Raw genomic sequence first — 144,179 nt, 5'->3', positions numbered from 1 at the left:
CCGTAGACGTGCAGTTCTTGGCAGCGGCGCCGGTTAGGACGTCATGTAGGTCACTTAGTTTATTGATACTGTTCAATGAGCTGGTTTATGCTATTGTTTTTGAGGCCCCGGCGATGCATGAAGCACCAAATCACTTTCCCATCTAACTGTGGCATCGTGGGAGATACACTTGGATACAAAAGCACTGTTGTTTAAGAGACAGAGTCGTCCCTAAACAATGTCTGGTGGGGGATCTGTCAGTAGGATAGTGGTGAGCCTTGTCGGGTCTGGTACATGTGCTTTGCTAATGCATCGTTTGTGCATCGTATGTCAGAGGTTTATACCCTGTGTGTGTGTGTGTGTGTGTGTGTGTGTGTGTGTGTGTGTATGTATCGAGCCGACTCATCGGTGAAGTCTTGTATAAGACTGTGGAGGGCGGAGGATTTAGATAAAGCTCTTGTCATTATTATTTCCTTTCAGTTGCGATCCCAGACCCAGGGGAGTGCCTGTGCTTTGGCACACGATGTAAAAGAGCTACAATCTCTGCACGGACACGCAGTCAACGCTCTTGTTTGTTGTTGTCTACATCTGTGTGTGTGTGTGTGTGTGTGTGTGTATACAGTATGTCAGTGAGAGCCCTACAGTCACATGATGGATCCTTTGAACAGATTGTAAATGTACGTCCACTGTACGTTCCGGGATGGACACCCAGACACCTAAGCTCAATACAACTTGCTTTGTGGTTGTTGTGTAACCCCTCCCCGTCTACTCCCAGTTTTCTCCTCCCCACACACACACACACACACACACACCCTGCTTTTACTAACACAGCAACCGCAACACATTCCTACAGGACGCAACGCTCTCACCGGCCCAAAATGGACCCTTTCACAGCAGAGGGTGCCGGTATGACTAAAACAACACGGCAGCCTCTCTCTTTCTGTAGTTTACACACACACTCTCACTCCTCTTGCCTTCCTTCCTAACTCTGTCTATTTCTGTTTACAGATGCAAAAACATAAGGCTCTAGATTGCAGTTAGCTCTTTATCTTTCCTGTTAGAGAATTCTATAATCACGGCCTGTCCTCCTCATCTTGTTTTAGCATGAATCTCAAAGCAGAGCAGCGTATCGCCGTCGTTCACTCACACGTGGAACACTTTGTGTGGCTTCTGGCTGTTTGATACTAATCCCTCTTAGCACATATTATGCATATATTCTTGTGCACCTGCCTTTTTTTGTTTTTGTTTTCACACATATTCTAAGAATAGCAATATACGACGTCAGAGGATTAATATAGCAGCAAACGACTAATTGCTCTGGAAAAATATGATTTTGTGGAGGAATATCTATCTGAGCAGATCTCAAACCAATGAATTGATGATCAAAATAGCTAATCAATGAATCATTGCAGCTGTAATAGACACACCATTGTTCTTTTGTAAGCAAAACTATCTAAAATGGTTTCTTGTGTGCGAGAGGAAGATTTCCTTGGCTATAGATGCACATGAGCAACTTAAAGAAATATGTTTTCAGTCATGTTTTTTTTTTTGTTGGAATGAGCAGGTCTGGACAGTGTTACAGCTGTCTGTGAGTTGTTCACTGTGTGTCTCTACGAATGTCGAAGACAAAAAAAAAACACACACACACAATCCATAACACCAATATCAGTGTTCCCGTGATTAATATCTCTCCCCCTCGGGCCACGTTCAGCCACGATGAAGTGAATGAATCCTCATGTGACCACGCGGGAGGAAGTCGCCTCGCTGGACGGTTTCCACTGCTGTCAGGAAACATGTGACCCCGTCACGTGACTAAGCAGGGGAACGACCGTACTAAGCCACAAAGCCTCCTTCCCATGCGTGTCATTTCCGCGAGAGTTATGGCTGTTAATAATATAGTTATATATATATATATATATATATATATATATATATATATATATATATATATATATATAGAGTGAGGTCCTCGTGTGGCAGCCCTGCAGTAAAGTCAGGACTGTGGTGAAAACAATCTCCTCTAGAAATATAACACGTTCTCCTCTCACTCGTACAGTATGTCGACCTCATGTTCTCGCTCTGAAATGCTTTTATATTCATGTAAAAAAAGAAAGAAAGAAAAGAAACGCTTCTAGTTCTTGTCTTTCCCCCTTTCTTAGCACTTTCTTTCTAAGTCCTGTTCCACTACTAGCCTCTGTGGATCTGGCCTTCTCCTTCTTAATACTTAAATGAACATATTAGCTAAATATAAGCAGGAAGTAATCTTTAACTTTTTGCAGTTTCCTCTTACTGCCGAGCACAACCCAGCCTGGCCTACATACTGCAACCCACAGAGTCATGAAAAACCAAACAGCTCCAGGGTTTGAATGATCACCCTTTTTTTTATTGTCTTGTAATTGCTATTCGTCACCGGCGATTGGCTGGCTATCCTTGCTATCCTTCACGCTCAAGGTGAATGAAACAAGGATTTTATGAAGGGCAACGTTCAGTAACTGACTGGGTGACGTAGCAGAATAGTATTGGGCTTTAAACACTGTTTCCTGGCAATATAAACACCCAGTAGAAGAAAGGAGGAGGGATGTTTCTGGTAACTACAAACATTTGGTTTTGGTGTCCGGGTGTGGCTTTAATAAAAAAGGATTTCTCAAAATCCTCACTTCAAGATCTCACAGATATTTAAAGTGTGTGGTGTGCCCATGCAGAAGAGCAGAGGTATAATTACCTTCATAAATCATGCTGTGACAACACGGACGACTGTCCCGTTTCTCTCTCTCTGTCATAGCCTCCGTTCATTTTATCACCACACTGCACGAGATGGAGGAAAGGCTAACACAAGTATATAAAGGATACATAAATTGGGTCTGAAATAGCAGGGAGGAATCGATAATAAACAAGTGAGGGAAGGGTGTTTGGCTAGTACTTACGGTGAAGTAGGCTTTTTGAAATTTAGGTAGACGGTACAAAAACAAAGTGCTGCTTTGTGTCTCGGCCACAAAAGAAACGAGGTGCTCTCTGTCCGGCTGCCATTGCTTACAGAAGTTCATTAAATGCAGAATGAGATGAAATCCAGTTTGTTTTCTTCCGTTGTTTCTATATTTAAGTCTGATTTCATGAGTATGTATGGGTCTGCGCACTGAAATTTCCTGGGTGTGTCTCAAATCTAATTATGTCTCTATCTGTTCATGCTAATGAGTGTGTGTGTAATAGGCTCAGGCGACATCTGTTTTTTTCATACCTTAATAGCTTCCTGACATTTCGCCGGGGTATACGGTGTATGACGCCCCGGGATGAGGCCGGATAGCTGGTCTACCTTAAGAGCCTGAGCCAAAGCTGTGGCTAACCTCAGGCCTAAACAACTTCACTTTAATCCGAGGCTATTGAGCGAAAGGCTGAGACACGTCCTGAGCTATGGTGTATATCATCTTCTCAATATTTGCAGATTTTTCTAATTCTCACCCGTGAGGTAGGCTGCTATGACACCCTCCCTGCGGGACGCCTCAGTGATAAAGAATCAATCCTCCCGTCCTGTGATCGTGCGCCGGTGCGCAGCAGGTGGCAAACAAGCCCCCGGGAGTTACAGCATTTTATTTTTCCCACAGACAAACCGCCTAAACTGTACACACTCACAACGCTCACAACTATAGCGCTACTGATAACTTCTTACTTGCTAATGTAACGCCGCACACAGTGGGTAGTGACGGCACCGACACCTCGGTGTGCTGAACAGAGATGATGGGCGGGTGGTGGTGGCGGTGGCGGCGGCAGACCATGTGGCTGTAAACTGCTTTTGTAGTTTGAAGAAGACTAAAACCCAAAATCTTTCTGAGCTCAGCTGCCGGTTACACCAAGACATGCACCAGACTCTGGCGGCATCAACACGGCATCATACAAAGCCAACGTCCGCATTTCTGACGGTATCGTACGCCGTACCGTCATACCGCCGAAGCCCGGTCTGTACCGGTGTGTCGTACAGCCATGCCAAGCAGTTAGCCACATCTGAGGAGGCTTGGCCTGCGCTGTGCATGTTACAGCGTGTTGCTCTGCACAGCTTCCCAGAACCCTAACCACACACACACACAGACACACACACACACACACACACACACACACAGGAACTTTGGCTCAAGGGACTCAGGGAATGGGAATCCAAGTGGGATGGCTGCGAGGACCAGATGTGTTTATGAGTATTGGAGTTAGATTGAGTTTTATACTGATTCTTGCAGGTCACTGAGTGCACACACACACACACACACACACACACACACACACACACACACACACACACACACACACACACACACACACACACACACACACACACACACACACACACACACAGGAACCTTGTCTTGTTGCATTAAGGGAGTGTTGTCACATTGTGCCTGTTTTCTCATGATCAGGTAATCTTACTACCTACTCCTTCCACTCCTGTGCTGTCTCGCTCCTCAGTCTTGTCCATCCCTTTCCTGCTTTCCCGACTCACATTCATGACCCTTGACTCATCACCAGTCCCTGTTGGATCCTTCTTTCTCTTCAATCTAAAATAAACTTCACATGTCCAGTGGTTCAGAGTGAAACCTAAAATGGGACTTGCTTGCAAAGTGAAAAACAGCCTAGATTTGATCTACAGTGTACTTGTAGCCTTAAGAGACGTGTCTCTTGGCAGGCTGAACCTGAGTGTTTACATCGTAGTCGTGTTTCGGTCTCCCTCACGATGACCTTTGGCCTGGTGGCTCCTGTTGCCAGACTGTTACCAGTCGTCAGGCAAAAACTCCTCTTTCTCGATATGAGTGGGCCTATTGTTAGCCTGTTAGCCGTTGTTGTGAGCAGTGCAGTTGGTCAAACAGAGCACATGCTCCACTCAGCCCCAGCTCTCCTATCTTCTGTCGAGTGTTGCTTTCTTTTTCTTTCCGTATCTCTTTTTGTTTTTCATTCTCTCTCCTACATCATACAGCGTGATCATACACTTGGAAAACAGAGCACAGCCTGGCTAATGATCAACTGAGTCCCTCGTGAGCACAAATCCAACCGCGTCCCCGCGTGTTCATAATAAATAACTCCGATATAGACGTACACCGCCTCGGGGCCTCAGCTGCTGGAAGCCGGGTGAGTTCGAAGGAGTGAAGGGTCGCGGGCGAGGAAGGGAGGGGACGGTCACTTGAAACGTCCAGCAGCACCTGTCGACCTCCTTTATTTAGTTTAGGCAAGAAACATCTAGTTCTGACAACCAGCCGCTCCCATAAAACCCTGACTGTCGCCTCCTGTTTAGGAGCTGTGTGCTGGGATAATAACATCAGATAACACAGACAGTTTGCCTGTCTGGGTAGATATGATGTTATTGTGTTGTTTTGGTGACACTAACCTCCATTATGTCCTGACACCATGCACCATGAGAGGATATTTGGCAATGATGAATTTCTGTTATTTAGTGACTTTATCCTTCTTAAAATCACTAAATTCAGCCTGGGGTATCTCTGAAATACTGATCATTTTGAAGTCGGTCGGTTTTCATTCATATCTTAATAATTCATTGTCTTTGTTATAGTAGTCGAACATGGTTGCTTTGGGATCCAACTGCAGGGCTGCAGAGCCAAAAAACACAAAAGAAAAGCGGTGCTAGGCTACACACCATAAAAAACACTCCCTATTTAAACATTTAACAGGCAGGCACCATCATGTAGAGTTAATTCACCAATGGTTTGTTCAGCCTGCCGTCTCTCAACCTTTCCCTCTGGCTCCTGTCTTTTGCCAATAATCTGGCGTGCCCTTCCATTTAGCCCTCATTTTCCTAGTCCGGCCCTCACATTACATCAGTGACTGTACTGCAACACCAGCATTAGATTGTAGTCGCATCTAAAGGAAGTTTATTGTGCAACTCTTAACTGGAAAAGTGTATTCTGTTCCATCTTTGTTCGTGCTTTATTGATGCCAGATAACCAGTAAATCCGGCCTTGAGTGCCGTGTGGACTCACAAGTCGGTTGTTTGTTGGACCGAGTTGATAAACTGTCATCTGTTGAGGTTACATATTTGGGAAGCCTGTTGTCCAAACAACTCAATCCGGTTCCAGTAACCTTAGCTAAACATAACGGACTCGTTCGTGCTCTTTGCCAGTAATTGGATATATTCGAGGAGGCATTTCATATCATCGGTTGGCCAAGTTTAAACCCTCCAATGTTCTTGTTAGTCTTGGCCAACGTTCATCCTCTTTGCTTCACTTGGACAGAGACCGGCTTTGTCGGTGTTGCCAGGTTTGAATGGCATTGTGCTCACTTGCCCAAACAAAAGGGAGTGAATATTTCAGAATGCTTATTAAACATGCATGACGTGAACGCACCCAAGACTAGCCCGGACCTGATGTCGGTGAAACCTCAGCATCCTCCCACGGACCCGGCACTTAACACCAGTTAAAAGAGGTGCAGTCACCGTCCGTGTCTGCCCTCCATATCTTGCTGCTCTTTGTTCTTTTTTTTTCTCTCGACCACAATTGATTTAGATACGACTTCTTGTTCTTTTTCAGTATTGTACAGCTTCACACCCCGGAGCTGCCCGTTAATTAATAGTCTCAGTTTCAGTGGAACAGTTGGATTAAGTGCCTCTTTGACTTGGTCCGGTGTTACGAGGTCGGCTCCAATAACAATGCCGGAAGACGAGCAGTGAGACCCGCCGTTATTGAGTAGAACGCTCCCAGAGTTGAGGGTACACGTCGTCGTGTAGATGAGTGAGTGGAGCTGTGACTCCAGGGCACCCTATACATTCGTCTCTAATATTAGGGGAAATAGTTTTTTGCCTCGTCACCAGCGTAGACTTTATGAAACCACAAGCAAAATAAATTGCCTTTTGGGTTCACCAGACGACCGGATAGAGATTTGCGAGCGTGCATGCCTGGCCGTCAATCCAGACACCTCGTCTTGTTTTTTTGCAGTTGTACACCATGCGCCATTTTTACAAGTCGACAGACTCGCTGGAGTGAAGAAACATGTTCTGACGGTCACACTGACCAGTCACCGCCAGCATGTGTTACTTTGAATAACTCCAGATATCCAAATTTCATAGTTTTCTGATCCTAAAAAGTTTGAGAAGTGGCTATAAACAAGCCCGCAAGTTGCAACACGCCGATCTTTATTTATTTCTGGAGTAAGACCGGTGTCATCTTGCATGGTGTCAGATTTATGGTGAAGAGGGTACACAGTATATCCTGCTGACAGTCGGTTTGTCCAGATACTATATGTGTACTTCATACTGACCGGCCAGTTAGGTGCTTCAACACGATCCTCGTGTCTCACATAACTCTCACGCACAGTTTGTTGCAAAAAGCTATCTCACAGTGTGTGAAGCCACGTACTGGAGGGAGAGGTAGACGGAGTGGGAGGTGAGAGAAAGAGAGAGAGAAGGGAGAGAAAACGGACACGTTGTAGGTTCATACTAATGCTCACAGGAGAGGGAATGGTGAGAGGAAGAGATTTGGTTCCCATCATGAGTATTGTTGCGCAAACTGTGATGGATAGAACTAACAATCGTGGACAGCAATGTCAGGTCAAACTTACCCAAGTTGTCAAAAACAAATTAGGCAAATAGACAAACTAGGTATTGATGCATGTTTGGCCAGATTTGGCTTTTGGACGTTGTGAAATATTAAAGAAATGCCCAACACTATTTGGACTTCCTGTGACAGCCGGACAGAAACATCCTGAGAGGTTAAAGTGAGATGAACGTTTGTAACGAGGTGTCGGAGCGCCGAGGTAAACGTCGCACGGAGGAGGTCGGTCGGGGTCACGGGACGTAACTGGACCCTCAAAGGTTGCTGCCACATACACACACACACACACACACGCACACTGGATATTTCTGAGGAATGCGGTCGGTTAGACTGGAAATAACAGCAGCTCATCTGTGTTTGTGGACAAACACACACACACACACACACACACACACACACACACACACACACACACACACACACACACACACACACACACACACACACACACACACACACACACACACACACACACACACACACACACACACACACACACACACACACACACACACACACACACACACACACACACACGCGCACGCACGCATACGTATGTACACAAACGGAGGAGTGTTTAAGGTGTGTGGCCCATGTGACCACAGAGCTCGTCCTGCCTCGGCCCCGTCCCGTCAACAGGAGATCTGTACTGCTTCCTCATAACAACAGTCGCCATGGCGATCCCTCTCCGTTGGCTGTGTTTTGAACACAAAAACAGAGCCCCCCCCCCGTCTCTCCATCTGTATACCTTGAATAAAAAGATAGACGTCCGGCCGGGATTGTTAACCAGCTGACGATTCCTACAGACGGCCATTTGAGCCGACTCGTCTCAGATGACGACTCGTCGTATTTTGGAGGCGATTAGCTGTGTCACAGTACCCTCACTTTGGAAACGGGTTCACCTCACCAGACCTCTCGCATCGTCTCTGAGCAGTACTGAACTCGCATGCACCCACAGAATACACAGTAGTTACATCTACTGTTCTTCTTTCTGGCCCATTCATTCAGCCAATATTGCACACAATTCACTGCTGATTGTTCATGATGGAGTCAGACGTGGTTTCTTGCACAGTTTTAAAGTTTTTATAGTTTTATTTTCATGTATGAACACAGTATATCCTGCTACTTAGGATTAGTTCAGATCAGTTACAACAGAATATGTACTTTGAAATGATATATTAATAACTTAAGTCATTGTACATCATCCATAAGAACATAAAATGAAACTTATTATCTATTCCATGTAGACACCACATGGAACAAAATCCCCATTTCTTTATTGATCCCTAATAAATCTGCTCAACCTGCCTCCTTCCAAATCATGTAACCCGTTCCATAACTGAGCTACACGTGTCTTCCAGTGAACGCGTATTGGTGGCAATTGTGTGACACAGCTGCAAACCTTCTGTCGACACACTTGACGTCAACGTGTACATGTGCACACAGGAATTGATTTTTCTCAAATTAAATATTAACTCTTGTTGCAGCCAAGCCTCCAGGAAGAGCGCCGGGCTTTGAAGCACATTTCACACAGCGGCCAAACTGAGGAATTACAATGTCTGGGTCCGTCACATGACGCCAAAGAGACGAGTCCGTAGACACACATTGGGAACGATACACATGTAAATCAGTATCTTTTTAGGTAACATAACTTCACAATAAGAACACTTGAAAATCCCTTGGATCATCTATGGATGAGGAGAATCACCAGAAGATCTGGGTCATTCTATCTTAATCTTATACCAGGAAGTCCATTTTCTTGTTTTGGCTCTATTGAGCAACTTTCATAGAAATTAGAGGGGCCAGGCCTCCAACACTGTTTCCTGTTCTCTTTATAAGTCCACGGTTGTGCACATCAGCGCATCAGTTGTCCAACAGCCAATTGGATTTGAGCCGCGGTCTTCAATCACTGGTCTCTGCCACTCAGGTGATCTGCTTCCTCGGTATGCTGCACCGGGTATTAATCTCTGTGCAGGAAACCGTGTGGAGTTTCTACTTACAATACAACACACCGGTCGCCTGCTTTGGTTTGTAAAAAATGGCAGAATACATATTCCACATATGTGGATCATCATTAAATGCGTGCTGAAAGGTCTGAGCTCCGTTGAAGCTTCTATCACTGACAAAGTGTCAAAGATCCAAACTCAAAACAGCTGCTGTGTCTTCGGACCGGATCCTCTTTCCTGTGAGTCGATACCGTGTCCAAGGTCCCCTCTAAAGACACACACACACACACACACTCTCGCATGCCGACTCTTGGAGGTGTGTAGTGTTATTTAATGTGTGTGGGCAATTGCGAGACGCAGACATGGTGTTCGAAATTCGTTTTTCTCGTCGGCCTCCTTCTCACATCTTTCCTGTTTTAGTCACTGTTAAGTATGAAGCAAAAGCCCCAAAAATAGAAATGTACAAGTGAGATGTACAGTCTCTTAGCAGACTGCAGGTGTGTATTTATACCTGCTCATCGGTGTAGTTCATAGACGAGTGAGTCAGATGTCAACGTGAAAGGTCGCGTGTCAGCGTTTTTCCATTCCTAGACAGTAAGCACGGAGGCAGGTGGCCTCACGTATAGTTTTTCTACCCGCGTGCCAGTCACGCGGACCCTTAACTGGTCTCCAGGGTCAGGAAACCCAAACAGCAGCTTCCGCCACTGCCCGCCAAGAAGCAAAAGAGTCACAGAGGTCACTTCAGCGTTCTCGGGTGTCTCTCTTACAGCAGGAAACAGCCTCCGAGACATGAGCCAGCGCTTCCTGTCGGCATGCGCGGTGGACACGCTCACCTTTCATAACAGCGTGCCACTCTGAGAACCCCTTACTCGGCCTGACCCAGACCGGATTGGCTCCACACTGCACTGTATATTCAGAGGACTTAATCGCATGGCGCAGCACTTTTAGGGGGCATAGCGGTCCGATTCCAACCCCAAGGGAGGAATGGTGTTCCTGTCACACTGTTGTTTTTCCTCCAGGCTCTTGTGTGCTAAGGCTGTGTGGCACAATCTGAGCATCCAGGGGTCGATTATGCCACATTTCCACTGCGTGCGCTACTAAAGAAGCAGACGTTTCTCTGCGTGGTTGCCTATGAAAGGATTCAGTGAGTGTCTCTTCATAGCGATCGGCTCAGAATCTCGCCTACACTGAGGGGCAACCATCCACAGTGGAAAACCAAATAGAGATCAGAACCTGGTACCAAAACGTGACTCGAGTTGAACCACACAGTGGAAATGAGGCATTTGGACCCCAGAGGTCAGCCTTCTGGTTGTCAGTAAGAAAAATGTTGTTTTTTCCGCACGTTAACATTTTTTTGTCCAGTGCTCATGTGTGACTGCAGCTGCTGCTCCTCATAGTTGATTCATGGAACCTCTGACTCCCAGTTCCTGAAAATGCCGCCCCGAAACAAACCATCTTGTATTCAACCTGAATCTGTACAACATGTTATCTGGACATTGTTACAGGGTAGAAAAATGCAAGCTCACATTCTGTCATGCCAGTTGTACTTGAATAAGTACATTTTTGATCTTGCGTAATCCTGGGAGTTGCCGCGCTGTTTTCTTCCATTGTTGTGGCCTGGGGATTTAGGGTTACTTTGTCGTGTAGGAGCCTGCCCTGGTAACCTCTCAGCCCAGGCAATTTATATTTAGATGACAAGCCTCCTGGTTAAAGCATGGCTCCACCTCTGCTTCCCTCTGGAGTACAGGAGGTTGTTGTTGTTTTCCTGCTGACAAATGGACTGGGACATATAGGAAGCAGGCGACGGAGCAGCGTGTGTGAGAAGTTGTTTTGATGAGGATGAAGGCTAGATATTTCTGAGTAGCCAAACATGTTATTCACATGGTCTATTAACTGCAACCTGGTAGGTTCAGTGTTGTTTTTGGCATGTGTGTGTGTGTGTGCGCTCAGGACGCCACTAAAGGAACTCCTGGCAGCAGAGCAATAACAATGCTGCCACAAAAGCGGGGTTAGAGCAGAGGAGGTGTATAAAGGCCAAGGAGACTTGGTGTGTGTGTGTGTGTGTGTGTGTGTGTGTGTGTGTGTGTGTGTGTGTGTGTGTGTGTGTGTGTGTGTGTGTGTGTGTGTGTGTGTGTGTGTGTGTGTGTGTGTGTGTGTGTGTGTGTGTGTGTGTGTGTGTGTGTGTGTGTTTATCAAGTTTATCTGGTCTGTTAAATCAGATTGGACGCCATATAACAGTTGGAACAGGAAGTGGACGTAAACAAAGGACCCTCTGGGGGAGGAAGAGTACCTGGGATTCCCCTAAATTCCCCTTCAGTTATACAAAACAGTTTGCTTCCTTTAAAGTGATATCCGCTTTTTTTTACACATTGCTTAAAACTCCACGATGTACATTGCTGAATTAACAGTTTGTGGCATATGCGCATTTTTCCTGAAGGTAACTTTCCATTGTCAACAGAACAACAGCAGCATTAGAGTTTGGTGTCATTCTGTTGTTATAAAAGAGCAAAAGCGTCTTTATAGCCTCAGAATTTTACAGTGAAACCGTCATACTGGAAGAAATCCATCATAGAAGACAAAAAGATACCAATTTCTTAACTGATAATAGTCTCAATGAAACATAATGTGGTGCAGCTACAAGACAAGTTGCATTTTGCTCTGTTATACTTCAAGCCCGCTACAACCCACTACTGAAAGCAGCAGGTTCACTACATATTTTCATATTATCATAAGTGCCCAAGAAAACTCGCCAGTATTTACATTTGAGACGCTGGAAAGTGTGTAGAATTTATTTTGAGAGCATGGAATACTTATTCTCTTTGCCTTTTGTCGTCCTCAGATGTGCACCCCAGCCAACACACCAGCGACGCCCCCCAACTTCCCCGACGCGTTGACCATGTTCTCCAGGCTGAAGGCGTCCGAGAGCTTCAACAGCGGCAGCGGCGGCAGTCCCATGGCCGCCTCCATGGCCACCTCACCCCCGCCCCCCCAGGTTGGCTGCTGGGGGGTCTCACCAAACGTACCTAATGTGCCGCAACCTCCGCAGGGACTCTGGACTCAGGGGCAGCCCTGCCCCGCTTGGCCCATGGGCGTGAACCCGCGCGCAGGCACCGAGCAAAAGGCTAGCGTAGCGATGGAGGCCGAGAGATGAAGGGCAGCACGGGACTGAAAAGCCCCCCTTTCCTACCCCAGGGAGGGAGGGAGGAGGGGGAGGGAGGGAAACGGGGAAATGAAAGCCGGGCGGGTGGGAGATGATGATGGGTAGAAATGGGTTTTGGTCTTTTTCCCAAAAGACAGATGGATATGGAAAGAGATGGAAACTACGTAAACCAAGAAAACTCAACGTGGACAAATTAAGAAGAGGAGAAAACCAATGCAAATGTTGATACAAATATATATTAAGAAAAAAGATACGCACACACATAGTAATAAGAGAGCAACTGAAATCTTTGTTAGCTTTTCCTAAGTAAATGCATAGATAAGAAAATATTATTGAACTAAAAAAAAAAAAGAAAGAAACTTAAAAAAATAAAATAATAATAATTGTCACGCCCAAGGATTCTATGTGATGTTCAAGGACATTCAAGGCAGCGAACTTAAGTTTCTGTTTAGTTATTTTTTTTTTCATCTTTTCAGCCAGTGTTTTTTCGCCACTGGTGTTCTGTGTTTCTGCAACTTTCTGTTCTGCATGAAGAGAGAGGAACTTGCAACGTAGTGTTTGAGATCGACTCAAAAATCAACACACACCTGAGTGTGAGTGTGTACGCATGTGAGCGGGTGATTAGTTTGTAATCAAAAATATATACACACACACATATATATGTGTGTGTATATATATATATATACACATGTGTGTATATATATATATATATACACATGTGTGTATATATATATATATATACACAGTCACAAACCCAAATACACACACATTAGCGTTTAGAGGAAACGCCTCTATACTGTCATTCCCATCGTCAAAGGTGGGACTTTTCTTACCTCACCTGGTGGTCACCTGACTTCTTTCAGCCAATCAGGGATTCTTGTAAAAACCAACTGTTGCTGCCACAGGACATGTTTTTAAAGGTTTTTTTCTTAACGGCAGCAGCCACTCTGGTTTATGCTCACTGATCTTAGCAGCGATGGCTTTTCCTGACACAGTTTTAAAACCTGGACTCTGTATGCTTTTTTTTTTTTTTTTTTTATATATATATATTTGGGTTATCACAAGAAAAATGAGAAATCATGGTTTATATAATATTGTTTATAATGCTAATTCTGTTTTTGTTGAAAGGTTATGGGGAGGTGGCTTTGAAAATGGGCGGGACTTCAGGTTGATATTTTTTTTTTCTTTGTTTTTTGGAAACGGCTACAGATTTAAAAGAAAAAAACACGACTACTCCATCTTTGTAAACAGAGTTGCCACTTTGCATGATGTGTTCATAACGTGTAACTTCTTTTGTAGAAAACATACATGAGGTCGAGACATGTTTATTGGGGGGGTGGGGGGGTGAGTCTCATTCTCAACGCTAATATAGATGCAAACGGTCAAATCAGCAGTGTCTCACTGTACAGGCAAAAATGGACAAAGTGTCTTGTTGGATATGAGAAACAACAATGTGTGTGTGTGTGTGTGGGGTGGGGGGGGGGCAGCTGTGGGGAGCCCACCGTAGGCTACGTTCAGATATCCCGTCTGATACTGTACTGCAGAGGGTTCTGTTTCAACAGTTCAGATAAGAACGGCCCTGATGTTTGGCAATATTTGTAATACTAGCTCTGCCCCTCTTTTAGTTTTTCCTGTTTGGATCATTTTTTCATTTGATACAAGAAGAGATATTTTGAATAGCCGAGGGCCTTTTTTTGGGGGGGAAATTATGGATATAATTAACAATGAACAAGCAACTTCCTTTTTTATTATTTAGACTAAATGTTTGAGTTCATCCTTTCCCATGCTTCATACTTTATTTGGTTAAATCAGAGCGTTTCTGGGTGGGCCCGTTCCTAAATGGTTTCTCATGTATGTTTCCCCACTTGTATGGCTGTATGAGACCATTCCCACAATATTTGTGGACTACCTGATAATTAACTTATCATTTTTTGTGAACCTTAATAAATATTGTATGTCAACCTAATCGGCAGTGTGGGAATATGTGGCTCTGCAGTTGATTGAATATGACATCGTTCAAAGGAAGGGGCCTACACAGATTGTCATTTGGCCTCCTGATAAAGACCTATAGCATGTGTGTGTGCGTGCACACACACGCGAGACACCAGAGCAGTGTGTTTAATAATGACAGTGGGAAGATGGCTGCATCATAATGTCTCGCTTGGCTACCCCTCAGCCAGGCAGATTGAATACAGTCACCCAGCCAGACTACAAAGTCTGTCTCTCTCTTTCTGTCTCTCTCTCTCTCTTTCTTTCTGTGTATCGGAGAACTAAGAAGTCGGTCTTATGTTTTGATGTTTTTTTCAAAGAAGTGCCGGAGATGAAAGCCAAAATTGAGGAGAAGAAGCGATGAGAGGGGTTCGGCTCTGCGGCCATCTCAGTCTTCGCCCCCCTGAAATCCCGTTTTCTTCAGATGTAAACACAAACAAATACCAGCTGTCCACGTGCACAGAATTACCATACATAAACGCCCACCACACACACACACACACACACACACACACAGAGATGCCAGTGGTGGTGTTATGGTGATGATAAAGGAGGTGTCGCATAGTTCTCGATGTCCTCAGCCCAGCCCCTCGGCCGCTTCCTACTCTACAGGAAATGAAGCAGATTCCCTTTGCTTGGTTGTGTGTGCCGCTTTGCCAATGACGGAGCTGCTGCAAATGTGTCAGCTATGGCCGGGTGAATGCTGCCATCTTGGCATCACGGTTTGTCCAAGAGCAGTACAACGTGGCCCAGTGTGATATGATGGCAGTAAATGGTGTCTCCGAGCTCATCCATCCATCTCCAGGCATCTTATTCAAATGACATGACAAAACCTACTTTTTAAACGAAATGCTAAATTTATCATTAACTTGTCAATTGCTGGTATACTGTTGTAGGGTGATGCTGTTCAGTTTATTTATGCAGGACATTGTGTTCTGGGTCGCTGCATGGTGTGGACACAACACAGACTCACAGATGGCCCCCCGTCAGTACACCTGTCTCGCTTCGTGTGTAAACATTGCTATTTTGGCTCGCACTGGTAAATTAGTTAGACCTTAATTTAGATGTTAACTATTTCCTGAAAACGAAGGAGACGACACTTGAGAAGATTTCAAGTCAAGACCTTTGCTACTAGGATACCGGACTAGATCTTATCAAACCAGTGCACAAATAACGTAACTTCACAAAAACAAATTCACATAAAGGTACCCTGTGGAGTTTTTCACCGCCAGTAGCGCTTTTTGAGCAATGTTGTTTTTATGGAGCGCTACTCGTGGTATTCCGTTGATCGACTGTTGGCGGCGGTAATACTGCAGCGAGGCGCCAACAAAAGCAGAGAAGAAGAAGACTGCTAGCAAACAAACGTGGGCCCAATCTCCACACTCACGTGAGGGTTGGTGAGGAGAAGAAGCAACTCAAATCATCGAGTGTTTGAGGGCTCTCTGGCAGACATGTTGAGCCCTTTCCGTAAGTCAGCATTAGATGCAGGCTTTGACCAAGGAAATTACCCACAATTCATTGCAATGTGACGTTGAACATGGGGTAACCAGTGGAAGCAAGGAGACGTAAAAACAAGGTAAACAAAGAGTGCACACGTGTTCAGCCATATTACATTTACACAGAAACATTAAGGGTTAAAGATGAGACAAAAAACACGTCAACATATTTGATATTTATTTATTCATCAAACATTTAATTTCATTGAAGCTGTTTTGACAAAAATGAGTAAATATATTAGTTGAAATGACCTCATCTGGTGAAGAAAGAGCCTGCAAGACATTCAACTTAGAGAGTAAAAAAAGTATAAAATAAATACCCTCAATTGTACATCATCATTTTTGAGGTTGTCATGGTAACGTGATATTTTTGCAGTAAAGTGCTGTCCCGTTCCTATTTACACCATTTCAAGCCCTCACAGCCTCTCACACTCAACCACTAACCGGGTGACTTCAGTAAGTCCCTGAGGGTTCAGGGTTTAAGGCCTTAGGGGGGACATTGGGATTGAGCCATTGACTTAAACAATGAAAGATTTAAAATATGTTAAAGGAAAAATCAATGTCAATGATTAGGAACATATCTTCACAATTTACAGCTCAAGTTAAGCACAAATAAAGCAGAGTGGGTGTAGGTTCAAAAGAGGCTTGTGAGCTAATAAAGTGTGTTGCGGATAAATGCAAACAAAAGATGATTTGTTTAAAAAGTAATGAGGAACTTAAATGTGTCCTTTTAAGAAGTAGATATGGACAGAAACACTCAATATCATGTTCCAGCTTTTTAGACGGGCAGATGAAAGAGGAGATCCAATGTTTAGCCGAGGCTATAGAGAGCAGAAGCATATTTAATAAAGGCCAGTGAACACCATGTAGAATGTGTTGTTGATCCCATTAGAGCCTATTCATCATTTTCATAGGCTTGCAAGTAGGTATCACTAGCATGAGGCAGCACAATGCTGGTTGGCATCAGATTAGCGGGTACGCTGTTTGAACACACTGTAGCAATGTACGGGGTGCTTGTATGCAGGGCGGGGGGGACGACAACAGAGGACACTGCACACTGTGTGGAGGTGGGCAGGGGAGCAGAACGGACACAGTGACATTGGGTGCGTTTGTAACCTGGCACCTCACCTTCCCCCTGTTCTCGCTACAGGTGGAGGCTGCGTCTCCACACCGGACAAGCTGCAGCTAGCAGCAGGAAGTGGGAGAAAGGTGACACACACACACATACTGCACATACATACACAAAGGTTCTGGTAGACGGTAGGAGGAGAGACTGAGCAGAAGTTACGTGAGGAATATATGATGACAGAGTGTGCAGTTAAGTCAACCAAATGAAGGTTTCCTATCATGGAAAACATTGTTACCTGGAAAGTCATCAGCCGATGTTTTAAAGTGGTTTTGTCTTCTTTTGTTTCTTGGGCGTTGGACATGACTTGGGAGTCAAGAACAAATAAGAAAGACCCAAAGTTCATCGAGAGTAGATGCATCATGACCGGTCTGCGGCAGTCAAAGTTCAGAGCGGGTAGAAATGACTGGACACTGCACACATCCCTCAGCCTCAGTTCTGTATCTGGCTTCTTGTTTGCTCTATCTTAGACGAATAGATCAACTTAGGAATTATTGGATTTTAAGGTCATCTTTAAACTAAATCTTGCCTCAAACGAATGCCTCCTGCCATCGTACATGACCAGCATAATGCTTAAAGGTGCTACATGTAGCATTTCAAGCCTTTTTTTCAAAAACCAACAATCTGCTCTCTGGTTTTGTTTTAGTTAAGCAGTAGGTTGTTGTCTAAGCAACACTCTGCAACATTGTTGATTTCCTCTCATCGTTGCTTATAATCCAGCTGATGAACGGTAGCGTCGTCCGCAAACTTCCCAACAGAGTTCTCTCCGTGTCGGGGGTTGCAGTCGTGGGTGTGCAGCGTGAACATGAGGGGGCTGAGCACACGTCCCTGGGGGGCTCCGGTTTTCACCACACGAGTGGAGGAGGTGTGGCTGCCTATCCGAACTGCCTGGGGTCTGTTTGTGAGGAAGCCTAATAACCAGTTCCAGAGTGTGGGTACTCGAGCCCAGGGCGCTGAGTTTACCAATCCGTTTTCACGAGGGAGATCGTGTCGAATACTGAGCTGAAATCGGCAAACTACATCCTGCTGTAGGTACTTGCCCGATCAACTTCAGAGGGTGACAAGATGTTTATGCTGCTTGTTCCTCAATCTGGCCGAAAATCAGTGCAGCTTTAACTTAACCATCATAGCACAGCAGTCTTTGTATTTTCTTTTTTATTATTTCCTGTGAAGGACGACGTGATGGCTGCTCCAGTGGCACACAATGTAAGAGGAGCCATTAGAGGCTGCCAGCCACTTGGGATCAATGGTCCTGTTTGTTTACAGTAATTATATCAATGCCTCTAAATAATAAGGCAATGATTCACCGATGTAAACAGTGTTGCAATTGCACCTTTTATATCTGTGGCTTCAGCCAGTGCTGGTGTCACCAGCTCTATGTGTGTGTGTGTGTGTGTGCATGACCGCAGTGAACCTGTGACAATGGCTGTGTGCCATTTCAGCCACTCTGTAGCCGAGATCCTGAGTTGGGCACAAAGCCGGCTTTATCTTTCCTCTCACTGTTGTATCAGTGCTGCCTGGCTGGACGCATTAGCACCGGACTTAGCAGCAATACTCAGGCGCACACACACACACACACACACACACACAGCAGTACTAAAACAATACATTACACTTACACTGGAAGCAGGGGAAGTTATGTGTGTGTGTGTGTGCGCATACGTGAATCTGTGACCATAAAGAGACCACTGACCACCGGGGGAAGTGACAGAGACAGACGTGTGCTGTTTCTGTTCCCCATGTCATGTGGCGCTGTCGGGTAGAAAGTCACATTATGTAACATGCTGCATGGTCTGTCTGTGTGTGTGTAGACACCATGCGCATGTCAATACAACGTCACTGAGTCCTGTGAGGGTGTGTGTGTGAGTGTGTGGACTGCCTGAACAGGTCACACTGGCCTTATGAAATCGTTATGCATCAAAGTCTTCCTCTCTGAATCTTTCTTTCCTTCCCTCCCTCTCTCTTTCTTCTCAGCGTCACCCCCCTCCCCCCCTCCTCCTCCCCCTTCTTTGCGAACACGCACATGACCTTTCACATTCTCACTTTCCGTCTGTCTCTAACGCTTTCACTCCCTCACAGAGAGCTTGTGGAATGTGGAGGAAAAGAGATTTTCAAAAGACGCGGAGGATAATCGGGGCCATAAAACCCGTTTACAGGTGAATTAGCAGGTTGTTACACTGCAGGACACCTCAGGCAGAGGAAGAGTGAAGCCCTTTGTGTTTCACATCTATTCCATTCAGCATCTATGCACAGAAATTCCTTGGAAGTTAACCATGAGCTGACACAATGGCCTATTTCCATACTCCTCCCTTACAATGCATACACATTTTTTATGACTCAGTATGAGCTTATCGCTGTCTGCTTTACTTCAAACGTGATTTTTGCGTTCCAATCCGGCTTTGCCAGCTCTGTGCATGGTCTTGACTGTGCGCCGGCTCCGTGGTGACAGCAGGAGTTCGATTGGATTAGATGAAACATTAATGATCCCTGCGGGGAATCAGGCCATTGCAGCAAGCAAACGCTGACAGTATACATCAAAGGAAAATAGGATGCAAAGAAGAAGAAGACTGCCTAGGCGGTGCAAACATGCAGCTAACAACTCTGGCACTCAGACATACAGTATAAATATATGAATAACGATGCATAAATTAGCAGCAGTAGAATGAGAATGAGCCGACATTACCACATTTCCCTACATTAAAACCCAAAAGAATTTTTATGGGGGCACCATTCCAATACATGGAAGTATTTTCCATGTATTGTGCATCAATGTACACCTTTCCCCTTCAGTTGGAAAAAAAAAAAAAAAAGAACCTACCTGGTTGTGATTCATCTTTAAAGACTTACATCATTAGGCACAGATGGTTTGGGGGCCAAGTGTCACAGACAGGGTAGGGAAGTTGGAAAGTATTGAAAGCGTTGGACAATTTTGACCCGATAACGGCGCTAGATGGAACCATCACCGACGTTTTTACAATTCATCCTGAGAGGGATGGGAATGTTTGTACCAAACTTCATGGCAATCCATCCCAATAGCTGTTGAGGCACAAAAAGCACAACGTCATTAGAATTCAGCGCATGGGAACCACGAATGTCCGTACTAAATGTTGTGCCAATTAATACTAGGTGTTGAGATATTCCGATAAGACCCACCTATTGGGCTGCTAGCATGGCTAAAGGTATCAAATGTAAGCCTTATCCCTTAAGACTGACATTTACACTGGAAGAACAGAGCCCTCTCGCAGTTTCATCACTTTGTAACCAAATGGAAGATTCTTCTCAGTAATGGTCTAGTATATCTTGTGTAATGTGCATGTGTCTTGTTTATCAGTGTGCCCTGACAGGTGATCATGCGAGCAGAAGTGGGTGCAGATCTGTTGACGAGTCAATCCACCGGAGACAAATTGAGTGTGCACCCTGCGGGGAGGCACGCTGTGGTAACACACCGTGAAACTCCTTGCGATTTGTCACCGTGATTTATCTTTGTTTGTGCTGCGTTGGATGCACAACAATGAGGTGCCGTGCGGTTTTAATCTCTGGATTTTTACAGCTAAATGATGCTGCACGGAGATTTTTTTTTTTAGGGAAGCTCCATTACATAATACCTCTCGTTCCAACAGATGATTTACAGCAGCGATATGTGTGCGAACATAACTCGTGTGCAGACAGGCGTCTATGGGCAAAGTGATGTAGTGGCTCTGATGCAGAACTGGATCCATCCCCTCTCGCGGCTGCAGACATTGTTTTTCATATTAGATCTGCATGCTGGCATCGTGCCTGACACCCTCTCTCGTCCTCTTTTCTCCCTCTCCTCCCTCCTCCTCTTTTCTTTGTGTTTCCCTCCTCTCTCTCTCTCACTTGTCCCCTGACACAAACGCACTTCTCCTCCTCTCTCTCCTCGCCGCTGATCGGCCTGAATGGTGCAGTGATCTCGCCTGTCTCGCCATGCCAAGCGGGAAAAAAAGAAAACATACAAACAAAAAAAACTGTCCCAGTTTGATGACATCATTGCTGCTACTCATGTTCAGCCAACATGTTCGAGAACACAAGTGAAAACCAACTGCTGTTACTGTGAGAGTGTGTTTGTGTGTGTGTGAATTCAAATTCTAATCCTATTAGTCACTACGAGAGTCCAGCTGCAAGCTGCTGCACAGGAAGTGGTTCTAACAAAGGTTTTGTTCAGACAAGAGAACAGTAACATCCACACACACACACATACACACACATACTGTCATACCACACGCGTGAGTGTGTTGACATTAATCACAGGCACCCTTATCTAAACCTGATGCTAATCATGAGCCTAAACACAAGTTATGTTCCTAAATGAATGTGCAACTGCAATGAAGATTAAAGACAGTACAATTAAAGTAACAGTTAGTTCCAGACATAACAAGATTAGATGGACATTATTGTGAAAATGTGTTTAAAATTATAATTTGAAAGACATCCCTGACACACCAGTTCGCGTTTGGGCCTCATAAGTATAGGAATACATCAACAAACCAACACACTAATCCAGGCATGACGCAATCCTCTCAGTAACTGTATGTCATCATCAGCAAGACGCCCTCTGGGAGGGAGCGGCCCAGTACAACATGTTGCCTAATGGTCACACTGGACAGCAGAGTGTGTTGAAACCATGTGTGTTGTCTACTACACAGTAACAGTGCAGACTGACCTGTATCTCTGCACTGAGGTATTGCAGTATTGTTATGGTGAAAGATGAGAGATGTGTATCAGTTATGTAACAGCCAACTGTGATGGGAACTATCGAGGGGGCTGTTCCAACACTCTGTGAAGTGTCTCAGTCTACGTCTCAGTGTTTCTAACATCAGTGTGGGGTCATGTACTCATTTACAGTATTGGGACCGTACTCATTTTGAACTACAGCACTACTGCTGCTGCTTGAAAGATATGTACATGCTAGCTCATAAGCTAACGCCCGCCAGTTAGCTTGAATGTAGCATTTCTTAAACAATGGCGGCCACTTGGGAGCACAACATTGACATATTTCCCCCACAGATATCACCTCACAAAGTTGAACATGTTAGTGTAATAGTAATAATTTGGATAGTCGGGATATGTATATAAATTGATGTGTCCAACATGTAAGCAGTTGCTTTTTTACATTACCAACAGTTATATTAGCATCTATTTTGAGTGGTGTTAATATCTGTCTTTTTAGCTGCTGATTGCTACGCTATGTTCTCTAGCTAGTTGCTAATGCTTTCTGCTGTTTAGTTACTGGGCAGATCAACTAATTAAAACTCTTGGGCTGGCCCCCCAAAATAGTACTTTAAACACCTATTTTGAATTGTTTCAGGTCAAGGCGGTAACACTATTCTAAGTGTGAAACATTTACTCTATTGCAGTAACTCTTTTGTCTGAAGAGAAGTTTTTGTTGCTTCGTAATGAAGCTCTTTGACGATCAAAGGCTGTGTAGCCTTCCCCTGTGTGACTAATACCCTGACAGGTGGTGCTCACACATACTTTGCTGTTATTTGACCTGTGTGCATCTAAAACACACACACACACACACACTCATACACACACCATTAAATAAGCAGCTGAGTAATTATTTCTGTGTTTGTGTGTGTGTGTGCTTTTGTGTTTGTCTGGATGTATTGCAGTGCATGGGTTGGGAGTGTCGAGGTGAGTGAGTCTTACAACTGGAAGGAGAGAAAGAAAAACATGAAGCGTGAGCACAGCTCCTAAATATTTCAGGTCAGTAGACGCACTGAGGGATGAATGAAAGCGTAGCTGGGCGGATGGATGGATGGATGGAGCTCTGCCACTGCAGGACTGGTGACGTCAGCCCTGTAAAGTAAGAACATAATCCTCCAGTGGCCTGACCTGCTCCTTCTATGTAAGAGACTGACATCTAGTGGTAAGATGCTGGAACAACAAACACACACACGCACACCTTTTATGTTTTGCTCCCCCTCTTTTACATAAAATGCATAATTTTCTTTGAGTCTGTGTTTGCTGGCAGGGGCCCAAATAACCTCCACGGTGCCATAGAAACGCCAAGAAACACTGATGCCCGTATCAAACCGCTAAGTGGTGTGAAAAGACACATTGAAAATGAAAAAGAGGTCCCAGATAAGGTTAATGAAATACCCTCCTTATCTGTATATGGATGTAATTATAGTCTGTTGGTTGTTGTTGTTGTTTTCTGCTGAGGCCGATGTAGTTGTACGGAGTGATTGTGTGAGTGGAATGTAGGTCAGACATCATCTGCTCCGATGTTACAAACTGGCTCCAGGCGTTATTGATGCTACGGTGGCTGGCTGCTCTCACACGGGGCCAACTGCCGCATTTCACAGTTGAACAAGTCGGTACGCTGTGTGCTACCCAACACCACAAGGGTTACGTAATTATTAGACCAATAATCGACCGCTACATAAGCCTCTATGCATTGATTGGCTGTGACCTTTTGAACTGAGCTTTATCTGCATAACACCTACATTCTTATCAAGGGTTGATGATGGCTTGGAAAAAAAAAACCCATTACATCACATTATGGATCTTATATGTTAGGTTTGATTTCACGGTAAAGTACTCATGGTACCTACTCTTTTTGCTCCGCTGAATTTAAGTCGTAAAGCTGCACTGATGAATATTTTGACTCTAACACTGGATCAAATGAATGTGAAAGGAGTTGATCGTAGTGATGAACTCACATAGAATTATCAACTCTCCAGTTCCTCCAGAACGTCTGAGTGTATTTGAGTTTATTTAGTAGCCACTGATATGATATTATAGCTTGAATACAGACATGAGTCTTCAATCAATACAATCAATAGTCTGGAAGTTTAACTAAGCTGGACTTTGACCCTTTTGGTTTAGGTCAACTCACCTTCCACTGCTGCCTTGTGCAGTCATTTTAACAACGCAGTTTGGAAGAAAAAAACCACCTTGCCAAACAAAAATGTGATTCAACAAAGACAAAGATACAAGAATGAGAAGACATATTAAATAATATGTTAAATTAAGATGGTATAATAACGCAGCTTAGAAACTGCACTTTCACACAGCAACAAAACAAGAGTCAAATCATATCTATTAATGTCAGCTACTGTTCATTGTCCTGCTCGTGCGCCGTACTGTCAACATTTGCATGTTTTACCACTTCATCTGTGTGTGCACGAAGCCTCGACACCTTCCCCAGGAGGACTTGAGCCTGCATTCGGACTCTGGTTTAGGTTCAGTTTGAGGATTCCTTGCGGTTAAAACCACCTCACAAAACACCTTGATTCAAGGTCTCTCAAACAGGATGTACCAGGGCCACGCGCAGAGCTTCGGGATAAACACAGGCGCTGGTCCAGAGCCATCACAAGAGCAGCGGGATGACTCCGGACCCGATTCCTGGTCCGAATCCAGCCACAGGACACCGGAGCCATGGAACGTACCCGACATCGAGTTCCGCATCAAGGAGCTCCACAACAGGCATTTCCTTCTGCTGAAGATGCAGTGCTTCAGGAAGAAGACGGAGGACAACGGCGTCGGGACCACAGAGGGAAGTGAGTCAGTGAATCTGTCCACTCTAATAAGCACGCAATGCAGTAGTTCTCAATGATGCTGTTAGTCATTGAAAGGTGCTGCATTGCACTTTTGCATCTGTTTTTTGTTTTTGTTTGTTTTAAAAAATATATATTTGTATCCACGTTGTTGGAGGTTCATTGTATTCAATGTAACATTAATTGGTAAAAACAATAAGAAAAAAAACACTCCTGAGCTCTTTTGACATTTCCAGTTAGAGAACTATGGAGCTCCAAATACCAGCTGTCTAAAGTGTAAATATACATATAAAGCGTTGTACTTTTCCATTTGTAAAATAAATAGCAACTTCATTTATTCAACGTTTTTTGCCAGCAAGCTATATCCAACAAAGTTATCGAAGTAAAAAATAAAAAAGAAGCTTTTTCTCCTTTACAGTTGAATTAAATTGATTGATTGATTTTACTCTCATGTTTATCTTTTACTCGTTTTCCAACAAAAAACTAGCCAGAAAACTAGCACCAACAAAGTTCGCTGACAAACTAGAAGCTGGCTATTGTTTCTTTCCCTCTGAAGTACTTCCATCTCATTACCATGAAGGCAAATCATCAGTGAAATGGGAAATGTTGTGTGGGCACAACATGGATTAAATGATTAAACGTGTGTTAAGACCTAAGAAATACAAACACCACGGAGGAAAAATGAAATGAGTACAAGAGAGGCAAATAGAGGAGTAAACTGAATTAAAGAGTTCTTTTTGCACTTCATTTGAGTTATAACTGACAATACTATTCATTGTCATATGTCTAACTTGCCTAATAACCCTTTTGCCACATTTGGTCAGTTCTGGGGCTCCATTAAGAACTGCTGCAATGGTTAGAAATGAAACACGGGTGCAGTAGCTCGATCCGTTCAGCTTTGTTAACGTCTTCCCTCTGCGTGGTGTCAGTGACCTGTGAGGACAGCGACCAACTGTGTGAGCTGGAGGCCATCCAGAAGGAGCTGGACGAGCTGCTGCTTAAAAAGGAGGAGCTGGAGAAACGGGGAAATTGCTCCAAACTCGGAACAAACAAAGGCATGTGTTTCTTTCCCAATTGTTATCTTCATAATAGAGTTTACAATTCAGACTTTACATAGCTGCTTATGTTTTACATTTGGTGAACAAGGCACCCATCCCACTTTTTATAAAACTGAGACACCCCGCGGGGGGATCTACATGCTACCGCGTCCCGAGCTGGCACAGGAGGCCTTTACACCGGAGCACAGAGAGAAAATGAGTCCTGCAGATACAGCAAACACACCAACCGGCTCAATGATTGAAGGTAAGTTACACGCATGTACACACACATGACGCGTGCAGTCAATGCAGTAATCAGCTATTCAACTTTGGGGTAGGGGATGACATATTATATTTTACCACGACTTTTTTTATGACTTTTTTTTTTAAATGATATTCTTATGGAATACTAGGCTACTGTGACATTCTTTATGAAATGCTATATTATGACATTTTATAACATTCCCTAGTATGACATTTTGATGGGATAATGTACTATACTATACTTTTTATGGTATAGTATGAATTCTTAATGGCTCTTTATGACTTACTGTACCATTTTTTGACATATTATACTATGATAGTCTTAATTACATTTTTTTATGACATACTATTCTACTTTTATGACATTTTATGACGTACTAACCCATGACGTACTATACTATAAGGGTTTCACAGAGTTATGCGCAGGCTTGTAACTGGGTACAGCGTGAGGGGCACATCAGCCTCAAACTGACGCTGTTCAGGAGGACAGGGCCAGCTAACGTGGCCGTGAGATGCTGAGCACAGACAGACATCTGTAGCTCACATTTCTAAAGGAAAACGTAACATTTCATGGTTATGGAACCCTGAAGAAGATTTACGCAACAACTCAAAAAACGTTGACATACTATTATATTATATTTTTCGACATATTATAATATGACTTTTTTTGACATATTTTACCATGAAATATTTATTTCTTTTTTCGGCATACTATACGATGACTTTTTAAAACTTTTTTCAACATACTGTACTGTGACTTTTTCCCTTTTTTGACACACTGACTGTTTTTTTACTTTTTCCGACATAATATACAAAAATAAATATTTCGACATACTGTACTATGACTTTTTTTTTTATATATATATATGTATGTATGACTTTTATTTTAGTTTCTTTGACATATTTGACAATGACATATTTTTTACATTTTTCGACATACCATACTATGGAATTGTTCAACATACTATATATAACAATCCCAGTATAGTATGCCCAACTAAATCTCTTGAAATGTCACGGTATAGAATACGATTGAAAAGTATATACAATGCCATAAAAGTCCATAGTAAAGTATGCCATAAGACTGTACCCCCCACAGTTTATTGTGATTATGCCTCAGCAGTCATACAGTTGTCTACATCAGAGTATCCATCAGGCCGGTAACGGTTGTTCTCTGTCTCTCAAGTGGACTTACTCGGACAAACACCAGCGCTCACCAAGTGTCCATCCTGTGAAGCGGTCGTCTTCACAGAAACCCGCAGCAGAGTGGGCAGTTCTTCGTGGACGATTTGCTTCTTGTGCATCTTGACGGGGTATGTCTCTTTGAACCTGACTGGCTGTAGAGAACTTCACCTTGCCAGACTGCAGTGGTAACACTAGTCTTAATGAAATGTTTTAGCGTTTTGTAAAAAAAACACTTATTCGCTTTCTTGGCAATAGTCTGTCGTCTGTGCGCTGTACACCGCTAGACTGCTTCTGTCTGACGGTAGTACTTCTACAGCCATACTTAGTCTGGTATGGCCAGTAGCTGACAGCAGTTAATATTAGCTAACTGTAGATGGTTATTGCTGTCCAACTGACACTGAGTCTGTAATGTCAGTAGATGTCCAAAGGGATTTACAGTTTAAAACAAATGTTGTTGGGGAGTTTGACACATTTGCATCCTTGCTCTCTTCCTTCCTTCCTTCCACAGGTGTGTTGCAGGCTGCTGTTTCATCCCTTTCTGCATGAGCCACCTGAGAGACGTCCACCACCAGTGTCCCGAGTGTCGGGCAAACATACACAAATACCAGCCATTTTGACATGGCGGTAACTATACTACCAGCCTTGGTGCGATATGTACAGTACGATCTTGAGCGACCCCTTGCCGCGGTCTTGGAGCTGTCTGGGACTCGGCTTCAGCCATTTGACTCAACAGCTGATCTCGGCTATGTAGCTGGAGTCGACTACACCGCTGGTACAATCAGCACAAAGGCTGAGATAACTTAAAAGATCTAGTGTGTAGATTGTGTAGATCTAGTGTTGCAGATTGCAACTTCTCCCGTGAGCCACACTTATTCATAATATTTTACATTTCTGCCAATTGATCCCCCTGAATACCTTTTATCTTTCAGGACAAACCAGCTGTTCTGACTGTAAGTTCACACTGTGAAAGTCGTGCTTCAGTTTGCCAACCAGAATATCCCCACAACATGGACCTACTTAAAGCAAATACAAACTTAAATAATGTCTAGACTAGCTTAACGCGACAGATACTAATAACTCCAAACAAATGGATCCCTGGCTGTTCTGTCAACAATCTAATGACCTTCATGAACTTCTGTTATCTCAAGAGGAAAATGGAAATACTTTGCTGAACAGATGCAAATACGGGCCTGTGAAACGCAAAGTCTGAAAAACAATGGTTTACATACACGGCCAGCAGCAACACTATTTAAATGTTGTGCCTTCCTGTATGCTAATGTTTCTCTACTCTCGCCAACTGCTTTAAATATTCTTTGAGATAATGTTCTAAGAAATGTCGGTTATTCTGTAATCAACGTCTGCAGGAGTGTTCACAGTACACCAATTTTATTGACACAGAAAAGGCATACAGTACTTATATACATCTTTTTGAGTATTTACATTATAGAGACCCCATGGATGTTACACATGTAGAAAAATATGCATTACATCTATATAAATATGTACACAATGTGCAAAACATATGGCATACAAACAACAAGAGGCATAGCATGGGGGCGGTGGCGACGGAGAGGAGACTCGGCTACGATGACGGATGTAAATGTCCCCGAAATACATCGACTGTAATCAAACGTCTTGTCTGCTCTTAAGTTCAGCGTCGCGACCGACAAATGTTTCCATGATGATGATGAACTCTGCAGGTGAATTGGGACGCGGAGAACAAAAGTGGAGAAGCTGACAGGAAGCTTAAGGGTTCCTCAGATTGACCACAAACCTCCAACTTTATTGGGGTTACTCAAACAAACCACTCGGATATTAAGTGCTTTTAAACTGTATTACTCTGTAGTCAAAGTTTTATGTACATCACGGGTCTTGTCTAGAACCTACAAGTTGTGAAACTCCCTCAAGATGATTGTTAGGCGTTGACCGTGAATGGTGAAGGTTAGCGTCGGTCGGGCAGCGAGAGTTTCCGCAACGTGCGGGCGACCGTGTCTACGTGATCGTATATCAGAAGGGAGAAGCAGCCAGTAATTTACTTTAAGCGGGTCCCGGTCTGGCCAGTCAGCAAAAGCGGTAAGTGGCGTCACATCGAGTGTGGATCACATACGTGTGCAGACAAGACGTTTGTGCATGTCTGATATGAACAGGAAGTAATGGAACGACTCTGCAAACCTGAAATATACACGTGGAATCCTCTTACAGATTTTACAAATCGGCGTGAAAGCAAGATTAAATGATTTTTCTTTAAATTTTCACCCTGCAAAAGAAGTGAAAAATACAAAAAGCGTGAGAAAATAACAAAACGTGAGAATATGTTCCACTGCCCTTTTTTGGCAACACAATATTAAATTTCTCAGCCTTAAAGCTGACTGAAGGAAAAAAAAACAGTTTAACTCGTCATCTTATAGGAAACATATGAATCTAGCGATACTCAGGGTCCCAGCACCCCCCACTGAACCAAAGGTGCACCAACCAGGAATGAGCACGAGGATGAGGTCATCTCATCTTTAAATGTTTTCGTGCTAAAAAAAAAGCCCCAACAGAGGAGAGGCAGCGCCCTCTAGTGCCCATGGACGTAATGACATATTTAAGTCAAACTGCATCGCTGAAGTGATTAAACTGGATGTGAAAAAAAGACAATTTTTAAAAAAAGCTATCGTATTTCAAAGTGCCATTCAGTGAGACCGCATCAAACCCAAAATAATATCTAACTAGTGGGATATGATGCAATCTGTTTAAAACGATGATTTAGAATTTATGACAGCTTTAAAAGTAGCTCAGCCCTCTTCACTGTGCATCACACCTCAAAAGGTGCCGGTGGGTTTTTTTTGACTGTAGGACACTAAGTGAGCAACACAGATTAAAACAGGAAACAGTCATCAGGAGCCTTTTTGAAGAGTTTGGTTTTAAACATGTCAACCGAATGATTTGATTTCATAGATATTAGAACTTCTTTTTCAGACAACTCGCGGGCAACGGGTGAGAAAGAGCTCGAGACGGCCCGTGATTTTAACATGAATACAATCATGCACACAGAGTCACAGGTGTACATGCAGAAGACGGGAAGACAAATCGACACACACGCACGCACACACACACACGCTTGTTTCTCTCACACACCCACTTGGTCAGTAACTGATGCATCACGAGAGACTATTTCCTCCGTCACATGTTACTTTAGAATGGGGCGGTACTGAAGGTCTTTTTCTTTATTTTAAGCTTCTGTTGAGGTTTTGGAACGTAGCTTTAAATGTCTCATATTGTTAAATAAACATTGTTATTGTGGTTATATAAATGTCTGAATTAAGGTGCTGTGAGATTTTGAAAGGCGCAACGCCAACAAATATGGATTTCAGCAAAATATCTTTAATATTTCAATAAATGTTTCATGTTCAATAAAGGATTTTCTGACTCAACGATGCTGTTTGGATCACACGGGTCTGAAACAATCCTATGTAGCCACCAGTGGAATCTAATTCCACACACAGTAATACTAACAATATCAGCTGTGCAGAAATAAAACATGAATAAAAAGAAAACATGTGCCGCACTAACATGTTGATTTAGAATCTGGACGTCAACGTTATGAGTGAAGCTTGAAACTACTTGGTGCAGCTCTACGTTAGAGTATTCTGGTTCATCCAAATGATGGTTGGTCACTCAATCAGTGAGCTGTTAAAGCAGATTAACCTATCGGCCACAGGGAAATGTTAACCAGCACATTTGTGGGCTAGTGATGCAATCATGTTCCACGTGCACACAGACACACACACACACACACAAAGTGCCAGGATACAGTAGGACAGCTCGATATAAAGCTCATCTCCTCCAGCGACATCTTCACTCCTTGATACAACTTGCAGTTCACAACTAGTCTGGATATGCGTCTGCATGTCTTATAAACCGACATTTGTTCCCTTTCCCCCCCGCTTCATGTCAGTTTACTATCAGAAGAGAAAAAAAGCTGCCGACTCTGTGAGCGAAGTCCCGTTTTGTCTAAATTACATTCAAAGTAAGATACTTGGACGACAACTGCAGTATCTCTGGAGCAATTGGCCCCGGCGACCTTGGATGTTGCTCACGGTCATAGTGATGATCACCGCGGATATGCAAAGTTTGCATATTCCCTTGTTCCCGAGGTGAATGAGGCGCATCGACGGATCTCTCCGCCCCTCACGTGCATAGCTCTCACATAGACGGAGGAGCTTCCTCCTCTCGCCATCCGACTGAAGTCGAGTCTTTTGTTCTCTAGTCATTGGTTCGTCAGCTTGACCGTGAAAAGGTCAGAAGGGAAAACATCCGACACAACACGTCAGATTAGTCAGCGTACACGTGATGCACAGTATGTGGTAGACTGGACCAGTGTGAACAGAGGCTTGACCTCCTCTCAGTTGGGAATCCCTTTAAAACCTCCGATCATAAAGGGAACAAACGGACTTGACTGTCCAGCACCTCAGACCTGGTTCAGGGGGGAGAGGTCGGTAGCTGAGGCTGCACCGACACCAGGACGTCCCAGGCCAAGCCTCATAGAAATTCTTATTGAGAATATAAATTCCATTTTTTTTTATTACTAGATTACATCTGTAGTCTGTGAGCTGTCATTTAGAGCGACACATTTATTGTGTCGTAATGACCAGCTTTCATATGCTCCAGAGGAACACACACACCACCTCTATCCTTTAGCTACTGTGCTTACACAGTAAAACAGATGCAGTGGTCACACTGAAAGACAACCAGTCAAAGCTATTCAGGCTAGTGTGTAGATTGTTACGTTCTTTTAGTGTGGTTTAAAGAGTATTTACAAACAGTCCGTGCTACCAGAAATCATTTGGCTCCGTCTCTTTAAGTGATCGTGACCTCTGACCCTGTAAAAGTCTTTTTAAAATCCCTTCATATGATGGGGGATCTCGTCTTAGTGATGATGTTATTCTGGCTGTTCAGCCATTTGAGGCCCTCTTTTAAAGCTGTGCAAACTCCTGCTTGTAGTTCAACTTGACTCAGTGCCTGTACAGCATTTTCACTGTAGTATAGTGGGAATATTACAGATGGTTTGGCACAAAATGCCACGTTTTCTCCGTATTCAAAATGTGGAAACTCAACCTTGTCGATCTCTCTCCTCTTGTCTTCATCCATCCATCCATCCATCCCTCCTGGCTCAGCTGCTCTCTTCCTCTTTTTGTCATCCGCCCCTCCGTCAGTCCCAGTGCAGCTGCAGGTCTTGTGCATCCAGGAAGTCTGCTGGCATTCCCAGAGGTGTGAGTGACCCAGCAGGACCTGGCGGCATGGTGAGGTCCAGCCACTCCATATTGTCCAGGCCTGGGTCGGACAGGCCCATGTTGAGCGAGGACGGCGAGGAAGAATCGCAGAAGGACAAGTCGGACGTGTCCATGGGCGAGTAGGGTTGCTGCTCCATCAGCTGGGCCTGCAGCTCCTCCATCAGGCCCCGTGTGCGCGGGTCTGACGCCGGTGACGTGTCAGCCAGGGTGCGCTCCAGAAAGGCCTCCAGCTGATTGTCCGTGGCCAGCGAGGAGAGGCTGGGCAGGCCGAGGCCGATGAGGGGGCTCAGGGTGGGCGGGGGAGCCAGCTGGATCTGTGCAGGCGGCCTGGAGAGAGCTGTGTTGACCGGCAGGGTTGAGATGTTTGCCGTGACTGGGAGGGTCTTATTGTGAGAACCGTGAGGGTCCTGCTGGATAAATGGAGTGATTTCTGGAGGAGGAGGATTAAAAACATGGATTATTATGAGGGTTCAACCCCTGAAAATGTAGCTGCCTACAAAGCAGTTTCTTCGTCATTTGCCCGAGACGAGAATGTTGTCAACATGCTCGTACTAAACAGAATGTCGTGGGGGCGCGCCGCCGGTGTCTTTACCTCCACTCTGTATGAGGATGTCGAACAAGTCATCCATTTGCTGGCTGGTTGCTGTGGGAACCTGAAAAGACAGTCGACAAGGTTACGAGACTGAAGGCGGCTCAAAACAAGAAAACAGGAAGTATTCTGAAGGACACGGTGGTGCCTAGCGGTGCGTTTGTTTGGGCTGGTGCGTCTCTAAACCTGTGAAACGTTGTTGACGTGCAGGTTGCGGCTCTGTTTGATGGCCTCCTCGTAGCGGGGAGGCTCTCGTATCTTGGGAGGCTGAGGAACAAGAGAGGTGGGCTGCAGGATGAAGGTGGGCTGGGGAGAAGAAGACTGGAGAGAAAAATACAGAATTAAGAACTGTGAAACCGTGGGAAAATCTCTTCTTGAGGGTAGCTTAATTAATATAGGATAGGAATATATAAGCGCCGATACCTTATTGAGGGGTCCGTTGGAGGTGTGATGGTTGGGTGAAGCTCGTGGAGAGACCCGGTTCTCTGGGCTACTTCTCAGGAAACACTGTGGATTCATCTCAGGCCTAGTCTGGCTCTCCAAACCAGTCGTGTTATTGCACATAGTCAGAGTCTGTCGACACACAAGACGGATTCTAACATCAGTGTTGTTTTAAAGAAGGAACTGGAAACACAGCAAACGGGACGAGGGGGCAGACACCTGCGTAGCTCCCACTATAGGCATGAGACGATAAGTCACAATATTATGCAAATAGTCATTAAATATGCTTAAATTAATTGGATAAAAGGAACATTTTTTTTGAGAAAAACAATGAAATATTCTTAAATAAGGTAAACACAGATCATAAGGTCTGCATACATTACGGATACATGTAAACAATTTCAAAGACATCGCCATAGTCTCTGGGTAGTTGTAATGACAATTTGACAGCCGTACTTCTCCAGCTACCATCATTACTCATCACTGTCGTAGGACAGCGACGGATAAGCATTGTTGTTTTAGGCGAGGCAAGAAGACACGTTAGATAAAGTCACTCAGCACAACTTCTCAGAGAAATGCAACTAACTGTGTGGAGTGTCTGACCTGCAGCAGCGGGGTGTGGTTGGTTAACTGCTGGTTAGGCGCCTTCTCCCTCTTAGTGGTTTGCCGCTGAGGAACTGAGGCCTGGACCAGGCCTGGATTTGACACTGTGGCCTGAAGAACAGGCTGAGATAAGGAGAAAAGGGTGTAAGAACATATTGTCTATACATCCGGTTTTCTCATTAGTAAGCCCCTAAAGCAGGTAAGCAAGCTCTACCGCTTCTCTAACAGACACCACAACACGTGAGGTCACTCTACTTTTTTTTTAGCAACCGTACCTGCAGGCTGACATTGGTGTTTGGCAGCTGGATTGCTGTCGCGCTGTTGGGTAGCGAGACTGGGAGGAGGATCCTCCCAGCTTGGCCTGTGGTGGTTAACAAGGTCTGGGGCTGACCCAGCACCTGGGACACCCCGCCTGGGTGGCTGATGAAGAACTGCTGCAGGCTCGGGGCGGCAGGCTGGGGCTGGGTCTGGAGTTTGGGACTTCTCTGTGACTGGGAGAGGAGGCGAGGGCCGTTGATCGCTTGGGGCTGGATCTGGGTGATGATCTGGGTTTGGGTCTGGAGCTGGCGAGGCTTGCCAGAAGAAACGGTCACATCCTCCAACTTGACTACTGTTGGCCGGGGGGAGAAAGTCTGGCAGCCCAGGATAGAGCTGGGGATTGTACCGGCAGTGGATGAACAGTTCGACAGGACTGTGCCCTCCATTTTCACCACGTTTGAGCTCCGGACAGTAGGAACAGGGTTCATGGCAGGTACAGAGTTGAGTTTTGGAGATACCGAGTCAGCGGCGCAGCCACCCTGGCCTCTCTTCTCCACCTCCAGCTGCATCTTCAGCGCCTCGACCAACCTCTGCTCCTGCTCCAGCTTCTTCATCAACTCCACTATCTGCTGCTCCTTTTCATGGAGCCGCCTGTCCTTTTCCTCCGGGACTTGAAAAGACGAGAGAGGTGAGGACTGTGGACCGGGCCAGCCAGAGCTCACCATTTGTGCTTCAGAAAGAGCCTCAGACATGCCGAGATCCTGCTGGAGGGTCGAGCGATCAGTGGGAATGGGCGAGACCGGCGGAGTCGGGTGCATGTTCTCTGGAGCCCCCTGCTGGACTGGAAGGACTATGGCGGGGCTGCTGGTGGTGACCTCCATGGACATGGAGGAGATGGCAGGGACGGGAACGGTGGCAGGAGCCGAGGTGCAGTGGTTGTCCTGGAAAGGCTTCAGTCTTTCCATCAGGTCGGTCTTTGTTCCCGACACAGGGAGGCCACGCAGCTTTAGCTCCAGCTTTAGTTCAGCCACCTAGACAAATATGATCACATAAGACAATTTTAGACTGGAGCTAGAGGAGGAGTGCAGCTGATGCCGATTAGCTTAGCACGAACACTGGAGGCAGGGAGAAACAGACGGCCTCGCTTCGTCCAAAGTTAACATCAGTTGACCAACAAGCCAACAAGACTCCAAGAAGTCACTGATCTCGGCAAAGAAATACAACTTTTACACTTTTAGCACGTATTAAACAGCAAGATACTGTATCTGCCTGTATAATCAATGTGTTTATCAGTGAGCTTAGAGGTGATGTGAGGCGGACTTAACTACCTTTGGACAGAGCAGGACGAGCTGCTTCTCCTGCTTTCCCCTGAATTTGAATATTTTTGTTAAACCAATGCAACTTTGAGAAAAAGAGATTTGAAGTTGAACAATATTAAGTCTGTGCCCTCAGGTTATCTTTTCTCAAACAAAACCTCGTTAGATCTTATGAGAGGTGATCAGATTGTTGCTGCTCCTGGCTGTGTGATATCTCGACACATCAATTTCAACAGCTGAGTCGGCCTAAAATAGGGAAATTTCTACCTTTAGGCCACAATCATAACTATAATTTCAAAGCTGCTGGGCTCTGCTTTTACAAGCTACACGGGTGAGGGGGGAATGCGGGTACCAGTGGGTTTCCAAATACCTTCATCTCCTCCAGATTGGCAGGCAAGACTCCCGGCTTGCGGTTCGAGAGCGAGTTGTTTGGACGAGCCGGAGCTGGAGTTACGGGGGGAGGTGGAGGTGCAGTGGGCAAAGACACCATAATGGAGGTTGGAAGGCTCCCGGCGCTGCCGCTCTGACCCTCAGCTACAGGCCTTTAGTGAGAAATCAAGACACAAAAACACGAGGTCATTGTTGTATCCCAAAATCATTTACAGTGCTTGCGTACGTTTCACGTGAATGAGAAACAGAAAAGAGGAAGGGGAGGTGGGAGAAAGGGGGAAGAAGGACAAAGGAGTATTAATGGAGAGCTCACAGAAGAGACAGAAAAGGGCAGGAAGGAGAGAGAGGAAGTCTGTTCCCAGTGTGAACAGAACATCCATCCTGTGCCTCACTAACAAAGCCAGTCAACCAAACCACAGTTCATTGGCGGCTGTGGGACATTTGTGAAAACAGCAGCTGGTGAAGCAACATCTTGGTAGTTATTAATATGATTAGATGCAGAGTTGTTATTGGAAACTAGCTAATGGCTCTCGGCGTCACTGAAAGCAACAGTACTCGACTACGGCGCTATGGAGACGAGCCAAAACCGAACTAAAAACAATACAATTACAAAGTTCTAATGTTTTATGTACGTACTTGAGTGGTGCCGGTAATATAGTCTGGTAGTTGTAATGCTGCTGTTGCTGGCTAAGGATCTGCAGCTGGAGGAACAGCTGCTGTTGCTGCAGCAGTCGGGCATAAGAGGAGTCCATGGGTGCTTCGCTGGCCTCCAGCTTCTGGTCGGGGGGAACATACTGGTGGTACTTGAGCTTCTTCACTCTGGACTTGGGCTCCTTGCCTTTCTTACTGCGGCTCTTCTCCGAGGGAGACTTCTGCTGACTTTGCTGTTGTGGGAGGAAAAACAAAAAGAAAATGTACCATTCTGCCCAGCAATATTCAAATATTACAGAAATATATTACATTTAGAAACGAAAAGCTCTTACTTTCACCAGAGTTGGGCCTGGTTTTAAGGTAGCAGCTGGGATGACTGGCTGTGCCGGAGGGACAGCTGGGCGGATGGCAGGCTGTTCAATCGCAGAGATCACTTTCACAAAGTCTGTTGTTGCTTGAGTAGCGACTGGGAAGGTCTGAAGAAACATGACGGAAAGACACCGAACGCTGAACATCTAATAAACACCGTTATGAAGTTTGAAGGTATAAAGACCTGGAGCTATTAGAGCAGGCACACACACAAACACTTGTTTTACTAGTCCTGTATCTGACCTGCAGCGGGGTGTTGGGTACCGGTGGTGCTGGGACTAGAGACGGCGTCTCTGGCACTTTGATCTCCGCGGGAGAGGGGACACAACTCTGAGGCTCCTGGCTGGCCTGGTGCTCTGGGGACAGGGCATCGCAGCTGTCCTCATCCAACACTTTCGGATAATTCACCGTACCCACTGACGGACAACAAACAAAGTCCAGCACTTAATCATCTCTCTGGGCAAGTAATACACAACTTTTATCATCATTTCTCTCCCAATTCCCTGCACGGCTGATCAACCATGACTTCTTCCATCAAGGCTCTAAAAAAATAAATAACATTAATTATTTTACCATCACTGTTTCTCTGCGTCTCACCGATGATTGCCTGTTTCACACTGGAGTCCACAGGCAGGATGTTTTTCTCCACCAGCTCCAGAGGACCGGGCCTCTGGGCGAGCTTCTCGTTCAGGTTGTCGGCCAGCCGCGCCCTCTTCAGTCTCATCTGCGTGGCCTGTAACGAGGGCTCTGCTCCGGTCTCTGAGGAACAGAAAAGATGCCGCCGTAAAAAATGTCGGTTTGCGGCGCTGGCTAGAAAAAGATTTGTTTGTTAATAGCATCGTGTCTGATGCCAACTGGAATTCTATTAAGCTTAAAAAAAAAAAAAAAAAAGTCCACATGGAACACTAGATAATACAATAAGTGTTTGTAGTGAGAACTAGAGAATCGGCATTACCTTGCAGGATGTGCATCCTGACCAGCTCGGCTCTCTCAGGTCGACTGCGGATCTTGTGCTTGAGGAAATTTTCAGTCTAAAGAGAAAGACAGTCAGTCAGTTAATCGTCCAAAATCTTCATGCCACACAACAGTCCAGGAGTTTATTTTCCAACGTACCCGGGCTCTCTCCAAGCTGCGAATCTGCCCGTGGAAAGCTGCCGGGCTCTTCAGAGCTGCAACACATTTCATTTTCATAAATGCAAAAGTCGCGAGCACAATATTAAAAACAGAAAGATCTAGAAAAAGTGCAAACATGTTGATTATCTCCGCCGTCGGGATCCCGGTTTGTTATCATACGCACTACATCAGCTCTTCGGCGAGTGATGGACAACCGGCAGTGCTGCCGATACTCACGTGGCATGATGCCCTGGTCCACCAGCTGCTCCCGGGTTCGCCTCTGCTGAAGCCTCAACTGCAGGACTGCAAACAAGAAATATTATGAAAAGATAAACAGAGTGACTTTGATTGTAATATAAAGTACATATAATATAAAGTTCTACAAGTAAAAAAACACACGAGAAGAAAAATGAGTGAAAGCAGACAGAAGAATGAGGTATTGTGTACAACTAAAATGAGAAGGCTGAGAAGGTAACCACACACTTAACCCCCCCCCCCATACATCACTCACATCCTGCTCTTTAGTCATTAGCATGACATCATGCAATAACACAATTCTATAGGAGACATTTTGCATTCAGGACGCAAGTTATCCATCGGTTACAACCATAAGTGCATGGTTGTGTGGTGGTAAAACTATACCAGCTATTTCTGGGATTTCAAAATAAAAGCCTGAAGAGGAGACTTCAGTCTTATCCTGTGGGATTCTATACAACTTCACTCCTGAGGGCTTCCTAGTGCAAGTCCTCAGTAGCCGTTTAAGGATGGAAAGCAACGGTGGAAGGCAATTAGAAGAAGCAAAGACCACCACCAAAATATTAGACTTTATTATCATTTATTTCCATCCGTTTAAAAAAGGTGGGCATTTGTTTTATTAACCCACAAAAACTTCCAGAAGTCCTGGACAAGCCTGCAACAACACATCCCTACTCGAGTGTAAAAATGAGCATAATAACAAAAAAAGAAGAGGAGTGCTCACCTGCTCTGAACCTAGTGCAGCGGTCAGTGGGGTTCTCTACCTCCGTATAGGCCATTGTCTGAGAGTCCTGGCCTATAGAGCAGTCCAAAATACAACCGAGTGATTAGGCCATTGCATGTATTATTATGTATATCTTGTATTAAAGCCTAAAATATGTAACTTATAGACGCATCATCTCTCAGCCGCGGTGCAACACGATCAGCCGAATGAATGGTGAGAATCCACAGCTTCTTAGAATTAGAGAAGCAACATTAGGCCCGTCCTGCACTCCTCCCCGACTGCAGGGCCACCTCCCCCTCCCACCACCCACCACCCACCACCCACCACCCTGCTCTTACTCCCCTCTCTCGCTCGGCCAGTTTGGGACGGCTTATTTCCTGGCTGTAGGCGATCCCAACGCAGCCTGATGTGACGTCTACACTGGTTTCTTGTAACTTTACAGGAACAGTCGAGAGTCTGAGTCAGCACTGACTAAAGACAAAGGGACAATAACAACTTTGTCTTCAAGCTGAAAAGATGGACAGCGTTTTATAGCTTCAGTGTTAATTTGTTAGAAAGCCTACAACATATGGATGTGTCACAGTAAGTAGGAGGAGTTGTAGATTTGCACAAATTGAATAATATTCAATTTGTGTCTATACTCACAATTCATATTATGAATTGTGAGTATAGACACTTCTCCATTCATATGAAGGGATGCGTCAAAGCTTACTGGGAAATAGTAGCTCTCCAACAGGAAACAGATGGCCCATCCAACTTCACAGTTTTAATCTCCCCCCCATCTCTTTGGTGAGAAACACAAACGGGGTGCAACCGTCCCAGGGTGCACTACTGACCACTGATTGCATCACGTTGGTGGCTATGACCAAACTGTCACACATCAATATGCCATAACCGCTTGCATTCATGGCGTACTGGAGGTTTAATCCCAACTAGGGCCGAGGTTTAAACAATTACAGAAATCTATTCTGGCTCAACATCGGAGCAGATTCTAGAGACTATTTTGATAACGTCTTAGTTCTGATAGTAAAAATTTGTTAAAATCGCCTTAATATCGGCAAAGGAAAAACCATCCCTTCAATTGTTGCTGTACGATCTGATCGCCACTCGGCACCGGCCTAGTTTGGAGAAAGATATGCAGAGGGGACATGTTTGCTTAAGGTGACATAGACTTCCAGTCAGTGGCATTGTCCTAAATTCCTCCGGGAAACGCTGCTCAGCCTGACGCGCACATGTTGACCTGTGAACTAAGCAGACGGAGGAGAGCGGCGGATGACATGACTGAGCTGTTCATGCACACAGTGACAGGCACGTAGTCAGCAGGTCAATGGAGGAACTACAGGCTAGCATGGAGACGTGTGTCTGTTTCCACTGCAGTTAACAAGTGAAGTAGATTTAAAAGGGTTTAATATAATAGATGAATAAGACACACAGGCAAAACACAGCTGATGACGTGTGGGAAGCAAACAATAAGTGGTATAAAAAGAACCAAAAATGACACGATGCATTACTAAGGAATAGTTTGGACATTTTTGGAAATACACTTTTCTTGTTGCGCATTAAACAGGAAGATGGACGCCACTTTCAAATCTGTCCGGTCAATATGAAAGAGCGAGCAGCCAGCTAGCTTAGCTTAGCATAAAGACCGGAAACAAGAGGCAACGGCAGCGCATGTACATGCTGAGGCCGGTAGCAGCTCCCAGGAATTTGGCAACATTTTTGTCTTTATTTGTCGTCTTTCCTCTTCATTACCGGAGCACTGATGGCATACGACGGGATACACTCATTCAACAGTCATCATTGTTTCCAACAGTCCATGAACACATCATGTGTGTCGAAGGCTTACGTCAGAAAAAGCAACTAAAGCTTAAAATTGTGATTTCATCAACAACATGTCTCATTTAAAATCTCGCCGCAAATAACTCTAGAGTTAATTACAGACAACATTCGCGAAGTTTGCCTTCTACTTAGGGAAGTAAACCCGAACTAACTTTTTAGCACTTCTTCATCCTCTTAGCAGGCTCTGCGGTCGTCAATAATAATATTGATTTCACATAATAGGCTAATCTCTTTCTGGCCAGACTCTCCGTCACAACAGACCCCGAGCCTTCACGTCCCAGACTGCTGACCGAGCAGTTCTCCTCTCTCCCTCCAGACTCTCTGAGCTGCACACAACTGAAGTGGTCTTAGACACTCGGACCTGTCATGATGGTGGACAGATTAACACCTGCATGTTAAAACCAATATGTGAGGGGGGGGGGGGGGGGGGGGGGGGGGGAGCTGGGGATGGCCCAGAGTGTGGAAAGTATGAGTTGTGTGTTCCCACTGGAAGGGAAATGACAAAAGCCGAGCTGATGAGTGGGTGCTGCTACTGTTGACATTCCACAGAGAAAAAAAAATGTTCCACCGTGGAGTCATCTTTATTGTGCTCTGGTGCAGACAGCAGCAGCAGCAGCAGCCGTGCACGAAAGCAGAAAATCCCAGAATTATCCAAAAAGTGTTTAATCTCACAGCTCTGGCTGAACACTCTGCGTTTGTGGACTGTATCAGACGAACTGGATTTTTTTTTTTTACAAGCATGGTGACCAATATCACAGTGACTGCACTGAACTGATCTCCCTAAACCGTCTTAAGCCATGATTAGGACCTGGCGAAGGCAGCAGTGAATCCACTCCTAAAGCCTGGTAATCGCATATCCATCCATCAGTGTCTGAGTCAGGGCCGCGTGGCTGCCAGAACAACACCAACGCCGTGAGTTTAATGAGAAGCCAACATGCTGGCTGGCTCGCGTGATGAAGATGTTGGCATAATGTTGCGCACTGCACCAAAAAAGAAAAAGCTGATGGAAGTTTCACTCACTTTTATGGCCCATTTTGAACTTAATAGCGGAGTTATGAAGCACGTGCCTGTGTGCACGCTTTAATAGTGTGGAGGCCATAGAAGCATTGAGGGTATATATACATATATACATGCAGGAGGAGTTGCAACACAGGCAAGGACCATAATGTTATTGTATACTAGCTGTCGAGTTTGATGTATGTGGAATTTCAGTGGATGTGTTTCGGGAGACATTTTTAACCCCCAATACTTTTTTTTCTCTTTTGGTCACTCTTTCACCGTGGTGGCCTGTTTAATGCATCTCCTGTCTCGGCGTGCCGTGACGGGCTTGTTCGGCAGCGTTTCCTCACCATTTTTGCGTTCGTTGAGGGGAGGCAGAGGCTGCAGCGACAGCTCCTCCATCTCATGGGTAACCGCCTCGCTCTGAGGACTGGGCAACAGCAGACTCGACATCTCGCAATCCCCCTCTGCTCCCAGCAGCCCGTAGGACGCCTGGAGCTCCATGTTGCCTCGGGAGGGGAGGCAAGCAACAAGGGGAGGGAGGGGAGGGGGAGGGGGGGATGGGTCACGGCCCCCTTTGGTTTCGCCGCTACCTGCGTGGACACAAGAAACAAGAAGGGAGCGTGAGGCGTTTGAGGGAAATATAGGACGACTACACTCAAGGATATTTTGAGGGCTCCTCGTCAGTCATTCAGAATAATAACCATCATCCTGTTGGTATGACGACTTCACCCAACTGGTGAAATGCTACGGGTGGCATTTCATTTAGGCCATCTGGAAGAGCTCAGTCACAGCCCAAAATATTCATTAAACGAGCTGGGTCGGCCATTATAGTGAATAATCGCATTCGAACCGCTGCTCGTGCGAAACAACGCCAGCTTGTCGATGAATGTTCTCTCTGTTCAGACATAATCTGGAATATGACGTCGCTGTGGCCGTTTCAAAACGGGGGGAACGGAAACATTTCGGGGAGCAAAACAAACAGTTTAGTATCCATGGCTTCCCAACAGCCTCTTAAGCAGCAGACGACAGGCTGCGCAGTCTGGACATGCGTGCTTATTTATCGCTCTTCAGCAGCACCCGCAGGACCTCAGCACTCTCTACTAACCACCCTGATGTGTTGCTCTTGGCTGAGGAACCACTTTGTTCCGATGGCTGCTGATATTTCTCCCCGTGGGTCCTCGAAGTGCCGAAAGGCATTAGACGGCCCAGGGAGACTGCGGACCGAACTGGACTCGCTTGGTTTCAACACGTCTGGATGTTGTCCATTCTGGTTGCTGAGGTCATGCCATGTGTCCAAACACAACACGTCCTAAAGCCCACGTTTCGTCATCGCCTGTTCTGCTTTTAATGATTGGACGGTAATCTGTATGGGTTTTCTCTGACTAGTGATCACTGCAGTTTACACTAAACATGGTCGTTCTCAATGACACGTTAATAATATCTCTGTGGGAACAGAAAGTGGGTCGAAAATGTTTAAAGAAAACTTAATTAAGCTGCTAGAATCCCTTAAGTAAGTGAAAAGAAGACTGGTATGGCATTTCTTTAAAAAAAAAATCTAATTTTCCCTATTTATTTTAACGACCAAAACAACCAATGACAATCCAAATTATATTTTGAAACTATAAATAATTAGCTTAGCCATACACGAACGTACATGTCACAAATAAGGGGATAAAACTCTAAACTTGTTATAACTAGAGACCATCTTGCAACGGGTCGCACCAGCCACGACGCCAAAATAGGGCCAGGAGTGTTAAATTGTGATGCCTCAACTACACACCTGTTGAGTTCCGTGACTGCTTCTTGTGCTGTTGGGACGCCGTCCACAGACAGAAATACAAACACTCGCACACACACCGCACCAGATGAATGTAACTAGAAGGGAGTATTTCACAGTCAGTTTTAGATGCGACGCTTCTGTCTTCAGGACTTTCTGGTCGTGCTTTGTAGTGACTGTAACCTGCTGTAACATCTGTGACGTTTCGGGAGCATGGATTCAGACCAACCGATCAAGACGTCGAGTACCGACATGAGAGTCAAACCCGGTTCACTTTGACATTTACTTGGAACTGGTTCGTGTTGAATCTGGCGACCGCTGCAAAATGACCCTAAAGCTAAGCATCTGACCCGCAGCCACTTTCTGGCCCCTTAATGGTGACAAAGTGCCACTTAAACACTGAGCTACAGACATTACTCAGGCCTTGATGTTCTCTGCAGTAACAGATCTCCAGTGACCGCATCAGTGACCTGCTCTGCAGCATGCACTTCCTTTAGATAACGATCAAAAGGAGGCATCCTGTGCTGTGAGGCCTTTCGCTTCGTCTTTTCTAGGCCAAGCCAAAGCCGTTAAAGAGAGTCTACACGCATGGACTCTGGTCAACAGTCATCTCTCTCTCAGGTTGTCTTTCAGTGGAGAGCATTAAGCAACGACATTTATCAACCATTCAGATACTGGATTTCATTCTTCACTGCAGAATAACCCTCCTTCCCTTCAGTTCCTCCAACAAAGAAGTAGAAGAAGAGCTGCGATTGGAAAGATAAATAGCACTCGATTTCTTTAGTCACATTTACAGATTTTGAAAAGGAAGTTTGACAATATGGGTTTCACTCAAGACTTTGCAAAGTATACAAATACAGAAAAAGACTTCAGAGTGCATCGCTGCCTCCTTAACATGGTCAAATTTATTTGCATGCTTGCCTGAACACGGGCGAGAGGCCCAACTATAAGAAGGCTCGGCTGGCAATTGTATACTACTTGTTGATGAATGAATAATAAGTCTTTCAGTCGACGAGGCCCTACCTGTAGTGGCAGAGGACAGCAAGGGAGAGAGGAAAGAGACTTCCGGGCTAGTTGCTGTCGAGCGCCACGCTAAGCCATGGAGTCAAACCTGGTAGGAGAGAGAGAGACAGAGAGAGAGAGAGAGAGAGAGCGGAGCAGACATGAGTATCACAAACGCTACTCAGGGAGATGAGCCAGCAGGATTCACCTCTAGATGCATGTTCAGTCCCGTAACGTCTTCACCAGCGCTGCTTGCATAAGTGTGCTTGAAGATAAGTGGAGAATAAAACCGATGACAAGTACCACTAAAAGATGCCTGAGTGAAACACTCGAGGCCGCATCGAGGTCGGAAAATGTGCGTTCACGGGTTGCTAGGAAAACCTGCAGCGGTCTCTATGACAATGGAAGTGGATGGTCCATTCAGAGACAATGAAAACATCTTCGTACGGATGATCAAAGAGCTGTAGTGCAGCGTCACGCTGCAGTGTGAGAGAGAGGGAGACTCTGGGAATAAAAATCAATCCAACTGCGCACACAGAAGCTTTCAGGACATGTTTAACATAAATACACTACGTGTATTGATGTGTCAATTTACTGACACTCAGGGCAGATAATGGTCCTGCACTACATATCCGACATCTGTAAGTTATGTTTGTTTATGAAGGTTCTTCCCGGTCCACAGCATCTTAAATAATGTGTAAAAAAAATATGGTTTGCAATGTTTTTTTTGGGTTATGATTTTCGGATACTGCTTTGGAATATTTCCTCAAGAAATACAGTATTTTCGACGAGTAAGACACATATCTTTTATTGACGTAAAGGCGTGTATTACTAAGTGACAAATACAAAAACCAACATCAGTCAAACCATTGATTTGACGGTAAATTCATTTCAATTGGCGGGAATAATAGACAGGAAAAGTCCGACAGATTCCAACAGTCAGAGCACTACACGCTGCGTGTATACGTGTTGATCGAACCGATGGCGGGTGAGCGGGTGAGAGAAAGTGGGCTGCAAAAGAGAGACGAAGGAACAAACAACTGTCACGGCTGACAGGGCGCTGTGGGATAAACAGCAAGAGCTTAAGCAGCAGAATCAGAGAGCAGCTCCAGATGGCGGGCGCTGCCTGCTGCTCTGCTCCTTTTTAATGGCAACAAGCACCGTGTGTTTCATCAAAGGGCAATACATACACTACACACACACACACACAAACCAGTGAACGCACTACTAGAGTCAGATGTGGGCTCGACGGTAGAGGGTTTGCGTAGGTCAGCGCAGCACTACATTAGGTGAGGCAGTGCTGTCGTTTTCTGCCACTGGGTGCGTTTGGTATTTCAAACCTGACGCAGGTGATGTGATGGCCGTGGCCTCACACTTTGGCAAATGATCAACATTGGGCTGTGCAACCACCTACGAACATACGCCTCCCTTTCCTGCCAGCACGTAGTCGGCTTTCTTGCTGAATGTGTTGTCAACAACTGGTCTCCTCAACATGTCATTACGACAGACAAAGGAAGAAAGTGATCCATGTAGACATAACTGAGCCGCCCTTTTTATGGGATTTAGTACAAAGCAACACCGGTATGGGGAGTCAGCGCCACACGGACAATGATTGTCAAAAGGCAACAAAAAGTTAATCTTCAATCAGCAGTTGAAGAGCTAGCGAGGCGGTCGGCGTATCGGTCAAATACTTTGAAAGTGACTAAAAGTGGACTGTAAGTGCCTGGAAATTCAAAAGAGGCGACAAACTGTCCAACCGAGCCATCTTCCTATCGCTGCGCTCTCACTGGAAAAGCTAAAAAATACTTTCTGGTTAACACGGCCATTACCCAGACTTCAGTTTGATGGCGGTTTGAAGGTATTCCTCCACATTCCCGATGCTTAATGTGGAGCTGTCGTCTCAGAGCGTGCCAAATCAACCAGGGTGGATTCTGTGATTAACTGAAAACTCACGAGTTCAACTAGGTCATCGTTTGAGTCAACATTTCAGCAGTGCAGTGACAGTATCTGGGTGTGTCTACCCCCCCGAGGCTGTTCTTTCTCTCTCGGAACAATATAAAAGGCTTGGCTGAGACACGTGCAGTGCAGGTGAAAGGCTTTATGGACCTTCTACTGCAGGGCAAACATCTGCCTGAGTGCCTTAAGACAGGATTCAATGAAAAACATTTAACCTCACATGTGGGTGTGGATTCAGGACGTGAAACAATACTCAACGTCTAATTTTATTGTTTCTGTCTTTACAAATGTAAAGTAAATTTAAATTTTAAAATGTATTGTTATTTTACAATCCTCTTTTCAGCAAAACAATCCATGAATCATTTTGATCAATGGAAATAGGAACTATGTATCTCATTAACAAACACAGAGATGCCACCACTTCGTCTCTGCACACTACGTAGTGGGTCAGCTTTACCACGAGCAGGCCGTCACGTGATAAAGTACCCACAAGGCCTAGGGCTGTGCAGCGAGCACCCTTCTGATGGGCCCGGGAACAACTTTCCTGAAGTCGCGGCCGCGGTCCAGACAAGAAGAGTAACAGACTATATATTACTTGTTTTGACAAATGAAAATGCACTGAATGTGTCAGAATCTTACTTTAAGTCTCATTTTGAGGCAAATGTGTGTTAATTAGCAGGAATGTAGCTCAAAGTGACACTGTGAGTGACAGCATGAGATAACTGAAAACTGCAGCTTCAGTCTAAGAGCTAATAAATCATAAACTGTCATGAGGTCTGGTTTCTGTTAAAAAAACAAACGCACCACTGACAGTCTGGAAAAACAGAACATGTTGTGATGAAACCCTGAGGCAGCACATTGGTAAAAGACAAATAGGCCGACAATCTTAAAGCTTTAGTCTAAAAACGTGTTATTCTACAGTATGTCCTGGATGACATCATCTTATCCATTGTGTCCGTTATGATGTATAATAAGGGTTTCACATCCAAATAAATAATATTTGGATAATTAACATTGCTAAGATCAACTAGCTGTACCATATTCACACACAGAGCATGAGAACCACTCCAGTCTGCAGTATCCTGGGCCTTAAATAGACCACGCCTGGTTCCAACAAAAATGTCCTCTTTTATCCAGAGATAAGACAGAAATGATGTCATCACTGTGGCTCTTTCACTAGAGTCACTTGTTCTGCTCCGTTCCCACAGACACACACACACACACGTGTGTGTGGTGTAGTTGCCTGCCTTTGTGGACTTAGCTGAAGTAAAAAAAACTTCTAAAAAGAAACGGTACAAAAGTACCAATGGCTGGAAGCCAAACACCATGGGAAGAGTCTCAGCTAAGAGAAGAAGCTACACAGCCAAACCTCACCAGTGAGTGCAGCAGTATGCAGACTGGTAATGTAAAGTAGGAGGACTATAAACAAATCACAATGAACTGCCCCGGGTGGCATGTTGTTCTGAGTGCGAGGAGCACGACAGGGCTATCAACTCCTGCAACTCAGTGCAGTCTGATTTACCACAATCACTGCAAGGGGGAGTCAGATATTGCACCATTTAAAAAAATGAGTGGACACAAATGGGGTATGCAAACACACATTGTGACGTGGAAACTCCACTCTGAAGTAATCTGAGAGGACGTTGGGCTAATTACTTTCCCATCCAAACCATAAGCACAGCGTTTAAGTTAATACTAATAATTCACACTTTTCGGTGACAGACTTTGACAGACTGGGGGCCGCCTCTGACACCACATCCCGTCTGTGTGACTCACACAGACCGCGACCGGTTTTGCTGCAGCGCCACTAAAGTTACCTCACTTCCCTCGCTTCAATCGCGAGGAAGGCATTAAGAGAACATCATCGCGTTTGAGTGAACGCCAGAGGAGCCTCATTACACCGCGCGCGTGTGGTGGATAGTGTTTCCTGAGTAATACGGCTGCAGATTCACAATTACGCCGTCTGCCATGCCGCAGCGTCCAGAGAGCAAATGGCTGAAATAAACACGCAGCACACGAACACAGCACTCACTAATAACAACGTGACAACTAGCTAGTTCAAACGTCAAGAACACGTTTTAAAGTTATCATTGAGTGACATGTCTGTGGGCTCCACCGCAGCTCCTGTTATCGCAGTGGAGGAGATGGGTGGGTGTGGGATGAGCTAACGTGGGCTAGCTAGCGCTACTTTAAATCTGACAGGTGAGTGAGTTGCGGACAGTAACGCCAACGATCATAGATGACGATGATGCGCTTCCGTGGACATCATTCCTCGGACTAAACATACCTCAACGTGTGTTACAGTCGTCCACGTTTTTACCGCATAGTCTCCCAAAGCCTCGTCCGCTGTCTCAGTCTGCATACCGCGAACACTTCTCAACAACAACCTCTTCTTCTTCTTCACAGTTTCGCTAGTTAGCTCGGGTTTAGCTCGCTAACGCGGGCTAACATGCTAAAAACAAGACAGCCTCGCGCGGGGACTGTGGTCTTACCGAAATTTGAAGACTGGAAGCGCAAACCTGTCCGAGCTCTGGTTCACAATAAGATGTCCATTGGCGTCAAGCGGAATTATCTTCTGTATGTTGTTTTTCTCCCCCCCTAGCTGTGGGATTGAAGTTTATTTCGCGGAGTAAAATGGCTGCGACTGGTCTCGGTTCGGATGCAGAGTGACGTAATGACGCTGTGGTTTAGGAAGCCTTAAGGGTGGGGGGGTAAGTGGAGCCGGTACAATACAACACCTCCACGGATTTATATTTGAAATCCACGTGTTTTTTTGTTGTCACATTGTGATTTGGTAACATTAGTGTTGCATAACTTCCGGCCGTGAACCTGGTGGACGTCCACAACCAGGATAATACAACCAGACATCTTTACCTCCGAGCATGAAATAAAGTGTGTCCGCAGCCAAGGAACTACAAGTTGGCATCTTGACATAAACACCCGGGATTATTAAAACTAAATGAAACAGGACAACATGTCATTACAACTGTGTTCCGTTTCTTCTATGTTAGAGTTTCTTTAAAGAAGTTAAATGTACACGGTAGAGCCAGATTACTCCTGTGTGCTTCACTAACTGACCATTTGCTGGAGGGACAGTACTTCATACTGAAGGAGCATCAGATACTGAGCACAAGAGCACTGCCATGCTCTGGAATGGGTGATGTCAAGTGTAGTTCAGCACTTCAGTAAGGAACCTTTAAAATGACTACTTTAGAAAATACTCACAAGTCATGGTAAGAGTAGGCAAACAGGTACATTAAAGGAGAGTTTCTAAAATACTGTTAAGTACAATTATGACGCACTGGTTTGTGTGGTTCCATTTAGCAAGAAGTCAAACACCTGTGGAGTGTTCTTAAGGTATGAAGGGCGGGAACACTGGAGTAAATAATACATAAAAGCTTTACATTTAACGTTCTGCCCTTTAGGTTTATAAATGGTGTTGTTCCAGAAAGCTTTATTTTGAAACAAAGGTTGTTTAAAACAATTAAATATTCAGACTTTATTTATTTTTGCCAAGATTAAAAAATAAAACAAATCTAGTAAAAGTACCATTTCAGAGTAGTTTACAAAATACAATAGAAAGAAACTGCCTTATTTCAGTTAATTCTGTACATTAATATAAAACACATTTCACGTTTGATGACAAAGACTCATGCTGTACAAATGTAAGATGTGAATTCAGTCTGCAACGTTCTACATTAACGCCATCGTCATCTAACTTTACAATGAGAAACTATTCCTGACACCAGGAAAACTATATTTATATACATTTAATCATCCCTCTGCGGGAAATTCAATTTCTTTACTGCCTTTCATGTCTTTTTGGCCTTCTGCACGGGAGCAGGGACATCAGCGACATTATGCAGAAACTCATACAGCGACTTAGCGTTGCTAGCATTGCCTAGTAATTCCGCGAGCTTGTCCTGGCTGAGTTTGCATAGATCTGCCAGGTTGTCTGCATTTTTGATGAGAGCCCTATAGTTCTTTATATTGACCCCAGGCATTTTCAACAGGAAGTCGTACGGTCCGGGGTTGTACAGTTCCGCCGATTCAGCCACCATGTCTGACTCGGCTGTGACTGCCTGAGCCACCGCAGCATCGGGTTCAGAGCGACCTCGCTTCAGTTCCAGGAAGAGATCGGCTGTGGCGTGTGGGGAGGGGCACCAGAGTATACGCAGCCGGGGGAAATGCAAGGTGAGCAACGTGAGTTTTGAAGACACGTCAGTCGACGATATCTCCTGACGGAAATCTGATCGGGCCATTAGGGAAAATGGTTTTGCAGGGTCGAACTCGATGAGAAGCACCGGTTTCTTGTAGTACCGGGTCATGGAGAGACACTGGGTGTAGAGGCGGCCGCTCTGCAACGAGCCAATCAGATCGCTGACGCTCTTGCGCTCCACGCACGTGTCCGGGGTCAGGATGTAGTCACCTACTTCTAAGGTGACGGGCTCGATGTCCAGCCCGCGGCGGTGCAACATAGAGGGCAATTCACTGCGGAACTCCCGCATGTCCACGATGACTCGGGAGGGCTCCTTGAGCTGCTCCTGGCCTCCTGGTTATTGGACAGGAGATAAGAAACACAAAACAATGAGACACTTATTCAAGAAAACGTGGGACTTTCTGTCAAATTCAAAGAGAAAAAAACAGAGAACGTGACTAAAATAGACATGCCTGCTTTGCGGGTGTTGGTGGTGGCATTGGCAGGCTCTAAATTTCTAGCAAGGTCTAGGTTGGTGTCTTCTCGCCCCTCCCTCTCCTCTGGGATGACCATAGTAGCCTTTTCCCTGTAGAGAAACACACACACATACATATTAGCACCAAGGAGAAGCAGACACATCACCAAAACACACACCAATAGATGCTCCCGAGGTGCAGGAGGGGAAGGAAATGGTTCTGACCTGATCAGGTGTTCGAAGGCTTTCTTTTCCTTGGACAGCGCCGTCAGGTACTTCTGTTCTTCTGTCGAGCCTCCATAGATGAGGAAATACACCCTTAGTGTCTTTCCGGGCCGGGTAGCTTTGTAGATCTCCAGCTGGCGCACAAAGCTGATTTCAGCGTCGTACAGCACCACGAAACTGGGCTCCACCTCGTGCAGCACCCGCGTCAAGCTGTGGGGGTCAGTGAGACCTTTAAGCGGGTGAATGACAGTCAGCGGCTCCTTTAAGACACCGTAGTAGGCATCCGACGACAAATCCAGCTTCAGCTGTTCTTCCTCCCCGCCATCCTCCTCCATTGGGTCCCCCTCATCTCCGCTGCTGCCCATCGCCGCTGCTTCGTCCATCTCTTTCCCCATCATCTGGGTCAGGGTCAAGGATGGCCTTTTTTTACTCTTCGTGGACTTATTCTTCTGCGCGGGCTCCTTTCCCTTGGCTCCGTTTTTAGGCCAGCCGAGGCCCCTTTTGTGCGATTCGAGTTCCATTGCAGCGGCCGCAGCAAAGTCCCGTTTACCGACTGTGCGGACATACAGTCGGTTGAGCATCCAGTCAGAGCCGTGCTTGATGTACTGCTGAAGCTGGGCACAAGTCCGGTCATCACTGGCACAGATCAGCACACGGCCTGGAGGGGGGCAGTTAGACAACAGGGTCAGAAGAGTGTGTACGTCCTTCTGTTAACTATTAGTATTAGTGAATCACCATCATCATATACGGAGAACGGTGGATATTGGGACTCACGCAGGTATATGTTACGGTGTTACAGCTGAATCAGTATGTGGATACATTCTGTCAGATTGTGATCTCTAATTTTTTCACATTACTTTCAAATTACTCCACAATCGGTCCGTGTACCCTCATCAAATGCAGAAGCACCCTTTGGGGCTTACTGGCACACCTAAATGGAATGCAGCCATCTTTACTATTATTATTTCTTGCTTTGACAAGCAAAAATGTCTACGAGAAGAAAGCCCTATCCCATAGTGGGCATTTTTTCATTTCAAATTCACCTTTTTAAAACTAAAAGGTAGTTTTTAAATGAGACTCCGTTACTACAGTTCATTATATGCAAATCTATAGAATAGAGATGACATTCACTGTTGACTGTTATAGCACTGAGCTCTAACCTGGGTCATGTTCAGAGCTCTTGTTCTCCCTCTCAATCTCCTGCAGCACCTCAGTCAGAGCCTCCCACTTGGGGCTCTTTTCCAGCACCAGCTCCCGCTTCACCTCTGAAACACACACACACACACACACACACACACACACACACACACACACACACACACACACACACACACACACACACACACACACACACACACACACACACACACACACTCAGCCTTTAGTCATTCCCACATCGATGCACATACAAGCAGATACCGTTGTGGATATCCACTCTGAAGAACTTGTTGTCAGAGACCTGTTCGTTGGTCAGTTACCTAAGGCAGAGGATGACTGTTTCTCCGCCTCCGCTCCCACTTTGAGTTTCTTCTTGCTCTCTGGGATGCGGTACACTCTACCCCTGGCATTCATAAACATGGAGGTACTGGAGTCGAGGAACAGCCACCCTGATGGTTAAAACAACAGGTGCATGCAATCAAACATGGATAAAGGGGATTAATCACAATAATTAGGTACTACTTTTTACCCGAGGCACTTCCGGGTAAGTTCTAGTTTACCTGAATTGGATCCAAAGATCTTTTGGCTGGAGCGCAGCGACTCGAGCAGATTGAGGAAGGTGACACAGTCGTACTGTGTGAGGTAGAGCAGGAGAACCCGCAGCACTTTCAGGTCCTGGACCAGGGCCTTGGTCTTCGCTCCCAGCTGGTGCCACAAGGGGTCCAGGTAGTGACGGATGGTCTGGATGGGAGGAAGGAAAACACAACCGTAAAAATTCATAGAAAAAGACCGATCATAAAGAACGGCTTTTTCTTGTTCCCATATTTCTTTAAATGCAACATCAAATTCCATACCAAAGCATCTTAATCTGTGTCATTAGTGACAGACCTTTTCGAAGGCGTTGCCTAGCGTGTTCTCCACTGAGAGGTCCTCAGCCTCCAGGGTGGGGTTGTAGCGTTTCAGCTCCTTCAGACAGGCGCCCATGATGTCCAGGATGGAGCTCTGGATGGCCCTCATAGCAGGCGTCAGTGACACATGGAGCTCCACCACCTCCGGCTTGTGCCTGTCCAGTGCAGTGTTTACTGACGCTTGAAACCTGTTGAATGAAGCAGGTTAAGAAAGTGAAGGTAAAGAAGGATGAGGGAGGAATCCAGTCTTCTCCCGCTACGATACGTTTAAATCTATGCTGTGAAATAGGTCCATTATGTTCAGACATACCTGGGCCAAAGGTAGAGCTTCTTGACGAACAGGTTTCTCATTACACGCTCCACCTGGCAGAAGCCCGAGGAGAAGGACGTGGCCTTGTCAGTGAAGGCCTTAATGAAGCCTGTCTTATTCTTCTGTCTGAAAAGACGAAGGATAAAGGACTCCTGAAAGGACTCGATGATTTTATGAGCACGATACACCAGGATGCCTGAGGGGAATGGAAAGACAGTCTGGGTTATTGTTTGGTACTAAAACCACTCTGAGTGAACAGGAAAAAAAAAAATAAATAAATAATATATATATATATATATATATATATATATATATATATATATAAAATGTAATGCAGTGCAACAGCCATCAATCAATACTACATTTCTTTAATAACCTTAAAACGTGTTACAAAATGTATTTAAGCCAATCTGTAAAGTTTATTTACAACCAAGGAGTTTTAGACTTTTAGATGAAAAAATAATAATAAAAAATAATTAAAAGATATCGGCGGATTTGTTCTGGTAGCAAATTCAGAGGAAAATATAAACTTGCCTCCCTTGTTAGTCAACGTATTAAAAAACCTGTCAATCAAATTGTGAGTGACATCATGCTTGAAATGCCAACAGATCAGATGTTAAAAGTTACGTTATATCAATTATCAATCCTGCGTTAAGGCCATTAAAATATATATTAGTAAGCGGGCGTATACAAATTTGTAATAACTGACATAACATCAAAAGATCACAATGTGTAAACGTGGCCTTTATTTCAGCCATGATGAGTTCAGTGGTCTGACCTGAGACGAGATGAGCAGGGATGCGGTCAGTGAGGAAGTCGACCACCAGGATTCTGCTGGTGACGAACAGCACCCCTCCCTCAGTGTAGACGTTATAGCGCTCGGCGCTGTTGACGTCGCTGGTCACAGTCCTGGGCAGGTGGGTCACGCCCTCCACTCGCAACTGCTCCGTGAAATACTCCTGAGAAGAGAGGAAACAGAAAGAGTTTGTTAAAGCTGCTCCAAGTACCGTTACACATTGGATGCCGCAACGGGTACCTTTAAAACTCTGGATTTAAGTGTCTTCGGAACAATTTTCTCACAACCAAACCATCTAAAATGCTCTGTTTTAACACGAGTAACGGTTTATTGACATTATCCTTATCAGCCACCTCGCTGCCCCGTTATTTACCGACGGGACAAGCTATGAAGCCCTCATGGGAGACATGTAAGCTAGCGGTAACCTGACAGTGTGTGTGTTCTTCACCTGTTCAGGTGTGGTTGTGTTGAGCAGAAGGACCAGGCTGCCCTGCTCTGAGTAAACCCGCATGAACTGCAGCAGGATGCGGTCTATCCCCATCCCCTCCGCCACCACCAGCAGCCCGTCGCATTCAAACAGACTCAGAAACATCTCGGTCTCAAACTCGAGCAGCGGACCCGCCATGTCGGCGGCACAAAATCACGACCACAACCACGTTTTCTCTCACTCCCACTTCAAAAAGTTAGCTAAAGAACATCATTGACACCATACAGGGTCGGCTGCTCGCTCCTGCTGTCCAACTGATGTTTTGAAGTTGCATATCCGGTCACGTGACAATGAAAACAAACGAGACAGTGACATTGAGCGTGACATTTAAGCTCAACAGCGCCGCTTAGCGACATGGAGGACAGTAGCAGGCAGAACAACGCATTAAAACCTGCCTCTTATGTCTGGTGATGCGAAGTTCTTCTGTATGAGCGGTTGTTGATGGTTTATTCAATATGCAAACAATGTGCTCTAAGTCTATTTCGTGCTTTTATATGGTTTCAAATATATAATTCTCACATTCTCATACAAATGTAAACAGTTTGGAGACTCTTCCTTGTTGGTAATTTGTGTGAGATTTGAAATCTGACTGCAGAACAGACCTAATAGACCTCATGTGATCCTTTTTGTTTGTCTCTTCTGTTTTGACTTTCTAAACAGACGACTCTTTGATGTCAGATTTCCCCTAAAGCAGTTATGATAGGAGGCATGTGATCTCAAATGTATTCAAACAGAATGATAATGTAATAATGATAATGTCACAATATTTTCTGAACATAAGGGAATGTAGTACAACCAATTTGGAAAATGGTTAGCTTTCTTCATTTGGTTAAAGCAGAAACAGCATTTTTTCTTCCCGACAAGAAGATAATCAATGAAACCTTGAATTGTCTTGGCATCAAACACCACATTTAAAGTTGTTTAATATCATCAATGGCTGTGACACAATATCAGTATCAGGCCTACAAAAAAACTCACACCGGTCAAACACTAATCAACTTTCAGTGAACTGCAGCAATAAGAGACACACCAACACACAATCAAACAATAAAATGGGCCCAGAAATCAAGGGTACGTCACCAATAGCTGTTGCAGCATTAACGGGTTTTCGGGTGGATTATTCCTATAAAGCACCGACAGGAACAGGGCTGTAATGTGCTTGCATAACAAAGCCTGCCAGCTGGGTTTTATAGAACTCACTGTTGTGTCAGCCCACATTTCTCTGCCGTAAGAGAGGAAGGGACCAGAATAGGTCTGTGCTCATGAACGACAGCAGAGGAGCAGGACGATGCTGAGCACACCACCACCACCACCACCACCCCCCTTCACACACACACACACACACACACAAACAAACAAATAAACTCACAGAGGTTTTGTTACACAAAGGCACAGACTTGACTCACCATCGTTGAGACTTGAGACTTCAGGCTTGAATTTGGCCACTTTGATGTTTACATCTGTCACTCATCCGCTCAGATGTACAGACTCCGTGTGGAGCCAGAATATATAAAGCAACACCCCTAGGTGGGTCTTATTATAATGAGTTATCCGGACGATACGTTCTTTTTTTTCTTTCTTTCCATTCTGTCCTACTCTGCAAAGTTAGTTCAAGTTATCCTTGAAGTGACACAGGAGATTCTGTCTGTGTGTGTGTGTGTGTGTGTGTGTGTGTGTGTGTGTGTGTGTCGTTTAAATGTGTCAGAAAAAATAGCTTCTTTCAGTATCCCAAATTTGAATAAATGAGGGGTGAAGGACTGTTGCACGATATCAATTAAAACTCACATTTCAGCGACTCTTCCGTCACTAATGAGTTTCATTAATGCTGTCAACAAGTGAAGAAAGACTAAGATGGAAAGTCTTGTATCGCAGAATATAACATGGCTAAAGATACCTCACCTCAACCCCGACTATAACGCAGGCCTTTACACAAGTACTGTACATAAGTAGTTTTCAGGTACTTGTACTTAACTTGAGTTTATCCATGATATTTCATATGTAACCACTGGACCAAACTAACTGTACCTGAATTGCTCCACCTCGACCTGCTACAGTGCATTTACTTTTGCTACATTGAACTGATGATACTTCTGCTCTTATAGGGTTTTGAATGAAAGACTATTGGTACTTGTACCTAACTAAATGATCTGAATACGTCTTCCACCACTGTTGACCGCACTAACGATCTCACTGTGAAATGCCTCACAAACTGCAGGCCTACTGACAACAAAAATGCAGTGGTAGAGAGATTAAGCCAGCATCCAAGGTGGCGCCGAAGGTAGCAGGAGACGTACGTCGGGCCCACACTGTGCCTTGAACTGCAACTGACAACTTGACGGAAGTGAAGGGAAAGCTGCAGGAAACCCAGCATGAAAAGAAAAACGAGACTACCTCGGCATGAAAGGGTTGGATGAGGTCAATGCCTGGAAATATGAGAATAGAAGTGCATTATGTGGGTTTTCATTCAAGTGTAAAATCCCCCTAAAGGCAGGAAAAGTTACACAGAAAACACAGTGAAACTTGCATCTCCAGAGTGTCTTTCACAGCCATGTGTGTTCACGCCTTGTTTTCAGCTTGACAACCATGGTTTTTGATTCGATCCAGTTGATTTTGAATGTGATACATTAGCTAAATAAAGACAAAGTTCCTCTGACTGCGAGGGCTTTTTAACAGCCCAAAAATGTCGGACAGCTGAGTGCACAGAGGCAGGAGTTTCTCCTGGAGGATTGAAGTGATGCACTGTCATGAACAAACCTATAGAGAGCAGTGGAGCGCTGTGTTCTGCAAGCGCACAGCGTACCTCTGGGGCGAGTGAGAACGCTTGTGTCGGTCCAGCCTCTTCTGCAGCTCAATGCAAGGATGAAAACCTGAAGCAGGCGGCTGGGATGGAGTGGTAACACATCACCATTAAGACTGACAAGAGAGAGAGAGAGTGAAAAATAATAATAGTAATAATTTATTCTGCTATTATTACAGTTTTATGGTACATGAAATGGAATCAAATTGTGCATAAATGTGCTTGGAGGAGCCAAGATGATTCCCACAGAGGGACCGTCAGGTTGTTTGGCACACGTGAAGGATTGCGGGGAAAACTCAGCTTCTCTTTGTGAAAGGTTTGGCAGCCGATGAGCATCCCCATATCATGGATTGGTGTGGCGTTATTGTAAATGAGAGGAGAACAGCTTGAAATTGATGGCAGGCTGGAGGATACAATAAGGAGGAGAGATATTTAACACTTCCTGCCTGACTGCGGTGTAGGAGGGAAATAGAGAGAGCGGGAGCAGATAAAACAGCTGAAGGCCCAGATACATCCCTCCAGCCCTCATTAGAAAAAGAGAGAAGCAGCAGGGTTTGGTTGTAAATGGAGGGCTAAGCCTGAGAGCCAACTAGGCTCTAAGGGGCCAAACTCAAGGCCTCTGGAGGTTAACACACACACACACACACACACACACACTTTAAAAGGAATAGCTCGACATTCTGGGAAACACACTTATTGGCTTTCCTGCTGGGAGGTAGATCAGAAGGTTGATGCCACTCTCATGTTTGCAGGTTGAATATGAAGCTACAGCCAGCAGCCAGTTAGCTTTGCTTAGCACGGAAACTAGAAACAGCTAGCCTAGCTCATGGCCAAAGATAACAAAATCCACCTCCCAGCTCTTCTCAAGCTCACTAATTAACATCTGTATAAAATGACCTGTGGGTTCACGGGTGGTTAGGTGCCGGACTATTCACTCCACTAGTAAGCTGGTTAGTCAGTAGATAAGTCTGTCATGTATCTCTCTGTAAAACCACACCATGACGTTATATATGTAGGATAATACAGCTTAACATTTGTGCCAGCATGTGGATGTTGTCATTTTCGGATCGAAACCAGACTCAGTCGGTGGAAGAACGGATACATGAGTCGATTACTGCCGGCAGTCGCTCCCTTGGATGGATTAAATCATTCGAAATAGACATATTTATATTCTTGGTTTGTGTCCGACCTCCTAGTAATGAAGACAAATGATGTTATTTGCCAGTTTGAATACAAATGATTATAATCAAACGTGTATTATATTATGATTATAAATCGACTTGCATTCCATGATTTCTTGCTCGTAATCATTTGAAATACACTTAATTATTTTTGGTCAAGGCTTTTGGAAAGATTTTGAAAGGAATGTGAAACAAATAGCCTCCTTTTCAAAGCTGCATGGACTACTTTTTCAAATAATATCAGCTGTGTGTCTACAGTTAAGGGCAAGGGTCCAAACTCTTAGACGTCTCCTCAGGTTGAACCGACCAACTCAAGGTCAGATTCTGAAAAGTACGAACTCGCTGAAAGCCTTTTAGTGATGAGAGCAGTCACAAATTTAGAAAACTGCGCGAGCGGAGCTAAGTTTTCAGTGGAAATAAAAGTACTCCAGCAGCACAGGAGATGGCTGCTGCAGGCTTTAAATGCATAGCATTTCAGGGAGTCGTGACCATTGTTACTCCGGCACCTTAGCGGAATGCGACTGCAGATTGCAGTGCTCGGAAATGGCAGAGTGGTGCCCGCAATGTTCACAAATTGGGATTATTACGGAACACCCTCAGCGCACTGAAATATAGATGAGGGAGAGGAGCATTTTGGCTCTCGGAGCCGGGTCAAGCAGCACCAGTCAAGCAGCCTCTGTAATGCTCAACCATAATGACACACAGATGTAATTTCTTTGTTTACGTAACGGTGGGAGTTGATTACTAAAAGCAAAGAGACCTACCTTTTTCCAGGGCTGCAATTTGCATATATTATAAGTGACAAAAACAAGGGGAAAAAATTCAATCAGTGAAGGAAAAGCACTCTCTCATGGTCCAACACAGCATGCAAAAGAAGCAGAAGGAATAGAAAGGAAAAACAAATTCCATTGGAGCAAATGTATGGCTTTAGTAAAAATGCATGAACAAGGCTTTCTGCCCGTCACATCCACTTCAGCAAATCACTGTGACAGCGGATGCCAATAAACGGGAGGGGGAATGTGGCATTTGTGAGAAAAGATGAGAGAGGAGGAACAGAGGAGAAGACAACAACAGAACGTGAAGGAGTGAGACACATGGAGACAGAGAAACAAATCTTTCTTGCCTGCAATGTTTGGCAAAACCAGCACAGCGGCTGGCTTTGTCAAATAGGCGGTATTAGATGAATAATTCAAGGCGGCTGGCAGACTGGAGGTTCAGAGGAGGGTGTGGGGAGGTGACGGGGGGGGAGACACGTTCCAGGCTGGACTGGATGTCAATGACGCATTGGTGGGAATGGCTGCTGCGTTGTGTTTGTGTGACAATGTTTGGTGAGAATGTGACAAGCGGATGCAGAGCGAAGAAAGGATAGTGTGTTTGTGAGAAAGCAGGCACGAACAGAGAAATATCCACACTGCAGAGGGACTCACACGCAGAGTTTTCAGGATCTATTAGCATATCTCATTCAGTCCCTCTGATGAGCGATGATGGGGGAACTGCAAACTGTTTTCACGGTGTTTCTCCCCAGCACGGACCAAAGACTTTCCGTTTGATGTTGCGGACACACATCCCCTCTGCCTATAAACCAATAAACCCGAAATCCCGACAGGATCCGAAGGCCCGTCATCGACCGGCAGACCCAGAATCTACAATGCTGCACTTCCTGGACCAGCGATAGAGAGGCGAGGAAGAACAAGAGGGAACCAAAGGAGAAAAGCAGAGATCAAGGGCAGCTCAAAGGCTGATTTGATCTCTACCAGCGATGTCCTGGAGAGGCGAACCTCCAATCTCTCTGTGGTGGGGAGGAGGGGGTGTGAGGCTGAGAGCGCGCTCGTGCTGAATTTAAAACCTTGGTATAGGCGTTTTACAGCATCTTGACATTGAGGGCTACAATATTGAACTTCTTGCCTTGAAGCAGGTAACTGTATCACCCTCCTCCTTCTCCGCTGAAAACTCTGATATAAAACTTTGGTCTTGAGAGGATTGCTAACATTTCAACTCGGATTGCTTCTGGATGTGTTTAGCTCAGTTTAGCAGGAACACTGAAGAAGAAGCCAACATGTTTTTATTGTGAGCTCCTGGAGGGAGTGTAAAAAAAAACACTGGAATTATTATGATCAAGATATGTACAAAGTTATATTTTATGGTTGAGGCACATTTGAACCGCAATTTGTTATTGGTCACCAAAGAGTAACTCATTATGGCGTTGTCCATGTGACAAGAGTTGCTAAAGAGGACCGAAGTTGCCAACTTTCCCCTTTGCCGCAAGCTTTCACATTTTGAGGCAACTCTGCGTTCTAATATGTCTGAACATGCCTGAAAGACAATTTTCCAATGTGAATGTCTTTAAACATAACGTATTGATGGTCTCATCAGCGGCAACCACCTCTTAACATATAGAAACAGGGACAGCAAACAGATGCATTCCAACGCTCCATGGTGTGGTGTCGGCTCTCACAGTCTCTCGTGTGTGCTAATGAGAGAGGAATCAGCTGTCGAGAATCAAGACAGATTGGAGGTCAACTCTGAAAGCAGAGTTGATGGACACGCTGATGTTATTGTTACTCGAGGGAATCCAAAACTTCAATGCTGAAAAAGCAAAATTGAAAAGGGAGAGATCGGATGAACAAGCAACCAGTGACTTACTGGTTCCATTTGTGACGACATTTGCACCACTGGTACATTGAGAATTACACTTCTGCTTTTTCCCTGCGGTGACATGAGGAGTCAGCTGCAGTGACTGGCAAAACAATAGAGTTTTATACTTAACTTTGTCTTTTATTCTTGACCATGTAATTACCTCGGAAGTTGCTAATTGACACATTAGTTAACACATTAGCAGTATACGGCTTATTTGAATTCAGGGCGAAAATGTCTATGCAGCGTTTTATGTGATTAAGACTTAAGTGTAGGTCTTTGTTGTCAGAGTCCCAAAGGAGATGAAAGACAGAGTCAAAGTTCACATAGGAAACATCTTAAGGATCCTTTGCTCTCATCTTGACCTATCTCAGCTAAGGAGTACGAAAAGAAGAAGGGCAGCTGGCCGAGTGATGCAAGGTCTGGATGACGCCACTGTATCTATTACCGAGAGCCAGTGAAGGTGCTAGCACGTAGCGAAGGTTTAGCTAACGCGCGTGTGCCGCATAAACACTAATTCAGATGCACAAAGAGCTACACACCTCTCCTTAGAAAAGCCAGATAGCTGTCAAGCGTCTGATGCAGTAAGTCAAAGGCAAAGGAGGATTTCAAACATTAGCATTCCCCCATAATTCCTCCTAATCCAAACACTAACATAACTGCGGGAAGTTCAATCTAATTGAGGAGGGGATGAAAGCCAAGGATATCCTGTGTGGGAAAAGATATCTGGATTAATTAGTATTGTTGCGGCAGAGCGTGTGTGCGCTCGGTTGTACAGCCATTTGTAAGTGTGTGCCATAATCTGCCTTGCGTAGCGGTGAAGGCGCGTGGACGTGTGTTTGTGCATTTGGCGGTACGTGGCGGGGTAATTGTTACCGTATTATAGTGTGGAGCCGCCAACTCATCAGTTCGCTGACATAAGAAGCATGCGTGATTGGATTTCCTTGTTTTAATCACTCTGCCTCTATTTCTGCTTATGTGGTTGGCGCCTGTCTAATTACAAGGACGGATTACATTTGAATGTCAACATGTTAAAGGCATGCAATCACGGTGGTAAACACACACACACACACAGGGGGAACCTGGAGGCATCATTCTAAATGAATCAACCACATGTGTGTGTACTTGTATCCTTGTGAGGACCACGTTCATATGAATGGATGCACATCAACATGTGCTTCTGACGGACCTAAAACAAAACCTTGAGGAAAGCATGATTGAATTGTTGTGCAAAAATAAAAGCCCAGGACTCAAAATGTCAACAAGCACAAACACCTTTACTTACTCCTGGCAAAGGTGGAAGTAGCAAGACAGTCAGAATGTGTTTCTTCTGCCTGGCAGTGATATTTTCCAAGCCTTAACCAAACAGTTTCATTTGAATAAACCTAACCAGACCTCATAAAACACTCATGCGGGTAATGAGGAGTGTAGTTTACACTGAATACATCGTTATCTTGCAGTGGTCAAGTGAGAGTATGTGTGCATTTACCAAATTACAGTTAAAAATGATGTGGTTACCTTAATTGATGGACTAGTGTGAGGCATTTCAGACACTGTTGTGGATTTGCATCATGTACACACTCGGTATTCTGTGATATATTATGCAAATATGTGTGAGTGCATGCATAAGCACATATACAGTATGTATGTCCTGTTTGTACAAGTTCCTGTCGAGTAATGTTCCGCCCCAATATAGGGGATGAGTGTGATGGAGTGACTGAGGTCCATATGTACACAAAGCCAGGGCTTTCCTCCTCGTCTTTTCATCCTTCTCTGAGAAACTAAAGGCTATTAATATCAAGGACCATTGTTGCATTGCCTCGCCCCGGAGGCGCTTTCAGCGATGCGCAGCACGTCGGCACCCGTCAGTTTAGTGCGTTGTTAGACTGCATCTTGGGTGCTAATGTTCCCCTACAGTTTATGGCTCGGCAAAATGGCTCCATTAGCGTCGAAAACCACAGTAATGGCATACAGATGGGCCGTCATGCGCTAAAGCAAGTTAAGAGTCGTGTGAGGGAATGTTTGACTGACAGGGAGGCAAAATGTCTACCTGTCTTTACACTGTGTGTGTGTGTGTGTGTGTGTGTGTGTTTATGGAGAAATTGTACCATGATTGCCAGCCTCTCTATGTGCCAGTATGTGTGTGTAGCCATCACACATGTGCATGTCTCAGAGTGTGTGTACATGCATTCGAGAGAGAAGAAGTGTGTGTTTATGTGTGCACTGTTTTCCTCTCAGGGGATAGCAGGTGCCTCAGAGACGTGTTCACTTCTATTCAGCTGTTACACTCTGCTGCTCCTTGGGGGTCTTATAGAAGCAGTGAGGGGAGAGCGTTGTGATGACAGTGGGAAACGGCCGCTATGCCACACTAAAAATACCGCTCTGCTGGCTAAAAGCAACTTTAAGTTGGTTAGCGTTGGCCCGCAGGAGCGCTGAACTTTCAAACTCAGTGGGCATATTATAGCATATATACCGGACTCTGCTGTGGTTGCATGTTGGTAAAAGGAGACAGTAAGGAGGCACTCACATGTTTCTCATGATGCCACCCTTCTTTTGGGACCGAGGGACAAATGTGTAGATGTGGCTTTATAAGAGAGCATCGCATAAACTGATTGGAGAATATTGCAATATCTGCACCGTGGATGTTTATTTTTTCTTTTTAATTGTTTTTCTTTATACTTTTATTGACACATAAAATATGAGATAACTCCATAATGCAAACTGGTTCACACTGGGGTCGCAACATTCCAGGACTATTCAAGGTGGAAACCTTCTGTGGGAATTAACAGGAATCTATGGGAATTAATTTGAAATCATGGGAATAAAATGGAAATAAAGGGGTTATTTCGTCTGCAGATATAATTGTAAACCCTTCTAATTGAAAAATAATGAAAAAAGTTGTCTCTCCAAAAGATAATCTATATCCATTATATCCATATCTATATCCTCCCCATGGACGTCCCCCATGTCAGACTGATCCTTCATTTCCACTATCCAAGCTGAGTTCCTATGCTCGCAAATTATCTTTGCATGTGATGGAAGAATGCGCTGCTGAATGCACTGCATGGTTACTCAATCCATTAAAATGGGCATACTTTAAACCAAAACATTGCAACATATGTATTTCCCTCTCAAATGAGTTCACTATTCATAGCCTTAGAAAAAGCTTTGAGGCAAACATTAAAAGGAATATGATTGGCAAACTACATCTAAAAAGAGAATGGACAAGAAACCCATAAAGATGCTGCACGTATGAGACCTTGAAGAAAGTGGATAGACCAGACTCCTCAACTCATGGTAAATGTAAGCACTACTATTCTTAATTATTAACTATTAACTTTAATTCATGTTGCTCTAAGAGTCATTTCGGGTGATTTCAATTGTGTCTTAGATCCCAAAGAGCAAATTCATTTTCATAATTTAGATAAAGATTTGGACAGAATCCCAAAATGGCAGTAAAATATTAGCAAACATCTTGCAAATGAAATGTACTTTGAGCCAATAGGCAGTTGTCTAATTTTGCCTCGTGGTTTGATAACATCTCCCTTACGGAAACCAGTTTTTCACCATTCAGGCTTATAACAATGGTACATGAGCACCTGCTGTTTGTAAAAAAATAACCCTCAGAAAGCTCCTTTTGTTCATGTCGTATTAAACACTGCTTTGTGTGATAAATGCTGACATCTTTAACATGGCTCCAATAGATCTTCAAGTAGGTGGCCTTCCTGGCAAACGAGCTAACTTTAACATATAACTGCGGTGTTGTGATCACAGGAATCGCAGGGGACAATGTGCAGGTTTACACGTCAGATGGACGCAGATTACGCAAAACTTAGATTCACTGAGCCAACAAATATATTTTTGGCGTCCAGACTTTCATAAAAGGTGTTGCTTTCTGGTGTTCAATTCTTAAAAAAAATGAAAAAAGAAGATCGTTGAGTACAGCCCGCAATGTGCAGCAATTATTATGTTTCTCAATTTAGGGAGTCATCCAGCTGTTTATACTCATGCAATGTAGGCACACGATTGCCCTCTACGCCCCCTCACAAACATGGCTTTCATCTGCACACACACGCACACACACACACACCCACACACACAGTGCTGTGTAGCCATAGGTGGGCGCAGGTGCTCCTTGTTGTCCTGATGAACCACTCCTGTCTCTCTCCGCCTCTCAGCCACTACATTCACATCCTGTGTGCTGGTAAATAACAGCATTCGGCCATTTTTAGTCAGCAGGTGGCTGGTTGATGGGGAGGTTGTGTTCTCCGTTCAAACAAACTGTTGAAACTATCTTCCATCTTCACATTGAGAGAGTGGGAGTCCAGTTGGTGGCGGTGTGAAGAACAGTATTGTGGGTAAATGTCACAGAGAGCCTTCTGTTCTCTTTTTGACTAAGTGAACAAGGGAAGAGAGAGAAAAAAAAAAAATCCACGGGCATATCCACCAGTTTGTCTGCTCTAAAAACAAACAGTAAGAACAAGGAGAACAGTAGGATTTCTGTCATCTAATTTCAGTAATGACTATCGCTGACATCTTTTTAGTACAGACACGTATGCAACTGCTGTGCAACTATTAAAATCCTTTTCTAAATGTCTCACGGAGAAAATACACATTTATCAGAAAAATGACTTTGGCTTATTGCCCAGATTTCAGGTTATTATACACTGTGCAGTATATCTCTCTATTTAAATGGAACACAGGCACATTAAGGATTGTTCTCACTCCCTCCCTGTTTCTACATGCAGTATATTGCGTCATATGGGTTCTTTCTTAGAAATGGAAACATTCGCATGTCTGTGACTTCACTGTGACAACTTAGCAGTTTAACCCTTGAAATAACAATAAACTGCTTAATTACATCTGGGTTTGATCACATTAAAATACAGGCTTTGGCCGAGTAAAGAGCAGCTTCCAAAAGCAAAGTTTCCGTTACAACGTGGACGCTGACGTGAGCATTCACAAGTCAAAAACAGGTGATTACAGTAATTCTGATGACACAAATGAGACAGCCTCCCAGTATCAGAGCCCAGAGTAGCAAGTGACAATGTGTTTTTGACAAAACTCATGAATGTGGTTGCTAACATGCTCGGAATGACAATGCCAACAAAAAAACCCGGATATTTTGTTCTCCTGGAGGACAGTGTTTGGCCACAGAACCAGCACCTCTATAGATGTCTCCAACAGAGGGGCAGCATGATGTCATGCATGTTTAAACACAGATCCTCTCTGGGATGCTCTGCTCTCTGCTTTAAGTGTGACTTAATTTGTAGCGAAAAAACCTTTCTCTGCAATTTGAAATGAGAGAAAAAAAAGAAGAAGCTTCTACTTAAAGCAGGAAGACAATTATCATCTTCATTTTCTCATCACACCTGGTCTCCACCTCTCAATTATCACCCAGTGAACCCACTAAGTTAAGCTTTTCTGTCAACCATGATTAACCCAGCCGAAGGGTACTTGAACTCTCTCACATGTCTGGTCTCTATGCCCCCCCCCCCCCACCACCACACCGGTCATCAAAAAGTGTACAGACAAATCCTGACTATGTTATATCATCCGGTAATAGACGGCGACCAAAAAACAACCGTATTTATATGAAAATATGACGGACTATTTATGGCCCAAAATGCAACAGTTGGGACACATCTGTGACCGGTCAGACTTGGTGGCTGAAACCAGTCCGTCACATTAAATACAGTGACTCATGCACATTTCTGACCCCGCTGAATGGTAGAATCATCAAAACATGCTCCATCTTGGCAAGCGGGCGCCGATCACCCCGCCAGCTCTCCCAGCCTGTCTTGCTGGCTGCAGGCCCAGAGGGCAGGGCGCAGGGATGGATGGGCCTGTCGCCGGCTCTCTGTTGCCCAGATGGCTCGCTCCGTCAGCGGGCTCACAACCAGGAGGGGTGGCACCCTGACGTCAGGCCATGATTGGATATGCCAAGTTTCATTTTCTCCCCCACCCCCACCCCCGACACCTGTGGACTGCGTGGAGACATGAAGGGGTGGTGGTGGTGGTGGTGGTACTGGAGCCTGGCCGAGTGTGCGTGCATGTTCTGGTGCTCCTATCTTTTTGAGAGCCAATTTAAGTTTGATGCTCGCAGCGAGAGAAAATCCATTGGATGCTGAGATACATTTTGGCTGAGATTTTTGACCTTGCGAACAGTCCTATCACCGAAAAGTCCATTTAGTAGCCTTTTCTTCAGATTCTTATCATGTCGCACCATTTACCTCAGCAGACGGAGTTTGCTCAGTTGTCATGTAATTATGCGGTTCGTTTTTAGCGTCTTTCAGCCCGGGGTTTTGGTTTGACACCCACAGCTTTACTGTTTTGGAGTGCGGTGAAAGAGAACTAGTTGCATCAGGCAGCAGTTTAAGTGAAAAAGCTCAAAAAACGGACTATAACCCATACCTGCCCAGCTATAAATGACAGGTGTGAAACCTCCTCAGATCATGGGACCAACAGCCAAACCTTGGTCCAAACGAAAAGAGGTGGTCTCGGTCAGGATCAAACCGAACCCTGGTTCGGTTTGAGTGTGTTCTAGTGTTCGGACTTTTGGACCAGTTACAGGAAGCAGTTCTTTAGGCTTGCATGATTGCAATGTGAAAACAACAATGTGTACAGTATAACAAAACAGAAAACCTTAGTTCGGACTTTCAGGTGTGAAAAGACAAGTAGTGGAGCGTTTAGCAGCTAAAAAAAGAGATTAGAGTCCAAAAAAAAGCTAAAAGGAGAGAGAATATTGGTTCTACTTTTTAGAAGACGCCTCATGATTGCTAATGTTGCTGTGTGTAAACAGGCAATTGTGAGGTGACTGTATGTCAGAACTGTGTTTACAACTTGTTTCTGCTGCCCCGAAGTGGCCCAAAAAAAAATCTGTTAATGCGAGTACATTTTACAAGATCCTTTGTCATGACATTGTTTTGTTAATAACTGCAGTTTGCAAGGCCTGTGGGATATCATTTCAGTGTGTCCGAGTGTTGACTTTTGAAAAAAAGTCCAGAGAATATCAAGGTAGCAGGAGGAGGACTTTAGATGTTTTATAGTCGACGGGATGAAATAACTTTATGCTTATTAAATTGGTTTTAAGTGGGTGCAATACATGAAATCAACAGTCTAAGTCAGTGCAGACGAGATAACAGAGCTTCAGCAATGTCATCGAAATTGCACTGTATTTAGGTGGCCTATAGATGCTTGCAGTAAATGGGAGATTTGTGCTGTAAAGACTGAGATCTTAATCAAAATGCATACCCAAAGCATAGAATTCCTGATAATTCTGCAATGGGATTATCAGCTTGTGTTGAGGGGTTTACTTGCATTGAAAGTCTGCTGACGGCTGCTCTGGTTACAAACAGGGACAGAGCTGTGTGTTATAGGCCCTATACACAATATATATTTATATAAACATGGAGCATGTAATGTAAATGTCTCAGCTGTCATTGCTTACAACAAAGTTCGAAAAACTTTTGACGAGCCACGGATGAATAGTGGTCATAGCGGCCGTTGCTTTTTTTAAACTGTCTGCTTCACCTACAGTGTGTCTTGTAAGTTTCCTCAGACACTCGCTCACACGGCCAACAGCGTGGAGCCAAAAATATCTGACGGCCAAATTGATCTAGCCAGCGTGTAATGATAACTCCTTGGATTCCATTAGGAATCAAAACACTCAGACGAAGATGAAACAAGCTCTTTTTTTTTTGGTGTGCCTCTGGTGGAAACATTCCCTCCAGCTATCATTGTAAGCCTCTCATGTACGTTCAAAAGCAGCTGACCTCTGACCCGAGTCCCCTCCATGTGCTGATGAAAAAAACCTTATGGAGCATTATGGACTCTGCAGCCCTGGCAGCTGATGAAAGTACTGAGAGATGGATTTTATGAGTGCATATAGTGTGTTTATGTGTATGTTTGCTTTTATTTTTTTTCTGCGAGCACTGGGGGGGGATACTGCTACAGCGCTTCAGATCAATAAACAGGGACTAGCTTTTATCTGTACCAGTAGAATAAATATCCTGCAGGAACGGGGCTGAGTGCCGAGGACACGCCGCTGACCTCAAGTCTGTCCAGAAAGCTGCCATCTTCCTTTCCAACCATTTGCCCTCCAATGCCCAAAATGTTCTTTCAAAGAAATGCGGATTCAGCAGCAAAGTGACAGACTAAAACCTTGATTTCAGAGCAGAATAGCTATAAATATGTATGCGCCCTGTGAGCAAGCCAGTCGCACATTCAATCTCTTCTGTAGTGTCCAATAACAGTCATTTTGTACGACTGTAGAGTCCTCCAGCAAACAATCCCCACCTGCTCACACCCCTCCGGCTGCGCTGGAGTCTGCTAATCTCTGATTTAACGCAGAGGGAGTGGGAAAATGTGAATACAATATGCAGCGCACGAGTTGGATTCAGTTGAAGATGAAGGTGTTGATATTCTTATGTTAAAATGCCACATCTTATCAGCAGCCTCGGTGGGTTTTGCGTCTCCTGATTTGGCTGTTTGCTCTGCAGAGCTGGTGGTACATCTCGCACAGATTCATGTCTCCATTGACGGATGAAAGTTGAAACGATGCGCGCAACGGAAGAATCATCATCTTCCTGCTTTCTGAGGAGGACACACAGACTTTCTCCCATGCATAATAAAACAGACAGAAGAGCCACACACTCATTTTGAAATATAGTAAGTGTACTTTTGATCCCCAAAAGCACAGCAGTTCATCTTGAGGGGTGTTTTATAAAGGTGGCGCAGAAAAGCAGGGCTCGGGCTGTCAAATAAAGGCAAAAAATGACAGAAATAGTCGAGCAAAAATAGAAAAGCAGGGCCTATTGTGACGAGCCTGGCTTGAATGAGCCCAAGGAGGCTTTACATTGTGTACAGCATACGTAACACTCTATCCTTACATCCTCCATTCGAATAAGGAGAGAGAGAGAGAGAGAGAAGCTGGATCTCCTGGAGCTCCCAGGACGACCAACACAAAGAAGCCTGAGATACCTCAAAGATATGAGCTACGATTTCACTTAAACATTTTCAAAACGTGATGAGTTTGAAACACCTGTTATATAATCTGTTATATAACTCTGTTATCCTTAGAGGATCAGTGTGGAGCATCTGTCTTTTGGCAGAAATGGAATATAATAGCAATAAGTAGGTTTTCTTTATTTAAGATCACCTGAAACACATGGGAGAAGTTTGTTGGTTGCAATCTGCAACCTCACCACTAGATGCCGCCAAGTCCTACACACTGCACCTTTAAGTCTAACAGACAAGACTAAGCAACAGGGTGATAAACAAGAGCATTTCAAGTTAATGTTGTGATTCCTGAGTAGTGAAGTTCAGAGTATCCAGACAACAGGAGTAATGTCTTGTATAAATCCAGCTTTTAAGAAGAGATGATTACGACACACAATATAATAAACACGGTAACACCATGCAATCATTAGATAAAATCAACATTTATTGTAAAAAAAAAAATACAACCAACCATGTCACAGTCATGGCGTCCAGTATGGTCATTCATTAGAATTCAAGGAGGGAACAAGTCAAAGCGTGTGATGTTCCCCGAGTCATTGAGTCGAGTCACGTGCTCAAAACAAATTCACACACGAAAGAAGATAAAGAACAATGTGGTTGAGCTCGGCTACCGTGAGGATATCAAAATAGATAAGGACATAAGGTTCCTTCTCAGACAGGAAATGAAGGAGATGGACTGAGTCGTCTTTCACACATCACACTCATTATCCATTCCTCTCAGACGCCCTCCCTCCCTCCTCCTCCGGCGCATGCTGACTTTTTTTGGAAGAGAGACAGAATCCGTCGGTGTGAAATGAGGTCAGCGATGGCGTCGCCGATGGTAAATCACCGACAGTAACCTCCAGACCACGGACGGACACACAGCCGGGGAGTACGGACTCTCTCTCTCTCTCTCCCGCACTCACACACACACACACAGATGTGTTGCTCTAGGGTTGCTATGACAACCTTTTTAAATTCTGAGAGCGAGTGAGAGTCTGTGTGTGTGTGTGTGTGTAGCGTAATTGAGTAGAGTAATTTAGGGCTCACAGACAAAGTCGTTTTGTTGCACAAATGTCCATTTTAAAGACAATTTCAAAACGGTGAGCGTCTAAAGAAGCCTGCGGCTCGCAGGCCGTAACACTGAGGTTGTCTCAGCCGTGACTAAACTACTGCGCTCCTCCGACCATTAATCACGCCACTATCACTGCGCCTTATCAGCCTGACACCAGGCCTTTAGCTTCACACAATCACACCTTATTCATTTTATTTACCGAGTTCACAGCAGCTATTTCAGACAGATTAAGCCGGTTAGGTGTGATGTAAATGTTACATCACGGATATGGATTTGGGCATGAAATAAAGTCCTGCTGTCCAACAAAGGATCAGAGATTCAAGTTAAGAGATTTTCTGTACATAAAGTCCCATTTTTTTAATTATTCATAGACCCATTTTCCCCTCTTTATATAATAGTTTTCCTTGTTAGCGGCGGGTTCCGCTTCTAACAAGTGCTGGCTTTGATTTCTCTTCACCCGCACAGGGGATTCACATGAAATCAAGTTATGTAATTCAGCCTCACTGATTTATCTGATTGATGTCAGCCCCGCTGTTTACTGTCCTCACTTTGTATTTATGATGCGGCAAAACACGGAGCGGACTGTATTTTAAAATAGTCAGGAAAGGCCGGACTGAAGGATTACAACTTTAAAAACTCAGTCATTTTTGTTATAATTGATATGGATTAAGAATAACCTCTCAAATATATATATATAGCTTTATTCTGGCTGGACAGTTTGAAAAAAATAAAAAATAGTTACCATCAGGCTACAAACAGACCGCTCAGTCTGATTAGAGGTCAGCTCCACATGTTAAACAACGTACCACATTAAAACTTGAACACACACATATTGCATAGGATAGCCGACGAGGCATTAGACAGCAAACATAGTAGAAATGGCTACGGCAGCTGGATATTTTAGGATCATTAAAAGGAAAACTCCACCCTTTAATACTCACGCTGTTAGATATTAACCTGCAGCATTCAATTTAGACCAGTAGTTACTTTGAGATGACGCTGAAATGCATCTTTTCTACACTTTGTCTTCACCGGTCTGGTCTATTTTGATATACCTTAGGGATTTCCTACATCTCCCATTGGACCATTGGACAACTTCAACATTGATGAGACTGGCCTTGTTGATCAAAAGCCTAAACATTAGGTTTCAGCTTATCATATATCTACTAGGAATGAAGGAGTGATTTTAATATCTCAATCCTATCTGCTGACATGACCAACGCTCCAGTCTCCGAAAAACCTTCTTTTGTGCCTCTAAGAACGGGGAATCACAAAGAGAAACTATTCACAAAAAAACAAAAACAACGTGTTGACGAGTGTTTCTGATGTTCCCTCCTTTGGCCTTCAGACCTGGAGGAGCTTCCTGAGGTCCTCGCTCATGCCTTCCGCGCTCAGCTGGTCGAGGCTGTGGTAGCCGTGGATGATGGCGTCGGCGGTCACTACCACCACCCTGAGGCCGTGGGTGTCATTGCCGAGCTGGCACCCGATGGCCGAGCTCACGACCATGTCCAGGCCGTCGTGGCACCCGCCGGCGTTCCGGTGGTAGTGGCCGGAGAACACGGCTTTCACCCCTGTGGCAAGGAGACAGGCGTCAAGAGAGCTGCATTTCATCAACGACGAAATCCAAGCATTGAAATGGTGGAACACAAAAAGCTTAAATTCGTTGTTTTTCAGTGGCCTGATTGTGTCTCTGTTGACGTCACCGCGCTAAACTGGGATGCTACTATGAATAGGCATCGTGCTCTTTAGAGAGCCATGTAATTCACACCACGTCTGACCCCTTCCGTCCCTCATGTAGCCCAAATAAGAGGTGCAGCACCGGCAATTATTATTATCACCGTGCGGTAGAAAATGACCAGCGTTCGCTCCACCAGGGAGGTTTCTGGCTCTAAATAAACTCACTTTACAGACCAAACAACAACAACCTGCCACTGAACTTCTTGATTTCTGGTAGATGAATGTCAATTTTAGTTATACAGTAGCATGATATTATTAGTCGCAAGTGTTCAGTATATACACATGTGCAGTGTAATCTAGAATCAACGAGGCGTCTAAATAACACACATCGGTGGGTTCGTAAAGTGTGTCACGCTCACTAGTTGGAGAACTTTGTGTTCACATTGAGCCAGCATTCTTCTGTAGTCCGTCTCGTGTTGATGCTCGTCACGTAACAATCCTCCGTTCCTCTGTAGCAGCAAGGCAACAACAGATGGCGTCCGACCCTCTCCATGCTTCTTACTACTCCACTACTTCAAAACCTCCCCTCGGTGCGTCTCGCTGCAAGTTGGTTTTATACAGAGCTTCACCTGCTGCGGCGCTTGCAATGGAAACGGTAAAAAACGCAAAAATGGCCGCTGCTCTGACCAACCGCCGACGTCGATTTGAATGGGAATGTCCGTTTTACTTGTTAAACGGAGAAACTCGAAAGTAAAGAGATGAGAGGAAGAAAAGCAAGGAAGAGAGAAAAAGAAAATTAAGTGTGTGTGGGGGGAGGGGGGGGCATGAACAGAGAAATTAATAAGGAGAAAGATGACAGGAAAATAGGAAGGAGGAAAGGAAGACGGATAGATAGAAAGAAAGAAAAGTGGGAAATAAGAGGGATGAGAGGAAGGAGGGAAGAAGGAAAGAAAGTGAAGGATATACTCTGGAGCCCTCCACTTGTAGCATACTATGAAAACCTTTGGGAACCTTCATTAAGGGAGCCACGATTTTCAATTTATTTTCAATTACACACAACATCATTAATAGAATGGGACTGCCTCAGCCCTGCGGCAGTGACGCCGCGTCACTACAGTTGAAATGACTGCACACTCAAAGCGGCACGCCAAACAAGCATCGCTTTGAACGAGGGGCAGAAAATGAGTCGTACTTGTCCGACTGTGTAAATTTGTGTCTTCAGTTTTGGGTGGTGAACCAATTTGACTTTCTGGCAAGTTGGGCCAATTTTCACTGGAACGAGAGGGTAAACTTAATGTTTGGATTAGAGGAAAAAAGATTGGGTCGGGGGGTTTCATGCTTTAGGATTAGAATAGATGAATGTTAGAAGGACATGGCCTTTTGTGAAATGTCCCTCTCAAGTATAATGATACATGTGTGCATTCTAACTACGTGGGAGCTTGCATGCAGTAGGTGATGGGTCTACAGCAGGCGTTCAGCAGAGAAAATGAGCAATTTAACAGCAAGTGTTTCCACCGAGGGGAAGTCATGCTGCTCGCTGCCTCGTCTCCAGAGAGACACCCAGCCCCCCCCCCCACAAAAAAGGGAATGAAAAACTTGCAACAAAAGAGGATGAATTGCAGTCTGTGCACGAGGAAGACATCAGTCTGTCCCAGAAATCTGCACAACAAAGACGAGGAAGATCCCTCCGAAAGCCCCCCGATGTACCCGCCCACTGATACTCCTCCGGTGTCGGCATCGTGAAATTGCCCTGAATCATCCGGGCCTCCACTCTGCATAATCAAACGGCAGCGGAATACAAATGTGACCTAAATTTGTGTTAATTCAGAGCTATGTGAGGACAGCGGTTGCACACGCCGGACTATTAAATAATTAATTCGCCAATGATGGAAATGGATGGTTTAGGCCTGTATGCGTGTACGTCTGGACTAAATTCGTTTACAATCAAAACTTGGGGGCGGCGCACTGCGTGAAGGCCGCCCTCCCGTCATGTGTGGAGGGGCCCGCAGCTGTATCATTACGGACACATTTCACGAGTCGGTCTGTGTATATATATATATATGCGTGTGTGTGTGTGTGTGTGTGGGGCCAGGAATGCTAGCCTTTCATGTAACCTTGCCACTGCTCCAGGTGACTGAAGAACTTGCCCGGCTCCACACCGTCTAGTCCCAAATGTGCGTCCTTGATGTTGTTTCTAGATGAGGGCCACAAATGCCCTCTAGGACAAAAGCATGCACTCATTATTCTGTATGACTGTGCGTGTGCAGGCATGTGCGTGCTCTCTTAGTCCCCCTACGATGATCCACACTCGGGCGCTTTTATCCGGCCGACGAGGGATCACGCGGGACAATTATTCAAACCCTGCGAACGTTGGACGGGATCACCTGACGACTCAGATAGCGACGCCGATTGTGGAAATGTTGGATTTGCTGCGCGTGAGGGCAGTGACATTTCCGCCACCTCGGAGAGATGAGGTGGTGCGAGGAAGACTGTAAGACAGCAGTAGTAAAGAAGCGATAGACAGGAATTAATCCTGTAATAATAATAATGACGATTCAACTGGCAAAAATGTGTTTTTTTTCCCCTTCTGAACCTCCTCTAAAACTCCCAAAGATGCCCGTGATTAATCATGCCGCCGCATAAAGTGTGTGGGAGCGTGTAAGTGTGCACATACATGTGTCAGTGCGTCTGAGTTCTGTCGCCACGTCTCTGATGATCCACGTCCCACGCAAACACCGCACGATACCACCACGCAGCAGCAGTGAGCTTCCCCCATATGTACGTATGTGACGCGTTTGTGAGGCATCCGCGGAGCTGTATGTTCGTTGCCTATGGCCTTCACAAATAAGTCAGAAAAAGGTCCCACTGTGCAGTACTTCTGGAACCTTCACAGATGGAGGCGCGTTGGAAATGAAAGGAATAGTTCAACTTTTTTATATATATATATATATATATATATATATATATATATATATATATATATATATATATATATATATATATATATATATATATATATATTAAACTCTCTCACCGCACTTACTATGAACTACGTGGGTTCTGTACTGTAATTAAAAAAGTTAAAGTGAGATAGATTGTAATTTTTGAATTTCAAGTTCATTGATAAAATCCGTTTGTCGTCCAGCTCTCCTGGTCGGTGGATTTCGTTAGCTTTGGACAGAGCCAGGCTAGCTTTCCAGGCTTCATGCTAAGCTCAGCTGATGGCTATAGCTTCATATTTAGTGTTGGACTATAACTTCAATACAACTGCTGCAAAAAGGTAATAAATCATACTGCATCTTTACATAATATAAATGAATAACCATCCATGAAAAGATCTTGAATGCAAGTATATGTCACTCGCACGTCATACAACAATAATTATTGTATAACACTAAGTGTAAGTGGTTCTGAAACGTCACAGAACATCTTTTCAGCCAGAAAAATGTTAAACTACTATTTAAATATAACAATAACAGATTGGGCTCCTGGTTTTCTCCTCAGGGGCACAAAGGTCCTTGGAGAGTTGCGCTTGGCTAACCTGTCTAATGCCCATCAGGCAGAATAGGATATCCGTTAGGTCGTCACAGCACACTGCAGGCTTTCCTTCAAGTGCTTAAGTATAGCTGACAACTGAAGTGGACTGAACCAACGGACAATTTGTATGTAGTGGGAATGAATGGGCTCCCTCCGCTGCCTTGTTCCACTGGCTCTTACCGAGCGAAACCGATTTCATAGAAACAATTTAGCAAAGGCCCAGCGATAACACCCTGACCTGAATTCATTAGAGCACGTCTCCCCTTTTCAGAGCGCCGTCACTACGCAGGCTTTGGAAGTCGAGCCACTCCACCTGGGCTCTCGTCTGCTTAGAAACAAACACAAAAATACTCTCTGAGAGAAAAGATGGCCTGTCGGAGAAAGAAACACATTTTCCATCTCCAGAAGATTGTCTGTATGAATAAAAGATAAACAATTGAGGGGAAAAAAAATAGAATAAAGAAGCGATGGAAAAAGCGACCTCCTTTGCAATGCAGTCAGAAGATGAAGCTGACCTCTGAAATTATCCTGCCAGAAGATAAATGTGGGGGAAAAGCACTCTTTCAAAGTGTGAGGTAGAGGCTGAGATTGCCTGCATGGAACACAAACAGACAAAAAATAAAAAGCCCCCCCCCCCCCCCCCAAAAAAAACAATTTCAAACCCCCAAAGAGCACCCTAGCATTGTTCATTGACAAAGCATTTTACGATTGGCAGTGATTCTTTTCAGAACAACACAGTGATGAGGGATGAACCCACGCCGGCAGCCCTGCTCCCCGAGTCGGGTGGGTCACTGCTCCGGCTTTATGAAGACGAAGTCTGGTCAGAATAGCCGACTGGAGGGGCGTTGATACGGTAATGAGATCGGCCTCTAATAAATACACATGTATTTGTCACTTGCCCGATAGGACATCTGCATGAGGCATTCCACTTGCCTGAACACAGAGTTGACATGCCCCGGGCAAGCACTAACGCAGAGCCCTGCTATCTGAATCGTATTGTTGCGTTTTACGTTTATATATGTATATATATATATATATATATATACTATTCTTTATATATTTATATGTGTACATAGTAGTTCAATGTTCCCATAGAGCCAGGCTGCTGGTGTGGCTGCTAGAAGAAGCGTATGGACTGAAATGCTTGAAGCACAGTTTAGTTTTTTGGATTTTTAATCTAATCGTTATTTAACCAGGCAGTCTCGTGAGATCAAGATCTATTTCCTAAGAGATGCCGGAGACCAACAAACATCCACAAGAACACGGTCAGCCAGGAAATCATGAATAAGAATCATAGAAAAACATCAGATAACCTTTAAAGTCTCAGAGGGGACTCTTGTTCAAGGGCAGTTTGCGGTCCATTCCATTTACAAAAAAAAAGGTGCACACTACCTTCACTGCTGGAATAACAAGCCGAGACCTTGTGGACTTCCCGCACACTATACCACTATAGCACTCCTCCGTTCTCTGTACATTTAGTAAGTGTCCTGCAGTGCAATCAGCGTGGGTGGCCCTTGGTGCCGTGGCTCTAGCCATTGAGCCGCATCAAGAACAGAAATCCTTGTCCCTCTTCTGACAATACCGTATAAATGATATTCAGTTATTCAGCCATACAGAGAAAGGAACACACAACCAATGCCGAGCGCGAGTGTCTGGTCTCGGTCTCTGCGGGAATCCCATTTACTCGTCGGCCTTGAAACAGTGCTCGCTCTTTTGTGCTTTTCCTTGTGATAAAGATTCCCATCTGGGGACTGGCCTTTGCTGTGACAGACAGAGGTGGGGAGGGGGTGGGGGGTGGGGGGAGGGGGTGGCGAGCGCTGGAAAAAAAAAAAAAAATGATGAAAACATATTGAATGCTAACAGAGGGGAAATTACCCAGAGTGAAATTGAATTCTGGTCGGAGTTGCAGAAAAATGCACAGAAAGGAGAGGGGAGTCCCCTCCAATACGCCGATGCACTTTTTGTCTGTACTGTGATTTTCATACGCTGCAGCCATTCGAGCCATGTTCGCCTTAATTGCTGGATGTGTTTGAATATTCTGCTGTTTAAATGCTAATAACGGCCGCTGATTTAAAAGGAATAAAAGAAGTCCCCATCTAATCATGTTTGATGTTTGTGCTCCTTCCTTCAATCTCCCCTTCCCCTCCTTCCCCTTTCCGCTCTCCATCATCTACCTTTCATCTCGTGGTCTCCTGATTTTTGCAGGCCACAAGATTGGATTTGCGGTTTTTGCCAGCTAAGTTGCTATCCACTAAACCTCTGCCTGTCAGTGATTACTCTCCAGGAGAAGCCATTTCCCTCCGGACCTCTCCTCCGGTTCCCCGTCTCCGACACAAACTCTTAATGCAGTTCAGAACAAAGCTGTCACCGGCACGTCTGCGAGCGCGGGGCTGATGCGCGAGTCGACGGGCAACGTCGTTTGCGCTCGCGTTGAAGGGCGGTTGTCATTAAAGCGCAGGTCTGGGGAATAATTCATCATGAAATGGTGGCTGTTGATAATTTGCATGACAGAGGGATACGACATGATGGAGCGCGGTGAGGCCTCTTGCAGCACCCTGCTGCCCATAAATCACTCTCAGCCATCAGTCACCGCGCAGCATCCCCTTCCTGTGTCCTCCAGTTACACACACACACACATACAATACACACATATACACGCAAACAATTACAAAGGGAACTGGGAAATGAAAGTAGTCAGCATGTAACGTATCCCTCTGAGAGCGTACGTGCCTTTTGGCCATTTGGTACCCAACGTGGTACCTAATCACCCCGATTTCTGCAAGCTATACGCCTTATGTTTCTCTCAGGACGACAGGGGCCGAGCAGCGAGGGGAACAGTGGAACTAAACACCCAGGGGGCCCAACCTGGCGAGGGCCCTCAAAAAGCCTGAAGTTTAAAGTTTCTTTTTAATCTGCAAATTTGACGGCATTAGCATAATAAGTAAACCATTACAGTGCTCCTGCAGTGCTCACGTCACTGATGTCTGCTTTACTCCACAGCGCAGTAACGCTGGGGGCGCAGCTAGAGCAGCGTCTTAGCAGAGCACCAGCTTCCACTCCTCAGACGGTGTCTAGCGAGCGTAGGTCAACCACGTTTTGCATTTCTACAGCTCATAACATAAACTGCTGCAGATATGCGAGTAAAAAAAGACCCCGGGGCGCGGCTTGAACCGCATCGTGTGCGACGGAACTGCCAACGACGGCGGAGACTTTCAAAAGGAATCTGGGAAGTTGTCTCAGGTCAGAAGTAAAACTAAAAACGTACAGACAACATTTAAAGAGGCCGCACTATTCCACCTGTCACGCAGTACAGTAAGTACAATTTGATGGTGCTTGTATTTCCATTCTCTGACACTTTAGAGGAAAATATTCTACTTTTTCGTCCACTATAACTATAGTTACTGTGAGGATTAAGATTAACCTCGTGATTCATAATATTGTATTCGGTTATACATTTAACTACCCAACACACAGATAGTATAGAGTAGTTCAAATTAGATGTCATACAGAGTTCGAAACTAGAGAAACTCTATTACACTTCGTGGCACTGATGAGAAATTTGGGACCTGGACTTTGCTGAATCCAAGCTTCACATCTCCTCGTATGTAATTAGCAGACCTACAGTCAATGTCATTGTTTTTGGATAACTGCATCAATTAAACTTTTCATGTTGAATTCTTAAGCTGCTTGAATCCCCGTTTCTATTTGTGTTTGTTTTTAATCCTCTGCTTATTATTTAGTCATTTTCTATGGAGCCAAATCCAGGCCAATAGTTTAAATCATTTGAGGAAAAGAAATGAAACTAAAAGTTCAAGTTTTAGTCTTGAACTTTGGAAAAAAGAAAATGTATTCAAACAAGAAGGAAACGTTTTTTTATGGTTAAACATGGTCTTAAAAAACTTTTCCTAATTACATTTTTGAATACATTTGTTGAATTTTTTTTTCTTCAAATTATCAAAACTATTGGCCTGAATTTGGCTCCATAACTTTATCTCCTATTCGCTCTTTTGTTTGTTCAGTAAAAAACCTTAATTTGCATTGAACTTGATCTGTAAAGCTGAAAAACACAGTTCCCTTTTGAAAAGCTGCAAAATTATATTGCTGCTTTAATTTGAACAGATGGGAGATAATTAAATAACAAAAAATATAAGTACATAAACAAGAGCAACGTAGCCATATGCATCTATGGTTACCAATTACATCTTAATGGCTTTTAACTTGCGGAGGAGGGAGAAAAAAGCGCCGCAATCAAGCAGAAAACAGGCAAAACCTTCAACGGCTCAATCGATAAAACAGTAAATGGACATAAATTGTTGGGGATTGCTCCGTGGATGTCGTCCTCTCTAACAGACATGATGGACGGGTACACGGAGGCTGTGCTTAGAGAGACTTTAAACGTGTGTGGAGAAAAAGAGAGAGTGAGACAAAGGCAGAGAATAGTAAGAGAAAGCATTATTCAGCCTCATCATTAAGACAATGGGGTTAAAGGCTTAACCGTGGCCTCTTATCAAATCCCCAGTGGGTGATAAATGTGTCTTCGCTTTTGAACAGAGTAGGACCCTTGCTGATAAAGACAACCAGCGGCAAGAGAGAGAGAGAGAGAAAGAGTGAGAGACGGAGAGGCTTATCTTCGCCGCTAATTAGCTACTGTATGTACAACTCTACAGCCGCTAGCAATGTTGGGAATTCCAAAGAGTTTCTCAGCTGCAATCTTGGTTTTTTTTCTGCACAGGGTTTGGAGGCAAAGTGGAAGTGTGCATCTGTCTGTATCTCTGCGTTCATTCGGCCTTGTTTGTATGTGCGCTGAAGGTACCCTGAATGTAGAATATGAACCTCAGAGGAGGAGGAGGAGGAGGAGGAGGAGGAGGAGGAGGAGGAGGAGGAGGAGGAGGAGGAGGAGGAGGAGGAGAGAAATCTAATTACAGCACTCCATCGATGAGGAGAGCCTGAGAGCCTGAGAGCACTGCTGGGATTCTCTGCTACTCTACTCGTCTCTCCGGAAAGGAGACACCGGTCTCCAGCAACGAGAAATTCAACCTTCTCTGAAGAGATTCTGGGTGTGCGTAAAACATTCTCTCCCTAAATTCAACATCCGCAACGAGCAGGCGACCTGCATGTCTTTCTTCCGCTGCCTTCGGAAACTAACTGCCGGATGCACTCGTGCGTGGGAAACATTGTGATAGGTAGGGGCCAGGAGAGCGTTATTTACTGTGATTACGGGCATGACAGTGACGAGGTATAGCACAGATGTATCCATAATAAGAGCAAAGAACATCCTCCGGGGTGTTTAGGGCTTTGTCTGATCGTTACCAACAAACTGACCGTATTGTACCGACGCAAAAGTCTAATACCACAAAGAAAGTCAGGAACAAGTTGCCTTGCTATTTTGTTGTCTGGTTGTCATAACAGTGTGCAAAGCGACCAACAAATCAAAGATTTAAGCTATTTAAATGTGTGAAACACGTCCTTTCTTAAATCAGGTGCTTGGGTTCAACTTAAAAAGATATCACACGCACGTGGTGCAAGAGCACAATTAAAGCCAATATTTAATACCAACCACATCACTGTCAGATCAAAAACCAGAGTAATTGCTTGTGCAATTAAAAATAAATAAATAGGGAAAGCACAATACTTTAGATGCCCCAGAGGGGGGTCATCACGCGGAGAGACAGTGTGTCATTAATATGAGCTGGAATGCAGTCAACAGCCTCCCTGGGTGGAAGCGCTCGCTCTGATGAGCCACAGGGAGACTAATTGGTGTCGCACCTTTCCCTGTGCTGCTGAGATAACATATAGATACTTACTGTGGAATATATTATGCGATAAAAATTAAAAAAAGAAATGCACCAATGCGCAGCGATTTATATGCAAACGCACACAAAAACGTGTACGAAACAAACACAATTACTCAAACATCTCCTGACACACATATCCCATGAGAAGAAGGAGTATAGGAGAGAAATGGAAATATAACTTAGTGAAGGGGGGGGGGGGGGGGGGGAATAAATGAAATATGTTTCTTTGTCTGCAGGGGACTATATTCTCTATTTCCATTATACTGTATGTCCCTGGAGTAGTGTGTGTGGGGGGGGGGGGGCAGCTGTAACACCCTCACAAACGCTGAGCCAAATCCCCCGCTGCTGCAAGTCAACCGACGCCACGAAGAGAGAGAGAGAGACACCGTCGGAGTGGTCGGAGAACTCCCATGCACACTGCAGCGTGCGCTCACTTGTGAGGATTGATTTGATGCCAGAGGCGCGGTTCCATTTCAAGGCCACTTTCTGTCGAATTTTTGAATAACGAGACACAGAACGAGGAAAGCCGTCCAATTTCACATCTTTGTTCTCGCCAGGCTGCTGTTTTGCTTCTGCTCAAATAAGAAGCATAACAACTTTGAGGCAGCCAACTAAAAAGGATATCCTTGGAGAGTCTTTCTGAACAACGTCCCTGTGTTATCGGTGGAGAGAAACGCTGGTAAAGTATCATAAAGAGCTTTCCGGCACTCCTTTAAAAGGGATTTTGAAACTCATTTTTTATTTATTTTTTTACACAATAAAACACGTAATCCTTCAACTGTTGATATAACTGCATTTGTCTTCCAAGGAAAAATGATGTGAGAGCTGGCAGCACAAACACAGATAGAGACTTATCCGCGTCAACGGCTTACTTAATGAAAATCCCAGTAGAAAAATGACATTAACGCTTAACTGTTCCGGTGTGAACTTTAATCTTTTTGAGAGCTAGACTGGAAACAGAAGTGCATGTGTGTGTGTGTGTGTGTGTGTGTGTGTGTGTGTGTGTGTGTGTGTGTGTGTGTGTGTGTGTGTGTGTGTGTGTGTGTGTGTGTGTGTGGTTAATGACGCTGCCCTTTGCTGTAATGACAGTTGGTGATCAGCGGAGCACATCTGGAGGCCCCGAATCACACGGTACAGCGGTGAGGACAGACCAACACGAGAGGGAGATGATGCATGAATAATGCAATGCATTAGAGGGGGGGGGGGGGGGGGGGAATATGATCATCGCCGATGTATGTCCAGAAGAAACAGGATTTACCACGGATGATGGGAAACTCAACGCACAGACAGGAAGACAAACAACACACTTGTCCTGGCGCTTATTTTCTATTCTTCAATATGCAGCAAATTACATAATAATAACCCTAACCCGAATAAATGAATAAATGCTGTAATTCCTCGAGACCCAAGCCAAGTTCCTGTGTCTTGCTTTCCACCTGCTGATTAAAGTGAAGGGTCAGTCCCAAACCTCAGCGAAGGATTACATCCTCCTCACCAATATCTGGTACGAATGTAGAGTAGCAGCTCTATCATAAACTGACAGAGAGCACACCAATGGTTACAGTAAAGCACGCCTCCAGGACTACTAAAGCAGAGTCAGAGTACAGACGCTCCTCAGGAGATGGAGAGAGCAGAAGGAGCATGAAAGAGAAACCGGGGGATCAGTGCGGAGCAGAAAGAATAAAGAGACAAAGGCTGTATAATTCAACAATTACTGGTTTGATTCCTATTGTCAAGTCATCACGCTTTCTTTTGTTTTACATTTAGCCGACTTATCAAGAGCTACTTTCATGACAAAGCTGCGCTGTGTTTCACGCTGTTATTCTCATATGGAAACCTTGAATTTCCCCACGATCTTAAAATCGGCACAAATCTTTACAAACACGTCACCAAAGTGATGGAGAACTTCACAGCGGCTTTGAAATTCTCCATCCGAGCAGTAGACATCTCCAGAAAATACGACGCGATAAATGGCAGGCCGGATCGAATCGCAGCCCTTCTCTCGCAGAAGTAGCACATATTGTACTTGAACACGTGTTCGTACACGCGTGTGAAAGTCCTGTAGCGCACACGCGGCTTTACAGCCAGCAGCAGCGTGTCTGTCCACATACGTAGGCACTACACACAGTACATGCTCTGAGAAAGGACTTGCATGTTCCGCGCACACACAGTGTGCACATACTGCGTTCCTGCATATAGAAAGCCGGTGCAGACTGCCCTTTAAAATCTTTAACCAGTGTTCCCTGAGAGGAGCAATCAATTATAAGGGAGAGGGGGTCGTCAGATCAACATGGTTAAACACATGCTGGAACAATGGCTGGATAATGAGATTAATACCATCCCAAGACAGTCACCTTGATGCATGATCGAGTAGCATGACACGTGTCCGTATGAGTGGTCCTGTCAATCAGTGGTGCAGAAGTGGCCAGATAGTGTAGTGTGTGTGTGTGTGTGTGTGTGTGTGTGTGTGTGTGCGTGTGTTCTTAGAGACGCATTGTCCTTGTGAGAGTCTCTCGGCCAGATACCCTTGTATCAGACTGGTATAAGCCGATGACAATGGATTTGATTATGGAATTATTCTTCTTATAGGGAGCGAATGCATTAATTAATTCAATCACGCCCGTGTTGTGTGTGTGCGCGCCAGGAGCTCCTCTTGTGATTCCGGCTAATGGCACATAAATCCTCTGGGCTGGGATCTTAACTGTGCTTCGGTTAGATATGCTCAAAAAGGAACAGGTTTAACGGAGGTATTAAGAAAAGGAATTTAAGACGCAGTGACTTAAATCCATCATCACGGAAAACACTGCTGATATTTAAGCGTTTCGGAAGCTTTCTAAACAATACGACTCCGCTTTATCTCTTTTGTTAATTCTAACTCAAAAAGTTGGGGGATTAATGATATGCACACATCTGGACCAAGTATTTAGAAGAGACAGGCATGCCGTCTGTTGTGTCGAAGTGCCCTTGAGCAAAATGCTGGACAGGAAAACACCGCTGAGTCACTGTGAGTTGGTCTGCATAAATACACAGCACCTGGAGGAAAAAGGGGAAAATGAGCCCTGCTGTCCCACCTGCCTTCTTGAACCTGTCCAGCAGGTTTTGCCGGACCCCCTTCTGCAGGTTGAAGTAGTCGTCCTCCTCGTCGGGGCTCTTTAGGTACAGAGGAATGTGCTGGAACACCAGGACGTGTTTGGGTCTGGGTTCCTGAACAGAGACACATGTGAGGGGACGGGTTCATCACGGATCTCCAGAGACTAAATTCAATTGTGAGAAAAATTGCAATTATCCAAAACGTCTTCATGAATCAGACAAGAATAGAATCAGACAAGAATAGAATCATCTCAGCGAGGCCATTCTACCGTTGAGGAGGAGGCTCTGCTCAGCTGCTCCTCCAGCCACGTCTCCTGGGCCTCCTTCTGCTGAGGGCAAGCCGAGGCGTCGTAGAACAACTGGGAGTTCAGCACCAGGCAGAGGACTCCACCCACCTGAGACAACAGGAGACAGAAGAGACCTGCTGCTCATTCATTGTTCAAACAACAACAACTTCCTTACAAAAGGACTACTGTTGGAGTGCATTTTCTACCATATAGAATAATAAGTCTATTCCTACAGTGGCTTTGTTGCCTGTGCTAATTTCTAACGACAAATCGTCTTATTTTAAAAAATACCACGACTACGGTTCCTACATGAATGACAACATCGGCAAAATGAGCATGTGAGCAGGTCCCTTCAGTCAAAGAGGGCCTATGGCCTAAAATATGTGTTTAAGTGGTTAGAAATATGTAAAAAAAGACTGTTGTAAATGCTGAGCGGACAGAAATGTATGCCAGTCGAGTGTAAACCGTGATTTAAACATGAAACTAGAATTAACCCTTCACGGTCGTATCCCTCCGCCAACCAGTCATGTTGCAGTTAAATCCATGTTCGTCCAAAAATAGTCACTTCATGATTTTATCCTATTCAACATTTGTGTGAAATTGACCTTTGACTACCAAAATCAAATCAGGTCATCCGTGAGTCCAGATGGACGTTTGTACCAAACTTGAAGAAAATTCCCACCAGTGCCCAAACTTTATGAAAGTACATCACTAAATAGCGAAAGTACCCCTTTACACATCAGTTACATATTGCACATTGCAAAACAGAGCCATGGAATTTGGCTAATGTCGCGTTCAAAACAAGGGAGGGTACGCTCAAGGCGAACATGTATGCATGTGTAGCTAAGCCCTTGGTCCTAATGAACCATTCAAGCCACTACTGCTAATTAAACATGTCCAGGTCTCTGCTTACCCAGAAGCTGAAATAGTCATTTCCCCAAGCACTACAGTACTGCTCCAGTGTCCTGGAGGTGGGGGTGTTGCCCAAGTCATGGTTCCCACTGACTAACACCAGCGGGATTGAGGGATCCGTCCCCTTCAAGGCTGCCTTCAGGTCTCGCTCCTGACCTTCTCTGAATGGGGTGTCTGGGGAGGGGGGGGGGGGGGGGGGGGGGGGGGGGAGTGAGGAGGAAAACAGACATCCACATAAATAAAACAACACGGCAATGACTTAATTAATATTGCTAACAACAAATAACGTGGACAAGATAAAAAACGAGTCGGAGAGAGAGAATTTGATACGAACGTTGATGCAAACCGTCAGATTGAGAGTTTAACGGGTGAGACAGGTGAGAGCCGCCCGAGGGAAGGGGGGATTATTCGGATGATAACGATGACAGCTCGGAGAACGATCAATAGTCTGTACAGCTCGACTTTATATCACCATGGTTACTGGCATGATGAGCAGTGTTTCTGCAGGAAAAGCTCTCGAGTCCACGCGGCAAACCCAACCTTTGTGCCGAGCCGAGCGCTCTGCGGAGCACTTGGCAGATCCACTGGTCCGAGACACACGAGGCTGTTGGTTTCCTTACAATGTGTTCATTTGTTTGCACTACGCTAAAAAGAGGGGCGTACAAAACTCCCAGCATAGGTGAAAAGACAGAGAATGGGTGAGAGTCAATCCTATTTATAATTCAGAATGAATATCAAACAAACCTATCAGCCATTTATCTCGAGTTATTCCTTCGTCTCTCTGTTCTCCTCTCTTATTCTCCTTTCTATTCATCAGAGTAATTATTTTACTGGCCTACTTTTAGAGCAAACGTTTCCTCGGATGTTTGGATAGGACTCATTACATAAGAGAACATCCGACAGAACATCTTGTGCATGACAGAGCGAGAGAATGCGGAGCTTAAAATGTATCAATATAAAAAAAAGAAAACCATCTCTTTCTTAATTAAGCCAGCCTGTCAGACTTCTGTTTTGTAAAACAGACTCTGTGCGACACCTTTTTACGACTTTTTAAAATCTGCATCCCCCGCGCAGGTTTGGAGAGTAACTGCTTCTGTGTGACACTGCCATCATTGAGATCATCCTCTGCTCCTCCATCACGGTCTGGTACGCTGCAGCCACTGCCAAGGACAAGGGCAGACTGCGCAAGCGCATCATTCGCTCTGCCGAGAGGGTGACCGGCTGCAATCTGCTGTCCCTCCAGGACTCGTTCGCTTCGAGGACCCTGAAGCGAGCAAGAAAGATTGTAGCCGACCCCGCTCAACCTGGACACAAACTGTCCGTGCCCCTTCCATCTGGCGGGAGGCTGCGGTCCATCAGGACCAAGACCTCACAACACACAAACAGTTTCTTCCCATCCGCAGTCGGGCCCATTAACAAAGCCCGGGACCCCCACTGACTCTGTCATCCCCAGGACAATTTCCTATTTCCCTATGTTTCTTTATTCAAACACACTCAACACTTTTAATATTTCACTTGTCTACAGCTGTTTGTTGTGCACTTTATTTTATATTTTATTGTACATTTTAATATGTTTCTATTTCTTGCACTGTGTTGATTGTTTAATGTTATTGTTAAATGTTATGCACCACACCCCATGACAAATTCCTTGTAGGTGCAAACTTCCTTGGCAATAAAAAGATTAGTGACATAAAAGGTTCATAGATCACCTCTAGCAAGTCTCTTGGTCAATATTGACTACTAGGGAATGAAATATGTAAGAGATATACAGAAAAAAAAAAACTGACATTTTTGCTTCTGTGTCATGAAAAGTTAAAGTAAAACTGTTACTATACTATACATACCTTATCAATTCAAACAGATAAATGATCAGAGCAATGGTTCTCCAGCGGGTGATGATGAGTAATGCAGTTTAAACATGTGGTTTGGTCTCTGGGGAGTTGACCGTCTAAAGCAGAGTGTTGATGAAAACGATGGCGGCGGAGGCCACAACAATGCGGAGTCATTATTCCACAAACACAATATCTGACCGCTGCCACAATGATATACAGTGCAGACAAAGGCAGCCGCGCTAATGAAGCTGGAATGGATAGCAGGGGGCCGCAAAGGTTGTCATTTGAAATGCCGAGGCGCTCCGGTGCAGCTGCTGGCTCTCGACTGACCCAGCTGTTCAATTGGTTCTCAACAGATTTGATTTATTTATTCAAGAGGGAGACTTCGCCTTGTTTTTTCTATTCCTACGGTCAGTTTCTCAGAGTTCTCAACAAGCTCGGATGACTCCAGAAGGGACCTTGTCACCTGCTCCAGTGGAGCTGGTTGGTAAATAAATAAAAATAATATGTTACATGCTTGACACCACTCAAGTGTGAATGTGTGTAATGGAGTGAGTGGGAAGAAAAATTGGTGGGGCTCAACGAGACCGTGTAGCCGTACTTTACTTTCTTTGGATACATCAATGTGAAAAATAAAAAAAAAACACTGGTGGCCTCAGAGAGCGACGGGGACGCTGCGCTGCCTTCTGCTCCCTCACACCTCCGGCTGCCTGCCCGTAACTACAGCCATCCGCTAACATGGCGAAGTCCATGAATCATCCTTCAGCGCAACCCAGCGTAAACCAATCCCCGACCACGGGTACGCCATCAATCCGTATTTAGGACACCTTGCTTTAGATTAATGGGGAGCGGCGATGGGCATGACATCGTGTCAGTTTAATATTTGTAGGTTGTTTAGATAAATATGTCCCGCTGCAGTTGGACCATTCCAGACGGCCTATTCACTAGAAAACTGGATTCATACTTATCCGATTACATTTGTCAGTTGGCTCTCCTTCACTTCCCCTTAATAATAGTGCCATACAAGCATTGTGCGAATGAACGCTCGCTTGGCAAGGGGTACAATACAAAGGGGGGAGTAGAGGAGAGGATTTGTGACGAGAACCCATTTCCTGAAGTATGCACAGGAAATAATGAAGGTTCATGAAGTAATTGAAAAATGAATTTTTATGCATACGTTTTCTCGCCCTGCTTTCCTCTTTTGGAATAAGACACATGCAGGGTATACGGAAATAAAAACACAATGGCGCTCTCAGCTCTCTCTCTCTCTCTCTCTCTCTGGAGCTCTGGAGCGCTGACTGAAAGGCCTTGTTCATTTAATGAGATTGCAACACTGCGAGTGTCAAACCTTGACAGGAGACTTTGGCGAGTTCTCGTTGAGCCCGTCCAAGGCTGTGAGCACTTGAGATTGCACACAGGCGTCGGTGTGCGGGGTCTTGCTGTCACACACACATTTCCTGCACTTAAACTGTATTCTCAAGGTGTGGATTTGTGAGTAACTCGAGCACATACCGACGCTGACAGGCGGTGCTGATGTGGCACTTGGCCTACAGCTTATGACAAGGTGGTAGCGAGGGATTCGTAAGGGTAGGGAGTTGTATTGAATGTATCCCACAACCTTTCAATCCCACGCATGATGAAATTCAACACAAGTACCGTAAACCCTAATGTCCTAATGTGAACGGTCACCATACAACTAGAGATGTCGCCACCTGATCGGTACCTGGGGCCATCTGGACATATTTTATAGACACATGTATTTCCTTTCTTTATTGTGCTTTGGCCACTTTAAACTGCTAATTTGGCAACGCTGCTCTCCTTTACACATTTTGCTGCCGGTGAAAACGTGTGAATCTGAATGCATCTGGATAGTTTTCAACCAGGATCTGAGTTATTAGTAGCTTGGGAAAAATATGGTCGGATACATGTAGATAAATATAAGTATCAAATAAGACTCAGAATTGGCAGAAACCCAATGTTTGATTGAATGGGACATCCCTACATAGAAACTCATCAAAATCAGCCATGCTTATAATCTTCTTCACCGTGATGATTCCGGCATGAACAAACATGGTTTCATGCAGTGTTTACATTTTATTGGAGGAAGAAAACGTTCTTTTAAACAATGTGAGAGTGTTCATGGGTTCAGTACATGAAAAGGTAACGGATATTATCTCCCTCCAAAATAGCGATGGGGCCAATACTAACAAAATGATGTCACGGTCCTTATTTTTGTCAAATCTGCCCCAAAAAAAAAAAAAAAAACATTCATGCACTCGGTTGTTCACATGACAAGTGACCGATGTAGATGTGTACAATAAAAAAAATAAATAAATAAAAAATAAAAGAGGACGTAAGGGAGAAGTTTGAACCCTGCCAAATGTCTCACCTCACCTTGGGCGCTAATGTTAGTTAAACGAAGGTGTGGGGTGTCTGAAACGGTTCAACCATCCGACAAGCACTTCTGACGGAGTATACTAGTGCCTTAAGGGTGCCTCCCTACAAAGCTATTACTGCACAAGCCTCTGGACGATCCCATTAGATAAACACACAGAGAACCTCCCTGATCACCCCCCCCACACACTTCAAAAAAAGATTCCAAAATGCTTGTCCCTAAAACAAATTCAAACTCTCCTCTGCTTCAGAATCCCGCGGAGAGACAATTAAACAGCTTTCCACAGCTACAGAGAGGGGGGGACAGGGGGAGTCCCAAGGTAACCTCGACTTCACCTTTATGAGTTTGACTCACGTGCAGATGCGCACACATACGCTCCTCTGCCCCGCTGTATCATGCGTAATATCCCTCACGAAGCCCCAGAGACGAAGCTTGGATCCTTTGTAGTGCTCATTAGGAGGGTGTTAAGTCCAGCATGTTTCTCTAATCTAATCAGCTCTCTATCTCGCCCCCCCCTTCCCTACTCCGCTCTTTATCCTCTTCATTTGTCAGATTTGAGAATAAGTGAGAGAAAGACGCGGGCAGAGGGAAAGTGAGTGAGGGATGGGCGAGATTGAAGGAAGTCCTTGAGATGAGAAAGCGTCTCCCGGGGGTGGGCTTGGATTGGAGACAGGGAATTGGGATGAGGGAAAATTCTGTCAGTAGAGGTCGCAAAGGACGCAATGCCGCGGGAGCAAACGCCGCGCCAGCAGGTTCTTTAAAGAACCGTCCAAGTCGAGTCTCAAGTCTTTCAGTGGCAAGCCTGTTCTGGTTGTAAAGAACGCTCCGTCATCTGCTGCGTGACAGCCGGTCTGATTAGATCACAGCTATATCTAAGGAATTCAAAGCGTGTACTGTATCATTACTCCTCCATCTATTAGCATACACTATCAGCAGTGATACGTTGTGTGGTGCATAATAACTTGAAACAGGCTGGTGCAATAAATTATTTAAAAAAAACAACGGACAAAGTCTTTAAAGTAAATAATAATGTATATTGGCCCTAAAACTGGATATAGATTAACGTTACTCATGGTAACATGGAAATATCACACTGTGTGTGTGTGTGTGTGTGTGTGTGTGTGTGTGTGTGTGTGTGTGTGTGTGTGTGTGTGTGTGTGTGTGAGAGACTTGAGTCCAAGTCCTAGTCCACCCCATCTCTGCAATGACCTAAGAATGTTTAGTTGTGTTGGATCGGGTCTGTACCTCGTGGACCGCTGTCATGGAACGCAAATGAAAGCCTCCGAGTCCATCAGGGTTCAGTTTCAGAGCAATTACAGCGACAAACGGAACTTATTGATTCCGCACACATTAGATTCAACTCGCACGGATGTTTCAAATAGATTCATCAGAGGCGAGAATAAATGTGTTTGTGCGCCGTGTCAGACTTGCAAATGAAGGATGTCAAAATAAGGTATGAGGCATGAGACCGCAGCTGCTTGCTAAGGAGAACAGACAGACGGCGGAGAAAGATGGATAGCAGAGCGAAGGAGAGGAGAGACAGAGAGAGAGAGAGAGAGAGAGAGAGAGAGAGAGAGAGAGAGAGATCCGTGGGAACAGAAATACAGTTGCCAATTTCCTGTCGCCGACAGGCAGCGGTGTTGACAATGCCGGTTGACAGCCAGCTTCCCCTGGCCGCCACCCATTCATTCTGTATTGTAAATAAACATTTTAAGGGGAAATGTCAGCCGGGAGACGGAAGTAGCAGCTCCGGCTATAATATCTCTTCTCTCCTCCCGACTTGTGCAGCAGCCCAGTTGCCAGGCAAGTGACGGACGTGGCGAGTAATGAGGATGGCACACACAACCTGTTGTGTCGAGGGCTGACAGTAACAAGGAATGACGCCGCGGCGTTTAAAAAGGTCCCCGAAGGCGTCGCGGTTTAAACCCCCTTTGCTTACACTCTCCACTATCCCAGCTCTGCGCGGGAAATAGATCTCGCCGCGACCTATAAATGGGCCTCATTGGTGTGAGACGCGGGGGGGGGGGGGGGGGGCGGATGGTGGCCATGTTGCGGTCTAAATGGCGCAGTCATAGAGATGATGAGGATACTTGGGACGCCTACAGCGGAGGCTCTCGGATGGTCGGGGGAGACAGCTCCAGGAGTGTTCAGGACTGTCGCCGCGCAGCTAAAATTGGAGGTCGTTATGACCCAAAAAGCAGAGGAGAGGGAGGCGAGAGAGTGGCCCCGTGACTAAGCCAAGCTAAATCTGTGTTGCATGCGAATAGTTTTGCCTCGAGTCAAATTTTAGAAAACAAGGGGGGGGGGGGGGGGGGGGGGGTCAAGGACAATTTACAGATGACATATATGCACCACATAGAACAAAAACATTCGGCTAAATACGTCTTTAAATCAGAATCAAGGCCAGAAATGTTTCGCCTGATGACTTTTTCTGTTTTTCCTTCTCTCCCTGTGCCCATTCCCTCTAGGCCAGGCAGCCAGACAGGCACCTCACGCTACTCCCATAATTGTCATGCAAATGTAGTTTGCATAAAGTTGGCGGCGACTGGCTCTTTTTTTTGCTGCACATTAATTCTGCTGTGGGTCCCGCCGAGCCCATTCCTCCTATCCCGTTATCAAATCAGGCAGCTGGACATCGAGAAAAACACGCTCACCGCGCTGCAGTCACTTCATTACAGTGACTTCAATGAAAGCGTCCGCTGTTGCCTGCCAAACTAAAAATACACGGGTATCGTTACAGCTTAAGCTTTTACTTTATAGGTGGAATTATTTGGCTTCTGTTGACAGCTTTGCGTTAATCATCACATCTCTGTCACTACCGAAGCAGAGACACGGGGCAGACGGAAGGGAGCATAACTGAACACAGCACGAGTCAAACGCGGCGTGTCGGTTCCTAACAAGGTGGGAAATGAGCAGCGACATTATCGTTTGCTTTACTCGACCAGCCATTCCAGGATGTAACCGACTATTTCCCAAACCCCCGTTCTATTGTGCAAAATCTGTTTGTCTGGCGAGACGGCGAAAAGCATCTGGTGAATTTGGGAAACCAGCTGCCGACCGTGGCAGAAGACGCCGGCACCGCTGTCCCGGTTCCAAGACATCTAGCGTGTCTAACTCCCAGCATTAGATTGATGGAGTGAAACCAACGTTGCGCTTGCTGTTAAGCGATGATTCAGAAATGATTGGATAGAAATGGGCCGCGTGTTCTCCATCTGCGGCCATTTGACGAGGCAACATCTCGCCCTTCATACGAACAGCAACCAGGTGCTTCGTGCAGACAGATATTGCACGCTGTCACAAGAGGTCGGACGTTTACAAAGAAGACTTTACAAACAGGGCAGGGAACAAACTTTTGTTTTACCTCCCAGCTGCAACAGCTGCTATCTTATATAGATGTTTGGGGAATTGGATAGAAATTCAACGTGCGTCTGGTTAAATCAAATTCGTCGAAATCCTCATCAGCACATTAACTAAAGTTGCGGGTGAATAGCCAGAAGGCCTGTGCTTTTCCACAGATAAATATCAGCTGCTGTCATCGGGGGGGTTTCAGTGTTTGGCTGGCTGGAAAACGGCTAATGTTCAAAACCTCCCTCCATGAGTAATATTCCGTAGCTGAACCATCCAAAGGCTGATGTTCACAGAGACCATTCATTATGTCTCATCATGTCTCAGAGGGCAGCAGAAGCTCCCCTAGTCTTCGGACGCAGTATAAGGAAGGTTTGAGAGTTCTTGCTACATACGCCGTCCTTAAAGCCAGATCTGTAAATATAAATTCGGTATAACGAAACACCACGTTGTCTATCGTACGCACCCTTTCCGTTAAGTGTTTTGGTCAAATGCCATCCGCTATTTCTAGAAGTGCATACGTGCATTTGTTTTGCAGGTCATCACAAAAAACAAACAAAAAAAACTCTGCGACCAGCTGCACCGGGGTCACAAATAAACAATTCTGCCCGGGGCTCCAAAAAAAAGAAAGATTAAATGACAGCCGCATCGCCCGATGAGAGTCAGATTACACCGCGTGCCTGTGTGACAGCGTGACATTTTTAATGGTTTCAGTCAGAAACATTCGTGTCACATTCTGCAGTTATGACAAATATATTTGACATTGGCATAATAGCTCCTTTCAGAGCAGCTTTCCCAGCCTAAATCGGAAAGTCATCTCATGCTGGGCAGGTGAAAACACTACAACCCACCGTGGAAATAGAGCGAGCTGAGGCAGGTTCGACACTGCTGATCAGTCCGACCTCTACGCACGTCAGGATACAACAACACGGTGGAGATATCAGTTCCAATGTCTGATGTAGCGCAGATCTGTGGGAAGTTTGAATAATAAATCACCAAGCAGCTTAAACTGAATGACATTTCAGCTCGCAAAGGCCACTAGCAAGTGTGAGCACTCAGCAACGGCGCGTCTGGACTACGGCGGCTACAGAGATACCACGCAGAGGCGGCAGGAGCTGCGATTGGTCAGCTCGGGTTGCACTGTGTATATTAAAAAGCTGTATCGTGTGGATGCCAGCAGGACGCGGCCTCATTATCCGAGTAGGAAAACTCTTATGTTCGCTGGCCACACACCTCAAAAAAGGTCAGCAGGTGTTAGCGAGAGAATAAAAGATATGAGGTTCGATGGCTGATAAAACAAGTTGATCGGTGAAACGGTGTGTAGCGCGTGACATCCCAGCTTGTGTTTCTAAATAGTTTTGCAGTTATCTGTAATTTGGGAAAGCCATTTCGCACACTTTCGGATGAGTGCGGAATTTGCGCGAGCCCGCGCGATGCACCAGATGCCACGCGATGGCGCTTGTGGGACCGCTGCTGTGACGTTTGGTCGCACTAAAAAAAGAGGCCGAGCGGAGTTTAAACTCGCACCACCGGCATCTGCGGGTGCACATTATGTCCTCCGACATTAGGCGGATAATTGGCAGCTGCGCCGGTTGATGCCAGTGGCTTGTTTGTCCGTGGGAACGTCTCTGCGGCTCGTGCCGCAGTAGTTTCTTTACAGCCCTCAGAACTCAGCATGCATTGATCGCTCAGAGGAGTTGAATGTTAAGCAAAAAAAAAGAAAAAGCAATGTACTTGAAACAGCGTTTCATCACGACACAACAGCAGGACCCACAGAAAAATATGTTCATTCTCAATGACAACCTCTTCATTTTGAGGAGAGATGGTAGGAGTAATGCTCTCGTGGGGTTCTTGAAAACTACAACATTTTAGAAAGTTTTTTTTAAGTGCAGTGCTTGAGTTTTAATGCGCTCTATCCCTACCTGGCATGGCATGGACCAGGTCCCCACAAAGCACTATGAACCTGGGCCTGGGTCTGAGCCGGTTGACGGCCTCCACGGCCTGCTTGGTGAGCTCGATCTCCTCGTCCCACTCGTCCCCTCCGCCGTCGCAGTCGCCGTCCTTCCAGGCCTTCATCAGCCCCAGCTGGGGGTCGGCGGCCTGGATGAAGCAAAACGGTCCCGTCCACTCGCGCTCTGCATCTGAAGAAGAGAGACCAGAACGGATTTAGCAGTTGGGTAGGGTTACTGCTGAGACAAGAATGAAATAAAACTGAATTTAAAGCTGCATCAGGCAAAAACACGTTTGAGATCATCATAGTTTGATAGTAAATGTGTTTATTATCCATTTACACATCCTCAAGATGTAACTCAGTCTTTACTGATTTACATGCATGTACAGATTTTAATATTATTCTCATTTACAATGTGCGAATTAGAGCTGCAACGATTACTTGAGTAATTGATCAGTCGATCAGCAGAAAAATAATCGCCTATATTTTTTAAACTATTTTGATTAGCGAATAATCGTTAGTCATTTTTTGTGCAAAAATGGCAACAAAGAAATGCCATTCTCAGCCTCTCATATACGGATATTTCCCGTTTTTCTAAAGACATCAAATTAAACTGAATATTTTATGAATATTTTGTTTTGGAACGACAAAACAAGACATTCAAAGACATCACTTTGAACTTTGAGAAACTGGGATGAACATAATGTACGGCCTTTTGTTAAACATGCACATGCTCACTGCATGAGTAACCAATGCTAAATAATTAACAAACAGCTACATGTTAGAGCACGGACGCCAAAAGAACAAGGGTTTTACATAATCCTGATATTGCGTAACAGAAGGGCCCGACCAGCCAATCCCTCTCAAATATTCATTAAAAAGGCAAACCGTTCCAGGCTTCCCATGTATAGAACGGAAGCAGACCCTTCATCTGGCTGATGGTAATGACAACGTTCGACATGAAGGACACAAGAGAAAGGCCCCGGCCAAGTGATATGGAAATGAAGTCCCTTTGTTGCCCCGCAAATGCAAAGAGAGCAGGTGTAAACAGTTTCTGCTCCACTTGTTTGGTTTCCGGAAGGATGCAGGGGAAAAAAAGCAGTGTGCGCCGCCGTCGCTGTGGAGAGTCTGCATCTGCTCAAATCCCATCACTCACACTCAGCAGGGACGAGTAAGCTGCTCAGCATCCTCCGTGTTTAACATGCTCTCCACGCGTCTCTCTCTCTCTCTCTCTCCCAAATGAGTTCACCAAGTCTGTCCTCCGGAGAAACTTGAACAAAGATGGGCAGAGACAAGCGCGACAAAGAGCCCATTGCCTCCTGGGAATCAGGCGAGTAAAACAATGATCCCCCCTCCTCCTTAACAATGATCCCCTCTGTGGAATTGACATTTAGAAGAAGAAGAAAAAACACGAGGGGAAACACATTCTACTTTTATGATTATCATCATTATCTCTTCAACCAAATTACATTAGAGCGGCTGCAGTGCAACCGAGCCTGGCCTTGATCTTAACCGATACACAGTGAGGACTGAGGATGAATTTTGAATTTGAACAGCTGCCATTACCACTGAGGTATAGAATTAAGTTTCCTGCTTCATCTCAGAAGTCTATGACAGTCCATCAGCATTTACTTGCTTACGAGAATACAGACCAGATCGGCCTTTTAAGTATACATCAAAAACTCTCATCAGGCAGCTCAGCATAGAGTCGAAACTCTGCCCCAGCGCGCCTCGTGTGAAACTCAATTCCCAACCAGTAACTTTTCCAATCACACAAATACAATATGAAATGCGCATGTACACCCCCGTGCATGTCGGTCCCACTCCTGATCTATTAGCCATCTTGTTTGCGAGTATCCTGAACAACAACAGACACAATCTGCAAAGACATTTACGAGAGCTGCAAGTCCCACTCACACAAATCCTGCAAGCTTTTTGTTACCGATGCATACTTTTACAGCACGACGTCTCTCTCTGGAGTCAGACGTGTGAACTATTTCACAGACAAACGGAAAAAGAAACTTAAAAAACAACAACACCAACACCAGGAGTTGCAGCAGCCGAAAAGGCTCCCATGACAGGAGATAAGAGGCAGTGTGGCTGCGCTGGTTGAGCAAAACTTCAAACATAAATCGCACAGATTTCTCAGGTGGCAGATTGTGCACTCCAAACAAAATTAATCATCATCTGAGGTGAATGAATGATGAAAGCACACAGGGGGGGGGGGGGGGGGGCTTGCTTTAAATGTCTTCCCTCGAGTTCCTTTAAACTAACTGGTTTCCTCCTGTAGGTGCTAAAGAAATAAGCAGACAGGCAAGGTTGAAAGAACATGAATGAGCAGGTTAGTGCGATTGGTTTGACTGCAGGGATGAACCACTTTAGTAATGAAACACGTTGGATTAATTTAATCAACTCAAATGAGGTCGCGGCCACTTTGACAATGATAAGTTGTGCTACAACTCTTCCTAAAAAAAATAAAATGCAGAAATGTGGTTAAACGTTTGCTGCAAACTAAGAGTTCCTCATTGGAGACCCTCGGGATTCAAAGTGGACCGAAGTTTAAAATATTAACGTTAGCCTATACTCAAAGCAGATTACAACCAACTCTTACATGTGGCCATTAAAAGTAAGCTATAATACTTCTAAACAACAACACAAAACGGAGCGTTGTTCCCCTGCACTGATTTGATTCATTGCCGCTGCTAACAGTAACTAACGTTACTCATACGCTTTATTTTGTAAACACGAGCTAGCAAGCTAGCCTGGCTACGGTTGACAACCGTGTCCCCTGTTATCAACACGAAGCTACACAATAGCCGTCAAGTGGCTGCGTTAGCTCAGTCAAACTCTTCACCCGTAGCCAGCGACAACAACTTGTGTAACACCCCGAGTTAAAGAGAGAGCGTTAGCATTAGCATGTACGGTGGCTAACCCCGGCGGGGCTAAATAGGCTAATGACAGCTAGTCGCTACCTTCAGTCAGTCCGCTGAAAGTCCGATGCTTGGCTCTGAGAAAGATATCCTCACTCCCAGCCATGAGCTCCAAATGTTAGAGTTGTCTGAGCAAACTAGTTTGAGACTTGCGAGCCTGTCAGCGAGCCTCCGACACAGGTTTGGTTGAGTAAGTGTTGGGTCTCCCCAGCTGTCTTAACTGCTCGCTGCCTCTGGTGACTATCGGTGATCGACTACACATGCCTGCTGGCGAGTCTGTGTGACTTTCGCTGCAGCGGCCCCCAGCGTGGCTACAACGTGCGGGCTTTAATAAGATACAGTATAAAGAGCGCATGTACGTCTCCACTCTAACAATGTACCCTCACAATAGCAATCCAGGTACAGCCTTTAACGTGTACTGTCACTTAGTATGGCATACATAATTTTTCTTTTTAAATATGTTTACTGAATTATCCTAATCCTATTCAGGTGGTGGAGCATAAGCCTTTATAAATTAAACATCTCAAGTCCTCATCATTTTCGCATTTTTGTGTTAAAAAGTTCGGGAACCCCCGTGGTCGCCCCCGCAGCCACTCGTTACCACATAGAGAGGGACCTTGGACAGAGGAAGGAGCCTTTCAGCACCATGGACAGAGCTGGTTCCCCATTCAGCAGGATCCACCCATCCTTTTTTTTAATCTAATTGCTTTTCTGTATTTTCAGCATTTGAATGAGAGATAATTGTCGGGTTGCTTGCTTCCAGACAGTTCAAATAACCCTGGAGGTCCCTTAGAGGTTTGCTTTTTAACGGCTAAATGAACCAAGACCACTTTAGTTACAGGTTAATACAAATATGTTTTGCAGGAGAGACATGATGCCCTTCAGCTCAACTCTCTCTCTCTCTCTCTCTCTCTCTCTCTCTCTCTCTCTCTCTCTCTCTCTCTCTCTCTCGCTCTCTATCTATCTCTCTCTCTCTCTCAGGACTTGTTTGACAACAAACTGCACTTGAAGTAGCCTACTCGAGATATCCACTAAATGTAAAACTTCTATGCAAAGTGTGTTTTGCTTATACGTCTAAGGTCTATTGTGTTTGCTAAAAAGCATACATGTATGAAATACTATTAATGGGAGAGACGTTTTCCAATCGGACACCATTTGGGAATGAGGTTCTTCACTTTTTCATCTGAAAAAAAGAAATCCGTACTACGATCTTTGTTTTGAGGATTTACCACTACCAAACCCCTTACCCTTTTCCAGAAAGTCCCCAGGGATCTAGTGGAAATTACATGGGGCCACATCTTTGCTGAAGGGCTCTTTTCAAAATAAAAGCCCTGATTTAGAAAATATGTCAGCCACTGCCTATTGCAGCACATTACGCTACTTGTGAAAACAATGGCAACCTACTCTGAAAATGAATACATTGGGAAAAGGGGGGGAGGGGTGCTCCCACGCCTTTCCTCGAGGGCAAAACCGTATAGTGAAGTGCGTAATCCGGGGCTTTTATCATAATAATATTTAACAATAAAGTCTCTCTCCCTCTTTTTCGCTCTCTCTGTGTGTGTGTGTGTCTCTCCCTCTCCGCAGCCCTCGCAGTCTCACTCCCTCCCCATGTTCTCCTCCTCCTCTCCTTTTGCGCACCAGACTCTCCCACCCTCGCCTCTTCCATTCGCTCACTGCGCTCCCGTCCTCTGCGCGGCTTGTGTCTCTGCCTACTCCTGCGCGTAAGAGCGCACCCGATGGATATGCAAAGTGATGCACTCCTGAAAACGCCAGATCTGCGCCTGCAAATGCCTCTGTGAAAGACGGACACGCAGCAGATAACGCGCGTCGGAGCGCTTTTAGTTAGATTAAGCCAAGTTCATTCCACGGAGACTGTTTTTTATTCTGCGCTTCTTTCTTTTGGATGATATGTTAATAAAGATGTTCGTCGGCGCGGATGACGGTGCGTTGCTATTTGGATGTGTGTTTCTGGACTTTTCTGCATATCATGACCGCGCGCCCTTTCCCCTCTCTCCAAGTCTTTTCGTGTCTGCGTGAAGTTGACCGGCGGAGGAAGCACGATGAGAGGGAAATACTTTCTCCTCGGCTTCTTGTTGCTCAAACTTATGGCTCTCGTGTGCAAGGCTGACGGGGAGCCGGGGCTGCTCGGGGGATTCGTCATGATCGCCACCTCCAACGGCTCCAGGGAGGAGGAGAGCGTGTCCGAGGAGACCCCGCACACGGAGGACAGGTGTCGGGGTTACTTCGACGTGATGGGCCAGTGGGACCCGCCGTTCATCTGCAAGACGGGCAATTATCTGTACTGCTGCGGCACCTGTGGCTTCCGCTTCTGCTGCTCCTACAAGCACTCGCGGCTGGACCAGAGCACCTGTAAAAATTATGACACTCCGGTGTGGATGAAGACCGGACAGACGCCCTACAAAAAAATGAACAAGATAATCGACAGCACCAAAGACAAGACGAACTTAATTGTTTACATCATATGTGGAGTAGTGGCCATCATGGCTCTCGTGGGGATTTTCACCAAATTGGGGCTGGAGAAGGCGCACCGGCCTCAGAGAGAGAACATGTCCAGGTAAGTCTCTCGCGCGCGCCGTCTGTCTGCCTGCCTGCTTCTCTCAGTGCGCTTGTTTACAAAGAGACTTGCAGTAGTAGCCTACGCACGCAGAGATGCGGAGCGCGCAACGTCTCGTTCATTTCCTCATCTGCCCCCGGTGTACACATCAGAAGTGCATAATAAGGAATCAATGATCAAATAATGCATCAATGCATATAATGTCCCTCACACAGGCTGCGGGTTGGCATGGCAACCAGAGCATCTCATGTCATCTTCTGTTTTCAGATTCTTTATGTGTGTGTGTGTGTGTTCTCTCATCAGGCGGGGGCGGTTTTTCTCTCAAGGCGGCATCGCGTATGCTCTATTGTGTATGATTGTAGATAAGTGAAAACACTTTCCCACACCTTCACGGTGTCATTTAATAGGCAGGAGTGTATGTGCTGCAGAAACAGGACAATCTTTCCCATTCACCACGGGGAAATCACCATTTTTTCATTTATTTTTTTTGCAAATCACAGTTTCATGAAAAAAAAAAAGATTCTGTGCAGCAGTGCAGCCCAACTGAATAATGAAATTAGCCCTTGTTATGCACAGTTCCTCATGTCTGCGTCCCTCGTCCCTCACCGCCTCTCTGTCTCTCTCTCCTGTCTGACAGGGCCGTCGCCAGCGTGCTGCAGGGCGGGTGTCCAGGTGAGCAGTATCGCGGGGAGGAGGCCCTTGGGATGCATTCGCAGCACTATGTTTCCAGGGCCACAAACCTCCGTGAGTGTTTTTTTTTCTTGTTGGTGTTGTTGTCTGGACAGCTCTTTACTGCAAGGTTTTGTGAACTGTTTAGGGCGGCATATAGAGGTGTGGGTGGGGAGTGTGTGTGTGTATGTCTGTCAGCAAAAAAAAAGAAGAAGCTGTGTCCATGTTGGTGTCAGAGGCCCTCATGAAGGCATCTGGAGTGATGTAAGGACGGCAAGAGTCACTCATCCCAGCTGGGCTCAACTGTTTCAAAACCACACTCACGTCTCATACTGGTGGTGCGCACTCAAAAAAAAAATCCTCAAATATACAGTACACATCCCTGCAGGCGTGTTCCTATTTTGTTTCAAATGACAGCATTGGGGTTTTGTCTTATCTCGCACCGGCCTGATACCCATCCATTTCACAACGCGCAAGAGAGAGAATATCTGCCTGCCTTTTTCTGCAGCTTTTCAAATCCAACTGTTATTCACCGTTTTATTTTGGTTCATGCCCATGATATAATGAGAGAGAGAGAGAGAGAGAGAGAGAGAGAGAGAGACAGAAAAAGGCAAGTGGGAGTGTGTGTGTGAGAGTCGGAAGTAAGTGGTGGTGATGGATGTGTGTTTTGCGTGTAGGGGGATTGGGGGGGGGGGTTTGAAGGGTGGTGGTGGTGGTAGAATAGAGAGCGTATGAATGCCATCTATTTCCGTTGTGTCCCGTGGGCTGCTACAGTACCGAGCTTCTTTGTGTTTTAACACCGAAGATCAAAGATGAATCCACACAAAAACACACACACACACACACACAAATATGTGCAGACCCGAGTGTACAGTACATGTGCATCATAAACACATGGAATGAAGTCAGCACCACACAGCATTCAAATCTTCTAAAAGTTGCATCATATTCCTTGTGCCGAAAACAAAAAGCAGATCTCAGATGAATTTGTTCGAGATGAATAGCAACTGCGCCGTGAAGAGGACTGTCTTTCTGTGCAATTCCATCTGACTGCTGGAGAGATTTCAGTCGGAATTGTCATTTAACATGGTGTAGAGTTTTAAAGTCCTAGATTTAGGAAAAGTGAAAAGATGTGCCAGTCGGATGAGATCATTTTTGCAAGTTAACAATGCAAATAATGTGGCCTCAAGAATTTTGGTCACTTGGGTTGGGAGATTTCTTTCTCTAAATGCCATTTGAAAATGTTCTTTCTTTTATGCCAAATTGACCTCTTAAAGGTCCACGTCCTGATTCAGTTAAAGCACCACACCCTTTTCCTGCGCGAGCTACAGTATATGTTTGGAAACTTTTCACACAGTTGAGTTTAAAAAGCAAGTCCGCAAGAAATTCTGGGATTTCATGTCGAGTGCTATAAAGGACAGGAAGACAGGAAGTGTTCATGTAAGGAAGTGGTGGTGGTGGTAGAATGAGATAAATATGTAATCCTACAGCAGCTCCCCGGGCTAACAACGAGGTGACATAACCCTACTCAGCATGAAGCACTACGCCCACAGACACCATCAACATCATGATGAGAGCACATCTCATGGAAAAGGTTGCATTCATTAAAATGGTTTTGGTTTCAGAGGGGGGGGGGGGGGGGGGGCTCAGTCTCACAACAGTGGTGCCATGAAAAGAGATGAAAAACCCTTTCAGTAGGTGTTGGGGTCCACTGGAGTCTTTTTTTTCCCTTCCTCACCGGAGCGATGAGATAGCGTGGCGGCCTTTCAGCTGAGTGGTCGGCACCAACACTGCTGTGAAATAGTGATTATTATTTGCAACGTGGAACCTGCTCCCCTTGGCCCTTCTAATCCTCTGGGGTTGTGGGTAATCATGTGCAATGTTATTAACCTCCGTGATCTGGCGGGATCCTCTCTTACAGCCGCCTGATCGGTTTACGGGTGCCTCTGCCGGCCCCCGAGGAGGACCATTCATCACCGGGGGCAGGCTGAGGGGAGAGGAATTAGATATGGATTTGCTGGATATGACCGTGTTATTCTTGTTTTAAGTGATTAACGGAAGATAAATAGACTGAAAAGGGCAAGGCGATTTTTCCGTGAGAGAGCCTCAGACGAGGAAAGGAAGGGAAGGGAAGGAGAGGGAGGCAGATGTAAAGACGAGCGCTCGGGTTCACAGGGGCCCCCGTATGTGTGCACAAAGAGAGTTTGTCCAGATACAGGATTGTGCTGGAAAATAACATTTGCAGTACTAAATACATATCGATTACAGTTTAGGGCTAGATTGTCCTATTACTGACATCAATGAATCTGGTCAGGCAGGTCCCGGCTGCTTATGTAGGAGGGGGAAACAATTCCGATTAGCTGATAGCGACTGTCAGTCTCAGAGTGCTGTTCGTCTGTAAAGGAATCGCTGATGACCCCAGCCGCTTTCTCATTTATACGGTTTCCCCCTCAAGCACTTAAATCAGCACATTTGTCAACAGAGGTAGAGCAAAACAAGCAGACCCGAATTCCCAATGCGCCCTTTGCTGCGTCTCTAATCATTATCACACGTACACCACAAGTGAGATAACATCAATTAGTAACACAAAAGCCCGGGGCTTGTGTTCCTTAATGTTGTGGGCCCCTGTGCACATCCAGGACGGGGCCCTCCAATAACGACTGCACATTAAGAACGGACACTTTGGGTTGCTATACGCGAACCAATAGAACCAGCCAGCAGAACCATCAATCCCCCAGGTGGGGCCGGCTGGCAGCACTTTCATGTCTCCTCCAAAACCTGCGGAGACTTTGTTTGAATCTTTAAAAAGGCAGAAAAAAATCCTGCGCGTCTCTTCGCTTTCCAGCATCAAAGAGAGCCGAGGAGACAAAGGAGGGAGGGTTAAGGGAGGAAGAGGGGAGGACGGTGGAAGGAGAAGGGAAAACAGCGCAGTGTGAAGAGTCAAGAGATCTCAGAGGCAACGCCCCGACTGAGGGTTGCACTTTCTGAAACTCTGAAGGACGGGGGGGGGGGGGGGGGCTTTGACTCTGCCTCTGTCTGTAAAGCTGTGCTCCTGTTTGGATTGCTGCGCGGAGAGAAAAAAAAAAAGAGTCTGACAAACATCTTGAGTCGAGCGCTGAGTTCAGGGTGACTTTCGCTCCAGTTTAAGGCGCCAGAGAGTCTCTTAAGTGTAACTGACGAGCAGCACAAGCTGATCTCTTTGTTACTCCACTCACTGTATAATCTAACAAAGACGTTAGTGGGGAAATTTAATTGTAAAACAGTATTTATCCTTGTGAATTATTACACTGAACAATTTCTCCAGACCAATATTGTACTTCTTAGTCCTGTAATTGTCATTGTGGGTATCAGCACACAGATACACACACACACACACACACACAGTACTCTGTATTCACAACTCAAATCACCATTTGCAGGCTTAATTACCTCCCCAGCAGTTATAATCTTTGCCTAAACATTCTGAGATGGAAAGGATGAAATTTTAATAGGTAATTGCTTCCGAGATTGCACAGGCACGAGGAAAGGCCCCGTCTGCACAATACTCCTGCTCCGCCTTGCGACTGTGTGTACAAGTGTGTGTGTGTGTGTGTGTGTGTGTGTGTGAGCGAGGGTGTCTGCGTGCGCCCTGTGCAGGCCTGTCAAAAGGAGCTGTGCATATCCTTCGTTAAAAGTAGGTGACTGTGTGACCTTGTCATCCCAGCTGTCATCTGAGCCCTCAGTGTGTCACATCTGATTGCAGAGTGTCAGAGCGGAAAGAGGAGCTCCGGCGAGTGAACCCACACACAAGCCGTAGAAACAAGCGAAAGGAGGCCGCCCGAGAGAGCAAATGACAGGGCTGGAGGTAGTTATCTGGGAGGCGACAGCTACGTTTAATAGCTCAGCTTCTGTCCTCGCGTTCAAACGGGAAGGAAAAGCAGGTGAAGCCGAGGTTCCACACCCCCGTGTTTGTCCGCGACAGTTTCTGCTCTGCGTCTACTGCTAAGTAGCCATTCAGGAAAAGGTTATTCTTTGTCCCATTTTCTTACTGATATACTTCTGTTCACACCACCAAAAGTCGCTCAGACACTCGTACCAAATGTACTGGCCATTTTCATACAAGCACTTAAAAGGCATAGTGTCATTCACTTTCTTGTCCAGAGTTACCCGAGAAGATTGATACCACTCTCAATACTGTATGCTAAATGTAAAATGGTTAGCATAGCTTAGCATAAAGACTGGAACCATGCAGGGGCTTATGCCGCGTAAAATACAAAACGTTGTGGTTTAACGGGGCATTATGTGCTGAATTTTTTCTTAGCTGGATGCAACCCACACAAGGCACATGAACTCCTATAAAACTACAAAATTGTTTGTCATGTTTACAGTTCTAGTGAACTTTTCCTTAAAGTGCGTGTTATGAAAATGGCCAATGCATTTGTTGCTGGAGTCTTTGCGTGACTTTTGCATAGACGGACATAGACGTGATGTCTTGCTGCCACCTTGACAGTTGATACCTAAAAAATACCTATTTGGGCAACAAGATAGAGACTTCAGGCGGTGCAAGCAAGCAAACCACAACCGCCCGGAGACATCCGTCAATCCCGACAAACATGCCCCAGAAGACGTTTCGCTTATTATGTTGTCGATATGGACTATAGCGTTCAAAATTGCCACCAAATACATCAGGAAAGTGAAGTTAGCTCTTGAGAAACTGATGCCGCTGGCAAATGGCCATTAGAGACGTACATGCTAAACTAAAAGACAATAAAATGTCAATTCACATATTGTAACTTTAGCCCCACATAACATACTTGCCTGCACTCTTTGGCACAATTCACCACTTAGTTTGTCTGAATAGCTCGTCGCTCCTGACAAATCGTCTTGGTGTAGTTATTTCGTGCCACACAGCTGTTGTTCCTACGATAAAATTACACTAACGGTGCAAATCAGGCTACAGTGAGCAACAAGGGAAAAAAAGTCATTAAGTCACGGCCTCAGATCCTCAGAAGAGTCTCCTCTCAGGGGCCTCATTCTGGCACCCTCTCTCTGCCTAATTATTTTAATGTGAGGCCCCCTCAGCCGCCCAGGGACCCCATTAGATTCCTGTTTATTAGGGCTCTTGGGCCGCACAGCTGGCAGGCATCGACCAACGACAGACATCCACTCAGTTCAGGCCAGGGAGGTGTCAACGTAGCCTGGGGAGGGAGACTGGGCTGAGAAAAACAGAAAAACTCGGCGACCCCCTAGCTGCCATCACGCTCACCGCGACTAAGCATTCTTTGCGGGAGGTAATGTAAATTGGAACAAGCACTCACTTTGTGGACATTTAAAGAAATCAAAAGAGTATTTTTTTGACGGGCAGAGAGCGCCGGCCTAATGCGCGTCGCCCGTCCTATTCGGTCCTGTTTTGCATCAACCGGCGTGTAATTTGCCATCTTGTCATTGTGGTGCTGTAATAAAAGAAGCAATACGGACGGGGAATATCTTAACATATAATCAGCCAAACCCCCCCCCCCCCCCCCACACACCCTCCTCACAAATATGAATCACTTCATTTACTCCCAGGAAGTCACATCTTGCATTTGACAGGTAATTACGTCTTGGACTGTGTGCGTGTGTGTGTGTGCGTGCGTGTGTGTGCGTGCGCTCGAGTGTATGTTCACCACATGCCCGCGTATGCATATAACCTGTGCTGTGCTTCGGTGAAACCCTGAGTGGGATGAGCGGCGTTCCGTCCATCTATCTTCATCTGTTTCAGACTCATCTACATTTGGCTATCCGTAATGACGGAGCACTCGCGGGCAGTCATGGGATAAGCAGACAGACTTCCCATCTGTATGTTTGAACAGGTGGTTATCACCACTGGTTTCTAATTAACTGCTACACTGACTGTCCTTAATCGACTGTTAAAATGAATGAGTCAAGCCTTTCGCAAAAATGAAGATTATTTTCTGTACGAATATGAATTTACAAAAAAATAATATATATAATATTTTAAAAAGAAAAGTGATTATTGAGGAAGATAGGTCTGAACAGTATTTAAGTGGAGGGTTTTGTTTGTGTTTACATTTCAAGAGGCACTTGGCTCGTAGCATGCTTCCTTTGTCATTGCAGGAGTGGAGTTATTGAGGAAACGAGCTCCGTGTCTGTCAGACATACGTTGAAGCGAGCTGAGTCGAAGCATTGTAAATCTGTTTAGGCCCCCCTAACGTGTAGCTGTGTTACGCTGTGTGGAATCCGCTGTAATCTGCTGCTATTATAACACACTTTTCCTCCTGTAAAAGGAAAACAGAGCTCTAATCTTCTGTAGTGCTGACAGTAATAGTTTATACATTCCTGCCACTTCCCAACGGTGTTCTGATGGTATTCACAGTGGAAGCTCTCCTCTAATGGGGTTTGCTAGTGATTCCAATCCCAACTAGGGGTGCTTGCACCCCAGGGGGTACCTTTGCAGTTGCCGGGGAGTACGTGGGAAGATTGTGTCGTAGCTCAACAAATGAAAGTCATGATTTGAATTAAACTATATAAAGTATACTGTATATCCACATGCTAATGCTCATACAGCCTTCTGTAATACCTGAACATCAAGGGTTGCGGTTGAGAGTGCGTGAAAACTAGTTATCAAGCAAGTCGATTAGTAAGAAATGGATACACGGTTAGTTATCTAAAGGGGATGTTACCTAAAAGTAACAGATGGTGAAATAACAGCTAAAAGTAAAAGATAAACAGCTGTAATAGTTATCTAAAAGCAATGGATAAATGGTTGAAATGTTAAATAGTTCAAATAGATAGCCTGTATAACATTTTATATACAGTTTATGTTTGAAATGGTTTGCTACAAATTAGGGCTGCAACAAACAACTACTTTGATCAATTATTACTTTGATCAATTGATTTTCAATCAAACGAAAACTTTTTTTTCCAGTGTTTCATAAAAAAAGAAATCAAGTAGTTGTTGCAGACCTAGTTAAAATGAATGGGTGAATGGGTGAATGGTTTAAGCATCTAGCTTATGTCACTAGTGGAACCAAACCATCTAAATACTGAAAATTCCGTTTTCTGGAAAGACATTTTAAAAATGTTCCCTTTTGTTTAGTCAACAGTGTTAAACAGCATCCAGTTTAAAATCCGTTTGGGTTGATGAAGAGGTACTTGAGTTCATTCGACAGGGCTGATCCAGTTGGGGGAACACTGGAGTACAGTACATGTCATTACACCTCCAGTATTATAGGAGCGGAGCTATATGTCGGCCTGTCACTTCTCCACGTGTGTGCATTTTGAAAGTCTTGGCTTCGAAAGAGAACAGTCTGTTTCGGATGAATTGTCAAAAGCAACAGATGACTTCCCATGTCCCTAAGGTGCTGAGGCCTCTTTATCCTCCTTATGCACACACGTGCACACACACACACACACACACACACACACACACACACACACACGTATATGGACACCAAAAGGCACCCACACGTGTACAACCTCCATATACACACACACACTTATATTCTCCGGGCCTGTGTTTCACACGGCCCGGGGGTAGGCAGCAGATTTGCTTGGCAAGCTGAATGATGCCACCAGCGACGTTAAGTCACAGGCGGGGAAAGCTCATGCTGGGGCCATATTTGCGAACCCCACCACCCCGTCCCTATGCACCATCCATGCCACCCCCTCCCCACACACACACACACATCACCAACTCCACCTCTTTCTCTCTCTTTTGGCCTGCGGGCTTCAGCATGGCCTGGCTCGCTCACACCACCCTGCCCCGAGGAGGTAGGGACACATTGGCAGCCTTCCCGCCGCTCGCCTTCCCATCCTCGCACCTACATATGGACGCACGCAAACACTGGAACACACAAGCTCATGGACAGGCTTACAGCCCCCCCCCCCCCCCCCCCCCCCCCGCCCACACCGCCCCCCATCCTGCTGGGCACTGGCCCATGGATAGGGGACATGTGGCTGGGCAAAATGCGTCACGATGCTGGGCTCTCGCTCTGACAGATCTTGTGCCTGTCTGCCTGCCTGCAAATTACCAGCCTGGAACGACTCACGAGGAAAAAAAACAGAGAAGGAGTTTTGTTTTCCACCCTTCTGAGTGCAGCAGTCGCCCTGCTCTCAGCTCCCCCTCGGCTTCTGGCCGCTGGTGCCTTTTTCTCTTGGCGTTTCTTGCCCCTTATGGCAGTGGTTGGTTACAGAGTGTGTTCTTCTTTCAACTCCTGGTGCTGTTTTTGTTGCAGACTCTAGTAGATGACATTCTCACCATTTTCTCCCAGAGAGAAGCAGAGCTGTGTTTCTCTCTGCCGCCATTTACAGTATAAGTACGCAACAGGTTTAGAAGGCACCGATAAACGTGTTCAGATTGTTACACGGCATATATTTTGTGCTGTGACATTGAACAACAAATCTCCTTCCTTAGAGGATTTAAACCAAGAGATCAACTGTTTTTTTTGTTTTTGTTTCAGGAGCTTTTCCTTCAGGAAAGGTCATGCTGTTTTTATTTATTTTGCCCACATATAACCTGACACTGACAGTGGAAGCTTCACTTCACACAGCTAGAACCACCTCCGTGTACAAGGAGGAAGTCAAGGAGAACACACTCATTGAATACATCATCAGTGTGACTTTCAATTCTGGCTTCGAAGGACTGATCCACCAAAAGCCTGTACAGGTTTTGAGTGTGGAAGGTGGCTTTGAAAGCTAGTAGCATGCTCCTTTGGAAGGCAGGAAGATAGCTGTAGTCATCTTGCAATTGGAAAATGGTGACCCCGTAGCATTTAAGGAATAGCCTGACATGTTACAAAATACGCTCGTTTGCTTTCTTGCTGACAGTTTAATGACTGTCGGATGTTAAATATGACACCACAATAAGGGGGTGGTTGGCTGAGACCGGAAATAAAGAGGAAACAGCTAGTGGTCGCCTGGCAACCTCAAGGCGCAGACAAGAAAGTCAACAATTCTCGGCAAAGAGCTCCGAAATGGTTCTTCCTGAAGGGCTGAGGTTCTACCCAGAATCCTTTCCTTCTGGAAAATAAAACATCATAACCATCATAATATCATATAACACAATCATATGCACCTGGCCATTTTGTTGCAATTGTCGCTCCTAATAGCATCCAGTAAAGCAGCTTATATGATCCCCATGGCCACAGGCTCACATAACAAATGTAGGGTGTTTAAGGTTTTATGGGTAACCTCAGAAATGATGACCCCCTGGGTGGGTTCTAGATGAAACCCTTGAAATATAAAATGGTTCTCAGTAGAACCCCGTAGAAAGGTTCTTCTTAGCACCCTTAGAAGGTGGAAAGATTCTGGATAGAACCTCCAGAGGGGGTCCTGGGTGGATCCATTACAGTACAGAAAGGTTCTCTGTAGAACCTCTCATAGGAGGTAATCGGTGGAACCTTTTACAGATGGCTCAAAGGATAACCCGTTATGTTGGGTTCTAGGTAGGAGCCTCTGAAAGGGTTCCAGGTGAGAACCAAAAAGGGTTCTGCTATGAGGACAATCTGGAGAGCCCCCTATAGTTCTAGTAAGCACCTTTATTTCTAAGATCGTAAAGACATGAGAGTGTTATCTATCTGCTCATCTAACTCTCGGCAAGAAAGCAAATAATGATATTTCCCAGAAGTTACTCCGATCATTGAAACATCCAAATAAACTTCTCAAACTCCTGCAGTGTAATCTACCTGTCCTCTTTATGGTTAGTATGTTCCACATACATAAAAAAAAAAAAGTCAAAACCTTTTCCTGCCAAAAGCCCACTCTTTGTGGTTTGGTGAACCTGTTGACTCAATATGGGACTTTGAAATGCATTCCTGCCCTTTCAATGGCCACTGTGTTCAGCGTCATGCATATATACAAATGCTCCCTTTCAGTATCTCCCCATCAGATCACAGGAAGCACCGTGTCTGTGCACAAAGCAACTTAATGAGCTTCGAAATCCCAAAGGGCTTTACCTTATTGGAAAATCAAAGAGGACATTAATATGGGTTGGATGCCCAGTAATATATAATACACAGTACTCTGCCTGTGATTATGCAGCGTTTTCTTTTTTTGCAGCTCTATTATTGTGTGTAGAGCACCTGCATGCAGATTCAATACTTCCGTTAAGTGTCTAGCCTATAATCATACAAATCTGCGCGACTTTGCACGTACGATAAACATCTCCAATCACACAAGAAAGGTACTTTTTCCACTTTAGAGAGACGGCAATTGCGGGGATTGCTGCAGCGAGTAGAAGAATAGTAAATCTAGAGGAGCAGAAGAGACAGGCATCCAGTGGGAGAAGTACCTTTAGATGTCACTGTCAACCTCATCAGCAGGCAGCGATTGAATCAGCCCCCCTCAGGAATCCTGGGAAATGGAAGCGGAGGGGATCTGAAAGCGTCCCCCCCCCCCCCCGTCCCGTCCCCTCCAATTCTGATACACGGAGCCTGCCGGAGAGTAGTCGTACATGCCAAGTCTGAAAGATAGGGACTGAGTAGAGAAATAAAGTAAGGGAACAGGAAAAAAAAAACGAGACGGGTAGAGTGCAAGATGAGAGGAGAGAGATTGTGGAAAAAGAAAAGCGGACGGCAGGCTGAGAGTGTTTGGGCGAAAGATTGAGTCAGGAGATCTATGCTGAGACCATCCATCCTTCAGGCCTCTCCTGATATAGCGAGTTAAGATAAGTCGGGGGGACACAGAGCAGATAGGATTCGGACGGAGCGCCCCGTTGCGTTTCGCCTTCAAGCTCACAATGGCAGCATTCCACTGTTGGGGGGCTTCAGTGCTTTGGTATTAATTAATTCCAGAATTGGTCAAAAGCTCCTCTGTGTACAAAGTCCCCATTTTCTGTGGCATCGGCGGGTCTATTACATGTGAAGTGTGAACAAACAGTATTGATGTGAATGCGGCGGGTCTATCAGTCTTGCATAGTTTACGGGTAGAAGATGGGAGACATTGATTTGTTTTTGTTTTTGCTGGGAGACAATGAGAGGATTTGAACAATGGGGTTTGGGAGCGGATACAGAACACTGTATGTTCGCACGAATGTGTGTGAATTGTGTGTATGTAGAGGTAATTGGTACAAACATGCTCGTAAGAAATTGGAAAATGGTAAATGGACTTGCACTCGTATAGCAGCCTTCAGAGCCCAATGCCTCAGTCTTTGGAAGCAATTTGGGGTTGAATATCTTGCAAGGACAGTTTTCTCTCATATATCAAATTTGTGCTTCTAATGGCTTGTTTATAGGGTATTTTTGCTCTATTACTGCTGAGGTCCTGTTTGCATAGCTTTGGCTATTTATTCTTTATGGTAATAATAACATGATATTAACCAAGATAAATGACCTGGGAATATGGCAACAGAATCACAGATCAGGATACAAACAAACTCCCTGGTTGACTTCACTTATTTTGAAAGAAAAAAACAAAGGTGGCCCAGATCCACACAACCTTCTCAGCACGTTTTAACTAATGTAGTTTGTTAGTGACAAAAATAGTCAGTAGGCATACTTAAAAAGGGTTCTTGTTAACATACACTTCTTTCCAAGAATGCAAAAAGGAAATTGAAGAGCTGCTCGAGGCTGTTAAAAATAAGAACAACAGAATTACAGATGGGGATGAAACAGCCTCAGGAACACCTCAGAAAACAAATAACAATTACATTGTTCGAGAAACATTTTAGCTGTCTTCTTGTGAAGTTTAATCTGCAGTGGCATTCTAAAGACAAAGTTTGATTGGCGTTTCTACAATGCAACTATTGTGTCAAGTCGAGTGATGTCCAATCTTCAAAAACAGTATACTATTAAGATAACTACCATCGAAGTATACTGTGTACAGTTAGTATATTGTATTTTTTGGTTGTTCCATCCAAATAAAATGGTTAAAATGAGCTAGCAAGTGGTGGCTTATAACATGTCTGCTCTCAAAACTCTCAAATCCTATAATTTTTTTACCTGAGTTTAAACATAAATTCAAATTTTCTGGTCTACAAATCCGGTTTCTGCCCATTCCGTTATGTATGTTCATGTGCATGCTTGCATTCAAGATTGTTTTTAATGAATATGCGTGTGCTTTTGTACAGTAGGTTGGCCTAAATGAGGCATTCTGCGTGCGTGGCCATGAGTGTAAACATTTCACTTGGCTGCTCCTCACGTTGTTTCAGCATCCTATTGAACTCCATCTTCCATCTACCCGAGTCATTAAATCCAGCCGTATATGTTTGTATTGAATTTAATCTGAAACCTGAATACGTCCCAACCGTCAGCCACTTCCTCTTCGCCCATCCCATAATTCTTTCTCATTGTCTCCGCCTCTTTTATTGTGTACATTGTTCCACAAGGCTCTGCTCCGAGATGAACACTTAGAAGCTATAAATGATGTATAATTCATTCCACGCACGCAGCCATGCCTGCACAACAGATTGGATTAATGTATGACTGCCTCCCCTGACCCACAACATCTATCTCCAGGTTCCTTGCTAAATTATAATTCATTCCACACGGTTATTTTGCGGATGTGAAAACAAGCTACTTTACTCTTCAGTTTACTTCAGTCGAGCTGGAGCCTCCGTGCAGCCCCGTGTAGGAATTCAGTTGAATAGCTTGATTAGCTACAAACAGCATTTAGCATTTTACAACATCAATATATCTTTGTTAAATGAAATGTCCTACCTTCATATAACTATTGTAAAACACTGACCCCCCCCCACCCCCTCAAATAGCAATTGTCAAGGGGTCAAGGTTTAGATTTCTCCTGTTGGCAGTGTGCAATGCATTGCAACAGACTTTTGTTTAAGCTCTTACCTGATCTTCCAGGTTCTGTTCTGGAAAACCACATTACAAATCTCATTGACATTTGTCGCTAATAACTAAAAATACAGCCTTGGATCAGAGACTCTCTCAACAGTATGTCGCATGTCACCTGTCTCGACAAGGACGGTATTTGTTTTTTTTTAAACAATCCGCTGTTGTTGTTTCTCTAACATTCACATTTATAGCAGCAGCCTGGAACCAAAAATGACCAAAGATAGCGCCACGTTCGCCGGACACATTGATTGGTCCTCATCCTAAAAAGTCAGCCGGAATGTAACATTTTCAAACCGCTTACGGAGCTAAATGTTAGCTCAATTAGCTATAGCTCGCAACTGCGGATGAAACCTGCCAGCGACAGCTGTCGCCTGAAAAATAGATGGTTGAAGAGACCAGCAATGAGACGCTGTTTTTGTCGAAATCAAGGACCCACTGTTTTAATTACGAGTGGCACGTGTCATGTCGTTGATACCGTTTTCTCAAATTACTATCATACTTCATGACTCTTTGACTTTCCCTCCTTCTGCAATTTAGCAATACTATAAAAGCTCATTTTAAACAAATCTCCCAGTGCCATCAATCACCACAGCACAATCCACAATGGCTCCGCCGAAGTGATCATCTGTTTGTTGATGACGTGTTTGCGCTGATGGTAACTGTGCTTTTTCCCAGCAATAGCACAGTTTGCAGCTTTCATACGTGCCAGTGTTTGCGAAGAAGATTATCCTCATTATCTTCAGAGACGCATGTTTACAGTGCACATCTGCAACCTGCCGGACGTGCGGCACTAACAGTTCCGAGAAGAAAATCAAACACATGCTGAAGTATGCCCTCGCTGGCTCCCACACTACAGCTGCAGCAACCCCGGAGTGAAGGTTTTCATATCAAGTGGTTGACTTCTGATTAAATTTGCAACACGTCTTCACGTTTCATAGAATGCTATTGGTTTGAATATCAAAATGCAGTCAAAAAGCTGCAGCACAAGCCCTGCTTTGCCAACTGCCACTTTGGCCAGAACCACCGTAACCATCCCCAGCATTAGCTCGGCCCTGAATTATTTATTGTGTTCTGATTGCCGACTGACATCTCAGGTTTCTCCATCGCCAAGTCCACACACCTACACTGTCTGCCAATCTGTGGTTGATGGTACTCCAAGACCGCTTACTCCTCGAGCGCGGCCAGCGCTGCAGCATTTGTTTATAGAGGTGCTTATTTATTTTCCGGGATGATTTGCTAACAGCAGGCACAGGGCACACAGGTTGTCGGAGGTAATGAGCATGGAAGAGGGAAAGGAAGGAGGAAGCACGAGAGGAGAGGGAGAAACGGAGAGGGATGCTAGCTAAACAGTGTTTTTATGGAGGATAATTTTCCTCCCCAGAAGGCAGTGATTGGCATTAATTACCCAACAGGTGCTAACAGCGATGAATCTCATAATTAACCAGTTTAGATTTTGTTCATTTGGGAAGACATGAGTATGAGGCGGCGGGTGCAGAAGTGTGTGTGAGCATGTGTTTGGTGTGTGTGTGTGTGCATGCAAAGGAGAAAACAGAAGAGAGAGAAAAACATAATGTCACAGAGGCACCATGTACGTACAGTAATTATGTCTACAAATGTGTGTGTTTCTGTGATGGATCCAAGGGAATTTGTTTGAACTTATTCTCCAGACTAAGGTCTTTTATTTTATTTTGTCACAATGACCTCTCTTGTGGTCTGAACAACAAGTGTTCAGCTATCGGAGCTCAGAGTTTATACTAGACGAAGATATGTGTATCATTTATGCAATACTTCTCAGCCTGCAAAAAGAAGAAGTGGAAGCCTAATGTGAAAACAAGAGCATTGCATCTCGTTTGGCCTTTCGAGGGTGACATCATGTGAACTCATCATTGGATCATTTGGTCATGGGGTGCATGTAATACAATGGTTATACCATTTAGAAATGGACGTTTCCACAAAGATGCTGGAATTGATAGATACCTGCCTGTGCATGCTGCTGAAGCTACAGCGGGAGATCTCTCCTGGAGCCCCCTCTGTGACCCGACGAGTGTTGTTCCACGGTGGGTTATCATGCCGAAGGGATCCGCCCAAGTGTGTCTAAACTGGGGCAAAGAAGACGAAACCTGGTTAGCGACAATAATCAGATACGCCGTCCTTTTCAAACCCGTAGTGTTGACACCAAAGAACAGGACGGCATGACACGCTTCTCGTTCTCTTGCACACAACATCGGCAAGCAGCGTTGTTTACACTGATCTGAGATGACCGCGAGTTTGGATCTGATTCTCCTGGTTTTGGCTCGTCCTGTTTTACAGGATTCTTGACGTTCTCCTTTCACCCCTTTGACTCACACACAAGCTGATCTGTGATCTGTAGTTCTTTGCTCAAACCATTCTCTGCAGGCCAATCAACAACAATCATGCCTTACTTAAAACTATTCCACCGACGTATTTAAATGCCATGGCTAATGCTAACTGATGCAAAAAATGCTGGTCATGTGATATATACGACTTGTTAGAATGTACTATCTGTGTCAAAGCAGAGAAGTCTCCTCATAAAATGGCACCTCTCTGCATGTAGCTGGTAGTATAGTTCGTCCCCTCCAGGCTTCTCGCTCTGGGCTCTGGGTTAGTTGTTAGTGGGCTACTGGCAGTGCAAGCAGTGCCCCAGCGGGGTAGGGTGTGGGGGTCGTCCATATGGGGATTTCCTTATGTTATGACCCACTTCTTACCCCCCCCCCCATGCTGTCGCAAGGAAGCCATATCTCGCCTGCCTCGCCATTCTGCAGAATTCTTAAGCAGAAGAGCTGGGGGGGGTTCCCGCTCGCACTGCTTCCCTCGCACTCACAGTTGCCAAGACATGAAGCGGTGCAGGAGAAGAGCCGACAGTTACACTGGCACTCTGCGGGACCGTTGGGACAGAGTCTCGTCCCACAACGGAGGGGAAAAACAATTCATCACTCTTCGCTGAATTTGTATTGCGAGGAGGTGCCTCCTCGTCACTTTTGGTTTGCAAGCAAACAACAGTGAAGAACCCAGAAGTATGTTTTATAAGCTGCCGAATCAAAAGACTGAAGATACAGGCGATAAGATGTGGAAGAATGGGGAAACTGTGGGATTCAGACATTCAGTATGCCTGCAGCAAGCATTTTGTCCAAATGCCAGTTTTATGCAACTTATGTTATAGTGGAATGACATGCTGAAAAGCTATCTACAGGCATTTTGTTAGCGTTTCAGCCCTTGGTTGCATATTGTGGCATCCGGTTGTTTTCCCCTCCTGGTGGGCCTGGTTTTCAGAGTGCGTTGTGCAACAGACGTCACATGAATGCTGCCACATACCAACAAGGGCACATGGACAAAAACCAAACCAATGCATTCAGAGGGAAAGCAGCTCCAAACGATGGACAACAGATGGACAATGGGGGCAAACGCCCATGTGAGAATATGCACGTGCATCAATATATGCTACCGTTTCTGTTGTCCTTTGTGCAATTCTATTAGCCACTGTCACGGACACACAAGGCGCATCTAGACACACAAAACAGAATGGAACACACTGCACACTTTGCACCCTGCCAGTGCTTGTGTTCTCCTGATTACAAATGGAGCGAGGCAGACGGTCTTTCTTTAGTAACCTACTTTTTTCCCTCTACCCTCTTCTTTTTTTTTCTCCTCTTCTTCCCCCCACTGGCATCCCTAACACTTCAAGGGAGTATGGATGTCTCGCTTGAGTCGATTCCTGCAGCGCGTGCCATCAATAAGCGCCACGTTTAGTTTATATTGCTAATAATAGAACGTCACCGAGGCATCGTTTGTGGATGAATAGACAGGTCCTGCGGTAGAGTGTGGGATTCACTCGCGAGGCTAATCTGTCGCTCTGAGTGCGGAGATCCCTCGGGGCCTCTCTGAGGTTCCTGCAAGATTATTCCTCTCCCCTCAAATTTCTCCATCTTTCATGAGCTGGAGGAAAGCAGGGGGGGTATCGGATGCCCCCCCCCCCCCCCTCCCCCTGTCTATGTGTTTGAATGCACAATGCAGTGAAAGTGCCCTGACCTGCTTCCCTCTGCAGAGAGACAGATAAATACTCAGGATCCTTCTGACAACAGATGGACTGAGGAGGCAGGGGATTGAGTGAGAAGGGGAGGCACAGAGAGAAAGAGAAGACGGATAAACAGGTACACAAATAACACACGGATAAGAGCGCGCTGCTTACCATGTGCTGGTATCAGACAGGCATATGGCAGCAACGCAAAGGCAGAGAGGGAGAGGAGAGATTAGACCGAACACCAAGCCTCTCAATCTGGCCCCTCGGTAGTCTTTGTCCCCATTAGTAAACCTTCTTCTGAACAGAAACAGTCCTGCGGTTTGTTTTGTTGTGTTCGCCGCCAGCTCTGTTTGGCTGTTTTAGCCCCGTTAGCTATTAGCTCGTTTAGCTAAACACGTCATGAGACTCCAATCGTCAGGAAAAGCGAGATAAGAAAACACACTCCGTTGTAGTCAGGGCCTGGTTCAGTTTGTCATTAAGCGATACATAGACGGCTGGTTAAGAGGAGTGAGGAGTCAGCAGTCAAAAAGTGTGACTCACAACAACCACAAGACGGCCTTGAGCATACACATCCTAAGTGAGTTGGTTCATAAGGTCAGCAGTATGCAAGATTAGCCATGGACAGACAGATGCAAATGCATGCTTGCACACACACACACACACACACACACACACACTCATAATCTCCTGGCAGAGATAATGGAGCACCTCATCGCATTCAATTAAAGCAAATGATACTTTCACAGCTCAGGCAGGAGTATGCACACACAAACACATTTCAGAGAACAAAGAGAGAGGAAAGGATTGTGTTTAGAATGTTGTTCTTGAGGAAACTTGAAGTCATGAGTCTGCATAGCGAAAACAAATTACGTCCGTAGATGATGATAAAGCATCATGTAAGGGACCTGTTGTGCTCCGAGCTAATTAACGTATGAAACAAGTGGGTTATTTGTACTGCGGATCTATAGACATACACTTAGAAATCCCTTTCTTTGTTCTTTAAACAAAAAAAGGCAGTTAATTGCAGTCTAGAATTGATTAGATTGTTCTGATGCTGTGCGAACTGCTTCGGCGGTTACTGCTTGCGTTTAACTCCTGGATTTGACTGAATGCGACAATTATTGTCATACATTTGTCCTCCCGCTGCCGGCTGGCTGGCTGGCTGGCTGGCTGGCTGCTGAGGGATGAGCATGGGAAATCTGCCTACTGCCCTGTCTTGTCTTAGCAGGCCAAGAAAAGCCCCTCACAGCTGTGCTCCAACACTTAAACCTGCCAGGGATTCGGCCCAAGGGCCAGGTGTAGCAGACTAAAGCTTTTAAACATAAAGCTTTTCTTCAGCGGAGCCAGAGAAGCAGACTGTGGGTCACAGACTGCAGGGGAATGAATTCTGAGGCTACGTATAATTAAATGATATCAGCTATCAGAATCCTGCCTTCAGCACGTCTGCTTTGGTGCAATAGAGGCTGCTGGATTATATCAGTTTGACCTCTATTTAAAACCAGACACTGACATTACCTATTGCAGGTGTAAAGTAAATAAAGATTAAACATCAGCATGGCCTGATGCCCACAGTGACTCTGTGGCAAACACTTACACATTTTGTTCAGCAAAACAATCTTCACAAACAAACAGCAGTTTTTTGATTTTTGAAGCGTAAATGTGTAAATTGCCAGAAGGTAAAATGTTAAAAAACATCGACCATGAAGGAATTACACCACGGGCGAATGACTTCACGCCACGTACAGGCGGAGAAGTGTTCGCCGTGATGAAGTTCCGTCTCATTTAGCCACTTGTTATAGCGACGGCCTTTTTAGAGACACGTAAAAGCTTTAAGATTAACGAGTGGGATGTTTACCAACGTTAAAATATTTCAACCTTGTGTCAGCCACAGACCTTATTTCGGGCATCTCGCAAAGAAAATTAAAAATGTAATAAAAACATTAATTTCGAGACAAGGAAAAGCTGACTCATTTCTTGGTTTTATTACTCATTCTGCAGCACTCTATTGGACAAAGTGACATTTTGACCTGACGATGTCACTGGATGAAAAGAACCTCATTAGTAGCAAGGTACCAAATTTCATTACAAGCCATTCAAAAGTTGGGAAAAGTCCAGGGGACCGCCATAGTCATAAGGTTTATCATCTGGGAACCATGACTGATTGATGAGATACTTTAGTGCGGACCAAGTGACCGCTCAAATTCAAGTACATTTATTTTATGCACAATACTATTTAATGGCCTTTTCACAAAAACTAATTATAGCAACCTCTTAATATGCCCTCAGTTTAAATCCCATACGTTCTGCTTTACTTTTGTCATCATACATACCATAACTACCTGACAGGCTCTCAGAAGCAACCATCGGTAAAGCAGTGTCCTGTCTGTCTCTCTCCGGTGGTATCTGGGTCGGCCCTGCTGACATGTTGTCAGAGGTGTCAGCCCCCCCCCCCCCGTGGAGACGCACATCATTATCATCGCAATCTCTCACTGCCTCCCTCCCTCTGTACGTCTGTCTCGCTTTGTCTGCAGCAGCATGTTGCCCTCAGTTGATGGAACGGCAGCCCCGCTGCTGACTCATAACACTGAGTGATGAGGGGAAACGGCATAGCCCAGTAAGTCAAGGTGGCACTGCAGTGGTAGCATCCTGCCAATCAGCCAGCTCAGAAACACTCAAACAAGCTCTTGAAAAACAGACAAAGTTAGACAAACATAAAGGACATAATCAGCCCATAACTTAAAAATTGAACATTTCTCTGCGAGAGAGGCAGAAGATCACTGAGGAAAAACAAGAGGCCCAGATGTTATTGCGGATGCTCTGTTGCTTTGAGTGGTGCTTCATTATTATGATGAATAAGGGCTCCTCTTTGTCAATCATGTGCTTTAGTGGAGCAGGTATTTATTTCTCAGTTTCCACTGTCGGCCTGTCTCACTCTCTGTGGCCTGGTGACTGATGAGCCCCGTCATGGGGAGAAGCACCCGGTCTGTAGCCGCCGGAGATGACTACCCGAGGCACTTACGAGATAAAAAACATGCGACACAAATCTGACTTGGGATATATTGAAAAGTACCAAAACAAGGAAATCCTTTGACACCTTATTGGGGTCTGGTGGAGAACCACATGGGCGAAATGAAAATAATGCGGCGAGGGGAGATTAAATGTCCCGCCACTCTTGGCAGGGATAAACTAGTCCAACGTTTTCTCAGTGCATCTGCCGAAAACCAAGTGCCGATCAGGTATCAGAGCTGTCTTCTTCCCCGACTTCAAAATCTGCATACCTCACTTCACGGAACTCATCGGGATCATCTTTATGTAAATGAACACGTGGGATTGCTGCGGCATCAAACATACTTAACGGTCCACCTTGACAAAATAAATGTAACGGATAGTGACCACACATTGTTTTATAATGAGATGGACAAAGATACTGTATTCAGTGTGGATCGGTCACATCAGGGCCGATACCCGACCCTCTCAGTAAAGTCCAGCGAAATCAAATCGGTGCATCGCTAATAGTTTGTGGTGTCCAATGTCACACAAACTGTAAATTAGATGATTACTAGCGACAAGATATGCCAGATCGGTATTGTTTTTCGATCCTTACCTTATTAAGCTTATTAAGCGGTTTGGCCACGTTCGACTAATCCATATTAAATACGGTTTCTTTGTCAGTGTCATTCAACCAATCGGTTACATACATTATATGACAGTTTTTACAGTAACTTGACATAAAACGATTCCACTCAAGTTCCACTGAGTGCAGTAAACCGTTTTTGAATTTTGGAAAAAGCGAGCACTGGTATTGGATCGGGAATTGGTTTCGGCAAATACCCGACACTTCTGGTAACTGGTGAGAAATAAAGTAATCAATTATTCCCTCGATGATGATTACTTTCTGAGCGTTGCTCCTAATTGGTCATTACAGCGTCACAGTTATATATATAATACTATATATCACTATTAGTTTGTCTGTCATGCTAGTAATCTATTGATTAAAGCTTATTCAACAGTCGCACTCTACACAATGAGAGACGACGCCAATGCAGTGGGATTTCTTGTTGATATTTAATTGCAGTCATTAGACAGAATTCAGCAGCTTTTCTTTCCAAGCAACATTTTGCACATTCTGTTTTCTACCTGCTGTTCTCCCACACATCTGTCAGCACTCCGCAGCACAGAGAACTTATGGTTTGAAGCGTCAGATAAACAGCTCTTTTTATCCGGAGGTGTTATTTGGCATTTTGTTTGCGCGAACGCCCCTCACGTGTGAGTTGTTTCCATCCACTCGTACAGCGTACGATGCCACGAGGTATAGACTCGTTTAGATACGAATGTGAAGTCAGCTGCAATGACACATTATGACGCCGTTACAAATGGATGACCCCCCCCCCCCCCCCCCCCCCTCTGCGACGCTTTAGGGGTTGGATACAGATAATAATCTAAGGTAACCGTACACAGTATGTGTCAGAAGCAGTGCGAAAGGAAAATTATGAAATATGTTCAAAGGAAGCAGCTCAAGGCACAGTAATGGTCATCATCAGCATTGTCTTGACTCTTGACCTTTTAAAACCCAATATCCTTGAACTGAGATATTTCTAGTTTGAACAGGTCTTTAGAGATAGAGTGATGTCTTTCTATTGGTTCAGCTTTAACAATGTCTTGTGAGAGTCAATGCATTGTCCTGTGACAAGACAACACAAGGAGGAAATGGTTGTTGAATCCTGTTGCAAAAGGGTCCTCTGTGAATAGGAGAGAGAGAGAGAGAAAAAAGCGAGAAGCAATAGAAATCGATAGCACTTCAAAATGAGGAAGGTATGACAGAAGGCTCTAATCATAAAAGGGTGCAACGGAAGTCATTGTGTTTTCAAAGGCTCAAGGAGGAACAATTAAGGGTAGATAAGCTATTCTCTCTGCTATCATTTCCCGCCGCCATTTTCCATGACAGACTTTTCAATAATAGGGTTTCTCTGCATCACACTCCTATCTGTTTAATGGTCAGCCCTCATGAGAATTGCTCAGAGATATGTGATCGCTTTTGGAATGGAGTTGGCTGCACATATTTCCCTTTGGCCCATTTGTCTGCATCTCTCAAGCGTTTCACGACACAATCCCTCCCCCCCCATCCTAAGCTCCCTCTCACTATCTCTTCCCTTAATGGGAGTGTGCTGATGCGCTAATGAGCGAAGACAAAGCTAGCAGCATATGGTGATGATAATGAGATGAACAATGTTTGGGAAACAGGGCCATATATATAAAGCTTAGGATCTGACACATTGCTTTGGAGAAGACAGACCGTGTTGTGCACTGAATGCCGTTCAGCAGCCTTTAGGCTGCGCTACATGATATAATTTATGTTATTCATGGGTGTTAATGGTTGTGTGGACTGGATGTTATTTAACACTATGAACTATTTATAAGTGGATATTGATACAGTATTTCTTTCACATGGCTTAGACACATTTTAATTCATACTACTAGATGTTTAGCCTATATTCATAACGTTTAGTTCAGCATTTAACCAATTATCCATTACTTTTAGCTAACTATTTTAACCAATTATCCATTATTTCTAACGAACCATGTGTCAATTTTAGCTATTTAAACTCCTTATCCGTTATTAGCTAAGTAACTATTTACTTTCAGCTATTTCACCATTTATACAAAAGTCATCCTTTGCAGCTGTTTATTCATTACTTTTAGATTACTGTTTAGACTCACTCTGCTTGCTTGCTAACTTGGTTTGTGTAAATTATTTTGTGTTGCAACTTGTGGTGTTCAGGTGTAATATCTAAACTAATCTTTCCACCTACCCACTGGCAGCTGCAGAATTACCCCCTACAGTACAACTACTGTACTACCCACCATTGGGAATCCCTGCTCTAAAGTAAGCCACTCAGTGACTTTTGAAGCACCTCTAAAAGCTGCATGCAGTTCGGCTCTCCTAAAGTTGGCTTTCTTTCAGGCAGTGAGCATCGGTGTCAAATAGTTACTATCTGTGAGCTCTTTGGCTCTTTGCACTTCAAACTCGCCCCCCCCCCCCCCCCCCCCCCACTGTTGACAGCGCCGGCAGGTAACAAGACCCACAGAGCAACAGACATCTGTTCTGCTCTCACTGTCTGTCTCGCTCCCATCCTAGGAAACTTTCTTATCATGCATATAAATAAATAAAGGATTGGATGAATTTTCTCTGCCATGCCCCAACAATCATATAGGCATGACCTGCTCACCTCAGAGCCCAAGCTAGGTATCCATTGCTCAAGCCTCCGCATGAACTCCCTCACCTTAACGCCCCACCGTACAAAGAGGATTTTACACCCGAAAATTCCCGCGAGCTCAGCGGTCGCCCTCTGTGGTCCTCGCCGTCCTCTGTGCTGCAGGAGAGAGATATGGGCCCAAGGGATGAGGTCAAGACAGATGCCGTGCTTCTGATGTGCTGTAAACAGACAGGGGTGGGGTGGGAGGGGGGCTCTCACAGTCTCACACATAACCTGCTTACCATTTTCAGTGTGACTAAATATGCATATGCAGAGAAACAGAGAGGACCCCGCACACTCCCACTCATGGGATGTGTGCACGCTGTCACATAAGTGCGTGAGTGACTTGGACGAGTCAAGAGCTCTCAAAGCTACATCACGAACACAGAGAGCTTCACGCATTCGAGAATGCCTTGTTTGTGGTTCGCAGGATGCGTTTCTCGGGCAACAGCAGTGAAGTTCCACGAAACATTGCCGGCAGCAGACTTTGGACAACTTCACACGTCTCGTCTTTCATTTCGAGGCTGTATTTACACGGGTTTCCATCGTCGGCGCAGACTTTTGTGTCGACATCTCATGTCAAAATGCTGTGCTCGGTTTAACTAAAAGGATGACTCATAAAAATGCCTTTTTTTCTTTTTTACCAAACTAGAGCAAGTCTTTCAATAAAACATGCATGCTTTTTTGTGACAAATGCCTGATAAAAGCCGTCGTGGATGTGACCCAGAAGCAGGCAAGCAGACACGTGAAGAATAAGTGTAGGGAGATGAACAGGCAGACCGACGGAGCAGCAGGCGGCATAACATAGGTTGCATAACAATGACTTTCTCGGTACAGTACAGCCGGCCTGCCTGTTGATATGTGGGCGCGGGTGACTGCGGGACAATGCGTACTCGCCGTGTGCTGCGGAGCAAATACTACACGAGAGAATACTGTTGCCATGACAAGAGGGAGAGATGGAGAGGGTTGAGTAATGACAAGAGAGGCAGTTTTGCGGCTGAAGAAAAGAAGAGGGTTTATCCATACGCGAGAGCGAGGAGAAAGAGGGAATAATAGATGAGTCAGCATGCTTACAATTTTTACCGGCGAATCAAACAAGCAGGGAAATTACACTGTGCAGCCAGTAGCGATGGGAGTCAGGCCAAGCATGAGATAGAAGCACTCCTACATACATGTGCGCTGGCCTTCTTTTGATGGCCCTCTTGTGTTTTTCCCTCTTCGTTTTTTTTCTCTTTGCACACAACTACACAGCACACATCAAGGGACACAGATGAATGTGTTGTCGACCCTATTTCCACCCCTTCGGTGTGTGTGTGTGTGTAGCGGAACAGAATACATTCTTGTCTGGGACATGAGAAACGCATGAGATACCACATGTGCGCCTCGGGAGGATTGCCTCGCCGCTCCACGCCGGATGTCTGGCTTCCCACGAGGAAGACGGCGCGGCTTTGAAATCGCGTGTGACTCGCCCGCCGCAGTGGCCACGTGGCGCACACTCACGTCGTGCGTTGCCGACTGCAGCTGTCTGCTACCTGGCGGTCATAAGCTCATCATCCACACGCTGTCTCATCAGTGCGGTCACACTTACAGTAATCCTGACGTTTCCGCGCCTTCGCCCTGCAGGGCGAATTCATGCAAATGTCTCTTTCTTTAATGTGAAGAGAGGAAAAAAAAGAAAAAAAAGGTTCAAACGGTGGCACATATTTAAAACCGAACGCATGATTAAATCCACTGCTTTTACCCTCAATTCCCTGAGCGCTACCCTGCAACGACTTCATATAAATAAATTCCAGGTTTCCTCCCAGCAGTGATATAACGTAGCAATGATTCAGCCAATTTACAGCCGCTTTTACAATGTACTTTCACAAGTTGCCAGTGTTGTGAGCACGGCTTACCAAGACATGGACAAATGATAAATCTATAACACTGAGGCGTAATCTTGCAAAGCCAGACGTCCATCTTGTCAAGCTCACAGAGGTCTCAGGTAAATCCTAGGAACTGACCTTTGGAAGTCTTCTAGCAGCCATTCATGCAGCTGTGAGATGGAAAAACACCTCCCTATAGAAACCTGGTATCTGGAACAGATGGGATCAATTCTAAGGCAGCGGGTTTCCTACTTAGGAAGGTATGATAAAAACTGTTCTTTAAAGGGCGTTACTGCTTATTTTTCTCAAAACTGAAATGGCATTCATTGAAAGTGAAACCCCTCGGCTAGTGGCAAATATTGCTTTTTCAATTTTGTGCGATAACCTAAACCTTTCACAGCAGACACGCGAGTAAGGCATGAAACAGCCGTCGTTTGCAATGGAGAACTTGGCTACACGTGGCAATACAACTGGTATTGCTTCCCCAAAGTCTAAATTTAACTTAATATACAATGTTTACTTTACCTCATACATATTACACTACATGGTACCCGCTAAAATGTTCCACCAATGTATTTGTGCGTGCACGTTTTTGCGACAATACAGCCTCATTGAAATGAATGGGCACGTTTAATGTTAATTAAAAGGCACTGAGGGAGAGCAGTTTGTCCTAAATTTAATTAGGAATTTGAAAGGTCTTTTGAATCTTTCATTTGAAAAGCCTTTAAACAAATGGGACCAGTGAATGAAGAAATTCAATATTTCGGATCAGCCAGTTTGAACCTGTTGCACCTCCAGCAAGACCTGCAGGTTACGTGATCGTGACAGTCCGTCATGTGAAGTATGTTTATCTATTGATGGATTCATAACTGTTCTCTTCAGATTCCGCATTCTCAGATTTCTTTCTTTCTTGACTTAATACATTGGCTTTTTATACGAGTTCTCACTTGGGCATTTTGACTGCTACACATTTCCTGTTATTCTGCTGCCTGGCCATGTTTGGGGTGTGCCCGTTATACTTCAAGAGCTTTGTTAAAATGCTCAGAAAAAAACGTAGCAAGAGCCGGTATGTGAGGAAGGCATTCTGCGTGGCTGAACTGAGAAACGTTTGATTGGGGATCAAAGTTTTGTCTTAAGCTTCCATTTAGTTTGACCCAATACCTAAAAAAACACAATGGGCTTGTAATTGCCACTGCTTGTCAAAGTCATTCCCAAGTGTATCCAATTTACGTCCCTTTCTTTGTAGTTTGCTGCAGCCCTAATCTTGGGGAAATATTCCGGTGGCAGCGAATAAAGTCGGGCAGTCACTGGAGAGACCGCGCTGAGAATCAGTGTGTTTCGCTGCAGCTCAGTGACGCGCTGTGACCACACCAGCAGACTCCCACTGCTTCCCTTTCATCCTCCTGATGGGAGTCCTGGTGACAGCTGTCAGTCATCCTGCTGAATGGGTTTCGTGGTGCGATGTCATCACGGGTCCTGTGTTTGTTTTCGCTCTGTGTGTGTGTGTGTGTGTGTGTGTGTGTGTGTGTGTGTGATCCTTTTAACCAAGATCAAAACGCAGCGAGGAGAGGAAGACAGATCCTGGAAGAGAATTAGCAGAATAGTTTCTTTGTTTGTTTATCTCTCAAGATTGCCCGAGAGCGAGGTCGGCAATTATACGTATTTTGGCTCAAATTTGCATCATCTTTGTCAGCCTTGTCATCTTTAAAGCGAACACGGTGTTTCTATTAACCTGAAATAATTATAGCACTCTGTGAGCAAAGAGAACTGGAGGGGATAAGGTTGTGGATTGTTTGTCACTCTGGAGCGGAGGTGTTTTAGAGTAAATAGCGGAGAAAAGTGTGGGACGAGTGATTCAATAGAGCAATAGAGATACATGGGTTGAAAAGACTTCTTTGGAAAAGATTTGCAGCGACTTTTATAGACTGCATAGCTCAAAATATTGTGGTATAATGCGATAGACATGCGGGAAATATGTCCAATAAATCTTTTGTCTATTTACCCTAACAGCACTTCATGTTGCAATTTCCTGTATGAAGGTGTTGAACTGCTTATGAACTTGGTTCTTTCAAACTTGGTTTACTATTCAAAAATGGATTACGCAACCGCAGCTTTTTTACAGGTGCTGGATAAAGGAATGGAACGCTTGTTTTATGCTAATTCAATCATTTAAATGATTTGTTATTTCAATACTTCACCCCATCATGGAGACGTTGGAGCAGAAGATGATTAAAAATGATCACGGGAGCAGAATTAAGAGTGGAAATCTTCCGCTTTTGTCTTTGAATGCGGTTTACGTTGCTACAGTTCCTGCTTGCATTTAAAGTAGTATAGTTAAATATTTTGGGAGATGTGTTTTGTTTTGTTTAATTTTGGGAGAGAAAGACAAAGACTGGAAAGGCTAGTTGTATCCCCTTGTTTCCAGTCTTTGCGCTAAGCTAAGCTAACCTGTGTCTGGCTCCACCGACATACTTGCAAGTGGTTTCAATCAGGGTTCCCCGTCTTCAACGATGAATCGACTAATTTGTCCTTTTGGTCTGTCAAATATTTATTTAGTCGAGTCATTTTTTTATGTTGAGTGACTTATTTCCATGAACCTTATGAACATCTCTGGTAAACACCAGATTTAAAGCGGTGCTTTCGCATGATTCGCACTTTTACTGATCTTTTGGTCAAATAAATAGATTTTTGGACAGTATTGTATGGCTGTTAGTTGACTAAGAATTTTGTTAGTCAAGGACAGCCCAAGTATTAATCCTAAATCCCAATATAATATTATTATTCTACTACAGAATTCTACTTACTATCAACATATTTGCATACAATTTAGTAAACAGTGTAAGTGTAATGAAGTCTCTTTTGCCATTTCCATGACTGTTCATGTATTCACTGCGAGCCAGTTCATGGCTTTCATTATCTGATACAAAGCTACATTTTCCGTCTTTTCCATTTGTTTAAAGCACGCCAGGATACTGCTCGCACATCGCGGGCTTCATCTATTCGCCGGAAATCCTGAATTAAATGCTGTTCATTCTGTACACGTGACATCTATTGCACTTCTGTCCATCCTGGGAGAGGGATCCCTCCTCTGTTGCTCTCCCACAGGTCTCTCCCTCTTTTCTCCCCATTAAAAGGTTTTTTTGGGGGAGTTTTTCCTGTTCCAATGTGAGGGTTCCGGGACAAGAGGATGTTGCATGTGCACAGATTGTAAAGCCCTCTGAGGCTAATTTGTAATTTGTGATTTTGGGCTATACAAAAGTTGAATATATTATATAACATATTCAACCATCTTCGTTTGCTAACATTTTAAGCTAAAGTCGTTTTTTATTGATCTGCGATGGATTTAGTGAGGTCTTCCTCGCTGTTAAATCCACACACGACCTCCCTCCTGTTGCATTTTGGGCTTTGGGAAGGTAGAAAATATATCTCCTCTTAACTTTGAGGATATCTGCTGCTGGATCCATACAAACCGCTGAAAGCTCGACAGGCCTGCTGGGCCTATAGTTACAGTTGCTAATTGGAGGATTGGACAGTGGCCGTGCTGGAGAGGGTCAATTGCAGCTCGGCAAAATCCATAAGGAAAGGGAGAAAAATGGTGACATCGTTCCATGCCAGAGGGCTTTCAGCGCGCCTGGAGTGACTGTTGTTTTGTTTTTGAGAGATTCTATTAGATGCATGAAAGAGAAGGGCTTCAGCATCATCGTAAATCAATGCCTTCAGCTGCTTCCATTTACTTACATTCACAAAGCCTTCCGAAAGCCAAATGAAATCACGTCACCCGTGTCCTTTTCTTTTCACCAAGCACCATGGGACGTTTCATCACACTGGGGAATCTTGTCTCTTATTCTTTCTTCTACACGACCTCACGCTGTCTCGCACTCTGATGCTCTTCTTAATTGTCTCTCTCTCTCTCTCTCTCTCTCTCTCTCTAACCCGTCACTCAGCATACGTGTGTGTATGTGTGGTTTGAGTCAGTGCCAGGGCTAAGTGATTAATTAGGAACAACACAACTTGCTTGGCCTGACAGTTGGACTGTGCAGGTTTAAGGCCTTTGAGCGCACCTCGCTCACCGCTGACGGAGAGAAAATGGAGGGAAATCAATATTTTTAGCCACATGACTTCCCCTTTTTCTGTTTGCTGTGGAGCAACAAAAGGCCATCTGTATGAGCAGCTATAAGAGGGCTGAGAGGGAGAATTTCTACTTAAAGGACTGTGTGTTGAGATTGTCCATCTCATTCTTGTGCTTTCTGCCTGAATGATTTTGTCCGGCTCCCTCTGAGCTACACACACCGCCTTTGTCTCTCTGACAGACATTTGAACGTTTTTCTCCCCCCCCCCCCCCCCTCCCTTAATTCTTTATGCATCCTCATCCCTCTCTCCCCTTTCCTCCTATTTCACCTTTCTCCCTCTCGCTCCTTCCTCCCGCTCTCCGTCTCCTTAACTTGTTCTCACTTCTCAAATTATCAAGTGGCGGTATTCGGGGCTTTTAACAGAATGTATTCACTTAGCAAACGGGTACCTCCGTCTTCAGGAACAGGAATTTGCAATTATCCGTCAGACTCGGCGCGGCGAGAGAACAATGCCGGAGAGTGTCCTCTGAATACCCACAGATATTTTAACATCCGGCTGTGCTTTAAAGTCGGGCACGTGCAGCTCTGCTACACCTCCCCACCGCTCTCGTGCAACTCTGTCGAACTGCCGCCGCCGCCGCCCTTCATCACCATATGTAGCCTACATACCATGCCGTCTGATTTCTGAGTCTCCCAGAGGAGGTGCAGCTTTGGGTTCACGTTCAGTTCTTGAGGATGGCCGATCCATTCGCGAATCAAATACGGCCACGGCTGAGAGGGCTACTTTTAAAATGTCCTGGGGCATGGAGGACTGATTGCCTGCTAATCACAATCATTTCATCCCCATGACCAGCAGCAGGGCCGAATGCAGAGCATTTATTAACATGTGGAACAGTGAGCGCAGAAGATCTCCCAAACGGTGCAACCTAGTCCAAGAACAATGATCCTGTTGAAACGGCTGCGTGTGACAGATTTGTTCAGCCCTCTGCAGCAGAATGACCCAAAGGCCAGCGCTATAAATATGGTCCGACATGTGCTGAAAAAACAATCAAATGATTCCGTCATTTTGAGAATTGTCTACTCTACTAAAAAAATGTTTTCCAAATGTTCCAAATGGGAAAAAATCGAATCACAAAATGACTATAATATTGATGTGGTTCTGTTTTAAAAGTCAAACTTCCTTTGTGGTGAGAAACGCTGGGCATACTGACACCAGGATTTAGGGATTTAGGATGTGTCTATGAAGCACTTTATATAAAGAGAACTAAAGCTCTTTGCTGAAGTCCAACTTCCATATCGAGGCTCATGTCAAATGTACATAAAGAAATAACGGCTCAGCAATACACTTGAATCTGTATTCTGATACATGAGTATTCCAGCTAAGATACGAGCATTGGCACGCATGGTCAAAGTACCAACGTCATGTGATAGGCCGCAGCTGAAGGATGATGGCAAGAGTCCATCACCGGCATGAATGGATGTCAAGCATGGACATCATTTCTAAAGAAGCACATCATACAGCATACAACAAAAGAGGGGTGCTTTGTGAGGGGATGCTTTAAACTGTCAACTCTCCCACACACACCCGGTCTGAACTAGATACTAACCTTGTCCCCGTCTTGTGACCTTGCCCAACAGAGGGTGGCCAGATCAACAACAACCTGGGACCGGGCGCCAACATGGGCCAGCAGCACCCTTACCCTGCCTTCGGCCAGCTGGCTCACGTCTACGAACAGCAGCAGCAGCAACAGCAACAACAACAGCACCACCAGCAGCAGCAGCAGCATCAGCAGCAGCAGCAGCAGCAGCTGCAGCAAAACAAGGATATCAACAAGTACGCCTCCCTGAAGGCTGTGGGTGAGTGTCTGTCAAGTTCTCTTATTATTACTTTCAATTTTAAGACGAACCGAGGAACGGTTGCCGTCTAAAATGGGCAGCGTACTTGATGTCGCGCTATTGGTTTAAAAAAAACAAAAACAAACGGGCTGGTTTTATCAGTCGTTGCAGCTGGCTCCGGCTACAGCAGGGTTTGGAGAGGGTGCATCGTCGTCGCAGTGAATCTCGGGGCTTCCCTCATTCTTGTCACCATCTGATGCATCTTGAGTTGGCAGCGAATCTCAAGGCTTTTATTAATTGCTTGTTTTGTTTTTTTTTATGAACGTTTTGTGATCCCAACACAAAGTGTGATATGTTCCAGAGGTCTCTGAACGCTAGCAGTGCCGTGGGCCGATCCAGCAGGTGTTATTCATTGCACGACCAAACCGGACACGCTGTAAAAAAACAGAAACAGGGCGCTCATCAAGCTGTTTGACAGCCTAAAGCATGCCAGTGCAGCTGATTCAAATTTGCCTCACCATGCCCGTATGCTATCGGCAGTGGCATCACTATTTAATAACCCAAATTCATTTAAAATTGACTCGTGAATATTTCAGTGTGTGTCCGTCATCTTATTTTGTGCGAGACAGGTTCCCCCCCCCGGCCCTCTCTCCAAATCAGCCCACTCGGGCCAGATGTCCTCCACAAACACATCTCGATGTGCGTACAAACAGCTGCAATGTGCTATTTGTTCTGCAGTTATTAGAAAGCAACCGGCTCGTCTTGGAGAAGCCTTTATCTGCACGCCTAGCAGCAGACAGTAAAATATGTGATTCAGATGACAAATGTAGGTGTGAACTTTCTCTGTGTTGTAAATCCAAATGATATTCCCTACGCCACACCGCACGCAGAGGGCCGTGACTCATCCCGCCAGACATGTTACATTAATAGATCATCCTGATTGTTTATGGTCTGCTTTGTGCCCTGGAAGCGAGACGTTGTTGTGGATAGAAGCAGTTTACGGGGCCTTGTTAAAGAAGCCACATAATTAGTTCAATAAAGTCCAGCTGCGTGCAATCTAAGTGTCACCTGGTCTGACGGAGCACCATTAAATCCATGAATTTATGTCAAGTATATGGCACCACAACAAACCAAAAGAGGACCAGGCAAGGAGGACATCAATCAGAGAGGCAACAAAGAGACCACAGCCGAGATCGGGACATCTGTCCATAGGAGAGGTGGGCTTTATGGGAGAGTGGCCACAAAAAAAAGCCATTGCTTGAAGAAAACAAATTATTCCAACACGATTGGAGTCTTCCATATGGCTTTTTGCTAACTCCAAACGTGTTTTCTTGTTTTCAGGTTTCTTGTGGTGCCGTATTATTTCCATTTGGTAATAATGGATTTGAATGATGCTGCGTTAGATCATGTGATAGATTGCACACCAGTGGACTTTAATTATATAATTATGAGTCTTCTAAAGATAATTTATTCTTTTTTTAAACAGGTTTTTATTTTTTTATTTCGTAAAATCCAAATAAAAATCCATTTTAACTCCAGACTGTAATGTAAAAAGAAAAAAGGAAAAAACCAAGGCGGGTGAATACCTTTGCAAGGCACTATGAATAGCTGCCAGCATGACTGAAAACAGAGGAACAGACAAACAGTAAGTGATAAGTGGACAACTTCATGTTTGAGCTAAAAGGAAAGCCACTCTGCACGAACATCAATGAAAAATGCTGATTAACACTGTCACCCTCAGTCTTTGGCCCTGGCATCTTGTTGTCATATTGTTTGTTGGTGTATTTCTGTTCATTGCCAGATAACAGGCCAAATATAGACATGACACAATAGATATTTTCAGCTACAGCTGTGTTTGATTGCAGAAAATTGTTCATTTATCTGAAATGCCAACAGAAGGTGTCTTGGTGTCGGTCCCCAAGGATCACAGAACAAAGGGATTCTTTCTCAACTCAATATTCTTGCACCAATATTCAACCAGGAGAGAATGAATCCATCATAGGAGAGATGCCAATTTACCCAGTGACAGGAGCTTCAATAGACCAGAACACAGTGCAGCCACAATTTGAGGAAGGGACGCAACCCTGCTGTTTCCCAACCGGAAAAACCTTCCTCTCTGATGTTTGGCTACAGCTTTCCTTTCATGTCAACCACACATAAAAGCAACAGATGCATGCAGCACACGCTTTGGGGATTGAGGATGGCATTTTGGGAAATCTCTAAATGTAGGGGGGCATAGATGAGCCATGGCGGATGGAAAAGAAGGTAAAAGGCCAATTCCAGCAAAAAATACTGGAATCGGTTAAACATTACAAATTGAGAATGTACTCGATACAGTAACAGTATTCAAAGCATCAGTTTCACTATATTTTGTTGCTCAAAGGTCTTTTGAAACATATAGTTTCTGGGAATCAAACCTGAAGAGACAAACGTTAAACAAACGGGCCAGTTATGTAAAGTCCAATTTTAGTTTCTGTTTCATTCTTTCATGCATTTCAAGCCATATATACTTGTATATATATAAAAAAAACAACTAAATGACCCGGTTAGAAACATTGTATCTACTACTTCTCCCTTATTCCAAAATCCAGAATGTATGAATATGTAAATATACAAAAAGTTTAACCTAATGGACACCCAAAATGCCATCCGCAGTGCATATTTGCTGGAGGCTTCAAGTTTCCACATCACACTAATGTAAGTTACACGATTGGCTGCAGGCCACGCCCACGTCTTCAACTCAGATTTAAGCTGAGCACAGAGAAGATGAACGTGAACTCTGGAACATACTGTACAGCATTATGCACAGTAGAGGTTTACCTTCCAGCTGATGTCCGCTTCTTATATGCGGTCTGTGATTTGGGTCCATTTAGTAAAGCTTAGTAATTAGCTTTGCAAGATAAAGGTGTAAAGTATTTTGTGAATATTTCAGCCATAGATTAACGTTAGAACAAGTCGTCCCACAGTCCGTTTCTTTGTAAAGACTCACTGTTTTCCTTCACTTCTTTACTCCAGAACACATAAACCAACGTCTCTTTTACAAAGAGAAATTTAGCTATAAGCGACATTTTCATACAGGCAGAGGACGGTGACATTCTTCCAAATGAATGCCGTAAGCCTCGTCAAATAATGAAGCTGCGTACTCCCGCACACTTTACTCTGCTTCTGCCTGTCTGGCAGTGACCTTCGTCAAGACCATTTAACTTAAGTTAACTGCCAGCTATTTCTCATGCGAATGGTTTGGCACACAGTGTTCTGAGGGGAGAGCCTGGACCTAGTACCCCTCGTTTCTATTTCTTCTGGGAAAATTAAGAATCCGCTTTGAATCAAGAACTGATTCAGAATCAAATCGTGAACTTTATTCCAAATATTACCACCGTCAGTGACAATTCTTTACTTGGGGGGGGGACTTTTTATGACAGCTGTTCAAAACATCAAACACAAGTGTTTAATTGTTCAACATGAACACAGAAACAATTACTCTTTGACGAGACTGAACGTTCACTGTGATTGATTACTACTCTGAGATTTTTTAGGTTTTTTTAGGTAGGTTCTGAAAAGGGTTGGAAGTCCTATAAGGTGTACAGTATTACAAGGTAATGGGATACAATGTGCAAATGTGTCCATGTGGGATTACACAAGGCCCACCAGTGTAGAAATTATAGTCCCATCTTTCACTGCGTCTGACAATTCTCTTCCCGTCCTCCTCTGCGACTCCTTTTCCGACCCACTTCTTCTTCTCTCTCTGCTTTTTTATTTCTAAAATGGCCCTCATCTTCCCGTCACCGCTTCTCCTGGACCATTTTCCTCCCGCTTGCTCTTCTAACCTTTAATGTCTTGGCTTGTTTTTCTCTCTCTCCCTCATCTTCCATCTCCACCACTCTCCCTCCTTGTCCCCTTCATTTCCTGTCTCCTATTTTTTTTCTGCTCCCTCCCTCCCTCCCTCCCACCTCTCTCCATTTCCCATCTTCTCTTCTTCCTTCTTTCAAAGCGGCACCTGTATCATCCGCCTCCCGCCCTCTACTCTGCATTTTCCCTCACCTTTTTAGTTTTTTTGCTTCTTTTGTCTCCCCCTTTCCCACACAGAATCTATTCTCCCCCCTCCCCCCTCCCCCCTCTCAATCCATAGGTCTCCATATCGCTCCTTAAAGAATCACTGGGGTGCTTATAGCAGCTCATATCTGATTCCATTTCTGTAATTGAGGGGAGGCATCCCTCCCCACTTCGGGCTCAGACTTGACTGACAGTTTTCCATTCCACAAGTGGTATTCAAAAACGCTTCTGTGAAATGATTGGAAACCTGTCCAGAGATATGCAGCAAAGGAGCCTGGGATTCCACGAGGCATGCTGCCAGTCAGAGAGAGAGAGAGAGAGAGCGAGAGAGAGCGAGAGAGAGAGAGAGAGAGAGGGAGAGAGAGAGCGAGAGAGAGAGAGAGAGAGAGGGAGAGAGAGAGAGAGAGAGAGAGAGAGAGAGAGAGAGAGAGAGAGGGAGAGACTAAACGACAGCAAACAAAACCAAAATGCCAGCGCTGGCTCTTTCAGAAGTCACCTTTGTGTGAGCGCCGCTAATCTTGAGCAACATAAATGGACTTTGCTTTGCTTTTCTTCTCCTTCGCCTCACAGTCTGTTGCTCTCGCCGCCTGTTTGACCCAATGTGAAATGGAACCAAGTCTAAATCTAACATCAACACCATTCCCCAACCTCCCTCCAACCACTTTTTTTTTCTCTTTCTCCCCACTTTTCTTTAATTGCCTCTGCCACTTTCCCAATGGTCCACCGTCCAGCAGATAAGCTACACTTCTGTCAATCAATAGCCATCTCCACTGTCCCCCAGTGCATCTATATAAGGTCACTTTATCGAACTGCAGCCGAGGCAAAAAGCAACTAATAAGGGTCCCTGGATGCAGAGCATGTAACTCAGCCCAGAGGAGGACGCAGTCATTTAAAAGTACAAACCACCAATGACGGCCCACGTCTAATGCACAGGCTAAGTCTACCCAGTACAGCCAGTCCACCGCTGGCTGCTGGGTAAATGTTTAAGCACTGAAGAGAATGAAACTATCACACAACGAGCAGCAAGCGTTCTTTTATGGACTTAACCCCACCTGCCACTGTAGTATTTATTGCACTGTTTTATATGCAAGTCTCAAACAGAAAAAGATGTAAATTATCAAGACATGTCATCACATCTCAGCTATCATTTCATCTCCTTTAATCTCTTTACATGCAAATGAGTTTCAGAAATGAAACACGGTGGGAGAAAGTTTCTGCCTTTTTTGATTTGGTGCAACAAGGAGAAGGGATAGCATAGCAACAGCGCTTTGAGCTTAGTTAACGCTCATGCCAGCATGGCAACAGGCTCACAATGACAGCATGCTGATGGTTGGCAGGTCTAATATTTTTCATGTTCACCATCTTAGCTTGGTATGTTTCATGCGTTGCAAGGACTTTTGCTAATTGCCACTAAACACGCATTAAATACAGCTCAGGCTAATACAACAAAGTCAAATGATGGCAAACTGGTGACTAGGAAAAAAGAAAGAGGATCAATCCGTTGGGCAACATTAATGTCTGTTCAAAATTCCATGGCAAACCATCCAATGATTGATGAGATATTTCAGGTAACACCATGACAGACTGATCAGAGACAGAGACACTGTCATTGTTGGAGCCTCGTCGCCAGTGGCTAAAATGGTAATGACCGTAAGATGTCACATTCTCCTGAATTGTATAACAAAGCACAGGCAGTTTGCACCCGTGTCTATAACAGCCCCAATTTAATGTGCTCCAGTTGCCCACAGCTCACCTACTTGGCTTGACATTTCTATATTTCCACAGCGGGGATGATAGCAGCTCATCTCCCGTTCAGATTACATCTCACATCCTGTGACAACATTGACTATCTTTATATAAGACTATTTTCCTGCCAAAGACAGTACAGAAAGCATTTACTTCATCATAAGACATCAAAGTCCCAGACTAATGTTTTTGGTAGGGTGACAGCACGACGACAGGGAGATCCACTCATTTACACTAAATACTAAAACATCCCACAAATGCATATAAATAATCTATATATAACCTTTATTTAGTTATAAGTTATAAGACACTCCATCTCCTCGGCAGTAGACAATCCAATTGGCAGATAATAAAAAGCAGATTGACACACTGGTCTAACACTAATAAGGTCCTTATGTTATTGGCACTTAGGGACTTCAGAGGATCCGTGCTTGATTTTCCGATGCACGATGCCTGTTGGTCTTGGCGGGATGCTGGCCTTTCCCATGCAGAGGCATGCGGAGCCCACGCTGCGTAACAGCTGTGTTTTCCATTTCCACTCACGTACGCCGCTGGATGTGTGCATCCGTCGAGCAGACTGCCGCCGGATTGATCCACCTGTCGCCTGAGCAGGTTTGATCCCCAGGGGCGGTCTAGCGGCAAACCTCGGCGGGTGAGACGCCGCTCTCCCCAACTCCACAAACACCTCTGCTATCCCCCCACTCGTTTCTCTCCCCCCTGTTCGCAGAGCGATAAAGTAGATTTATAGTTACAGCGGCAAAGCAAACTCGCTGAGCGTGTTAACTTTATCTTCAAGGACGTGGAGGCAACATGGGCTAAAGAGTAATGACTCGACTGTGAACGTGTATTCGACGGTGGGGGAAGAAAGTCACATTTCGCAGTGATAAGAGAGACTGTAGCTCGGTGACAGTGACTGACAGAGGGAAGAATAAATGTGAGGCATTAAACCTGACTGCTCCAAGGCTAAAGAGACATGAGCAAACACACACACACACACATACACACACACACACACACAAACACACACACACACACACACACACACACACACACAGAAGAGCAGAGAGGCTTGGTAGATAGATACACATAAATGTCTGTTGGTTCAGACTTAGTATGAGCATGCATGTGTGTTTATCCTGTATATATATTTGTATTTCCTCGTAATCTTTACCCCTCAATTTAATAATTTGTCACAATAGCTGGCTTTTTTGTAGGAGAGAATGACCACTGTAGTCTGTTGGCGAATTCATTTCTAAATAGGGGGAACGGTTCGTTTTTTACCAGCAATTAGCGAACCGCCGACCCACTCAACAACAAGTCCGTCTGCTACTTCAGCACCATGGACAGCGCCCTGGATTCATGGATACACAGCACAGTTAGGCTGCTGATATTTTAGAGCCACGGTCGGGCCATAGATTCTAACCTCTGTTATTGCTGTTATCTATTTCCCTTTTGTGGCAAGGAAGACGTCATTCTGAAAAATAACTGAGCTGTTTTAAAGTTAACTTAGCGTGTCGTTACGTTGTCTTTCAATGAGCACAAGTTCAATTACGCAAATGTATGAAACAACCGTTAATATAGCCTTGCCTTTTTTCACAGTTAAAAGACTCCTTTTCGAACTCAACGAGAGGAATGGATCAATAAGATATGTACATAGACCAACTAAAATATTTGGTTCGAGGAAACATAAATTAACGATAAATGTGATTAGAAACATAAGCAGTAGACTTTAGTCTACATTAATGGCCTCCCAAGTATATATGGCGACCCATTTGAGCATTTCTTATCATATTTATCCGTCCAAGAGTACAACGCCCTCCACTATCGATTAACGAGTGGACTAGTGGCGACAGAACCGGCTGCCTCAGCTGTCCGGGCTCGATCCACGACAGGACTACGGTGGGTTGCGAAGGGCCGGTGTGCCGCTGCTCTCTCTCTGCTACTAGGGGATGGCATCCCCCCTCAAATCACCAACTGACTATAGTACAAGTTTTGTCTGTAACTAGTCCGTCAGCAGTAAAATATGTCAAATGTTGCGTTAACAACAACGGATCAATAACTTTCTTTCAGAAAGCATTCCGGCTCCGGGATTGCACTGCCTGTCATTTCCTCCCCAGAAAGGGCAGTCTACATGGTCTTCTTGAGATCTTTTCTAGTTATTATAGGCTGTGTCAAAAGGGGGGAAAAACATTCACCATGCTCTTTTTTTTATCATAGTGAACACCTTCCCACCACACAGAAATGAGATGTTTTCTTGGCTTAATAAGGAGGAAGAGGCAGAGGAGGAAGGTGGTGGAGACATTCTGGGCTTTCCTTTTGATTTCACTCCCCCGGTGGCACGACGGGCCTCTTTATGCAGGCGTTTACAGTAGCCCTGACACTCTGCTTGGCCAGTTGCAGTAGATGAGGGTAGGCTGACTAACAAAGGTAAAGTAGATAGGGTTTGTTATACGACCTTTTCAGATTGTGGGAGTAAAAAGGGATGGGATGTTTTCTATCCAAACCTCTGCCTTTGTGTATGTGCTCACTTCTGCATGTCTTAGTATGCAGCTGAAAACTGCTGAAAGTCTTACTTTATGAGTCACTTTATACAACAGTTTTATTTTCTTTCTGTTCCACAGGAGCAAAACAGACAACCTGGGATTTAGTTTTTTCACAAATGACAGTCAAGCAAATTAAAAGGAAGCAAATTTACTTAGACTTCCGATAGCCGACGATTTCAGTTGCTCTTTTATGTCCAGTTAACATTTTCATTAGCCCTCTGTTTCTCTGTTTCTCTCTCTCTCTCTTCTGTCAGCTGCCAAGTACAACGGTGAAGTCTACAACAAGCGTCGGCTGATGGTGGAGCTGCCAACGAAGGGCGGGCTTCCTCTCCAGCCGATGGGCAACTCCAGACCCTCCATGGGCAACATGTCATCAATGACTCCCCCGATGACTACCAACCCCATGGCGTCCAACCACATGGCCTCCAACCACATGGCCTCCAACCCCATGGCGTCCAACCACATGGCCTCCAACCCCATGGCGTCCAACCACATGGCCTCCAACCACATGGCCTCCAACCACATGGCCTCCAACCCCATGGCGTCCAACCACATGGCCTCCAACCACATGGCCTCCAACCACATGAACCCCACCATCACCCAGATGACCTCCATGACCCAGATGACTTCCATGACCCCTATGACCTCCATGATGCCCATGACCTCTATGACACCCATGACTTCCCTCGCCCAGATGACCTCCATGACCCCTATGACCTCCATGACCCCTATGACCTCCATTACCCCCATGACCTCCCTGGGTCCACTGACTCCAGAGCCAGTGGCCACCTACGTCACCGAGATGCCCAGCATCTCTTCCGTCTCAACCCTCCCGACAGAACGGCACATGGCCGGTGTCGTCGGAGGAGGGGGGGGGGGGACTCAAGCTGAATGGCCAGAAACTCAAAAGCAGCCATGGTCATGTGGGCCACAGCTCTCACAGCTCTCACAGCTCTCACACTCACAGTCATGGTCACAGCCACAGTAGCAAGCCGCCAGGACTCGGGGCTACCTCCCTGGCACACATGGCAGGGACCATGCCAGGTGGCACGTCCCTGGGTATCTCCAGAGCCGCAGAGACAGCCATTGGCTCCAGCTCAGCTACAATGGGCCGCCCAATGGCGTACAGTTCCAACACAATCGCGGCTGGGCATTCGATGGGGCTCGGGCTGAAGGGCTGGGACGGGACTGAGACGGTGGGCCGGAGGAAGACCTACGGGCACAGGAGGCCTCAGTGTACCGTGCTTGAGCCCAACCAGCTTCACAGCACCAGAGGCCAGAGCCACAGCCAGCACTTCCTCCCCACACAGCCCTACTTTGTGACCAACAGCAAGACAGAGGTGACTGTGTGAGAGAGGGAAAACAGGGAGAAAGAGAGGGGGAAAGGATGCATGCGGAGTGACAGCACAAGTAATCTCTGAGTGGAGACACCAACCCCCACGTTGGTCAACAGTGCAGATCTATGTGTGTTTGTGTGGCTCGTTGGTATACTGGTGAATGTGGTGGGACAGCGTTTCAGAGTGGTCCTCGTTTCACGAATGGAGTTCACCAATCAAATCACTAAACGGACGTTTGTTGCCAAAAGGAATGGCATCTGTAACCATAACTTCAAAGAGCCTACAGAGCAGGGCCGTGTGTACACTTGTGGTGATATTAGACTGTTGTCTCACAGCTAATATCTACTTCGTAATGATAACAACAACAATCAAGAGAATTACAGTACAACACACAGATGATTAAGTGAGAAACTGCAAAAAAAAACAGGATTGGCTTTACGAACCAAAGCTGAGAAGCAATATAAGGGATTAAAGCACCGAAGTTGGAAGGAAAAACACAGCAAGTTTACCCACAAACCTTGCAACAACAAAGCGGCATCTGCCCAACAAAGCGTTGAATGGCTTGGAAGAAATAACATTCCCTTATGATTCAACCCCCCCCCCCCCCCCCCCACCCCCTTCCC

General features: G+C 45.0%; 6 protein-coding genes across 8 annotated transcripts in view; 3 read left to right on the top strand and 3 right to left on the bottom strand.

Annotated features, from left to right (window-relative positions):
* The window catches only part of ubald1a (UBA-like domain containing 1a), a 15,109-nt gene extending 2,461 nt beyond the window's left edge, over positions 1-12,648 (top strand). Inside the window, exon 3 of the mRNA XM_079183065.1 lies at positions 12,303-12,648. Within this exon, the coding sequence (XP_079039191.1) occupies positions 12,303-12,614 (312 nt within the window). The 3' untranslated portion in view covers positions 12,615-12,648. The remainder of the gene's footprint in view (positions 1-12,302) is intronic.
* An 11,802-nt stretch (positions 12,649-24,450) lies between these two features.
* LOC306712893 (uncharacterized protein) lies at positions 24,451-25,940 on the top strand. Its single transcript, XM_079182367.1, has 2 exons — positions 24,451-24,760; positions 25,687-25,940. Exons 1-2 carry the CDS (start codon positions 24,514-24,516, stop codon positions 25,872-25,874), a joined length of 435 nt encoding a protein of 144 aa, XP_079038493.1. The 5' UTR covers positions 24,451-24,513; the 3' UTR covers positions 25,875-25,940.
* Positions 25,941-27,863: 1,923 nt separating this feature from the next.
* Positions 27,864-49,426, bottom strand: mrtfba (myocardin related transcription factor Ba). Of its 3 annotated transcripts, none has more exons than XM_079182364.1 (18): positions 49,297-49,426; positions 44,870-44,957; positions 42,417-42,659; positions 39,229-39,300; positions 38,487-38,552; positions 38,250-38,305; positions 38,092-38,167; positions 37,710-37,895; positions 37,380-37,552; positions 37,100-37,243; positions 36,753-37,000; positions 36,097-36,268; positions 34,428-35,441; positions 34,153-34,275; positions 33,532-33,681; positions 33,295-33,429; positions 33,112-33,172; positions 27,864-32,949 (listed from the first exon to the last, which is right to left on the bottom strand). In XM_079182364.1, exons 3-18 carry the CDS (start codon positions 42,568-42,570, stop codon positions 32,438-32,440), a joined length of 3,342 nt encoding a protein of 1,113 aa, XP_079038490.1. In that variant the 5' UTR covers positions 42,571-42,659; positions 44,870-44,957; positions 49,297-49,426; the 3' UTR covers positions 27,864-32,437. The 3 variants fall into 3 exon arrangements, with proteins under 3 accessions (XP_079038490.1, XP_079038492.1, XP_079038491.1); XM_079182366.1 differs by having other exon boundaries at positions 37,734-37,895; XM_079182365.1 differs by lacking the exon at positions 44,870-44,957 and having other exon boundaries at positions 49,297-49,424.
* An 869-nt stretch (positions 49,427-50,295) lies between these two features.
* Positions 50,296-55,499, bottom strand: ercc4 (excision repair cross-complementation group 4; the record flags this gene model as incomplete). The annotated part of the gene is made up of 10 exons (XM_079183308.1): positions 50,296-51,356; positions 51,476-51,588; positions 51,703-52,360; positions 52,863-52,967; positions 53,181-53,309; positions 53,421-53,601; positions 53,749-53,956; positions 54,079-54,274; positions 54,857-55,037; positions 55,323-55,499. The coding sequence occupies 10 exons, from the start codon at positions 55,497-55,499 to the stop codon at positions 50,617-50,619; spliced, it is 2,688 nt and encodes an 895-aa protein (XP_079039434.1). The 3' UTR covers positions 50,296-50,616.
* Positions 55,500-71,726: 16,227 nt separating this feature from the next.
* Positions 71,727-99,946, bottom strand: cpped1 (calcineurin-like phosphoesterase domain containing 1). The gene is made up of 6 exons (XM_079183334.1): positions 99,842-99,946; positions 96,841-97,059; positions 87,348-87,520; positions 86,417-86,542; positions 86,129-86,261; positions 71,727-73,619 (listed from the first exon to the last, which is right to left on the bottom strand). Exons 1-6 carry the CDS (start codon positions 99,903-99,905, stop codon positions 73,393-73,395), a joined length of 942 nt encoding a protein of 313 aa, XP_079039460.1. The 5' UTR covers positions 99,906-99,946; the 3' UTR covers positions 71,727-73,392.
* A 1,913-nt stretch (positions 99,947-101,859) lies between these two features.
* Positions 101,860-143,571, top strand: shisa9a (shisa family member 9a; the record flags this gene model as incomplete). The annotated part of the gene is given in 6 exon segments (XM_079183130.1): positions 101,860-102,374; positions 103,012-103,118; positions 133,680-133,898; positions 142,474-142,685; positions 142,914-143,072; positions 143,074-143,571. Coding segments are annotated over 6 exon segments (1,710 nt in total).
* Positions 143,572-144,179: the final 608 nt, after the last annotated feature.

Source organism: Pholis gunnellus, assembly GCF_910591455.1.
Source record: "Pholis gunnellus genome assembly, chromosome: 21".
Classification (NCBI taxonomy): domain Eukaryota; kingdom Metazoa; phylum Chordata; class Actinopteri; order Perciformes; family Pholidae; genus Pholis; species Pholis gunnellus.
This window is presented reverse-complemented; position numbering and strand designations above follow the sequence as displayed.

Bases quoted from the DNA above. Each gene is read 5' to 3' on its own strand.
- LOC306712893 (XM_079182367.1), top strand. From the start codon at position 24,514: ATGTACCAGGGCCACGCGCAGAGCTTCGGGATAAACACAGGCGCTGGT. The intron at 24,761-25,686 runs GTGAGTCAGTGA...GCGTGGTGTCAG, and splicing joins CGTCGGGACCACAGAGGGAA to TGACCTGTGAGGACAGCGAC.
- cpped1 (XM_079183334.1), bottom strand. From the start codon at position 99,905: ATGGCTGGGAGTGAGGATATCTTTCTCAGAGCCAAGCATCGGACTTTC. The intron at 86,543-87,347 runs GTAAGCAGAGAC...CTGTTGTCTCAG, and splicing joins ATGACTATTTCAGCTTCTGG to GTGGGTGGAGTCCTCTGCCT. The intron at 73,620-86,128 runs GTGGGACAGCAG...TCCTTGCCACAG, and splicing joins GGACAGGTTCAAGAAGGCAG to GGGTGAAAGCCGTGTTCTCC.
- mrtfba (XM_079182364.1), bottom strand. From the start codon at position 42,570: ATGGAGCTCCAGGCGTCCTACGGGCTGCTGGGAGCAGAGGGGGATTGC. The intron at 37,553-37,709 runs GTAAAATAATTA...GTTGTCCGTCAG, and splicing joins GACGCAGAGAAACAGTGATG to TGGGTACGGTGAATTATCCG. The intron at 35,442-36,096 runs GTATTTGGAAAC...ATATTTGTCTAG, and splicing joins CCAATCTGGAGGAGATGAAG to GTGGCTGAACTAAAGCTGGA.